The 144,179-nt window shown below is 45.0% G+C and overlaps 2 protein-coding genes across 4 annotated transcripts; one reads left to right on the plus strand and one right to left on the minus strand.

Moving 5' to 3' along the window:
* The first annotated feature begins 2,908 nt into the window (after window positions 1-2,908).
* Zfp787 (zinc finger protein 787) lies at window positions 2,909-28,380 on the plus strand. 3 transcript variants are annotated; one of them, XM_006228193.5, is made up of 3 exons: window positions 2,909-3,101; window positions 16,012-16,100; window positions 26,671-28,376. In XM_006228193.5, exons 2-3 carry the CDS (start codon window positions 16,022-16,024, stop codon window positions 27,735-27,737), a joined length of 1,146 nt encoding a protein of 381 aa, XP_006228255.1. In that variant the 5' UTR covers window positions 2,909-3,101; window positions 16,012-16,021; the 3' UTR covers window positions 27,738-28,376. The 3 variants fall into 3 exon arrangements, with proteins under 3 accessions (XP_006228255.1, XP_038940798.1, NP_001102374.1); XM_039084870.2 differs by having other exon boundaries at window positions 3,083-3,360; NM_001108904.1 differs by lacking the exon at window positions 2,909-3,101 and having other exon boundaries at window positions 16,005-16,100; window positions 26,671-28,380.
* Window positions 28,381-35,219: 6,839 nt separating this feature from the next.
* Window positions 35,220-97,140, minus strand: Nlrp5 (NLR family, pyrin domain containing 5). The gene is made up of 18 exons (XM_063280572.1): window positions 97,122-97,140; window positions 96,202-96,276; window positions 94,055-94,147; window positions 83,702-83,779; window positions 81,549-81,626; window positions 78,269-78,361; window positions 68,129-68,203; window positions 65,799-65,876; window positions 64,241-64,283; window positions 59,056-60,633; window positions 55,989-56,159; window positions 53,088-53,255; window positions 51,243-51,413; window positions 47,406-47,576; window positions 43,697-43,867; window positions 41,511-41,681; window positions 39,374-39,544; window positions 35,220-35,417 (listed from the first exon to the last, which is right to left on the minus strand). The coding sequence occupies exons 1-18, from the start codon at window positions 97,138-97,140 to the stop codon at window positions 35,285-35,287; spliced, it is 3,537 nt and encodes a 1,178-aa protein (XP_063136642.1). The 3' UTR covers window positions 35,220-35,284.
* Between the last annotated feature and the right edge of the window lie 47,039 nt (window positions 97,141-144,179).

Consider the following 144,179-nt stretch of genomic DNA (forward strand, 5'->3'; position numbering starts at 1 on the left):
CCTGCATAAGAGGCAGTTTGATCTCCTGGAGCTGGAGTTACAGGTGGTTGAGAATTCCACTATGTGGGTATTAGGGAGCCAAATTTGGGAACTCTGGAAGAGTAGCAAGCACTCAACCACTGAGCCATCCCTCCAACACCAAGATGTTTATTTCTTGATCATTTAACAATCTCAGGTTGGGGCTGAAGGCTTGTCTCTACAAACACTCATTCACAAACCCAGGCTTTCTCTGGCTTTACCCCTTTCTCTGACCCATGTTATATCCAGCAAAAGGCAAAAGAATGCCAGGCAGGCATATTTATTTCCTAAGATCATTGGGTTTAGAAGTGGCCTATGACATTTCTGCTGCATCTTATTGGTCAGAACCAAACACAAGGGCACACTTGGATGCCTAGAGAAGAAGTGTAATCCTTGAGTGTGAAGAGACACCAGGGAGTGATTCGACATAGTTGCATGGAAAAGAAGAGCCAGTCTTAGCAGTCAATGAGCTATGAGTGGAAAACTGTTATGGTTAAGGTTGATTGTCAAACTGGAAAGATGGCTCAGTAGTTAAGAGTGCTTGGTCCTCTTGCAGGGGGCCTGAGTTGGGACCTTAGCAGCTATGTTGGGCACCTTAAAAGCACCTGTAACTCTAGTTCCAAGGGAATCTAATACCTCCGGCCTCTTCAGGCACCTGCATTCATGTGCATACATTGGCATACATGCATACCCATAATTTAAAATAAAAATTTAACAGGGTAAAAAAAGATTGATGACCAATTTGAGAGGATCTAGAAGGATCTAGACAAGTCTCCAAACATACTGTGGGAGATTATCTAGATTAACTGAGGTGGGAAGACCCACATTACCTAGGGGTGGCACCCTTCCGTGGGTTGGGGTTTCTGGAGAGCTGAGAACAGCATTCACCCCTGTTTCCCAACTGTGGTTGCAATGCCATGATGGATGGGATCCTCAAACTGTGAGTTCAAGGAAACCCTTTCTCCCTTAAGTGGTCTGGTCAGGTATTCTGCTGCAGCAAGGAGAGAAGTAACTTATTACAGAAATAGCTTAGGATTGGCTGGGTGGGTAATGTTTAACTTTGCTTTAAATTGAGACTGGGAAGAGTCAGCAAGCTTATAAAATTCATATGGGTCGTGGAACTCAAGAGTTACAAAATTCAGTTGCTATGGCCAGGAATTGCTGCTAGGCTTTGACAACCTGAGTAACCCACATGATAGAAGAGAACCAAACAACTCCTGATAGATGTTCTCTGACACACATACACACACACACACACACACACACACACACACACACACACACACAGTGTGCACACACTCCAGAAATGGGAAAAAAGAATCCCACACAAATCAGATACAAAAATGACTTGAGGTTAGCGGGCTGGAGTTAGGGAAGTATACCGGAGTATCGGGGTGGAGTCATAGTGGGAAAGGAGATGGAGAGGCAAGATAGAATTGCACATTTACTAGAGGTTTTTTTTTTTTTTTTTTAAAGATATAGTTTGGGGGTTGGGGATTTAGCTCAGTGGTAGAGTGCTTGCCTAGGAAGCGCAAGGCCCTGGGTTCAGTCCCCAGCTCCGAAAAAAAGAACCAAAAAAAAAAAAAAAAAAAAAAGATATAGTTTGGAGAGACAGGAGAAAGCCTGGGATTCCCAGAGCCTTTGTTCCTTGTAGTTGTTATTGAAAGCTGTACAAAGCTGTTCCCCTCAGGGTTTCATGGGTACTAGGTGATTGTGCATCCCTCCTGATCCTTTGAGGCTCACCTTGGAGGAAATATTTAACCTTCACATTACTTGGTTTAACATTCTAAGAATTCCTCTGGGTGGCCTAGGACTCAGGATGGGATAACTGACTTAACCATGTTTACTGCTGCCAGTTTGCCTTTTAGTTTTGTTAGCTTTGAGCCAGAAAGGAATAGTTAATTATTTTTTACTGTCCTCCGGTTACTCTTTAGCTTTGGGGCCATTTTAATGCCCCTGCCGTGGGTTCGCCTTTAGCTCTTTTTGATCAGTTACAAGTAGCCTGTGATCTTTATCACCCGTTGAAAGGTCATGGCTGGTTTATCTTTAATCTAACCACGGAAGTCCAGCGCTTGAACATGAATTACAGGCAGTTTGGACATTTTCCCCTACAGGGCTCAGCACAGGCCTCCTCTTGACTTTTCTACCTTTCTACATATCCTAACAGCCCAGCAGCGAAGACTGGGTGGTGTTTCTGGGGCATCTTGCTAAGGGTCTGGTCATGCTTTCCATTTTCTTAGCTTGTCCTTAGGTGTTACGGATCTTTTTGCCTCTGGGCTTTGCTTCTTCAGGCTGTACTGGATTTTCTCTGGTTGCAGGAGTTTGTTAAAAAAAAGTCCACCCCTCACTTAGTCCAAATACCAGCAGCACCTGACGTCTGCTTTTGTAAAGGTAGTTACATTATGATGATACCATTTTTCTCAGAGAAGCTGACATTGCTTTTCAAGTTTCAAATTGCTCCTTGGAAGCAGGTAGCTGTAGAGGGTCCTTTCATTTCCTTTCTTCATCATTAGCATCTTCCAAAACTGTGATGGACCTTTTTTTCTAGGAGGCAGTCATAAGTCATGGAGAAACACATAAGTTTGGAGGCCGACTTTGAAGGTTGGAGGTTATTCTTGTTATGTCACTTAATAAGGTAATGTGACCTCTGGTCCTCTGCAAAATTGAGACCGAGCTCAAGATGAGGTCGTCCCAAAATGCATCCCTCACCGGAGGCGCGAGCAGAAGCGGCGGGGAAGGTTGCATTTTGGGGAAAAACACCAGATTCCGGGAACAGAGCTTTTCCTAGAGACCGACGTTTGCCTGGAAGCGCCCCGGGGCGGAAGGGGTTACGATGATAGAGACGACAGGAGGACTGTAGTGGTGGGAGCGTCGCAGCGGGCAGCTCATCGCGCAGGCGCGAGCGGCGAGGCTGGGTTGGGGGGCCGCCCCGACACCCGGAAGTGTGCGCCTAACGGGTCGAGCCCGGCCTTCTGTCCTGGGAGGGGGCGGGGCCCGAGCCCCTCCGAGCGAGGCGCCATAGAGCAGGACGGAGGACCAGGGTCCTAGATAATTCCGGAAGTGGCGTCATGAGACGACTCTCGGTACCATAGAGCAGGGGGGTTCAAGGGGGGTGGCGGTCAGGGGTCGCGGAGCTCCTATGCCTAGAGCGGCGAGGTAGCGGTGGCGGCCTGGGAGGGGGAGGGGAGGGAGAGGCGCGAGCGGAAGCGGCCGGGAAGGTCACTTCCGGCCTGGGCGCCCGTCCCCCTGACCCCAGGGTCTGAGTCGCCGCTGCCGCCGCTGCCACCATCCGCGAGGCAGTTGAGAGGAAGAGTGCGGTGTGACGGCCCCGGGGCCGAGGAGGTGAGGGCGGCCGCGGGCTCAGGGGGGCGTGCGCCGAGTGGCTGGGATGGGAGCGCGTCGGGAAGCAAGGCTTCGGACGGGGGTGGGTGGGGAGGCGGGAGGGCGAGCGCGGCAGAGCGAACGAGTGCGCGTGCGCGTCGTGTTAGGGGTGTGTGTGTGTGGGGGGGGTGGGCGTGAGCCGGCGCGCGGCCCGGGAGTTCGCGCGCGCGCGGGAGAGATTGGCGCCGCGGCCTGGGGCAATGCGCGTGCGCTACTCCTGCGGCTGTTCGGGGCCCGCAGGCAGCTCGATTATTGGAACCGTGGAGCCAGGCCTCCCGGACTGTACTTGCAGCCGATCTTGGCCGGAAGTGCGGAGGACTTGTTGGGGGGGGTGGTGGGCTAGGCTTGATGTGGGAGGGACCCCATTGCCTGGACTGGGCTGACCGGAAACGGCGGCCCATGGTCAGTCTAGGCCCTAGTTCTCCCATGTCCTTTCCCAAATCTAGTCGCCTGGCCCGTTGCTGCCTCGGGCGCTATGCGCTGGCCTTTGATCCGGCGGGTAATTACGGGTATGCAGGTGGCGGGAGGCCCATTCATCTATTTCCCCCTCGCGTGCTGACCGGCGGCAGGAAACAGGTCCTGGGAGGGGAAGCACCAGGCCAAGGCCAAGGTCAGCACCGTGTGGATCGTAAGGCCCTGCCTGGACTGTTGCCTTCCTTCCCAGGGCGGACTCAGGGCTGGGTCCAGCGCGAAGCCCCGCCCCTCAACACCCCTCCGGCCTCCACCCCTAGTCTGCCTAAGAGTAGGTCACAGAGTGACCCCCAAATTCCGGACATGAGTGCCCTAGCACTTGCTAAAGGTCAGCCGGAAAAGTGATCCACAGACGAAGTGAGTGTAGCGTGAACGACACCTGACTTAACACCAGGATAGGAAAATGAACAAGAAGTAGAGATGGAAAGCAGAAGCTGAGATCTGACCCAGTACAGCCCTAGAGAATGCTCAGGGAGTTATTAAGAAGGCAGCGACTTGATGGATTCCTCCAACCCCATAATTTCTGGTTCAGGCTCCGTGTTGGGCATTGCTGAGGATCTAGCTGAGATCTGGCCTCAGCTCTGGGGAAAGCACAAATGGGGTTTAAGTCTCTTGAGTCAAGTGTAGCCAACCTTCCCTTTCTGCTTCTCTGGAGTCACTGAGTGCTGTGCTGCCTGACCCAGAGAAACTTTCACATCAGATTCTGACTTGGCTTATCTCATATAAGCTGAGCTGAGGATGGGAAGGGAAGGGTATATCCTCAGGTTTGGCCCATGGTGAAATTCAAGAATGATTTGCAGCCGCTGCAGCCCAAGAGCTCTGAAGCTCAGTTCCTTGCTTTGGCTTCCTAACTTCTGCAGTCATAGATAAGAAATTTCATGCCATTCCCCACAAGGACACAATGGAGTTGTTAACAGTGATACCCCCAGAGCAAGGGTTTTCATACTTTGCTTTCAGGCAAAAGTTTTTAAAAAATCTCTGGAGCCAGCTCCTGATTCCTAGTCTTGGCCAGCTTACAGTTCTGTGACCTTGGATGTGTCACTTCCCCTTTCCCAGGCTGTTTCCGCCTCAGTCTACTTAATAGTTACATTGTTACAGTTCCCAGAATATGCCCAGTCCATCAAGATTACAAACAACTAATCCCAGGACATTGAATTGCACTGGTAGGGACATCATGTGAGTTGGAGGGCTGTCCTCAAGGTTTCCATGGGCCAGGCCTGCTGGTGGGTGACACTGGCCAACTTGACAAGGATCTTGTAGTTCTTTTTTTGCAGTAGCTCAGGACAATAGGGAGATATGCTAGAATGTCCATGAGAGTTCTGGAGCCTACATGGCACGGGTGCTGTGATCTCTTTGCCGAGCCTTGGACAAGAGGACCCTGGGACTTAGGGCGATGGCAAGGCCATCTATGTAACTATGTAGTCGCTGATGGGCACTCATAGCTCTTGTGGGTGCACAGACACACTTCACAGGTTTTCCAAAACCATATTGTCATCCTCTGACTAACCAAGGATGTGTCGGGTGTTGGACTTCCATATTTAGGAGAGATTGAACATTTGATGACTTGCTCTGAGAAGTTGGCAGGCACCTGATGCTGAGTTCTCTTTAAGCCCTGGGACAGAAGTGGTCACATTAGTTTTGGCAAGACAGGACAGATGCTTGTGCTGGTGCTTGTGTGCTCTGGACCCTAAAGTAACTTCAGGATACGGTATGTGTAAGTTCATGATTGTAGTGCCACCCCTTCTGTTGGAACAGTTCTTTTGGGCAGGGCTGGATCTGGGGTTACAGCCCTATTCTTTGTTTGTTTTTTCTTTTTTCTTTTTTTCTGAGCTGGGGACCGAACTCAGGGCCTTGCGCATGCTAGGCAAGCGCTCTACCACTGAGCTAAATCCCCAACCCCTACAGCCCTATTCTTAAGTGCTAGCCATTGGGTTGGGTTCCTGGTTCCTTATTCTGTGGGTAAAGTCAGGAGGACTGCATTCAGGGCTGCTGGCCTGAAAGACTCTTGAGACCTGGTTTCTGTATAGAAGACCTATAGTAGGATGATTGGAGTAGGAACAGAGGAGGAGAGGCAGAGGTGACTAATACTGGTGGCTGGAATGGGTAGTGAGAATTGAGATTTCTGCTAACTGTAGTGAAGGCCTCATTAGCCAGTGGAAGCTGAGCTGTCATGACCTTGAGGTGGAGTGCAGAAAGCTGTAGAGAGATCATTCTAGTTCCTGTCCTAGTGGGCTGGGTGACCCTGTTGCCACTATGCTTTTCCTAATCTACCTCTGCCTTGGCCTTTCCCTGTGGGCTCCCAGAACAGTGGCTTCTCTCCTGTGCCTGGTGGGGAGTGCCTGCCTTACAAGGGATAATGCTGGGGACTAGACACACATTAGATGAAATCTCAGCCTCAAAGCTAAGGGGAAGGCCGCTTAGAGCATAGGTTTGGGTTTGTGTGCATGCAGGATGAGTTGGTCAGGGCTGAGTATAGTTCCTGTCCTCCTTTGAGGACTCAGTCTGCTGGACAGTCCTTGTGATATTTGGGGGAAGGGAAACCCATAGGAGCTTAGGATTCAGCCAACAGAAGCAGATGTTAATAATGCTGGTGCACCGAGATGCTGGTGTCCCGAGAGGAGGTCTGGCCTACCCAAGTTTGACTCCGCATTTCCTCATGTATGACATGACTGTATGACATTGTATTAGCCACTCAGCTGCCTAGCCCTTGACTTTCTCATCTCTGAAACAGGTATAGCAGTGATAGTGTGCAAGAAGTGCTTCCTTGAATTGTCTGTTGGTAGAAGGTGTCTGCAGGGGCTGGAGATTTAGCTCAGTGGTAGAGCACTTGCCTAGCAAGCGCAAGGCCCTGGGTTCGGTCCCCAGCTCCGGGAAAAAAAAAAGGTGTCTGCAGGTTTCTTGTTCAGTACTGGGCATGTGTCACGATATACTGCTGGCATGGGGTGAGATGAGGCACCTTGGCTAGGTCACATGGTTGGGCATCAGTGGGGTAGATTCTTACCCTGGCAGCTTGCCTGTAGGGATTGTCCTCTGGCCTCTCTTCCTGGTGGTTCAGGGGATCAGGATCCAAGCTTATGTGCTTATAACACCGTGTACCCCACAGCTTGGAGTTTAATCTGCTTGCTGAATGTGATCTGTACTGTAGGCTAAGGAAGACAGCTGCTGCAGAGAGAAGGGAGGAGTTGGGAAGGCTTCCCAAGGGAGGAACTTTAGATACTGGGCCTTGGCACATGGGCATGTTACTTCAGCTGATCCAGAGAGGTGTAAGGCCAGGTAGTGTCTACACACCTAGAAAACAGCCCAGCCGAGAGGGTGGGTCTGAGATTCTATAATGCAGAATGTAATGTAGTGTTTTTAGAGGGTTTTAGGTTCACAGAAAAGTTAAGCAGGAGGCACCTTTCCCTTATGCTCCTTCTACCAATCCCAGGCTCTGGGTTAGCTTGCTGTTATCAATAAATCCTTATGAGCATTGTAATCATCCAGCATGCATAGTGTACTCTTGAAGAGGGTTTTGCATTTGGCAGTTTTCAGTTACTTTCCAAAGGTTAAGAATTCAGGTGCTCAGGTGTGATAGATTTGAGGCTGAGAGCTAGTGCTTGGCTTCTGTTTCCTGGCTGTGGTTGGCCAGGAAGGAGCAGGGTGCTCCTCAGGGACTTCTCTAGCTGAGTGCCAGGTGTGCCACAGCTTTACAGTGGATTAAGAATCTAGAAGGCTCTCCTCGGGTAGGTGGGGCCAAGGCTTTTCTCTATCCTGACCATGTTTACTTCATTCCCTTGCCAAACAGGCCTTACTAGCCCTGGTTGACAGTGACCATGCTCTCCTGAAGAGACTAGAGTCCACAGGAAGTAGGTGTGCTAGACCAGTTAGGAATCAGAGGCATCTCATCTGCCAAAACACTGGAGGGGAGACCAGGAGGACCAGGAATTGGCTCCATGCCATGTCTAAATACAGCCTCAGATATGGATAGGTGCAAATGATGTCCTCAAAGTGTGACTACCAAAACTGGATGAGATGGAGCAGTTCTTACAAGCTCACTTTTGTGGAGCAAGTCTAAGAGTCCAGTGATGGCAAACACTGGGATGCATCTGCTGGATGGTGAGGCCTTGCCTGAGGACTGAGGGGACGAAGGCTCAGTTTCAGTCTGGTGCTGGATGTATGACTTGGTTAAAGAGGAGTTGAAGGGCCTGGAGTGAGGGGAGAGGCCAACCACAGACAAGGGAAGGCAGAAGAGATCTGCTAGGGAAAGCAGAGTGGTTCCTCTAAGGAGCACCCTAGTGAAGGATAGCAGGACCGTGAGCTGAGAGGCCAGCTAATGGCCATCTATGGGACATATTCTAGAATGGTAAGTATCCGGCACACTTAAAGTGTTTGCCTCAAGGATCCCAGCAGGAAATAGAAAGATGATGGAGATAATACAGAGCTGGCGTGTGATAGAAGACCCACCTGTACACAGGAGGAGGGAATACCTGAGTCAGCCCCTGAGAGGGGAGGAGGAACAGGCAGCTAGAAAATCAGAGGGAGCATGCTCCAGAGGGGAATGGCAGTAGACAGTGAGATTGGGGGGTCTGGAAGATAGGAGTATGCAAAGCCTAGGCAAGACTGAGGTCTTTTGATATGTGGGGTGAATTTTGGTTTTGTGGCTAGTGGGATGTGTGATGGGACTTTTTTAGGCATGATAGTGTTTCTTGCTCATGACAGTTTTACTGAATTAGGGGATCCCTTCCATAATGTACAATTCACCCACTAAAGGCACAGTTTGCTGGCTTTTACCATGGTCACTCATTTTGTGTTCATCACGAGATTTAGAAAATTTCCACCTGCCCTGCCCTAGTCCTGGGAGCCATTGCATTTTCTCTATGGCAGTGGTTCTCAGCCTTCTAATGCTGAGACCCTTTAATACAGTTCCTCATGTGGTGACCCCCAACCAGAACATTATTTTCCTGGCTACTTTATAACTAATTTTGCTACTGTTTATTAGTTGTTAGCAGGTCTCTGCTATGTGACCCCAACAGGGGTATCAATGGACAGGTTGCTCTGTGGGTTTGTTTATTTTAGGTGTCTTACACAGGGTTGAGCAGTATATGTTTTCCTGAATTTGACTTACTTTACAAGCAGAAAGCCTTGGAGGTTCAGCTTTGCTTTGTGTGTGTTTTTGTGGCTGTGTGCTGTGCTTCACAAGTTGGCCATTTGTATTGGCTCTTTGGGGCTTTTGGGTTTATGGCTTCCCTGAACATTCACATCTAGAGTTCCATGTGGAGGATCTTTTTCTTCCACACACTCAGAGTGTAGACTAGTAAGTTGCTGCATTGATGGGTGATTTTTTTTCCTGTAACCTGGAGGGACTGACAGGTGTTTTCCGAAGCAGGAGTGCTACTTTGCCCTCTCTGTAGCCAAGCCAGAGGCTTCCTTTCTCGCCGTCCTTTCATGACACTACTCTGTGGTAAGAAGTGGAGCCTCTTTGTGTTTCTGCTTGAATTTCCCTGTGGCAGCATCATTTCACGTGCTCACTGGCCGTCTGGATATCTTTGAAGAAAAGACTATTGAGATCTTTTGCTCAGGGTGGGGCTTGTGTACGGTCTGTGTTTGTGCTTGTGCTTATGAGCACATGTAGAGGTTGACTTCAGTCACTTCTCTATTTTAAAGATTTATTTACTCATCTACTTAACATGTATGATATGTACCTGTTTATGTGTGCCATCTGTATGCAGGTACTTGAGGCCAGAAGAGAACATTGGATCCTCTGAAACTGGAATTACAGGCAGTTGTGAACTGCCATGTGGGTGCTGAGAACCAAATCCAGGTCCTTATTCACTGAGCATCTCTCCAGCCTCTTTTTTGAGATGGGGTTTTATTGAGCCTGGAGCTTACCCTTTTGGGTCGATAATGTAGTTGGCCTTGCAAGCTCCCCTCCTGGCTGTTCCTCCTGGCCCTGGGGTTACAGCTCTGTATTTGGTCCTCAAGCTTGTGCAGTCACTGAGCCATCTGCCTCAGCTTGTTTGCTCAGATTTTTATTCATGCTATTTGAACTGAGTAAGTTTTTACAAAGATTAAGGTCATGGAGTGGAGAGGGGTCTTAAGAGGCTTAGTTTGGATCCAGAGCTGGGGAGGGGAGGCACTCAGAAGCAGGTCCTGGGGTGGGCAAGTGGAGGGAGGAACGAGAACAGAGGAGGCAATGATTTGGTTGGGGCCTTTGAGAAAGGGGGAAATGATGTCCTTGCTGGTGACCCAGGGATGTGGGTGTGGGCAGAGGGTGCTTGAGACTCAGAAGTAGATGGGGGCACTTGGTGACAGTGAAGTCAGAGAGGGTGTTTGTTAATGAGAACCAGTAGAGAACAGTCGGCCTGGAGATGACTGGTTGGTAAGGAAGGAGATGCATTGGGATGTCACCACTCTTGCCTGCTGGCGGGAGGAGAGGAGTGAGGCATACCAGGCTGGAAGACAGAAACAAGAGAGTGTGCAGGAGGGGCTGCTTCTGCTCCCAGGCCCAGCAGGCAGGGGGAAGAGGAGGCAAGATTGGCAGCAGAAGAAAGCAAGGGGATAATTGGTGGGCAGGCATCCAGGGGGTGTGTGGGTGGGACCTAATAACAACAATAATAACAATAATTTGTCTGGGCTTAATAGCTCTGTCAGATCCATGTGCTAATTGGATTGCTTAAGGGCCCTGCTGGGAGGGGTCGGGGCTGAGGGAGGGTGCCTTTTCTTCTACCTCTTCAAGGTGGAGGTCAGAGCAGGGTGAGCACCTGTAGAGGCTGGAGGTGCTGGCTGAGAAGGGAAAGGAGTAGGAAAGGAGAGGGTAGGATGCACCTCCAGGGTTCCTGTTCAGAAGGTGCTAGCATCATGTTGCCTGGACTTTTTTATTTCTGCAGAAGTTCTGGAGTCTGAACCTAGAGGATCAAACCTAGGGCCTCTGTCACATGCCAGGCATGAGCTCTGCCACTTAACATCTTTGCACATCTTGGGAGTTTTCTTGGGCTCAGGTTGGGACCCTTCTCTGTGGAGCTATCATGAGACATGGAGCTGGGTTGTAGCTTCTAAGATTTCCCTGGTTCCTCTGTGTCTCCCCTGCAGATAAAGTATCTGTTCCCCATGCTGTGAGATCTAGGGTGTGCCCCACACCTCAAGAACTTGAACAAGAGGGCCAGTAGTTTATCTTTATGAATGGGTGAATGAATACACGGGAAGACTGGATCCTTCTTGAACCCTTTGCAAGAATATGAATCTCTGATTCATCCCCACAAGCTTGCTTCCACTGGAGGCTTCACACAGCACTGTGAAACACCTGTCGTACAAGGATACGCCTGAGGCCCTGAGAGCTCTTACTTGCTCAGGGTCACAGTGTGCAGCTGTGGTGACTTGGGCTGAACTTCCAGGCTGGGATTTTCCAGATGAAGAGAGGTGTGTCCCTCCATCTGGTATCAGGCCTGCTCTCAGCTTGTTTGCTTAAGCCAGCCAGGTGCTGTCAGCTCCTGTAGCACTCTGTCCTGCTCTAGGCAGCAACCTAGATAGCCCTGCAGCTCTGCTAACTAGAGGAGACAGACATAAGAGGGGCACCATTGAGGCTTAATAAAGATCTGCCTCTACTCCACAGATAAACCCAGGTTCCTGTGTTGTGTGGCCTGCTGCACCTCTTTGCCAGTTTGCCGACAGGGGCCTGGGGCAAAGCAAAAGGTTATGCAGCGAGGCAGGAGGAACAGAATGCCTTCCCTTTCTGAAGTTCAAGTTTTCAGGGCATGTTGTGTGTGTTTGTGGAGAATGGACATTGATGGCAAGTCTTTCCCAGTTATTTTCTTAATTTTTAAAACTATTGTTGACTGAACTTGGAGCTCCCTATCTTGCTAGACTGTCTGGCCAGCAAGGCCCAGGAAACCTTGTGTCTCCACTCCTCAGCAGTGGGGTACGGGCATCCTGCCATGTTCAGCTTTTACATGGGTGCTGGGTACTGGACTTTAGTCTTTCTGCTGTGTGACAGGCCTTTTCAGGCTGAGTTTTCCATCTCCCAGCCCCTACCAGAACATTTTATATGGTATTTCACTCATGGTATAGGAGCCAACCCTTCCCACATCCTGGACCCAGCAGTGTTGTGGACTTGTGAGCTCCCTAGGTTCAGAGGAACTTAGACAATCATCAACAGCAGCATATGGCCTGTCGATAAGCTTGGCTGCCTCCTGTTGGCTGTGCTCCCAACCCATGGCTTTCCTCAGGACTCCCACAGTCCTTGGCTTTGAAAGTTGCCCTTGTTTTTGCATTTCTTGCTCATTAATATTAGGAGTCAACTAAACATTTCCTGTAATTGGCCAGATAGTGCAAATCAAAATTGTTATAGGTGACTCGGAACATTTAAAATGTGACCATTTGAAGGGAGACACCATGGTGTCAGTAGGAAGAATTTGGCCAGGCTGGCAAACCTTTTCCAACCTGCACAGGTTAGGCTCTGCATCCTTGGTTGTAACCCTGCCAGCTCTCTTTGGGGCATCAGTTTCCTTGGGGGTTTTCACTGCCTGGTCAGTATAGTAAGGCTTCCTGGTTTTGGGAAAGAGGGTGTCCTCCTCTGACCACTGAAGACCTGAAGGGGTGAGGTGAGTAGAATACAGGCAGGCTTACCCTGCCTCCTACCTATAGTCCGGCCCTCCTTCCTGTAGGAAGTTGGATGGAGCTGGGAATTCCCACCTGCTTGAGCTTGTTTACTTGAGCTTGTTTAAGTGAGAACACAGTATCACACTTAGCAACTGCCTTTCACTGGCCAACCCTCTCTTCCTTGTCTTTGACTCCTGCCAGTACCTGCAGCTCAAGTCCTGTTTCCCCCCTTCCCCTTAGATACTCGTATACTTTTTAAAAAGTTCTATTAAAGGTATTTGTGTGCTGAAAATGTGTTGGTGTTTTTATTATTATTATTATTATTATTATTATTATTATTATTATTATTATTATTATTTTTCTGCGACAGAGTTCTCTGTGTAATAGCCCTGTCCTGGAACCCACTCCATAGGCCAGGCTGGCCTTGAACTCAAATTTGCCTGCCTCTGCCTCCCCATTGCTATAAGTAAAGGCATGTGTCACTACTGCCACAGCTAGAAATATGTTACTTTAAAGAAAGCACACAGTTGGGTGATACATTTTAATATATTCAGAGTTGTATAGCAGTCACTGCTGTCTAGTCCTGAATGTTTCTATTACCTGTCAGGAAGACCGTACCTCTTCATGGTCACTGCTGCTTCTGTCCTCCCCTGTAGCCACTCACCAGTCTGCTTCTTGTCTGTGGATTTGTCTACAGAGTCCATACCCATGGACTCCTACACGGTGTGACCCTGGTCTTAGTGACCTCGAGTAGTTCACTCACACAGAATCTTATACCATGTGACTGGGTTTATTTGCTCCTGAGCTTAGTGATCTTGGGCATTTCATACACAGAAACCTATTCCTGGTGATCCTGGGCTTTGTGATGTTAGGTAGTTTATGCACATAGAGCCATACACCATGTGACTCTAGGCTTAGTAACCTTTGGCATTTCATGCAGCCATGTGGCCCTAGACTTAAGGATCTTGGGAAGTCTATGCATATGGAATTATAGGCTTAGTCCTTGTTTCTTTAGCTAGCATTTGGTGTCTGCTTTTTAGCTGCCACACACAGCACTTGGATGCCTGTTCACTCATGGTGTTGTGCAGATGCATGTTTTCTTTGGGTGTATGCCAAGAATGGGACTATAGCGTGACTTGGTAACTGCTTACCTCTTGAGAAATGGGCTGTTTTCCAGAGTAACAGTGCCATCCGGTGTACTTAAAAGTTCTCCGGGGCTGGGGATTTAGCTCAGTGGTAGAGCGCTTACCTAGGAAGCGCAAGGCCCTGGGTTCGGTCCCCAGCTCCGAAAAAAAGAACCAAAAAAAAAAAAAAAAAAAAAGAAAAAGTTCTCCTTGTGGAGTTCTTGTTTCATTTTTAAGACAAGATCTCATGTAACCTAGTGGTTTTGGATGCATTATGTAGTTGAGGTGTGCCTGGAACTTCTGATCCTCCTGCCTCTCCTTCTCAGGTGCTGGTATTAACAGGCGTGCATACTACATCTAACTTCCTTTGGAAGTTTGGTGTTCATGGTGTGCCACCTGGGTGCCTGGCAGTGCTGGGTCTTGTGTAGGGCACGCAGAACTTTCTCCTTCCTAGAGTTCACTGCCGTGTCTGAGAAATAAGCTGACATAAGGCAGATTGACTAGAAGAAAGTTTAGGTGCCTCCTTACATGTGTGGGTATCATGTGAAAGCAAGGCCCTGTGTATGGTTGGGCCTGGTGTTTGTTCTGTGCTGGTGACTAGAGTTTTTATTATGGAATGTGGATAGAGAGGCTTGTTTGTGCAGAAGTCCCTTGCCCTTGTCTCTTGTCTCTGATAAGATAGTTGATTCCCCTGGAACAGGGAGGCCATGTCTCAAGAGGAAGCTATGCTCTGGCTTTCAGGAAGAAAAGGGAGTCATTGCTGTGGCCACGGTCCTTGAGCTGAAACCATCCCTTGCCTGGTGGTGTGTTCTGGTAGGGTTCTGCCATTTTTGTCAGCTTTTGCCCACAAACTGTCTGTTCTGTTGTATAGTCCTTAAGGTTGACAGATGAGAGAAAATGAACAGAATGGAAGAGACTTGAACTCAACTTCTATGAGCAGAAGGACCCTATTGGTGTCATACCCTTATGGCCTGTGACGCCTTATCTAGATCCCTTGGCCCAACTCCTATGCATACACATGGTCATTGTGGAATAGGCTCCTGTGGTTTGCTGACATTTAGTCCAGACTCCTAGTTTCCCCCTTTAAACCTTACCCTTTTCTCTCCCAGTAGCTTCTGGAGAGGTCATCTTGGACCAGTTCCATAAGCCTTTGCATGCAGCTCTTGAGCCACATAGCCACCACATAGCTATTCAGACTTGGCTCCAGCAACTGGAGCCCACTTGGGTCTGTTTGTTCTTTTTGTGTGGTTCTCCCTCCTGGGGCAGGACCAAGTACTGGGATTTATCGAGTTTTGTCCTTTAAGCTTCTCCTTGGCCCAGTTTCATTCACCTGTGTTTTCATTCATATCATTGTTCCTGGAGCACTTGGGCTGTGAATGCTGGAGGTCCCATGGGTAGTGCTGGCCTAGGAATAGATGTCTGAGGACAGACTTAACTTGGTACAACATGAAGGGGCACAAGAATTGAGGAGGATAAAGGGACAGGTTGGGGTAAAGGGTGGGTAGACAGGCCTTTTGAGGTGACTCACCTCAAACATAGTCTGGCAGGGACAGCCGTCATCACATGCTTAAAGGCTCTCAGGAGCCAGGAAGAACACAGCTGAGGGGGCCCAGGTGACTGGGCTGGTAAAGAGCCTGTGGTTCATGGAGTTCCTGAAGGCTGGACCTGGCCCAGGCTTTCCATTGGCTAGCCTAGAAGACCCATGTGTTAGTTACTATTGTCTTGTGGATCAGGCTTGTCCAGCCCTGCAGCCTGCAGTTGCTCAGGGTATAAATTTAGGCAGCCAGTCAGTTCACAATGTTTGATACAGGAGGTATGGGGGTTTCTATGTCTGAAATTTTTTTGGGGGGGTAGGGAAGGAAGGGGGTTGAGACAGGGTTTCTCTGTGTAATAGAGTCCTTGGCTGTTCTGGACTCCCTTTGTAGACTAGGCTGGTCTCAAACTTACAGAGATCACCCTGGCTCTGCTTCCCAAGTGCTGGGATTTAGGCGTGCACCACCATGCCTGGCCCTTGAAATTTCTTTTTGTTGCTCGTATTTAGATGTAGGAACAAGACAGTCTTCTGACACTGCTCTCCTAGTTGTGCTTGAGCATCCTTGTTTTAAGGAGTCCTTCAATTGGGTGTTGTAGCTGTAAAGGCAGATGGGCCTCTTCCAGCAAGGGTCAGATCTGCATGGTTGTGTTGAAACCCCATGCACCTCTGTCCTCCACCTTGTCCATGAGGAAACTGAGTCATGGAGTTGTTTTGCCTGTTTGCAGCTAGGTGGAGCAGGGCAGGGGTCTGGGAGAGGGGCTGAACTTTGTCTTGAGTCAGGTGCCGCAGCTGAGCCACCACCGTCTTGGTGCAGGCTCCTGACTGCTGGGTGACTGCCTGCTTTGGAGAGTTCTCTGTTCTGTTCAACACTTGTAATCTCTGTCTTCCTGTCTTGTACTCTTCCAACAGGGACCCAGACATGGAGCTTCGGGAAGAAGCTTGGTCTCCAGGGCCACTGGATTCTGAGGACCAGCAGATGGCCAGTCATGAGAACCCAGGTGAGGTGGCCTTGGTGGTCCCTCAGCCAACCCCACTGTCTTCCCACCAGGCCAGGGAACCATCCTTTGTGACTCTGGGGTGCCTGGACTCCTGCCCCTTGGCCTCCAAGAGCCCCACACTCCCAGCTTAGAATGAGAGGCTGGTGTTCAGGTCCCTAAGGGTCCTTTTAATAGAACCACCCAGATCCTTGGAGCCATCTTTTGTCTCATGTCTGCAGCTAGCTATTGGTGAGCACCCCTTTTGTGCCCCATATCCTGCTTTGGTTCCATAAGTACCAATTCTGCTTCATGGTTGTTCCTCACGTGGTGGGCCTACAAACCTAGGATCTGGAAGTTGTAATGAACAAGGGAAGGACTGGTAAGGGGAATCTGAGGTCACATGGTAAGATTTGGGAAGGGTGGGCTGGGCTAAATATGAAATTATTCACTTTTAAGTGTTGGCAACATGTGTTCTCTTTGTTTAATAAAGCATTATTGAGTTGAAAAACTCACCTGTGGGTTATATGGAGCCTAGGTTTGTTGGGTAAGACCCATCCTGGCCCACCAACACCCTCCTCCCTCTCCCTGGTGATTCCAGCCTGATGACAAGAAAGCTCATGAGAAGGCACAGTGGGCCAAGTTGTGTGTCTGACACCTGGAGCAGACGGCATTGGCTTCTTCCATATTAATAAATTGGTGCTTACAACACATTGCTTCAGTGTTCCTTAGACTTTGCTTTCATGGCCCAGGGTTGTTGTCACCTCCATCTGTACACTGCCACAAACCCATCTGTGTGGGGTTGCAATAAAGTTTGGCACAATCCTGACAACTTGAAGTACATGCTGACTTGAGGTTCCACTTACGTCTCTTCGCCAGGGTGTGTGAACTCCACTTGGGCAGATGAAACCCAGAGGGCTATGCTGCATTTTATCCTATGCCACCATCACGTGGTAGGCTTGTGGGAAGTGTTGCTGCACCTGCTCAGGGGTAGGAGAACGAAGTCTGAGATGGGGGCCCCAGCCCGGATGAGAAACAGGCAGGCCCAGCTGGGAACCTTGTGGAGTCAAAACAAAGCAGGTCCACTCCCTAGCCTCCCAGGCCTGCAAGGACAAGCCCGGGATTAGGGGGTGGGGGACCACAACTCTGGCTTAGCTCAAGTGTCCTTGAGCGCTGAGAGGCCCTCTGCGGGAGACTTAGGATGAAGACTTCCCCACGGCCCCCACGGCCCCACAGCGGTTCTTGATGACAGACAGCCCTTGATTCTAAACTGTTTATTGATTGATCATCGTGGAGAATAGGTGTATACAACCTCCTTAGGGTGGACCAGAGATTATTACTTTTTTGCAGGAAGGGATGCCCCAGAAGAGAAGAAGCTTATTGGCTAAACCCTGGGAACCTGTCTAGATAGCCCATTAGCATGGAGAACTCTGTGTTCTGTGTCACTTGACAGGTGGCCATGTTCTTTATGTGGGAGTTATGATCACCTGCTCTGGGCCAGGATTCTAGTTGGGAGTAGTAGATGAAACACCTACCGTGAGGTGCTGGGGTTTCTGAACCCACTCAACCATAACATTTCCTGGCATAGTCCACTGCCCCACACTGCCTGTCCTAGTTTCCTGTCTGTTGCTGTGCTAAAGTAACAACATAAGGTAACTTAGGGGAGAAGGAATGTACCTGAACTTTTAATTCCTGGTCCATCATACCATGAAGTCACAGGGGCAGGGGCTTGAAACAGCTAGTCACAGCACATCAACAGTCAGGAGCAGAGGGAAATAAATGCATGTTTGCTAGCTTGGACCCAGTTTGATTTCTTTCCATTTTTAACAGTTTAAGGTTCTCTGATTAGGGGACTGATACCCCCACATCAGTTAACTGATGACAGTTCTCACAGGCACACCCTCAGGACATCTCTGTGTGGACAACCTTCTCTTGAGACTGCACAGGCTATTCTGGGTTGTGTCAGGTTGACAGAGCTGTCCAGCACACTGATGTTGCTTTCCCTAAGCTCTGCTGGCCTCTCTGTCACTCTGACCAGGCACTAATAGTGGTTCTCGCCAAGCACTGCACAGTATTCCTCTGCACAGTGGAAGCCATGCTGTCAAGTTGGCAGAAGATTAGATTGCAGAGTTTTAGAATTCCTTTTTTTTTCTTTTTTGACTGTTGAATTTGCACATTTCTGGGAAGCCTGTTCAACCCAGAGAGGCTAATGCTGCTACTGAGAATGGTATTTTAGTGTGTCCGTAATCATCGTGAGCCTCTATGGGCCATCTTACTAAGAGCACACAAAACCTTGGACAGCCAGGCTGCCTGTTGCTCAGCCGTGCTTTTGAACGGATATTGGTGTGGGGAGATGGGATTGGGGCCGAGGCTGAGCAGTTTGCTTGGGGATGGGGTGCAGGGATGAACTGGGTCTCCCTAGGGCAGTTTCATAATCAAACCTCCTAGACTCCTTTTCTCCTGGTTGTTGCAGCTGCCGAGTTAAATGGGCAGTGGCCATGGCCAAAGGAATCCTCCCAGACTGTCTTGGTCCTTAGCTCAGCAACAGGATATTCAGAAAGAAATAGAATAGCCCCATGAGAAAAGGGCTTCCAGCTGGTATTTTGTAGTCTTCTACTGTGTGATGAGGAGGCTCTGTCCTCCATGTGGAACATAGCATCCACCCTGCTATGCACCTTGGTCACCAGAGAGAGCTCACTTCAGAACTGTAGAATGGCCCGTGAACCTTCCCAGGTCCCTATGTAGGAATACAGCAGCACATAGCCAAACCCCAAATCCAAAACCCTTAGACTGCACTGACAATTATCAGACCTTGAGCATTCTTGCTAGCTCTAGAGGATAGCGGATGGGATAATCACCTCAGCCTGGGTATGTTGGGGTGACTAAGAGGAAGGGAGCAGAAGAGATGACCCTCAGGTGTTAATCGGGGAAGCTTGGGGGCTGGGATAGGGACATATTCAGAAACTCAGCTGAAGTAGGTGTTTTGTGCAGAACCCTGTTGGACGTGAGAGGACAGGGAGGCGAATGCCTGGAGCAGCCTGGTTTCTTGAACCAGCTAGGTCCAACCCTGCAGGACACAGCCTAGAGAGTGAGCCTGTTGGTCCTTGTCATTGTGAGCAGGGAGGAAAGAGGTAGAGAAAATCTGATTGTAACAGGGTGGCCATTGGTGTGACCGCAGTATGAAGCAGCCAAGTCCCTCCTATTGCCTCACAGGTCAGGACACCTGCCTGTACACTGAAAAGAAAACAGGACAGCCTCTTTACAGACAGGTGACCAGGAATACCTTCCCCCTCCCAGAGAGCTGGATTGCTTAGATGTGTTGAGAGAGAATAGGGCACGCAGCAAATCCATGATCATAGAAACTCTTCAGTGGAGCAAATTCAGCAGAGATTAGGAGTCGAAACTCAAACCATCTCAGAATGAAAAGACTAGAAGGAAGTCAAGTGAACAAGCACATTGTCCCCAGTACTAAAGGTGAGGGGATCTAAGAGCATGAACTGATCTTCCAGAGGAATCCCCGATAACTCCAGCTCCAGAGAGCCTGATAATTGGGCTCTGGGCATCTATACCCACACCCACAGCTCCCCCAGCCCTCGTAAGTAAAATTTAAAAATTGTGAATTATAAAATGAAAATGAATTTTTAGTTATTTTGTTTACTTTTTTTTTTTCTTTTTGAGACAGGGTTTTTCTGTGTAACTCTGTCTGTCTTGGAACTTGCTCTGTAGACCAGGCAGGCCTCACACTCAGATCTGCCTGTCTCTGAGTGCTGAGATTAAACGCATGTGCATAACACCACTGCCCAGCAAAGATGAAAAAAATTAAAAGATGCAAATGGAATAAAGAATATTGGGTTTAGAAGAGAACGTGTGATATACATTATCTGAGTCCCTGACACATATAAAGCAAATGAATAGAGTACATGGTAAAACTAATTCATGGGCTGGAGGGATGGCTCGGTGGTTCAGAGTGCTTGCTGCTGTTGCTGAGGACCCAGGTTCTATCCTCAGTACCCATGTCTGGCAGCTCACAGCTGCCTGTAAGTCCAGCTCCAGGGGATCTAGTGCCTCTTGGTTACCCGGACACTTGTGGCATTCATTTACACAGACACGCATGCAAATACAGGTACATCCTAAGCCCTAAATCCAGTGAGGAGCCCTGCCCTGCAATAGAGCTGTTGAGAGAACAAGTCACAAACATCGAGAGGAGCTCTAAAGAGCTGGGGGCTGCGACATGGCTCAGGGGCAGCACACTTGTGTGGCATACCTAGAGCCCTGTGTTTAATCCCCTCTGCTGTAAAGCCAAAACCCAGCTTCCTGGCAGAATGACATAAGGAAAGTAAAGGCAGCTGTTAGACTTCCTGTCGACAACACTTAAGCCTAACAGAAGTCTAACCACGACAGTATGCAGGGTAAGGAGTGAGCCAAGAATGTGAAGGGAGTTGACAAAGAGCAAGAACCAGTTAAGTCCCTTGCCTGTATGCCTTTTCCTGAAAATCTAATGGCAATTGAGCTTTGGACAACCCCATTGACCAGGGAGAGACAGATGAAAGATAGCAGTGAGCATGGCCTTCACTGGAGTGAAGAACCAGCTGGCCACCCAGACACCTGCCTGTGAAGCCAACTGTGAAAATGCAAAGAGCCTCCTTAGGGCACTTAGTATAGCTGTCCTCAGAAGGCAGCATGGCTTAATCCTGTAAGCGACTGCTGTGTTCTGACTGTCCTCATGTGATGAGGTGGCATCTGGAGGGGACTAAATAGCTTAAATAAAACCTTTGGTTTCTGAGGATTCACGTGGCAATCACCAGTGTGGATTTTTATTTGAAAATAAGACACAAAACAGGCACTTTCTGATTTTGCTCCCTGAGTATTGCTTTGGCAAGCTGTGCTTGGAGGGTCTAGGACAAGAGGGATATAAGATAAATGGTACATTGTTGAGGGCACCAGGACCCAGGGAAGACAAGCTTTGAGGAGGCACCCACTCACTAGGGTTGGGCAGTTTTAGCCAAAGGGAATTTAACATGTTTTTGCTGTGGTACTGAGGATCCAACCTGGAGTCTTGGATAGACATTCTAGATAAGAGCCCTACCACAGAGCTACATTCTCAGTTCTGTTTCTACTTCTTATTTTGAGACAGGGACTTGCTAAGTTGACTTTGAGCTCCTGGCCCAAACAGGCCTTGAACTTTCAAACTTGCCTCAACCTCCCACGTAGCTGGGATTGCAGGTCTGTGTCACCAGGACCAGCCTGTAGTTTGTGTTTCCTATGATATTAGGGAAGGAGAGGGAGAGATTCATTCGGTGAAGAATAGAGTACCAACCTACACTTGAATACTGGGCAAGTGCCCTACCTACAGCCTTCTGAAGTGATTCAAGTACCAAGAGCTTGATCCTGATGGGGTGCCTTGAAATCATCACAACTGCTATCCCACAAAACAAAATAGCTGCCCCTTCTGTGTCCAGTTCATTTATGATCTGAGCATTGTCCCAAGGTGATACCAGAAGCCTTTCTAAGAAATGACAGGACAGCATCTCAAGACTGCCTTTGGGAAGGCTGGGGCTACAGAGGGTGGGGTACTAGTCTGCTGGTCCAGAGGTGAGGTTCTGTGTTCATCTTGCTGCTGGGGTGTGTGAACTCTGCTTGGGCAGACACAATGCGGAATGCTAGGCTGCATTTTACCCGTCACCACCATCAGGTGCTTGGTTTGTGGGAAGCACTGATGCACTGCTCAGGTGGGAAAACAGCCTAAGATGGGTGCCTCAGCCAGGGCGAGAAATGGTCCAGGCTAAAACCGAAGCTGGGGTCCCTAAGTCCTGGGTGTCCAGTGGCCACTGGAAGCTGTGAGGATTGTGGAATGGAGGGGTCCACGGGAGGCTGGGGCTGGGGTGACAGGAACGCTGGCTTTGCTTAGCAGCGAATGTCCAGGAGCCTGGGGGGGGGGCTCTGTAGGATGAAGGTTGCTCCACAGTCCCCACGATGGTTCTTGGTGAGAGAGACAGTCCTTGATTATAAACTGTTTATTGATCATCGTGGAGAATAGGTATATACAACCTCAGGGTGGACCAGAGATTAAGTACCTTTTGCAGCAAGGAATGTCCCAGAAGAGAAGCTTATTGGTTAAACCTCAGGACCCATCTTGATACCAATTAGCATGGAGAACTCTGTTGTTCTGTGTCACTTGACAGGTGATCATGTTCTTTATGTGGGGAGTTATAGTCCCCTCTTCCAGGCCAGGAATCTGGTTGGGAGTAGGTGAAACACCTACCGTCCTCAGATATGAGGTGCCTCAGATATGAGGTGCCTCAGATATGAGATATGAGGTCCGAACCCACTCGACCTTTCCGAGTTTCCTGGCATGGTCCACACACTGCCCCACAGATGTACTGTGTAGCCGACAGAGACATGTCCCTGATTCTAACGTTTACAATTTGGTGTATAAATGTTTTGTCTGTGTGCATGTATGTATATCATGTTTCCCCTGTGCCTGGGGAGATCAGAAGAGGGTATCAGCCCCTGGAACAGGAATTACACGTGCTTGTGAGCCACCATCTGGGTGCTGGGAATCAAACCTGAGTCTTCTGCAAGGGTAGCAAGTGCCCTTGACCACTGAGCCATCTCTGAAGACCATACTGAGGTAGAAAAAGTCAGCCCTGTATTTTCTGAGACAGTGCTATCAAGGGGAGCTCACTTCCTAAGCTGACCCTCCAGTCCCCCTGCTAACTTCCTACAGCACCTCTTTCAAACCCCAGTGCTCTTTAGAACCTGCTGTCCTGTGGAGCACAGGTTCTGGCCTACTTCAACCTCCAGGTGTCAGGTAAAAACAAACTCCACTCTTTATGTAATTAGCTCCCCAGTCATTCAGCATCCACTTATTTACAAAACTAAACAGAAGGCAGACTAAACAGAATAACCAGACACCTTAGAGAAAGGCAGTGCCTAAGGAAGACATTGCCTGACCAAAACTCTCCTTGCTCTTTCCCAGCCTTCCCAGGTCTTAGACAGCTCTTCCCTAGATCATCACTTAACACATTATCTGCATATTATCCGCCCTCTGCAGCTGCGTGCGTTCTGTGCTCCCAGACACCGGGCTGTATTCAGCATTCAGATTCCATGTCATGGTGCAAAGACTTGAAAGATGCACACAGTGCCCTGGCCTTCTGAATTTCTAAGCCTTCAGATGTTTTCAGTTGTATTTTGTCTGTGTGTGCGTGGGAGGGTGTGGGCAAGCATGCCACCATGCACACGGAAAGCTTGAGGGTGCTGGTCTTCTGCCACCCTGTGTGTATTGTGACTGAATTCAGATTGTCAGCTTAGAGCGGGCACATTTACCTGCGCAGCCATCCCCAGGCCCATGATGACACTTGAGCACATGTGTATCACTGTATTTTGTTTTTACCCACTTCCTCCACCACGCTTGGGACTGGTCCCTTTCCCCTCTTGGACAGTCCCTCTGCTTTCTTTTCCCCCAGCTGCCATCTAACTGGTCCTGTCCCATGTCCTTTTTACTTTCCTCTCCCACATGGGTGTTTAAGTGTGTGCATTGCGCCGATGCTTGAAGATGTGGATTCTTGTCTTGATCTTCACTCTTCACCCAGTAGTTTGAGCCAAGGTCCCACAGAAACTGAAGCTCCATGTGTCAGTTAGGTTGCCTTGCCAGGGAGCTCCCAGAACCCTTTTGTCTCTATCCACCAGGCAGCTCTGGAGATTCAGGCCTGCACTGCCATGCCTGGCTTTTACATGGGTGTTGGGACAGCAAGTGAGCTCCATCCCCCAACCCCATACATTATAATTTCAGCTATTCTTCTGAAGATACCATACTTTACCTCTGAATAAAATTGCATTGTATGCATGCAAGACATTTTCTTTATGCATTCTTTTGGGGAAGGCTTCTAGGCTGGCCTCATTTCTTGGCAGCGCAGTGGTGATCCACAGTGCAGCAGTGAAGACAGTGGTGCAGGTGCTTCTGCTTTGCCCACTTGGTGCCTACATTTGTTTTCTACTTGAATGATGCTAATTGTTTCTGCCTTAGACTAGTGAGTCTCAGCCTTGAGCATAGAGAGCCACCTGGCTGGGCTTGTGACAGTACAGCTGAAATTGGGGATTAAAGTGAAACATGGAGGTCCTAGGGCTTCACTGGGAGAGCACCCATGGCTAGCTCTGAGATTGGAACTGCTGCAGGTGTGTTGAGTGATCACTGATGTGGCTGTTCAGTGGATCTCGCCGGCCACTGCAGATCTTGGCTTTCTGGTTCCATCACCATGGGCTGCAACTTCAGTTCCTAGTTCCTGGAACCTGGAATATTTCTTCCGAGGAAAGAAGTGTAGCCAGGGCACAGAGCTCCACAAGGACCTTGGTTTTTTTTTTTTTTTTAATTTATTTAATACTTAATAATAATTCTTTGGTTTCCGGGCAAACATCCTCCTCCCCCCTCCCCTTCCTTATGGGTGTTCCCCTCCCAACCCTCCCCCCATTGCTGCCCTCCCCCCAACAGTCTAGTTCACTGGGGGTTCAGTCTTAGCAGGACCCAGGGCTTCCCCTTCCACTGGTGCTCTTACTAGGATATTCATTGCTACCTATGAGGTCAGAGTCCAGGGTCAGTTCATGTATAGTCTTTAGGTAGTGGCTTAGTCCCTGGAAGCTCTGGTTGCTTGGCAGGACCTTGGTTTTGATCCAAGAGTTTACAGATAGCAAAGAGGATTTGACAATAGTTGATTGGACTTAGAGAAAGATTGGTGTAAGGGTCAGGGTATTGGGAGAAAGGAAACAGAAGAAGGGAGACATGGGAAAGAGTAAGGACTACGGGCCCGGGTCTTGTTCCTTGTGTTGAGGGTGCACGCGTCCTCTCCCAGGATGGTGTGTGCATAGGTGAAAGCAACTTTTCTCTCTAGGACCAACCAAGGAGGGAGTATTTAGTCTTTGTAGTTGTAGCATTGCAGCCAGCGAAGAGTTGCTGTGTGTGGCCTAGAACTCAGGATGTCAAGGAAGGGTATAGCAATAATGTACACTCACCTGTTCCCTCCTTACATATGGGGCTGGTTTCAAGGTCCCACCAATTCAGCTTTAGCCCTCCAGTCAGTTATCACAGTCTGTGATCTTTATCCTCTGGTGAACTTACTTTTGATCTAGCCCCTGAAGGCCAGTGCCGTAAGCCTCCTTTTGAATTTTCTACAACTTTCCCACTCCCCCACCCCCACCATGAGGCTCAGCTGTGATGCTCTGCAGGCAAGAGTTTATAGTGGATCTATGGGGGCATATGAAGTATATATCTACTAAAGGACCTTTTCGTACCTTGTCTTCATGAGTATTGTCATTATCTATTTGGCTTTAGGCTGGCCTCCTTAGGTTTTAAAGCTGGACTTTTTATTGTAGAAGGGACCTTTCCTTAAGTTCACTGTCACCCAGTCCTGATGGGAGATAGGTGGCTTTACAAACCTCTGGACGTTGAGAAGAGGAGCTGTAGATTATTCACATCATTTGTCTCAGAAAGAGGGCTTTGATGGTTGTGTGTTCCCATTGCGAAGTTTCACCTCCCTAGCATCCCATCGTAGAGAAGCAGATTGTACAGCAGCTGCCAGATGTGAGTTTGACCCAGCCTCAAAGTGGGCTACAGTTACTCATCTGCCAGATTACCTCAGAGGCAGCATTTGAGCACCTGGAGCTGGTGACAAAGGTAAAGGGCTTCCAGGGGTCTGTGAGAGCCTAAGAAGAGAGACTTTGGGGTGCCATCTAGGTTGGTTGGCAGGGTATATACCTGATGAGGCCCTGGCATCTGACTGTGGGCCTTGGTTCTGCTGGGAAATGGGGAGGCAGAGGGAATTTGAGGGGTGGGCAGGCCCCTGGAGAGCAGATGTCAAAGTCCACCCAGGCCTCAAGAGCAGGATGACGTAGCCTTGGACAGGACACACCTGTAGAAAGAATGGCCTACCTTGAGAGGTGGGTGTTGTTTTCAGTTGTCCAGACCAAGGTTCCTATACTATAGTTGTCCGTGGTTGTGGTGGTGGTGAGGCAGTCCAAGTTAATTTGTAATAGAGGCTAACTATGTGGGTGGGCCCTGCATGCCCAGATAGAGGGACTAGCACACCTCTAAGCTGGCGTCCCACTCTCTTTGTCCAGCTTGTTTCTCCTTTTCTGTTTCATCTTGCAGTCACAGTTGTCCAAATGTGACATGACTTCCTAGTCTGCAGGCCTGGTTCTCCCATCCTCATTGGGTTTCAGGTGGCACTTGTGTTGAGCTTCTCCTAGCTCCCCTACCCTAGGCCCTCTATAGCTTTGGTCAGTAGACCTTTTTGGGCCTGTTAGCCTTCAGCATTGGTCTGCAGGTTCAGAGAAAGGCTAGCAGAGAGAACATCCACTTGGAAGGAGAACAAGTATTAGGAATCTGGGTTATGAACACAAAAGTACATGAAATACCTTGAGTGGTTGGTCTCCCATGGGATAAGTGCATGGGATAGGCATTGGTACAACCCAGCAGTCCCGGGGTGGAAGAACCCTGGAAGGATGAGCTGTCCTGGGGCACTCACTAAGCTAGAATCCATTGGCATGGTCCCTGTGGGTCTGCCACCTCTGACTTGCCTCCTCCTTCCCTCTTGCTTTGCAGTGGACATCCTCATCATGGATGACGACGACGTCCCAAGCTGGCCCCCGAACAAGCTTTCCCCACCTCAGTCTGCACCTCCTCCTGGGCCCCCACCCCGGCCGCGGCCACCTGCACCCTACATCTGCACTGAGTGTGGCAAAAGCTTCAGCCACTGGTCGAAGCTGACGCGGCACCAACGCACGCACACGGGCGAGCGGCCTAACGCCTGTACCGACTGCGGCAAGACCTTCTCGCAGAGCTCGCACCTGGTGCAGCACCGGCGCATCCACACAGGCGAGAAGCCGTACGCCTGCTCTGAATGCGGCAAGCGCTTTAGCTGGAGCTCAAACCTCATGCAGCACCAGCGCATCCACACAGGCGAGAAACCTTATACTTGCCCCGACTGCGGCCGCAGCTTCACACAGAGCAAGAGCCTGGCCAAGCACCGGCGCTCCCACAGTGGTCTAAAGCCCTTCGTGTGCCCGCGCTGCGGCAGAGGCTTCAGCCAGCCTAAGAGCCTGGCACGCCACCTACGGTTGCACCCAGAGCTGTCAGGGCCGGGTGTGGCGGCCAAGGTGCTGGCAGCCAGTGTGCGCCGAGCCAAGGCACCCGAGGAAGCCACAGCAGCGGACGGCGAAATCGCCATCCCAGTAGGCGACGGCGAGGGCATCATCGTGGTGGGCCCACCAGGGGACGGCGCTGCAGCGGCCGCGGCTCTGGCCGGGGTGGGGACGCGGGCAACGGGGACACGGTCGCGCAGGGCGCCGGCGCCCAAGCCGTACGTGTGCATAGAATGCGGGAAGGGCTTTGGGCACGGGGCTGGGCTGCTGGCCCACCAGCGCGCTCAGCACGGGGATGGGCTGGGGGCAGTGGGTAGTGAGGAGCCTGCACACATCTGCGTGGAGTGTGGTGAGGGCTTCGTGCAGGGTGCCGCACTTCGGAGACACAAGAAGATTCATGCAGTTGGGGCGCCCTCGGTCTGCAGCAGCTGCGGACAGAGTTTCTATCGGGCGGGCGGAGAGGACGATGGGGAGGACCAGTCTGTTGCTGCGCGGTGTGCGGAATGTCGGGGTGGGGAGGCCCGGTAGGGACGGGGATGCCCGGGGGGTGGACAGGGCCCCTCGGGCTCGGTGGGGACTACCAGCGAGCAAGACCATGAGGGAGGACCAGGGAGAACAAGACCGAAAGGAGCAGCAGCCTTGTCTCCCTCTGTACCCCGTGCTGTCCTGGGTTTGAGGGGACCCGCAGCTATCAGCTATTGGGTTCTCAGGACTGCCCACAGCCTCTCTGCTGACCCGCCCTACCGCCTGGCGGACCAGCCCTTTTTAGGTTCCCATTCTGGGAGCCAGAGACTGAGAGAACTGCGAGAATCAATTGGCACTAGACCCTCAAGAGAAAGACCACTCCAACTACAGGTGTCGGGCTGAGGTGTAAGGAATGGAGACAATCCTGGCCTTATGCATCGAGAGGGTCTTCCTTCTCTTCTAGAATTTTCTTTTAATCATACTGTTTTGATCCCTCACATCCATTATTTTTTCTGCCCCTTGGGTCCTTATCAATTTTCTAGCCCAAGACGTTCCTCTCCCTCCTGTGTTTGCAGTAGCAGAGGAGTGAAGTAGCTTCCTGTTCCCAGCACGGTCTTACTGAGAGGATGGGGTCCTGTGTGTTCCCTGTCCTGGCGGTGGAAGAAGGGATGTGGGGGCAATAAATGGCATTATTCAATTGTCCCAGCACTGCCTGTTTCTTGAGGTTGGGATGGAGAAGGGAGAGAGGTTAAATGGGAGCCGACCTTATTTTGGTGTGCACAAGTGACAAGTGCCAGATGAGGGGTGATCATGCAGGGCCCAGGGTGTCCCAAACCAGTTCTGGAAAAGAGACTTGCTTTCCAAGGAGCCCCTTGCTGACCTGGTAACAAGGTCACTGTTGAGACGGCGGGAGAGGGATGGCTTATGGAGGACATAGAAATAGCACACTCCTCCCTGGCTATATATCTGCCTTCTCTGCAGAGCAGGCTGTATCTTGGTGACTGCTACTGTTTAGCAAAGGGGATCAAAGCAGGAGGAGGAGGAGGAGGAGGAGGAGGAGGAGCAGCAGCAGCAGCAGCAGCAGCAGCAGCAGCAGCCGCCGTCGCCGCCGCAGCTTGGGGGTAGACTGTTTCTGGATCAGCACCCAAATGAGGACAGGATATCGGCAGTTACCATGCATGCTTTGTTTCGAGTGCTGCCCAATGCCAGTCCAGTGCATCCCCCAGAACCCCTGCAGCTGCAGGATCAGAAGGGATCCAGTGCTAGGTGTTGTTTCTTGGTCATACAGTCCCCACCTCAAGTAACTTGGGAACATGCCAGATGCAAGTTGAATATATAGAACAGTGCTTGACATGTTTCATAATTCCAACTCTCCCTGACCCTCTTCTTGTGCCTCTTGGAAGACTTGAAAATGGCACACAACTCTGCTACCCAAACCTGTTCCCAGCCAGTCCTGCAGCCATATTCTCCATTAAAGCAGACTGAGTAGGGTGGGATGCTGCTGTTCAGTGATGAAGTGGACCATGGGAGGAGGAGGAAGAGCGGGAATAGCTGAGATACAGCGTTCGATGTTTTCTGAACTTGTTTTGTCATAAGATCTTTTATTCATTCATAGAGCATCTTGGTGCTGGTGTGCTAAATTCTGCCACCATATGCCTAGCCCTGGTTGTCAGCACCATGGACAGAGAGCCAAGGCTTAGGTCTCCTCCAATGAAGCCCCTCTCTCCCTCTTAGTCCACAGGCATCCTAGTCTGTTACCCACCTATGTCCTACTATGAGGAGCAGTGTCCCATTTTCCAGCTAAGGAAACAGGTCAGCAGAGGCCAAGTATAATGCCCAGGTTCTCTCAGTAGAGGAATAGCAGATATTAACCATTAGACTCTTGAGTCGATAAACTATGCCACATTGAAAACAGCCCATAGATTTGACTTTTTTTTTTTAACATTGATTCATTGATTATCCTCATGCTTGTGGTAATCAGAGGACAACCTGCAGGAATTAACTTCTCTACTTCCACTGTGCATATTCTGAGATCAACCTCCGGTGGTCAGCAGTCTTGGAGGAAGGTGCCTTTTCCTGCTAAGCCATCAACTCATATAGACTGTTTCGAGTGGTACAATTATTTGGGCTGATGGTAGTTGTGCTAGGGGAATTTGGGCAAAGAATTTGTGTTTAGTCACAGTCGGTTTTATTTCTTAAGTTATGAAGGAAATGCTACCAACTCTCCTATAGTAGCTTCTACTGTCCTCAATTCATCATCTTTTGGCATATTTATTACAAAAACAAGGCTTTGATTTTATAAAGTTAGCACACAGAATTAAAATATGTATTCTTTTGAAACATGGAATCTTGTAGTGCAGGCTCACCAGAAACCTGCTGTGTGGTTGAAGATGTCCTTCCTCTGATCCTCCTGCCTCCCCTTCTCAGTGCTGAGACTGCCTATGTATACTACATCACTCAGCTAAAAACTATTTCTGGGGCTGGTGAGATGGTTCTGTGGTTAAAAGCACATCCTGCTCTTGCAAAGAACCTGGGTTCAGTTTCTAGCACCCACATGAATTGCTTGTAACTCCAACTCCAGCATATCTGATGCCCTATATGGTCTCTGCAGGCATATGCACGTGTACACACACACACACACACACACAAACACCATTTTAGAATATATGACAAACATATATTCCCCTCCTTCCACCTCTCCTCAGTTCCTATGCCTCTACAAATAGTCCCCTTTGGCTTTCATGCCATACACTGGCAGAAACACAGCTGGTTTCTGTGAATGGGCAAATGGCACACTAGAGGGTTTAAAGACCTGCTGCCTTCTCTGCACCAGCGGGATAACTTCAATGGGTGGAAGCTTAACAACTTGAGCTTACCCCCTGGAATTCACATGGTGGAAGGAGAAATCTGCCTCCTAGAAGGTGTCTCTGACCTGCATATATGCCGTCGCACATCCCTGACTATGCCCACACCTACATGCTCACTCACACACGGCAATAAAGTTACTCTTTCCATATGAGCACACCCCACATACCATCCTTCCTTTACTTACCTGTCATCTCGTAGCATCACCATCTGTTAGCATGTCACCAACTGTATTATCTCTATTTACCCCACTTTGTTGTCCCCGTCACTGGGGATCCAACCCAGGACCTATGAACCCGAGGCAAGCACTCTGCCACTGAGCCACATCCTCAGTCTCCATTTACCTTCTCTCTCTTTTTTAATCTTTATTAACTTGAGTATTTCTTATTTATATTTTGACTGTTATTCCCCTTCCCGGTTTCTGGGCCAACATCCCCCTAGCCCCTCCCCCTCCCCTTGTATATGGGCTTCCCCTCCCCATCCTCCCCCCATTACCACCCTCCCCCCAACAATCACGTTCACTGGGAGTTCAGTCTTAGCAGGACCCAGGGCTTCCCCTGCCACTGGTGCTCTTACTAGGCTATTCATTGCTACCTATGAGGTTGGAGCCCAGGGTCAGTCCATGTATAGTCTTTGGTTAGTGGCTTTACCTTCTCTTTACATCACCCATTTCCATCAACTGCATTTATCTGTGATTGTCTAGAGGGCCCAGTGCACATCTCTTAGTTTCTCTTCCATTCTGTCTCCCTTTCCTCCCTCCTTCACTCTATTCCCCCTTTCTTTTCCCCTTCCCCATCCTAACCTGATCTCAAACTTGCTCCATAGCCGAGGGTAACCTTGAACTTCTGATCATTCTACCTCCCTGTTCTGATTCTGGGTTTTAAGTGGTGCTGGGGATAAGATCCAGAGCTTCACATGTGCTAGGCATGTACTCTACCCCCGAAGCCACAGGGTCTGCTGCCGTCAGTTTAATAGCACCTGAATGTCTCACTGTGTGGATTTAAGGGGTTCAGTTATTGTTTGGTTTGTTTCTGACTCCCTGCTGCTTACCATGCCACTGCAGGAACCCATGCCCATGAAAGGAGTGCGTGCACGTGCAGGCATGTGTGCACACGTGTGAGTGTGTGTGTGTGTGTGTGTTTGCTCGTTTCTGACAGATGAAGCGGTTTCATTCCTGAGAGATGAGACCGATTTAATGTGCCCTTTGGCAGTGCACATGGTGGCTGCTCACTCCCGCCCTCCACCTTCTCCAATGAAGGCATTGTTATGATGGATTTTTGTTTGATTCGTGGAGGGGAAAGTTTAATGTACAACAGCTGTGTGTGTGGAACATGGCAGGGTGTCACTTCCCTTAACAGATGTAGAAAGTGGGCCCAGAGCCTGGAGGGACTTAAGGTACCTCTCTCCGAACTTGAAAGTCCAAGTTCTATCCCCAGGTGGAAGGAGAGAGATTCATGCACAGTGTTACTCTCCCCCATACCCTTGGTTTTTTTCCTTTTTTCTTTTTTTTGGAGCTGGGGACCAAACCCAGGGCCTTGCGCATGATACCCTTGGTTTTTTAAGACAGGCTTTCTCTGCGTAGCCATGGCTCTCCTGAACCTCACTCTGTAGACCAGGCCTGGTCTGGAACACAGATCTACCTAACTCCTCCTTCCCAGTGCTAGAATTAAAGGCATGAGCCACACCTCCTTTCTTGGCCATTCCTGGCACATTTTCACATGTGTACCCCACCCTCCACCCCTGCAATAAAAAACCAAACCAAACTGAAACCCAAAAGTGGTTGAAAAAGGCCCTGGCTGTGTCTTGTTCCTCCCTTGAGACATCTCACAACATGATCAGCCTTGCAAAGGACAGCAAATCCCAAAGGCCTGTTACTTCCCCATGACAGAATCTGAATCAGTAACTCACACGGATAAAGGTAGAGTCACTGGATGCTATACTGATATTTCCAAGAATACTGTAAGTCAGTGACACTCAGACCCAGGCCAGGGAGGTTTTGGCCCCAGCAAGGAACACCTACTGACATTTCTGGTTGCTGCATTAGGGCAGGGGAGTCTTCCTGGCTTGTGGCACACTGAAGACAGGCATGCTTTCCTGCATCACACAGTGCACAGGGAGCCCCCTAAAACAGAAGGCAGCCCCAGTGTCCAGTAAAAATGGCCAGTGACCAGGAACAAATGAAAGGGACCGTCCTCTTCTGGAGCTCGTCTAAGAAATGGCGCTCTACTGCCACCTGGTGTGCACTGAGGGAACATCAAGAACTCAAGAGCATGGAGGATTAAAGGGAACCTGCACACACCCTGTCACCAATCTGCATAATGTAGCGAGACTGGCAGAGATAAGTACCTGAGATTTATAGTAAAATGCAAAGAATGGGGTCTGGAGAGTGGTTAAGAGCACTTATTGCTTTTGCAGAGAACCCTAGATCCCAGCACCCACGTCAGTAACGCAACCTCCTGTAACTCCAGTGTCAGGGGATGAAACACTTCTGTCCTCCAAGGGCACTCGTGCCCAATGATCCAGACACAGAAAACTAAAGCCCTTAAAAAATACAAAGAATCGGCACCTCTCAGCCTCGCTTTATACCCTGGCACCATGGTCAATGTAACGTTGCCATATTCAAGGTGAACGTTGCTAAGGTGAATGTGCCTTGTCCTCTATGGATCTCCTGTTACAAAGAACAAATGTAAAAGCCAGGAGGTCAACATTTGGGGGGTTAGTCTGAGAATGACTGTCAGTTGTCTGAGAACTGCAAACATCCTAGTTTGTCCTTGGCTGTCTTGAGGTGGAACCCTGGTGAGGTGGTTTTCATTTCCAGGTTGAGCAGGACCCTTCTCTGCTCTTCAAAGACAGTGGGGGAAGTAGCTTGAAGGCTGGAACCCTTGACCCTTGGCTGTCAGGCTTATATTATACAGCTTTTTATTGTGTTTCTGAAACAAAGTCTCATTCTTTACATTTAATAGGTATATATACGGACATCTTGCCTGCACACACATCTGTGCACCACGTGCATGCCTGGTACTCTTGGAAGCCAGGAAAGATCAGATCCCCTGGAACAGGAGCTATAGATAATTGTGAGCCACTACTCAAGAGCTGGGAATCAAACTCGGGTCCACTGGAAGCGCAGCCAGTGCTCTTGACCACTGAGCCATCTTTTCTAGGTTAGTTTTGCCCCTGCCCTAAGAAGCTCTAAGTCTGGGCATCGCTGTCCACAGATACACAGTTGCTGGGGATCATTTGTATTGATCACTACACCACATTCTCTTTGGGATTTAAAAAAAATATGTCTCACATACCCCAGGCTGGCCTTGAACATAAAATAGCTGAGGCTGGCCTTGATCTGGTTTTCCTGCCTTCCCAGCTGCATGCGAAGATTACAACACTATGCTATCGCTCCTGGATAGGAAGTATCAGTCAGCCCAAGCTTTCCTGGTGGCTTTGTACCCTGTAAGTATACATTCCTCAGTGTATGCCAGGACTACTGCGGCCCCTCCCACCACCCACGTTCTCCTCACAGATCACGTCACATGGGCCAAATGTCTGGGTGTTACATAGTGTTAACTCTCCTCAGATGAGAGAGTAATTCTTGTAAAGCAGCCCAAGTGGGGACAATGCTAATGATATCAAGCACAGAGTAGCTGCACACTTCTACTCCTGGTAAAATTTCAAACAGTATTTGTGTGAGTGGACGAAGGGAGGCACAGTGCATGTGCAGAGGCCAGAGGATAACTTGGGGAGTCAGTTTTCCCTTTCCCTCATGCAAGTCTTAGGGATCAACCTCAGGCTGTCAGTCTCGGTGACTCAGGCCTGCACTCCCTCCAATAAGCTTTTCATTCACATTAAAAGACTTGGTAGGGGAGTCAGGGCAGTCATCTCAGTTTAAGGGCTTTTTCTTCTTTTAAAATCAGGGTCTTATTATGTAGGTTCTGCTGTCCTGGAACTCACTCCGTAGACCACCAAACTGTCCTGCAACCCTAGTGCTGGGAGTAAAGGTGGGCACCTCTATACCTGGGAATTTTCATGCTTTTTCAAAGGAATGAGCCTAGAACATTCTCAGGCTTCAGGATATGGGGCTATAAAAAAATATAAAGTCGTCTGAGGCATTTGGAGGTGGCCAACTGCTTCCCTGGAGCTCCAGGCACGACAGTGGCATTCAGAGTAGATACCTTGGGTTTGAGTGATGGCTCTCCCACTCTATGCCTAGGTACCCATGCCTCAAAATCCTTAAAAGATGGGTGGAAGCTACTCATGTCTTGCGTGTCATGAAGATCTATAGGTACAAAAAGTATATGCATGCATCACAGCAAGGAAGTGGTCCAGAGGGATGAAGAGTTCAACTTCATGTGTGGTGTCTGTGTGTGTACGTGCATGGTTTTGAACATGTGTGGGCATGAATGTGGGTCCCCCATGCTTGTGTGTGCACACATGGAACCATTTCTGCCTTCAAGTTGAACCTGTGAGAATATTTTCTTTCTCCATCTCCCAGCACTGGGATTACAGGCCTCTGTCCCCACACCTGGCTTTTTACACGGGTGGTGAGTATTGAATTCAGACCCTCGTGCTTGCAGAAAGCCCTTTGCCAGCTGAGCCACCCCATCTCATCTCTGCCCATATACCATCCCCCCCCCCCCGGGTGATCGACATAACCACCTGCTGCTTTTCTAAATGCTCTGTGTTTATTTCATTCTGGATACATCCTCTGAGGTGAGACAAACGTTCCACAGAAGGAGAGGGGAACTCAGTCTTCAGTTTTTCCACCAGTTACGGTCATCTTCATCAATAGAATACCAGTCACCATCAATCACCACGTGGGGCTTGATAAACTGCACTTCTTCCAGCTGTCTTCTCACCTGGGCATAGAACTGCTGCTTCCACAGGCTGGGAGGAAGAGATGCCACGCTAGGACCCTAGGTGTCCTGGAAGCCAGATCAGGGGACTACAACCCTTTTTGGGACCTCTCAATGAAAGTAGTACACCCCTCCACCCCCATAGATTAAGAGCCGGGGGAGGGGCTTCCGAGGTCCCACCCCAGTGGAAGAGGGAGAGTCACTTTCACTTCTTTGGGGACACGGTAGGTTGTTCATGCTCCAGTGGATGACGTCACACTAACATGCCTATGAACTGCAATAGTTGGAGGCAGTGTGTTAGCAAACTAATTAAAAAACAAGTTGGGAGAGAGACGTATTGGAGCATCATGGGAAGATCTGGAGGAAGTAGTGGTAGGTGGAAATCATCAAAAGACATTATATGAATGTATAAACATTCCAAAGAGTAAGTATATTATTTAACAAATAAAGGACCAGGGAGAGAAGCTCAGTTTATGAAGTACTTGCCATACAAGCACGAGCTGCTGTTTTAACCCACATTGAAAAGCCAGGCTTCCAGGCTGGAGAGACAGCACACGCAGAGGTCAAGAGCACTGGTTGCCCTTCTGGAGGACCTGGGTTCGATTCCCAGCACCCACAGAGCAGCTCATAACCACCTGTAATTCCAGTCCCAGAAGATTTGCTGGCCTCCGTGGGCTTTGTATACACATAGTATATAAACATACATGCAGGCAAACATTCACACACATAAAATAAAAATGAATATCTAAAATAGAAAAACAAAACATAACCCGAGATGGGCCAGGCCTGGCTGCACACAGCTTTAATCCTTCAGGTAGATCTGTGAGTCCGAGGCCAGCCTGATGCCAGGGCAGCCAGGACTACACAGCAAGATTCTGTGTCAAACAAAACAAAAAACAAAACCACCACCCAAAGTCCAAGGATGGATAGCTATTCTGAGACCTCTCAGGTTAACCCTTTGACCTTCACACGTACAGGTATATACATGTGAGCCACATATAAACATGTATTCACACACACATGAATCCACACATAGAAAAGAAGCCCGAAATGCACAGGGATCTACTGTGTGCTGGGTCTTGTCCCAGATTTGAGGCACAATGATGGGTAAAGGTAAGGGTAAGGCAAAGTCCCACCCACTTCAGTTGAGGAAAAGGGTATACAAGTATTTAAATAGTTGCAGAGAAATCCCATTTTGCCTATGACAGATTAGTTGGTAAAAATCCAGGTTTGACTGTGGATGTGGGTGGTGGTAGTGTATGGATGTGTTCCAGGTGAAAGAGGGGTGTAGGGGCCAAGAGTGGGAGGGAGGAAGAGGGAGGGGTGAGGGAGGAAGGGGTGAGAGAGGAAGGGGGAGGGAAGAGGAAGGGGGAGGGAAGGGGAGGGGGAGGGAGGGGAAAAGGGGGAGGGGAAAGGGGAGCGCAAGGGAGCACATGTGTTAGTGGTGAGGGAAGTGAGATTGGGTGAGGGAGAGGGAGGGTGAGGGAGAGGGAGGAGGAGAGAGAAGGGAGGGAGGGAAAGCAGAAGGGGAGGAAAGGAAGAGAGGAAGGGAGAAGAGAGAGGGGGAAGAGGGAGAACAGAGGTCAGCACTGGCTGTCATTCTCCATCTCTCTTCACTTTGGGACAAACTCCCCAAATCTAGAGCCTGCCGATTGGCTAAGCAGGCTGGCTAACTAAGGGACTCCAGCATCTTCTGGTCTCTGCCTCTCTCGTGCTATGACTCACATCTGGCTTTTGTATGGGCCCTAGGGACCAGTACTTAGGTCCTCAGGCTTGTGTCAGAAGCAGTTTACAGAAGGGACCATCTCCCCAAGACCATCCTCACCACTGGGTCCTGTCAAAGACGGCTGTGCCCTGTGGCTCATTGTTACAGTTGCCTCTTTTAAACAGTATTCTGCCTCTTGGACTTGTTTGTGCATGTGCCTTGTAACGTATTTCTGTAAATATTGCCCACCTCACTTAGCTGGAATTTTCAACCTCCCCCATTCCCTCCTGCCTGTCTTCAATGGTACTCCATCCCTAGAGATCACTCATGGGCCTTTTGTACTTGTGTCCATGTGCTAAAAATTGTACTGTGAATAAGTCATGGCTCACCTGGGCTGCCAGCCGAATCATCTTCAAATTCTTTGTTTTTTATTTTTGGAGACAGTCTTGTTATATAGGGCTGCCTGACCCAGAATGTATTAGGTATGCCTGGGCTCAAGTTTGCAGCATTCTCCCTGCCTCTGCTTCCTGAGAGAGTACTATAGGCATGTACCACCTTGCTCAGTGCTTCAGCCAAATTACCTTCTTGGATTGCAAGTATGCTTGGGCATGTGAAATGGCTCAGTGGATAAAATGCTACAGTGGCCAAGCCTGACAACCTGAGTTTTATCCCCAGAATCAAGATGACGGAAAGAGAAAACTGACTTTTGCAAGTTGTTCTGACTCCACATGTGCACACAAATGTTAGTATTTTAAGACGTATGTGTCTGCCTGTGTCTGTGTGCCATGCACACTTGCAGTGCCCAGAGAGACCAGGAATGGGTATTAGAACACCAAAACTTGGGTCATTGGCTGCTGTGAGCCACCAGGTGTGTTCTGGGAACTGAACTCCGTTCTTCTGCAAGAACAGCAAATGCTCTCAAGTATCTAGCCACTTTTCCAGCCCCATCTTGACTCACTCCATTTAATAATGAGTGGGGGCCTTATTTATCAGAACACAGCAACTCATCAGTAGCTACATTCAATACTTAACGTGCACGACAAACTTGTCTATTTTTGACTGAGGTGAGCCCTGAGGCCTATGCTGTCCTAGAACTCACTATGTAGTCAAAGACGGCCCCAGATTTGTGGCCATCCTCTTGTCTCAAGCCTCACGAATACTACAGTTGTAGGTGAGAGTCACAACACTTAGCAAAATGAACCATCCTAACCATTTTTTGGAAGTAGAAGTGGCATTACACACATGTAATGCAACCACTGCTCCCGTCCATGTTCAGAACTCTCCCATCATCCCAAACTGAAAAGTCTGTAGATGCTGTCAGCTCTAAAATTTCCTTTCCCTTTTAAATTATTTTGGCAGTGCTGTGATGGAGCCCAGGACTTTACAGGTGCTAAGAAGGGCCTGAGTTCAGCCTCTAACCTCTGTTGTATCCTTTAGCAACCTCCAGTGTTTGTCTCGAGTCTACCATCTGGGAATCTTATATGAATCCTTGTGTCTTACCCATATAGGAACACGAATCAAATTCCCTTTCTTGAAAACTGTCACTAAAAACATGGATGTACAAGTGGTTTTTTGTTGTTTGTTTGTTTTTTTTTTTTTTTTGAGACAGGGTCTCATTGTGTAGCCTTTGCTGTCCTAGAACTGTCTCTATCAGTGGTTATCAACCTGTGGATTCAGAGCCTCCCCCTTCAGGGAGTTACATACCATAAGAGTAACAAAATTACAGTTATAAACTAGAATCAAAAATAATTTTACTGCCAACCAACCAGAGCTTCCAGGGACTAAGCCACTACCTAAAGACTATACATGGACTGACCCCGGACTCTGACCTCATAGGTAGCAATGAATATCCTAGTAAGAGCACCAGTGGAAGGGGAAGCCCTGGGTCCTGCTAAGACTGAACCCCCAGTGAACGTGATTGTTGGGGGGAGGGTAGTAATGGGGGGAGGGTGGGGAGGGGAAGCCCATATAGAAGGGGAGGGGGAGGGGCTAGGGGGATGTTGGCCCAGAAACCGGGAAAGGGAACAATCGAAATGTAAATAAGAAATACTCAAGTTAATAAAGAAAAAAAATAATTTTACGGTTGGGGATCACCACAAGATGAGGAAGTGTATTAAGGGTCACGGCATTAGGAAGGTTGAGAGCCACTGCTCTAGATAAAGACAGTTGCCAAGCTATGGGCTCAACTACTTTCAATTGCTTCTGTTTCTCCAATTAACTCATCAGAGAATCAGGTTTTTTTTTTTTTTTTTTTTTATCTCTGAAGACAATTCGGAACTTACCCAATTATCCACAGGTTAGAGGCAGGGTTTTGGAACGCAGAGCAGAGCTTCAACATCCCTGATGTATTGAAGTCATTTCTTACTAGGTTCAGGCTGTTCAGGTACGGGTTGCAAGAGAGGGCCGATGACAATACCTCACAGCATTTGGAAGTCAACCCACATGCTGCCAACCTACCGGAAGACCAAGAAGTGATGGACCCTCCACTTGGCCGGCCCATAAGAGTTCAACCCAATGCTTAAAGGTGAGAGGGGCTCCATGCAGAGCTTGATTTAATCGCTCTTGGGGAGAGCCCGAACATTCTCATTTCTAAGTTCTGGTTCTGGCTGATGGCTGCTGGGTACCTTAAAGTGTCTCTGTGAAAAAGTCCAGCTACAGTGAAATAGGGACTATGACAAGAGCTACGGAAATATTTGCTGATTAATAAGTGACACTGCATCAAAGACTCAGAAGGGTGGGGAGCTGCCTGCAAGATGCAGGAAGTCTGGACACACTCATGGTACATGCAAAGTTGCATGCACACTGCTCTCACTGGGGGCACCATGCCTAGGTGGTCAGAGCTTAGTCAGAGACTGTGATACATGAGATAAAGCTGAAAACTTTAAAGGTTTAGGGTTTTAGGAAAATGGATAAAACTGGAAGTTAGCATAGTAAGTGATGTCAGACAGACTTGGAAAGACAAATATTGCATTGTTGTCTCTTGTTCATGGAAGTAGCTAAAGTCATATGTAGATGTGATGTATGTAGATACATAAATATACGACCTAAATATATCAGATGTGATGCTGATTCTAGGGGAATGAAAGCAAACTAATGGGGTGGGAGGGGGAGGGATACGTGCGTGTGTGCCTGTGTGAGTTGAGAGAGAGACTTGATCAAAGTACATTATATATTTGTATGACAGTGTCCCTGTGAAATCCAATACTATGTAGGATGAATGTATGCAATAAAGATTTAGGAATTTATGCTAAGAGCAGTGTGTCAGAGGATATCATTGACAAGGGGCACCAGAGCAATTTCTCAGTGGTTAAAAGCATTTGCTGCTCTCGCACAGGACTTGGTTTGCCTTTCAACACCCACATCAGGTGGCTTACAGTTGTCCATTACTGTGGCTCCAAGAGATATGATGCCTCCTTCTCCTGGCCTCTGTGGGGACAAGCATGCATGTGGTGCGACTAGAGAAGCAGATATGTACACACATGTTTACACTATCAAACTTTAAATGAAAAGATCAAGCGACCATGGAGTTGACCTAAGAGCACACTCCTGTAATCCTTGCATGCAAGAAGCTGAGACAGAAGGATCATAAGCTTGGGCTGCATGGAGAGACTGTCTCAAAGTGGGTAAAATGAGTTGGTAATGGTATATTGGAGGGTTCTTATACATAAAAAGTTATGCTCGGGGCTGGGGATTTAGCTCAGTGGTAGAGCGCTTACCTAGGAAGCGCAAGGCCCTGGGTTCGGTCCCCAGCTCCGAAAAAAAGAACCAAAAAAAAAAAAGTTATGCTCATTTCTTGTGTGTATGTGCTTGACCGTTGTGCATGTGTGTGGGGTCCAATGAGAACATACTATAGTTTCCCAATGGCCTATATTCTAGTAGTTAAATAAACTTTATTTCTATTTATGTGTGCTGTGTGTGTGCATGAATGTGTGTTTGCACACACACGTGCTAGATCTTACGGAACTCACAATGTAGTCCAGACTGGCATCAGACTCAAGGGGATCCTCCTACTTCATCCTCTTGTGTGCTGAATTACAGGTGTGAGCCACCATACCTGGGTAGGACTCTGGTCTAACAGGCTTCAGGTGGATGAGATGCTGACTAAAGTCTTAGGAACCACTGCTGTTCCTGGATGCTTTGTATTCATTCTTCCTGCTCAATTCGATGTGCTGGACCAACAAGGTATTAGTTTCTGTATTTCCAGCACCTAGCACCCAGCACCATGGCTAGCACGGAGGGGAAGTTCAATGAGCATATATCTGAAGGCTTTCTGCTGGTAGATCCAGGACCCAGACCCATCCATGACTCTGAGGTAAATACTACCTGACTTTAACATGACAGCAGCTCCATTGTTTCATGTTCAGGTCTTCCCACCTCCCCTGAGCTCATCCCCTCAAAGAGTTAACCCCAAGAAGTTACCCAAGTCTCCTCAGGGAGCTGCTACTTTGCTTCAGTCCTTTGCACAGGGTTATGACTCCTTTGTCACCGAGGGCATTGTTCCCAAGATCCAAGCTTTGTAAGTGCTTGGTTGTTGTGATCATACAGGCCAGGTCTTCACAGCAGTTCTCCGTGAGCTGGCAGTCCACTAGTCTGCAAGAGACAAGGGAGAATTCACGTCTTCAGTGGGGAACAACTACAGCGGGAGTAACATTCAAAAACACTCACAACATCTGCCTTTATTTTCTTCTAAGAGAATGTCTTGCAGTCAGTGAGAGATGACTCAGTGGATAGAGGTACTTGCCACCAAGACTGCCGGATTCTAGTTTGATACCCAGGACCCACATTTGGTTGAAGGGGAGAACTGTTTCCTGCAAATTGTCCTCTGACCTCTGTTGAATAAACAGAACCCTGTTGCAATAAAGGCCCTCACCCCAAATAAGAAAACAAATGTAATTTAACAGAGATGATCTTTATTCAGTGTGTGATATACATGTGGGTGCTTATGTGTATGGGGGTTTAGGGGTAGTCACACCTGTGCACATGTGCTTGGAGGTCAGAGATTGACATCATACAAGCAACACAAGCACTTATTTCCATGTTCCTTAGGTTTGTCATTTTAGAGAGACTCCCTGGTCAGTGAGCCACTGGGATCTGTTTGGCCCTCCTTCCCTAGTTGGGTTTACAGGCGTGTGTTGGAGGTTTTTACATGGATTCTGTGGCTCTGAATGTAGGATTTTGTGCTTGCTCAGCAAGTTCTGTATCCATGAAGCCATCTCTGCAGCCCCAAGAGGTGGCCTTTCTAGCCTAATCTCATGAACGGTGCAGAGTGGGTGTTAAGTTAGTGTGGGAGAGAAAGGGCAGTGGGGGAGAAAGTGCAGTGGGTGAACGAAGTCTCTTTGGGAAAATAATTTGTATAATAATTAAGCCTCAGCTATAGATGGGGCTAAGGTTTTCCACAGCCTGAGAGACAGGCAAGGACTGAAGAAATTGTTGGCAGAACACCAGGACAGAGAGGAAAGGGCACAGAAACTTATTTTATACCAAGAGAAGCTAGGATTTCCAAAGGGGTGGACCCTTGTGTGTCTGCCTCAGGCAGAGTGGGGTGAATGGGGTAGAGTGACCCCACAGCACAGGGGCATATGTGTTGGGGGGATCAGAGTCTGTACAGCCCTATCTGTCTTGGAACTCACTGTGTAGAGATTATGCTGGCCTCTAACTCACAGAGGTCCTTCTGCCTCTGCCTCCTGAGTGCTGGGATTAAAGGTGTGTGCCGCCATGCCTGGGTGGCTTGAGTTTGATTAATTTAAAGATTCTCAAAGAGTTTGTGCATCTGAAACCCAGACATCCCTGAATATGAAGTTTAACCTCACTATGATTACCACAAAGGAAAGGTCTCACGTCTGACCCTCATGTGACAGCTCAGGCTACAATGTGTCTGCACTTAAAGCTTTGTGTGAAACCACATTTACGCTCTATGCTTAAGGCATCTATGAAATAGGAGTCCACTTTACATTTATATTTGGGCCCTAAACCCTAGGGTTGGGGCTGTGGCTCAGTGGTAGAACACCTGCCTAGAATCCCCCAGTGAGGGGCTGGGGAGTGTGGCTCAGTGGTTAGGTTCCTGAATAGAATCCCCCAGTGAGGGGCTGGGGAGTGTGGCTCAGTGGTTAGGTTCCTGAATAGAATCCCCCAGTGAGGGGCTGGGGAGTGTGGCTCAGTGGTTAGGTTCCTGAATAGAATCCCCAGTGAGGGGCTGGGGAGTGTGGCTCAGTGGTTAGGTTCCTGAATAGAATCCCCAGTGAGGGGCTGGGGAGTGTGGTTGGCTCAGCGATAGAGTGTATATGCAAGGATCTTGGTTCCACTCCTGGAGTATCTCAAACAAACAGGACCCCCTCAAAAAGAAAACCCCAAATAATCTCTGAAAAATGAACAGATTTTAGGGACCAAGTATGACCAGGAACTCACAATCTTACCTTGGGACTCCTGTTCATAGCAATTCCTGCCCTCAGCTCTGTGGACTCAGCCCCTCACTCTATCTAGTGCTTCCTGGGAGGATGAGCACTTGCCCTTAGAGACAGTTTTTGATTCGCACATCTCCTTATTAATCTCTTGCTGTCTACAAACCCAGGCAGCAGAGATGACCCTTAGCCCCACTGTTCACTCACTCCAGGTCTTGAAGGTAGCAAGTTGGCTCCTTTAAAGCTTCACACAGTAGCTTCATTGCACTATTTCCTACAGGGTTCATGGTCAGGCTCAGGTGCGTCAGCTTTCTGTTGTTTGCCAGTATCAACGCCAGGAAGCCGTAGGCATCCTTGATAATGTTGCAATGATTCAGTCTGTGGAGACACATGCAAGAGAAAGATCACCACTGTTCTTTCCCATGGCCTTAGACAAGAGACTCCTCTTGGCCTCAGTTTACCATTCTGTAGGATGGGGCTCCTCTTTATATTGCCCATTGGCATCATCCTTAAGTCAGGGGTTGGGGGGGGGGGAGTGATTAGAGAAGTTGGTAGTTCCTGGGATAGTTCTTAGCATTAGGCCATACTGGAAGACTCTCAAACTCTGAGCAGTCGGGTGAGATGGCTTAGCAGGTAAGACTGCTTGTTGTCAAGCCTGAGAATGTCAACCTGAGTTCATTCTCTGGGAACTCCATGGAAGAAAACAACTGAGTCTTACCTTCTTTGCCACCCATATGCATGCTGTGCGGGCACAGGCACACGCATGGGCATAGCCATGCACATACCCTCCGACTATTTCTCCTGTATTTTTAATGGGATGAAAAAAATTACTTTATTTTCTTGTGCATGTGTGGGACTGCACTTATGCTATGGTGTGTGAAGGGAGGTCAGAGGGTAATTGGTACAAGTTGGTTCTCTCCATCCACCATGCAGGTCACAGGGACCAAATTCCGATGGTCAAGTTTGGCACAAGTGCCTTTATCTATTGGGCCATCTTGCCAGCCCCTATTTTTATACTTTTGTTAGGGTAGGCTAGGCTGGCTGGGAGCTCAGTCTGTCGATGAGGATAGCCTAGAATTCCTACCTTCATGTCCTGAATATTGTCCTTGCCAGTAAGCACCACCCCATGCAGCTAAACTCATGTTCTTTAACATTCTGGTTTATGTGGACATGTGGAACACATGTCCATGTTTTCAAATGACAGTATGAGTATCATCTAGGACATGCCACAGTGTGTATGCACATCAGAAGACAATGTGTGAGTCCTCTTCCTTCCACCATGTGGGTCCTGGGGATTGAACTCAGGTCATCAAGCTTGACTGCGAGTTCCCTATCACCTGCCTCATATCATGCATTTTACTCCCAAGAAGCTATTGGTGGACTACTTGTTCAAAGGGAACGTACAAGTATCCCCTCGAGATGTTCCCAACCAGAATAAGCTGGTTGTGTTAATCTAAGTTAACAAGAATCTCACTCTTTGTTAGACAAAAACTTTATGGTTGAAGATGACTTAAGTTTGTAAAACATTTACATGGGACTGTTATCACACAACAGCCAAGGAGAATGTCTTCCCGCTGTGACCTGCACAGGTAGTGTTCCCAGGAACCTCCAAGACCATGTATCTGTGGTCTTAGCCCTGAGTCAAGTGCATTCTCCTAAAAAGAAATCTTTTTATAGGTAGGTGTCCACATGTGCATGTGTGTAGGGGTCTTTGAAGAGTCATTCCTCTCAGGAGATCATGAGCCTCATGAGGCTTCATAAGATCCTGCTCTCAGAAATCTCAGGCTGGAGGAATGGCTCAGTGGGTAGAGTGTCTGTTACACAATTGTAAGGACCTGTGTGTCTGGATCCCTAGGGTCCAGCACACATCTGCAACTCTTGCACCACTGACAGATGGGAATGTCTAGATGCTAGACGGTTAGCTGCTGGTGTCTTCCTTGATGGATCTCCACTGCCTGATTATCTTGAGGCAGAGTCTCCCCCTTGCCAATTTGGCTAGTCGGACAAATGCAGTGGCTAACAACAGAGAGACGTGGCTCAAGAAGGTGCAAGGGGAGACTCAACAGCTGAGGCTGTCCTCAGTGTGGCATGCACATGTCTGAACTCACACGGATGGGTGTCTCACCCATGAGTGACCACCCCCTCCTGGACACATGCACACCCTGACTAGAATGTGACATTCAGTATTGCTAAGCACCAGGAGGCTAGGATGTCCTGTGATGTGCTAGATAACAGTTGTCTGGGCACAAGCCACAGCGGCACTGGGTCAACAGTAGACCGTAAGGAAAGCATTGTTCCGTGGAAAATCACAAAGTCTGAGAGCTGAGTGGCTGATGAGAGTACAGTCAAAGACCCCAGGAAGAAAAAACCCTGTGTCACCTGGAGTTACAGCTTCAGACTGGTCAGTTGAGGATACTTAGGGAATATAGCTCGACTATATTTTAAGGAATCCTTTTCCACTCCAAGAAAACACAGACAGACAGACAGGATTTCCAAGGATGGAGCAAAGCACAGAGATGGACAGGGACAGGACTTGGCACAGATGTGCTACCCATAGGCACAGGCTCTACACCTGTACATTCAACAAGATCTGCATCAAAAATTAAAAAACAAAACAAAACAAGTGCTGTGCTCACAATCAACACGTAAGGCAGTTTTTGGGTCCATATTCAGTAACTGAATATAATGACTACATACCATGTATACTTCACTATGTTATTAGACATAAGATGTAGAGTGTGCGGGGAAATGTGTGTAGGTGATTTGCAGGTCCACCCATCTTATATTCTTAAACACCATAAAACTTGAGATATTTGGGTAAAGTTGTTTGCATAGGGTCAGAGTTCCCATCCCAGGAATCCATAGACATGCAGGTTAGACCTGGGGACCCTGCTGTCATCTCAGTGGTTTTGAGGCAGAGATAGATCCACTGAGCGAGCTGGTGTAGCTGAATTAGCAAACTGGGGTCATGCCAGACTCTAGACAGAGTGACTGGAGTCACACAACAGCAACCTTTGGCCTCTACATGCATATGCACACATACCTGTACCCATACACACTAGAATACACATGTACATCCTCTCAGCTGCCTCTCCCCACAAATATACATGAGCAAATTAAAAAACAAAGGTTGTGCTTGGAAAGAATCTTGAGGGCTGGTAAAACAGCATTGGTGGGAAAAGGGGCTTGCAGCCAAGCCTAATGATTTGAGTTGATCCCTGGGACCCACATGGTGGAAGGAGAGAACCAACTCCTGCAAAAGTTGCGTCCCTCCCACTCCCTGACCTACACGTGAGTCCTGTGGCATTGGTACTCATCCCTGTATATAGATAATCATGTAATAAAGGCTATAGTCATCTTCAAAATATACACAAGTAGCAATAATAAAAAGGTTTCATACTAATGAGGGTCGAAGACCAGGAGCCCTAAGCATACTGGCAGTGGTCTCTGAGGCTCCTGTGTTTAAACAATTGGTTCCCAGTCGGTGGTGCCCTCCAGGGAGGTTGTGGAACCATTATGGGGTGGAGCCTTACTGGAGGAAGCACAAGGCTGGGGGTGGGCTGTGAGGGTCAGAGCCTCATTCGCTACCAGTTCTCTCTGCTTCCTACATGTGTTAAAAATGTGCTCAGCAGCTTCCTGCTCTCGCCATTTTGTTTTTCCTGACTGCTGCCAAGTGTTCCCCATTGAGCTACAATCTATCTCGCTGGAACAACTCCCTTTCTTCTTTAAGTTACTTTTTGTCAGGGTGTTGTATCACCACAATAGAAAAGTATCCAGTACACTGGAGGAAGATGCTCCTACCGCACCACTTACCACATCACTCTAACACCCCCCACCCCATCTTTCCCTTATGGAACACACACACCTATTAGTCTGAAAGCTGTAATGGCCTCCCAGAGAAAGGAGCCAGACTCACATCAGCCGCCGGAGAGCACATTCTGGTTTCTTCAGGAACTGACACAGCTGTTGCACTTCTTCAGTCCCCAAGCTGTTGTTTGACAGGCACAGGTGAGTCAAGTTCCGGTTGCTGGAGAGGGCGGAGGTCAGCATGTGGCAGCTGACAGGTATGAGGTCACAGCCGTCCAGTCTGTAAGCAGAGCCCCACACCCCAGACAGAGGGAACAGTGAGGTCCATTCTTAAGTTTCCCTCCTACGTGCCCCATTCTAACATTCATTATGGTACTATTACTCACAACAGCTAAACTATGGAACCAACGGAAGTATCCAGCAACAGAAAAATTGATATTGGCAATGTATACGTACTTAATATTTTTTTCCAGCTATCATGAGAATGAAGTTGCCATTTGTAGAGAAATGGAGGCACACGAGACAAGCATGTTAAGTGAATCAAAGCCGATTTCATTTGTGATTCCTAGACTTAAAAATTTCAATTATTTAAAAATGTTTATGCGTTGGACTGACCCTGGACTCTGACCTCATAGGTAGCAATGAATATCCTAGTAAGAGCACCAGTGGAAGGGGAAGCCCTGGGTCCTGCTAAGACTGAACCCCCAGTGAACTAGATTGTTGGGGGGAAGGCGCATGGGGGGGGAGGATGGGGAGGGGAACACCCACAAGGAAGGGGAGGGGGGAGGGGGATGTTTGCCCGGAAACTGGGAAAGGGAATAACACTCGAAATGTATATAAGAAATACTCAAGTTAATAAAAAAATGAAAAAAATGTTTATGCGTATCTGTGGCCTTGTCTACATGTATCTATGTGCATTGTTATGTGGGCACCCAAAGAGGACAGAAGAGGGCATTAGACTCTCTGGAGCCAGAGTTACAGGTGACTGTGAGACGCCCACTGTGGGTATGCAGAGCTCTGAAAGAGCAACAAGTGTTCATAACTGCCGAGCCATCTCAGCCGCACGCTTCTTTAAAAGTGCATTTTATTTATTAGATGCGCGAATGGGGGGGGCACAGTGTGAGTGCGTGTGTTCGTGCACACGTACACAAACGTGTGCATGTAGAGAACTGAAATGTCACTTTTCACCATGTGGGCTTGAGAACTAGGCGAGGATTGCCACGGCCTGGTGCTGATCCCGCCAGCCTGCCCATGATTTTATGTGCACATACACCTGTGTACGTCTAAACAACAGGGAAATAGAAATGAATGTGTCCCCGAGAAGAAAAGGAGATAGTGGGTGGGCATAAATCAGTGTGTGAGTGTTATGTTGAACCTATAGGATGCACATGTACAGAATCTGGATGGATGGCTCGATGGGTAAGAGAGCTTGCTGTTCCACCAAAGGACTTGAGTTCAGTCCCCAGAACCTATATTGAATGGCTCACAACTACCTGTAACTCCAGCTCCTAGGGATCTGATACTGTGTTCTGTCCTCCCAGGGTACTGCACTAATACTCAGACACCCACAAAATGGAGATCTTAGTATAGATACAGACAAAGCATTCATTTAAACTTTCCCTCGGCATCAGGCATCCTCACCTGCTGAGCCATCTCGCTGCTCTACAACTTTGTTCTTGTCCATCTCACTGAGCACCACTACGAGTCTATGGAAGGAAACTCCTCTATGTGTGACAGTAGATTGATTATGTAAACTATTTGATTATATAATTGACATATTTGCCAATGTGAAATCGATTTGATTACCTCAGACTCAGCCATTCAAAGGAAAGCTGCCAGACTAGAAAACAAAAGCTTCACAGACCCCTTTTCCTAGGAACCTGGAATTCTGAGGATGGCCTGGCGCTTATGTGTTGTGCAGGATCACTAATGGTGGATGTCTTCTGGTGAATAAAGAAATCGGCTGGATTGGACCAGTGCCCAGCAACCATGTTGACATTATTGTGATTTCTTCCACTTCTGGCCTTTAATATTTGTACTTATGTGTGTATGTGTATGCAGGTGCAGTGCCTGTGGAGGCCAGAGGAGGGCACTGGAGCCCCCTTGAGGCTGGAGTTACAGGTGGCTGTGAGCCATTTGATATGGGTGTCTTGAATCAGATCCAGGGGCGAGTGCTATTAATGTTGGAGCCATCTTTCCAGCTGTGCCTCTGGCCTCTAAAGAGTGATTTGTGCTATTTATTTTCAGTGACTTTAAGAAGCTATATTGTACTGTACTGAATTGTGTTACATTGTACTATATTGTACTTTATTGTATTGTACTGTACTGTATTGTATTGTACTGTATTGCGTTATTATACCTTAGAAGCATGTTTGGTTTATCATGGGAAGCAAAAAAGGGATAGATCCAGATGGGAGAGGAGGGAAGAAGGACTTAGGAGGAATAGAGGACAGGAAACTGTAACTAGGATATATTATGTGAAAAATCTGTTTTCAATAAAAGGGGAGAAATGCAAAAAAAAAAAAAAAGCAGCAGCAGCAGCTAGAGCTGTGACAGGTGCCAGCACACAGCTCTGAGCAGTGGCTGTGGATCAGATTTTCTGTTTTGCCCATTGATCATAGTTCATCCACGAATGAGTGGCTTAGCCTAAAACTGACTCTTTGCTTACCCATGAGACTAAAGACCGTGGCCGCCCCATAGATATGTTTGGAGAAGGCAGGCAGGTAGGCAGGCACTGACAAGAGCTGGTAAATCTCATTTCAATTTAAATAGTGGTTTCTACAGTTATTACCTCTTCACTCTCCTCTCTATAAACAGGCCAACTGGGCCAGTAACAACTGCCCTAAGTTTCCATGAGAAGCATGTCTATAAAACAACATTCTTAGACTTGTCTCTTTCTGTTGGCTCCTTTGTCTCCTCAGGTCAGAGTTATCTGGCATTCAGATGGTCCTCTGTTAGGACCCTCCTCCTCCTCTTTTTGGCATGAGTAATGTGTGCGTGTATGTATATTTGTATGGCTGTGACTGCACATGTATGCCTAAGTTGCAAATGTCTCTGCACGAATGCTTGAGGCCCACGATTGACACTGGGCATCCTCCTTGATCATTCTCCATCTTTTTATTGAGGCAGGGTCTCTGAATCAGTTTGCCTAGTCTGACAAGCTGGACGGCTCTGGAGAGCCTGTCTGCCTTAGTGACGTATGTAACCCACCAAGCCCATCTAGCATTTACTGGGGTTCTGGTGATCTGAATTCTGGTCTTCATGCTTGTACAGGGTGTTATGTTCTTCACCCACACAACCACCTTCCCAGCACTTCTTCCTGGTGCATGTGTGTGTGTGTGTGTGTGCGTGTGGGGAGAAGGTAGGAAGAGAGACAGAGGGAGGGAGCCAGAGCCCCTCCGCACAGAGAGAGAGAGAGAGAGAGAGAGAGAGAGAGAGAGAGAGAGAGAGCGCAAGCGAGAGTGCAAGATCTCATTGTGCAGCCCAGGCTGACTTCAGACTTGCTATGATCCTTCTGTTTTAGCCACCTGTGTGCTGGCATATAGTCAGTCATATACAACTATACCTTACTGGGTATTGTAACTATATACCCATGCCAACCATGTACATGCTCTGCAATCGGCTTGGATAACCAAGAAGGAAGTCCTTGGTCATTGAATGAGTGGGTAACTATAACTGTGGTGTCAAATGTGAACGAACCCACTTGGCTTATATAGGTGTCACGTTCTAAAAGAGCTTTGTTAGAACAGAGGCCTTTGGCTGACACCCACTAGACTCCCTTTCAACAGAAGGGCTGCCATGATTGAATGAGTGGGATTTCTCATATGCCGCAATACCAGGGCATTCCCATGAGGCCATAGCTACCATCCTCATTCTGCAGAAATGCTTGCCAGTCCCACCCATCTCTGGGGCATCTTGTCATAGGGCGAGAAGAAGGGAGACTCACATCAGCTTCTGCAGTGTACATGTAGAGCTACTCAAGGCTTCCCCAAGGGATGTCATACTCTTTACCCCCACCTTATTTCTGGCCAGGCTGAGACACTTTAGGCTGCTGGCTGAAAGAAGGAGCTTGGAGATCAGCTCATAACCAGTGAGGGTTAACTCACAGGAATCCAACCTGTAGAGAGAGGCAGCACAAGATTATTTTCTTGTCCCTCCTGGGTAACCCCCTCTCCACTTAGCTCCTTAGGAACTGGAGGAGACTGCTCACACAGATAGTTTTGTTTTTTTCTCTTCCTTATAGTAGCCCATCAATACTGTCACCCAGCACACTACTCCCCCTTAGATACAACACACCATCTATATTTGTTAAATGGACAAAAGCCTGGGGCTTGTGATTTCTCAGTGGGTTAAAGGTGCTCACTGCCCAGACTGAAAGCCTGAGTATGGACCCATATGGTACAAGTAGAGAACACATTGCTCTGAGTTCTCGGACCACACACATGCTACATGTGCACACAAAATAAAATCTAATTAAAAAGAAAAACCAAAGTGTCAACTTCTTAACATGATGGGAAACACTTCACAAGTTGTCCCGTGTCAGTTCTCATTGAGAAAGTTCACTGTAGCACATAGCCATTCAAAGAAAAATGCCTGAGGTTACCTGTGATCCTTTTCATTTTGAGACAAGTCCTCGAGTTGGCCCAGGTTAGTCTCCAAATTGCTAAACAGTTGAGGCTGATCCATTCTTCCTGCCTCTACCTCTGGAGCACAGTGATTACACACTGTGCTTGGGTGTGTGCATCTATGGGGACTGAACCCTGTGCTTCCTGTATGCTCTATGAGACCTTTACCAGCTGAGCTTTTCTACCCTCTACCACTTTACCACAGCCCCTTATTCTGAAGACAGGATCATGCTAGACAAAGCAGGTTGGCTTTGAACTTGCCATCCCCATGACCCAGCAACCACAGTGGTACATTACAGGTGTATACTTGCTTTAATGGTTTTAATATTTCTTTTTTTAAAAAACATTTATTTATTATGTATACATCATACAGCTTTCTGCCTGCATGTATGCCTGCAGGCCAGAAGAGGGCACCAGACCTGATTATAGATGGCTGTGAGCCACCATGTGGTTGCTGGGAATTGAACTCAGGACCTCTGGAAGAGCAGACAGTGCTCTTAACCTCTGAGCCATCTCTCCAGCCTGTTTTTATATTTCTTAATGTGTGTGTATGGGTGCACACACGTGTCCCATGATGAGCATGTGGTCAGAGGACTACTTTTGGGAGTTCTCCCCCTCCCTCTCTTCCCCAGCCACCCCACCCCCCACCATGTGGGAATTAAACTCAGGTCATCAGGCTTGGTGGCAAACTCCTTTATGCCCCAGGCCACCTCACTGGTCCTGATTTTAATGTTTACAAAACACTGAATTTTTGTAAACACGGATGCATAGTTATACCTTAAAATCTACTGTTTAAAATGCTCAGTTTGCTGGCATGTAGCCCATTCTTTTCTCCTGCCTCCCATCCCCATTATAGCATTGCCAAGACCACTGCCTCCAGAACTTCCCCATCTCTAACCTAGAGCAGTGGTTCTCAACCTTCCTAGTGCAATTAAAATTAATACAACTCTTCATGATGTGGTGATCTCCAACCATGAAGTTATTTTGTTGCTACCTTATAACTGTAATTTTTTTTACTGTTATAAATCATAATGTTAAGTATTTGATATGCAGGTTATCTGATATGTGACCCCCTCCTAAGGGTTCACCACCCACAGGTTGCTGTAGTCTTGCAACTTCCTGGAAATTGTTCTGAACTTTAAGGTGAGAAGAAGTCACACACTCACCTCAGGGTCTCCAGGGAACAGCTTGGATGTTTCAGTGCTTCACAGGCTAACTTGATGTCATCGTCCTTCATGGGCGTGTTCCCTAGATTGAGGTACTTTAAGTTCCGATTGCTAACAAGGAGCATCCAGAGATATTGCAGGCCAGAAACTACCTCTGAATTCTTAAACCTGAAGGGAGGGGAGGGAGGGGGGAGAAGGGGAGAGGGGTAGGGAGGGGAACGGGGCAGGGAGAAGAGAGAATAGTCGTATTAAACACATTTAACCAGTAACACTCTTCCGTTTTACGCATCTAGCCAGCTCGCAAAGCTGTCGCTCTTTGCATACAGTTTACTTCTGAGACAAAGTCTCATGTATCCTATGCTGCGTGAAACTCCTCCTTCTGTCACTCAAGTGCTGGGACTACAGCCCTGTGTGAACACTGTCAGTGAAGTTTTCCTTTTCTGAAGTGGACTCTAATTTATCCTAGGCTGGTCTCCCAACTATGTAGCTGAGAATGACACTGAACTTGGAACATTCTTAAAGGTTTTTTGTGCGCATGTGCATTCAGATACCCATGGAGGCCAGCAGAGGGCACTAGCTCACAGGAGCTGGAGTTGCAGGCTAGGAACAACTCTGGTCTTCTGCAAGCTACTGACCTTGGACTTCAGGTCCGTCTGCCACCACTTCCCAAGTGCTAGGATTATAGGCTTGGGCCCTCACGGATATTTACATGATCCCGTGGTTGAAGTTTGTCTTATTGAGAATCCTACTTACTAAGTCTTAGCTCTATTTGCCTTTAATTTTACAGAACCCCACAATGTTCCCGAGGCCCCAGGAATGGGACATCAAACAATCCTGCTTTGGACGACTCCTTCCAGCGTGGTGGTTCTCACCCTTCCTAATACTGTGGCCCCTTTTATAATCCCTCATGTTGTAGTGACTCCCAATCAGGAAATTATTTTTCCTGTTATAAATCGTAATGTAACTATCTGGTATGCAGGATATCTGATATGTGACCCCCATGAATGGGTCATCTGACCACCAAAGGGTCACAACCCACAGGTTGAGAACCACTTGAATACAGGGATACCAGATGGCATCAAACACAAGACTTATGCTTCATTACAGTTCACCGAGCATGGCCATACCTACCTGCTGTCTCCATTTTTGTTTTTTTTCTTTCTTTTCTTGTCAACTTGATAAAGCTAGAATCTGGGGAGGAGGACCCTCAATTAAGAAAATGCCTCAATAAGATTGTCCTATAGTCTCATCTGTAGGGCATTCTTTTGGGTAATGATTGATGTGTGAGGGACCAGAGCACTGTGGGCAGTGCCACCCCTGGGCAGGTAGTCTTGGGTTTATAAGAAAACAGGCTGAGCAGGCAATGGGGAGCCAGCCTGTAAACAGCATTCCTCCATGACTTCAGCTTCGGTTCATGCCCTGACTTAGCGGAGTGATACAGTATGACCTGAAAGTTATGAACGAAAACTCTTTCTCCTCATGTAGCTTTTAGTCATTGTTTCAGTTGGTGTTTCTATCACTATAATAAAACACCACGACTACAGCTTGTCGTCTCTCATCTAGGGAAGTCAGGGCAGGAACTCAATGCATGTATTAGCAACTGAGAACTTGACCAGCCCCTAGCTGGATGTCACGTGGGATTTCCTCTGGCTTGGGAGGGCAAGTTAAAGAGTCGGCTTTTTGTCTAGAGCAGAGCTGGGATTTATCTTCCCTCACCAAGATACCTGACATCTTTAGCAGGCTCAGGTTTTTATTAGTGATAGAGTATGAGACTGCCTCTGAAAGGTAGTGTTTCTTACAACAGGTCAGATGGCACAGTCTGAGGCAAGCGATCAGGCCTTGCCACCTTTCTGCAGCTCTCCCCAGGACAGAGTTAAGTGTCTGGTGCCGTGACTTGACAGCTCTCAGTTGGGTCCCTCATGCTCCTTGTCACATATGCTACGCTGACCTAAATTATGTGATGGGAAACTTCTCCTTACTCCTAAAAGCAAGACCTTCTCTTTGTTCTGGGGATTTGGTCCAGAGAGACTTCTCAGAGGGATTTGGTGAGAGATGTGTTAACGAGGGGCTCATTCTAAAGTGGCCCCTTTTGACTCAGCCCCAACATGTCTCTTGCGATGACTTGGCATACTCATTAATGTGTATGTGTGTGCACCTGCATGACTGTACATGTACCACATACATGCCAGGACCCAAGGGGGTGGCAATAGGAAATTGGATCCCCTGGAGCTGGAGTTGAGAGAGGCTGTGGGCTACCATGTGGGTACTGGGAACAGCGCCTAAGTCTTCTGCAAGAGCAGCTGATGCTCTTAACCAACAAGTCATCCCTCCAGCCCCTCCGCCTTGTTCTCTCCAGTGTTTAAAGTGAAACCTCTGCATTTTAAAGGCCCCATCATGTTTGGATCTCTCCACGCTGTATTGTTCCTGTAAATTCTGCTCTTCCATAATACCGCCTCTTCTGAAGGTAATTATGATGTCAGCTCCTTCCCAAACTGACTGACGTTACCTGTATTATATTTAACCATTAGCTGTTCACATATTTGTATAGCTTTAGAGTTATTAAAGAATGATCAGAGAATGACATACATCATACACCTTGACCAATTACCTCATGTTACATTACTGGCCCCAAAGTCCTCCTCTCACATTCTCAATTACTGATCAATTCCTACTTATACTTCAAAATCCATGATAATGAAGCCTGCCTTAAACCTATGCACCTCTCTTTATAAGGTCTTTTGGTCAACTCCCATCCCATGCTTCAGGGGACTTAGTTCATGCAAGAGACCTTTTACAGCATGCATTCTCTCAGAATACATCTCCTCAGGGTTTACAGATGAACCCTGTCTTGGCAGGAGAAGCCATGGGAAGACTGCTTGCACCAGGCTGGGTGGCACTTACGTTAGATTCTGTATGCTGCAGGATGAATTCCTCAGCTTGAGGCATAGAATCTTCATGGACCATTCATTCAAGATGCTGTGGCCCAAGTCCAGTGTCTTCAAGTTCGGATGGGTGCTGAGCACAGTGCAGAAGTTTTCCCACCACTCTATGATGAGGGGCTTGCATTGTGTCCTGTGTCAGTGAGGGGGAAGAGTGGGAGAAATAGGATTGAACAGGAGGATTTGAACATGAGTGACTGCCACAGTGAGGCCAGCCACAGGAAGGAGACTAGACTGTAAGGGAGCACAGGACAGCTGAGGAAATAAAGCCAGCCAGTAGATGTTACCTGGTGTGCTCTCTATAGGACCAACCCTACAGTCAGCCTTCTTTGACACTTCAATATCTCCTGGGGATTTGCTAGACCAATTGGAGGAGTCTTTAGTCCTCCCAGTCACCTATTTACTTAAATTCTAGCTCACTGTAGTGGTGAAATGGTATGGTTGTGTTATAATAGCACTAAAAAAAAGATTCTATTTTTAAGATTGTGTAACTGGGAGTGCGTCTGTGCATGAGTCAGTCTCTCTGTCTCTCAGTCTGTCTCTCAGTCTGTCTCTCAGTCTGTCTCTCAGTCTGTCTCTCAGTCTGTCTCTCAGTCTGTCTCTCAGTCTGTCTCTCAGTCTGTCTCTCAGTCTGTCTCTCAGTCTGTCTCTCAGTCTGTCTCTCAGTCTGTCTCTCTCAGTCTGTCTCTCTCAGTCTGTCTCTCTCAGTCTGTCTCTCTCAGTCTGTCTCTCTCAGTCTGTCTCTCTCAGTCTCTCAGTCTGTCTCTCTCAGTCTCTCAGTCTGTCTCTCTCAGTCTCTCAGACTGTCTCTCTCAGTCTCTCAGTCTGTCTCTCTCAGTCTCTCAGTCTGTCTCTCTCAGTCTCTCAGTCTGTCTCTCTCAGTCGTCTCTCTCAGTCGTCTCTCTCAGTCTCTCTGCGTCTCTCTCTCTGCGTCTCTCTCTCTGCGTCTCTCTCTCTCTCTGCGTCTCTCTCTCTCTCTGCGTCTCTCTCTCTCTGCGTCTCTCTCTCTGCGTCTCTCTCTCTGCGTCTCTCTCTCTGCGTCTCTCTCTCAGCGTCTCTCTCTCAGCGTCTCTCTCTCAGCGTCTCTTCTGTCTGCCTGTCTGTCTGCCTGTCGTCTGCGTGTTGTCTTCATGTCTCTGTATCTCTATATATGTGCTCATGGAGGCCAGAGGAAGGCATCAAATTGCCCTGGATCTGGAGTTATAGGCGACTATAAGCCACCCAAAGTGATGCTAGGGAATCAAATCCAGAGGGAAGAACAGAAAGTGCTCTTAAGAACTGAGCCATTTCTTTAGCTTGGATTTTGTTTTATTTTTACTCTGGCAATAATAGACCATTCCATCTCCATCTTGGAGTAGAGATTGCCACTTCCTGTTAAGTTGTGGCAACTACCTGAACACAACAGAACAGGCAGAGGCAGGTCTGTGAAGACAAGTGTGGCTCATTCCTAATAGCAGCAAGAGGAAGCTTATAGGACCCTTGACATGGGACTCCATCTTTGACTTATTGTGCCCTGTATCAGTTGCAAGTGATTTTGGAGGATGCTAGAATATATGTGGAAGTGGCTAATTGAAAACATGACTCCATTGACAGCTCCTTATCAGGACATTATCTGTGTGAGGTGAGACTTTGCAGTGAAGCTTGAGTACCTGAGATCAAACCCGGAGGCCTCAGAGGGGGGAAGATCCATTACTGTTAGTTGGTCTCTGACCTCCATGCATGCCATGACATGCATATACATGTGTACACACAGATAGAGACACACACACACAGACACACAAAGACACAGAGACAGAGACACACAATAAATGGAACCATTTTTCTTAAACAAAATTCTCCAGAAGTGACTCGTGAGTGGTGAAGTCACCAGAGACTGAGGGGAGAGGGAAGATGGTCAAAGACCACACTATCACAATCGGAAGGAGCAAACTTAGATCTGCACATTGTGATTTAATATATGAGATGATATTAATAGGTTACATATATATACTTAGAAACTGCTAAATGGTCTTAAAAAACTTGAACATCTGATCCTTTCTCTGTAACCAGTGTACAGAGATGAAGGTATTTTATTATCAAAATATTTAAAATTAGTTTTTATATAATGTGTATGGTATGCCATGTCCCCGTGACTACATGCACAAACATGCAGGTGTCTGTGGAGGCCAGAAGAGGGCGCTGGAGCTCCCAGCCATGGAGTTGTAGAGACACCCCACTGGGTGCAGAGAACCAAACTCTGGTCCTCTGGAACAGCAGCACATGCTCATAATCACTGAGCTCCTTCTTCTGCCTAGATATTTTTGTCTGTTAATCTGTCCATCATTCTATCAGATTTTGGAAACAGGCCAATCTCCAGGAATCTCCCTTTGAAGAAGGGAAAGTCTGGAGCCTGGTATCAGTCAGAGGGGAACCTGCCTCCTAGAATGCAATTCCACACAGAGAAGACCACCTTGCTGGAGAGACTGGAGGGCAGATGATATGTCAATGGTGGGCAGGGCTCATGCACTTTGCTCAGAACTACTTAAGACATGCATGTCCCTGAACTTCTATTTTAACTTCACTTCAGGATCCAAAAGATAGGCTATGGGGAGGGGAGTCAAGATCTATTGACCTTTGATCTCTGTTGCTCTTTCCACTGTGGCCTCATTGAATGAATCTCCCTTCTCTGCATTTTATTATTAATTTGGCTCTTCTAATAGGCTTAGTGGTGGAACCTAGCTTGACACCTCTGCCACCTGGATTTCTGGGCCTGCAGGTATGTACCCAGTCTACCTTGCTGTGATTGAACCCCAGGCTTCACTCATGCTAGGCAACGACTCTACTGGCTGACCTATATCCCCAGCATGGTACTGTTTTAAAAGGGCTTTTCCACTAGATAATGTCAAACCAGACTTTTTCATGTCCCGTTAGTAACCGAATCATTCTTTAAGTGCCAACTGGTACCCCAAATATTTCCAAAAGTCATGTCTAAGCATAGTAACATACAAAAATGACTAACTGGCTTTAAATAAAAATCATCCCATACTCACTTCTGGAGAGCGACAGGGCACAGCTTGGGAGTATTATCCACTGAGAAGAGGTCACTGATATCCACCCGGATTGCCTTCAAGTTCTGACACTGCTGGAGACAGTAGGAAGATACCATCAAGTCCATCTTCTGGTTAATCAGAAGCCACACTTCTTGGAAGCTTTTGAGAGCCATGTGAACAAACTCTTCATCCTGAGACTCAAAGAGATAGTAGAAGGCATCCAGGGTATCCATTGGGCTGGAGCCATTGACCTGCTGACCTATCAGAGAGAGGCAGTGTTGGAGCTTCTGCTTAATAGGCGGGGTCACGGGACATCGAAACAGAACCTCCACAGTCTTCAAGGTATCCTTGTTCATGAGGCCAAATAAGAAACGCTTCATCTCGAGGAGGTGAGAGTCGCTGGATCTCTTCACCTCCATGATGTTCCTTTGGTTTGTAATGTAGGAAAAATACTGATTCCATTCCCCCAGCCCTTCTAAAACATAATATAAGGCAGCAAAGAAATCCTGCAGGCTGAGGTCGAAGAAAACATAACACTGCTCACTGCTGTGGCCAACCTGGAGAAGGATGTTCACGTGAAAGAGGGCTGAGATCTCAGACTGCTTTAGACTGTAGCTCTTCAGGTCATCATCATAGAACACCGACCTCATGGTCCACACTCCCTCCAGTGCCATCCTGCACAAACCCACTAGGGTAATTTGCTCTTCCTTACTGAGTGCCCTCTGGGAAGGCCCTCTTGAGGTGAGCTGGTGGAACACCAAGGTGGCATATAAATCAGTGAGAGTCTGGCAGGGTAGGGTGCATCTCTTACCCAGCTTCTCTTGCAGCTGTAGAGCCTCACAGACCAGCGAGCAAAAGGAGGGGGCCTGGCTTTGGTCAAATAGCTGGTGATTTTCTATCACAGAATGGAAGACTTGTATTTTTTGATGGTCATCGGGGATGTTCTCGAGGACTAGTTGAGATCTCCTTGATGCAGATAGTCCTTCAACCAGTATGTAGAGGGGGGACACCACCATCGACCTGAGGTTTTCTAAGCCTGTGTTTCTGGTGGTAATGATGAGAAAGGACTGGGATAGGAGGGCCTTCCTCAGGAGGCTGTACACCAGGATGTATATGGGCTGTTTGTCCTTCCAGTCTCTGGAGAGTGTCATATCGTCATGTTGGAGGGCAGAGTCCATATCGTCCAAACCATCTATGACAAACAAGAGTCTTTCTGGTTGGGACATGATCTTTGTCACTGGAGCCTGGGAGTGTGGCCACTCGTTGGCCATCAGCTGTGCCAAACTACTCTTTTCTGTCCACTTCATTTCTCTGACAGAGAAGAGGAAGACATAGGACATGTCTTGGTAGAGTTTACCCTGTGCCCAGCCCAGAATGATACTTCTGGCCAAAGCCGACTTCCCAACTCCTGGTCTTCCATGTAGGATAATGGTGTGCGGCCTGAAGGTTTTCTGGTGTGGTTTAAAAGCATCAGACAATACTTTCATCTCTGGGCCGTCACAGTGCAGATCCACACTTGTGTCGAATTTAGCGATCACGTGGGCCTTGTAGTCTTGTAGGTCACCCCCACGATATGAAGTCAGATAAGAGGACAGAAGAAAAATGAAATGTGAACAAAATCTTATTTTTAATGAAACTGACATATATATCTACACCATGAACATAATTAATAATGGCTTAAAACATCTCAAAATAGATGGGAGGAAATCTGAATGGATTTATAGTAAAGAAATGATGGAAGTTTAAGGTGATTAATATGCTAATTGCCTTTAATTGAGCACTGCTATATCTCTAATGAATCAAAATACATTGTACTGAACATGTACAAATATGTGTTAACACACACTCTCTCCTTAGTTTTAAGTCCGATAGCTATATGCAATATTCTTACCACTTCATTACTTGTTTGAAGAGAAGAGTCTCATAACTTAAGCTGGCCTCAACTTTGCTGTGTAAACAATAATAGCTCTAAAGTTCTGATCCTCCTGTCTATGTCCCAACTCCCAGGATCACAGGTGTGCACCACCATGCTTAGTTTTATGTGGCACTGGGGACTGAACCCCAGGGTTTTATGCACGTTAGGGGACACTCTACCAACTTAGTTACATCCATAGTTCAGTCTAGCTCCTTCTGAGCCATGTATTTCTCATGAGATCCAAGTAGACTGGGCTTCTTTGACCAGTGAGCTGGAATGATTCGCTTTTCTCTCTTCAATCCCATCTGTGATTACAAGCCATTGATGTGACTGTTAACCACGTTGCCATCCTACCCAACTTTTTATGTTATTCTGGGGTCCTAAACTCAGGCTCTCATGCATGTAAGGCAAGCTCTTCACCTAGAGCTTAATCTCTATTTGCTGAATTGGACCAATGTAATATCTTTATATTGAACATGAGCCATGCTAACAGATTTGGGCTTGCGTGCAGAGTCAGAAAGCAGCCTGCGCCAGTTGGACCTAAGACTTTCTGGCTTCCTGCCCCCTGCCCCAATCACCTACGGACTTAATTATTACACCCATGCTCCAGATTGCCAAATAAATCCTTTCTTCAATTTACTTTTAGGTCATGTATTTTGTTGTAGCAATAGAAACCCTGACAATGACAGATATTAATTCCTTTAACAAAGTAGTTATTAAACAGGTGATGTGACACATATACTATGTGCACCACAGTGCCTGACCCATAGTGAATAGCTCAACATGCCATCAATATTTATATTTAATAGTATGGATTCCAGTCAGGCAGAGGTGGCACACAACTTTAATTCTAGCACTCAGAAGGCAGAGGCAGGTGGATCTCAGAGTTTGAAGTCAGCTGGTTCCAGGAGAGAAAACCCTGATTTGAAGACTTAACCCCCTCTCAAATAGCATGGATTCTAATTTGGAAGACACTGGAAAGTATAAGTTTTTCAATATGGCCTGAGTTATGGTATAATTCATGCATGGCCAACATGATGCATTTACCAGTTGTACAGGCCTAGCCTGCAGTCTAGAGCAGTTGTTCTCAACCTTTCCAATTCTCTGACCCTTTAATACAGTTCATGTTGTGGTGACCTCCAAACAGTTATTGCTGCTTCCAAACTATGCTTTTGTTACTGTAACAAGTTACAATGAAAACATCTGATACTTAGGATATCTGCTATGTGACCCTGTGAAAGGGCTGTTTGACCCCCAAAAGGATCGTGACCTATAGGTCTAGAGTCATGACTCCCAGCATTGCCTCCCATCGGGCTGTTGAAGCAAAATGGGATGCAGCTTGGATTCTCTTGTCTGAACTGGTCAGATTCTCCATCCTACTAAGCTTTCAATATAAAAACCTCATCCAAGTTCCATCACTGCTTTTAAACAGTCCCTCAGTGGACACACTGTGCTTACAAGCTGGATTTACCACTGACAAAGAAGAAAAGAGCAAAAGAAAAATCCCACCAGTAGGAGAATTGAGAGTTCACCTTGCTCATACAGTGCATTAGGGCTTTTTTAGATTAAAATTTTTATGTGTATGAGTGTTTTCCATGTATGTGTGTGTATATGCATGTATATCATATGCATGCCTGGTATCTGAAAAGGTCAGAGGCAGCCTCAAATTGCTGGGAACTGGAATTCCAGAGGGTTGCAAGCTGCCATGAGTGCTGTGAATTGCACCCTGTACCTCTACAATAGCAGCAAGTGCCCTAACCATTGTGCCATCTCTCCAGCTCCATGATGGAAAGTATTTACTTTTAATTTTTCACTATGTAGACATTACTGGCCTGGGAGTTACAAAGAGATCACTTTCTTTGGCCTCTTGAGTGCTGGGGATTAACAATGTAATAGCACAAGGCATCACAAGGAATGAAAAAATAGTGATATTTACAATGGATTTTTTTCTGAGACAGGGCTTCTCTGTGTAGCTCTGGCTGTCCTGGAAGTTGCTCTGTAGACTAGGCTGGCCTCAAACTCAGAGATCAACCTGCCTCTGACTCCCAAGTGCCAGGATTGAAGGTGTGAGCCACTACCATCTGGCTTTACTTAGGAATTCTATTTATTCAGTAAAATGGATGGAACTGGTGATTGATGTTAGGCAAATATGCGAGACTCAGAAAAAAATACTGCATATTTTCTCCTAGATTGTTCATCATCGTCATCTTCATCGTCCTCATCGTCTTCATCATCATCATCATCATCATCATCAACAACAACAACAACAACAACAACAACAACAACAACAACAACCCCCCCCAACACACCATAAAAGTAGCAAGACACCTTGGAGAAGGGGCGAGGGGATATTAAGTAGTGGAGAGAAGGAAGTGGGGGTGACAGTACACATGACATGAGAGCAGAAGGTGGCTATGGAGTGGAGGGTAGAGGTTGGAATGGGAAGAGGATGACAGATTAGAATAAACTGCATGAGTGAAGGCACAGTGGGCCTGGGAGGGTAATTCAGTGGATAGAGCCACTCGTCTTGGTGTTAAACCCCTAGCACCATATAAACTGGACGTATACACACATACATACATACAACCACACACACACACACCCCTGTAACTATCACTCAGGAGGATTAAGCATTCAAGACCATTCTCAATTACATAAAGAGTTTGAGGCCAGCCTGGACTACACGAGGTCCTGCCCCTGCCTCAGTACTTATTAGCAGTTAATGGTTACTGGGGAATGAGGCTTTCTTCAGTGGGGTAACCACTGGGAAGCTGTCCAGGCCTCTGTAAATAACCTTTCTCCCAGGCTCGACTAAGCAACCTGATCAAACTCATTGGGTGACCACACATCAAGGTAGAGGTGGGGATAGTTGTATGAAAGTATCAAAGGGAAGCTCGTTATATATAATCTATGATAAGAAAATCAATAACGAAAAAGAAAATTTACATCGTATGCTAATTTGCAACCTAATAAAAATCTCTAAGTTTGGTTGCCCTGGTAAACTCCTCTCAGATGTGTTTAGAATTAGTAAACCTTGGGCTTGAGTTCTGAGTTTGCTGGATTTATGAGTCATTTGAAATTTTCTTAAATTGTGACCCGACAGAGACTGACTGAGCCATAGGGCTCTGTCTGTGATGTTTGTCCCCAGTATTCACAGGGGAGGTTCAGGGAGAGACACTAATGAAACAAGGAGCCCATACTCCTATCTGGATGCTTCTTTCATTCAGTCTCCCTTACAGACTGGCCACAATAAGAATTTTGACACCTCATTCACCTGCCTTTGTCATTGCATCTTGTTCCTTAGCTTGTAAGGCTTCAAAAAAGGACAAACCACCCAAACAACACGATACTGCTTTTTGTTCAAAGCAGAGATACCATTCGTATGAACTCCCCCCATCCTAAGGGAACAGAGGAGTCGGGAGGAGAGCTGTGAACTTCTGTCCTCTGCACATGATACATGCCTGTTGTGCACACAAAGGCATGCAGCTGTGGCCACATATGCAAGAGGAGTCACTTAAAAGTGCATCAGAAACTGGGTAGGGGCTCATGAGAAAGTGTCAGCATTTGGAGTTACTTCTCCATAAAAGCAAGTCATCGACTTGGTGGTCAAGGATCTCTCTGTGTGTATATGTAAGTGGGCAGGTCCATGTACACATTTGTGTGCACAAGTATGGACAATAGGTTGATTTTACAAGTCTCTATCAGCCACTGTCAATAATAAATAATGATAAATACATATTTAAAAGGTAAGACTGCTCTTCCTGTATGTGTCACTGTGTAGACAGGCTATGCCTGCTTACAACCACAAGAGGGCACATGCCCTGGAACTAGACTTACAGATAGGAGCTGGCATGTGAGACCTGAAAACTGACCCTGCATCCTCCAGAAGTGTGGCCAAGTGATTTTTAACCCTCTGAGCCATCTCTCTGGTCTTCAATCTTAGTTTTGGAGAGTCTCACTAAACCTGGATCTCACCAAGGTAGACTGGGCTGGTCAGCAAGCAACAGGGATCCTCTTGTCTCTGCCTCCTTGGTAGTGGTTTTATAGGCACAGGCCCCTCCCACCTGGCATATTTAGTTAGGTTCTGGTAATGGTATTCTAAGTGCAGAAAGCATTACTTTACTGAGCAAGACCAGCCTCCAGATTCAATCTTATTAATGACAACTATATACCCAAACTCAGATGCAATTTAATGAAGTCTATATCAGGAGTCTAGCTGATCATTTCCCTCCAAGAAATTGTAAAGGCAATATTAACATTTATGATACAATGAACAGAACCAAGAACCTATCACCCGCCAAATCTTGCAGACAAATAGAAGGTCATATACCCTGAAAGAAGCAACATTTAAAACAATGGGGATAGCTGTAGAAGGACAGGCACAGAGACTTGTCACCTAGTGCAGAGAAACCCAACATTACCCTCCCACACCTCTGTGTCAACAATGCAGAGGAATTATTTGTGTATATATGTGTGTGGTATATGATAAGTGTTAAGTATGTGTGTGTATGTTGATGTTGGTGCCAGAGGTCAACCTTAGGTTTCCTTCTTCAGGAAGCATCCACCTTAAAACAAAGACATATTTTTATCTTTTAATTCCATGTCTCTGTGTGGGTATCTATGAGCCTTGTGTCAGCAGAGGACAGAGGTCTTGGATTTCTTGGAGCTGGATTATACCTAGCTCTGACCCACCTGATGTGACTTCTGGTAAATCAACTCCAACCTGCATGCACACATGAGAATGCGGGGGTCTAATTCTTCAGATCAAAACCTATACAGCATTTGGCTTTAAGTGTACCCATCTTTACACCCTACCCCACCGGCAAACCTGATATCTGTTCCTCCTCTGATCCTTCGTCCTTTGGGATTGCTTCATCATCTTTTTCTGGAGGAGTCGTTGTGCTTTCTGCAATAGAGAGGAACAGTTAATTCAGTCTAATTATCCCAGCTGTGGATGAGAACACTTCATGTCCAAACTACATAGAGGATTGAGGGAAACCTTTGCACAGTTTATGTACTGTGTAGTCTCTGATGTCAGGACCATTGCCTTAGGAGTTCAGTAAAGCAGCTGAGATGGGCGAAGATGCTCCACTGGGACTGCAACATGTGCATTCTACCCTACTTGTTCTGAGAGGCATAGGGTGGGTGTCACAAGGAGTTCTGGGTCATAGGCATTCAAGGGTTCATCTTCATTACTCAACCTCAATTTCTCCAATTTCCAGACATGCAAAAGCAGATATTCACTTAATACTTGTAGTTAGAGTATTCTACTTCAACTTCTGTTTGTTTATGTGGGTGCAAAGGTGTCACCTGTGGTCTTTTTCTTCTGCAGGGACCTTTCAAATTTTGGAAAAAATATACATTTCATTTTCCTACATGTTTCTGTGTGCAGGCAGATGGCCTGGGAGGCCAGAGGAGAACGTGGACTCCGAGTCACTTGAACATGGGTGTTTTGAATGGAACATGATATTGCTGTTTGTTCAAAGCAGAGGTACCATGTGCATCATCTCCCCCCACCCTTAGGCAACAGATGATGGTGAGGAGAGGTGTGAACTGCTGTCCTATGGACATCATACATCTGTTGGGCACATGAAGTCATGCAGCTGGGACTACCTGTGCGAGATTGAGTCATTTAAAATTGCCTAAGACACTTGGTAGGGGCTCCTGAGGAAGTGTCAGCACTTGGAATCATTTCTCTGCAGGAGCTTGACCTCTGCTTGGTTGTAATAGCTCTCAGTGTGTACTTGGACGGGGCGGTCCATGTGCACATTTGTGTGCTCATGTATGGAAACAAGGTTGACTTTTCATGTCTTACTTACTCTCAATATTAACTTTTAAAGATGTATTTATCTTTATTTAAGAGTGCTTTTTCTGTCCATATGTCCCTGTACCCTGTGCAGGCGGGATATGCCTGCTAAGACCACAAGCGGGCACATCACCTGGAATAGACTTACAGATGTTAGCTGGATTGTCAGAGCTCAAAACTGAACTTGGATCCTACAGAAGACTGGTCAAATGATCCTACCCGATGAGCCATCTCTCTGCTCTCCAATCTTAGTTTTGGAGAGTCTCACTAAACCTATATTTCAGCATGTTAGACTGGGCTGGCAAGCAAGTACTAGGGATCCTTCGGTCTCTGTCTCCTTGTTGGTGGTATTATAAGCACATGGTCATCCCCCTGGTATATTTAGGTAGTTCCGGGAATGGAACTCTGGTTCTAGTGCAGGAAGCATTACTTTGAGTGAGCAAGAAATACTTCCAGATACAACAAAATTAATAACAGCTATATACCCAAACACAGATGCAATTTAATGCAGTCTATATCAGGAGACTAGCTGATCATTTCCATTCAAGAAATTGTCAAGGTGATTCTAAAATTCATGATACAGTGAATGAAACCAAGAACCTACCCCACCCCCAAATCTTGCAATCACATAAAAAGTCACATACCATTAAAGAAGCAACAATTTAGCCAATGGGGATAGCTGTAAAAGGACAGGCCCAGAGACCTGTCACCTAGGGCTGAGAAACTCAACATTACCCTCCCACACCTCTGTCTGGAGAATGTAGAAGAATCAATCATGTACATATGTGTGTTGTGGGCTGCAGAGATGGCTCAGGGGTTAAGAGCACTGACTGCTCTTCCAGAGGTCCTGAGTTCAATTCTCAGCAACCAATTGGTGGCTCACAACCATGTGCAATGGGATCTGATGCCCTCTTCTAGTGTTTCTGAACAGAGCCACAGTGTATTCATATACATAAAATAAATTAATTGGAAAAAAACCCAACCATATGTGTGTTGTATGTAATAAAGTGCTACTTGTGTGTACATGTTGATGTTGGTGCCAGAGGTCAACCTTAGGGGTTGTTACTCAGGAAACATCCACCCTAACACAAAGACTTATTTTTAACTTTTAATTCCATGTCTATCTGTGGGTATGTATGAACCTTGTGCCAGCAGAGGACAGAGGTTCTCGATTTCTTGGAGAGGGATTTATACCTAACTCTGAGCTACCTCATGTGGGTGGCTGGTAAACCATCTCAAACCTGCATGCACACACATAAAAATTTGGGGATCTAATTCTTCAGATGAAAACCTATACAGCATGTGGCTTTAAGTATACCCATCTTTACACCCCACCCCTCCTGCCTGCAAACCTGGTATCTGTTCCTCCTCTGATCCTTGGTCCTTCTGGGTTGCTTTATCATGTTTTTCTGGAGTAACTATCCTCTCTGCAATAGAGAAGAAGAGTTAATTCAGTGTAATTTTCCCAGTTGGGGATGAGAACACTTTATGTCCAAATTACATAGAGGACTAAGGGAAGCCACCTCTCCTCAGTTTATGCCCTGTGTTCACTATGAGGCCAGTTCCTTTGCCTCAGGAGTACATTAAAGCAGCAGAGATAGGCAAAGCTACTCCATTTGGACCCTAATTTGTACATTCTACACTATTACTTCCGAGTGCCTCATGGTGGGTTTCGCAATGAGATATCCTGTTATAGGCATTTAGGGTTCATCTTGGTTATTCATCCTCAATTCCTTTAAATTTCAGACCTGTGTAAGCAGCTTGTAATTAGACTGTAATTAGCTTTTAATTGATACTTGTAATTAGAGTTATCTTCAACATTGTGTTTGTTGTGGGTACACAGTTGTTTGCCATGGTCTATTTCATCTGTAGGCACCCAATGGAGTTTTGAAAATAGGTGAACTGATACCATCCTACAGTTCCCTGCACCCAAATCTTAGGGGGGAGGAAGAGAGCAGACCACCCAGGAGTGCAGACATCCCGAGGCTGCAGGACAGACTGCCACCTCTGCACACCTCGGCCCACATCCCTGGTCCAAGGGGAAACTGCATAGTGCCTCTGGACAGAGGGATATAGGGAACAGACAGGCGCCAGTACCCGTAGTTCTAGTCTGCAGCCAGGATCCAACTGATCCCGCCAATCAGCTCCCTCCACCCAAATCCTGTGGGGGAGAGAGCTGAAACCTCAGAAGTGTGGATACTCCTGAGAAGTCAGAGGAGACTACCCTCTGCCCACAGTCCAGACCCAAGAGGGAAGCACATAGTGCCAACTGTGCCCGCAAGGACCTACACGAGCAATCAGGGGCAGGACCCTTTGACTCCTGCCCGCACTTAGAGCTGGAAGACAGTCTCCAGGAGCGCTGCCACAGCTGAGAGCAGAGCACCTGTTCTCAGGAAAGGCTGAAAGAAAACAGGAAAACAGTTCTACAGGATTGCGGACACAGAGGCCTATGGCAGGGCCAAGTCACTCCCAGAAACAGCAAGAGAAGCAAACACCAGAGACGACCCAATGGGCTAGAAGGCAAGTGCAGGAACCCAATCAACAGAAACCAAGACTACTTGGCATCATCAGAGCCCAGTTCTCCCACCAAAGAAAATACTGGATATCCAAACACACTAGAAAGGCAAGATTTAGATTTGAAATCACATTTTTTGATAATGGAGGACTTAAAGACATAAGGAACTCCCTTAGAGAAATGCAGGGAAGCACAAGTAAACAAGTAGAAGCCCTTAGAGAGGAAACACAAAAATCACTGAAAGAATTATAGGAAAACACAACCAAACAGGTGAAGGATTGAAAATGGAAATAGAAACAATAAAGAAAGCACAAAGGGAGACAACCCTGGATATAGAAAACCAAAGGAAGAGAAAAGGAGCCATAGACACAAGCATCACCAACAGAATACAAGAGAGAGAGAGAGAATGTCAGGGACAGAAGATACCATAGAAAACATTGACACAACTGTCAAAGATAATGTAAAATGCAAAAAGCTCCTAGCCCAAAACATACAGGAAATCTAGGACACAATGAGAAGATCAAACCTAAGGATAATAGGTATAGAAGAGAGTGAAGACTCCCATCTTAAGGGGCCAGTAAATATATTCAACAAAATTATAGAAGAAAACTTTCCTAACCTAAGGAAAGAGATGCACATCAACATATAGGAAGCCTACAGAATTTCAGATAGATTGGACAAGAAAAGAAAGTCCTCCTGTCATATAATAGTTAAAACAGCAAATGCACAAAACAAAGAAAGAATATTAAAAGTAGTAAGGGAAAAAGGTCAAGTGACATATAAAGGCAGACCTTTAAGAATTACACCAGACTTCTCACCAGAGACTATGAAAGCCAGAAGATCCTGGACAGATGTCATACAGACCCTAAGAGAACACAAATGCCAGCCCAAGTTACTGTATCCAGCAAAACTTTCAATTAATATAGATGGAGAAACCAAGATATTCCATGACAAAACCAAATTTATGCAATATCTTTCTACAAATCCAGCCCTACAAAAGATAATAGATGGAAAACTCCAACACAAGGAGAGAAACTACACCATACAGAAAGCAAGAATATCATCTCCTTGCAATGAAACCATAAGAGAGACAAACAAACATAATTCCACCTCTAACAGTGAAAATAGCAGAAAGTGACAATCACTATTCCTTAATATCTCTCAACATCAAAGGACTCAATTCCCCAATTAAAAGACAGACTAACAGACTGGATACATAAAGAGGACCCAGCATTTTGCTGCATGCAGGAAACACACCTCATAGACAAAGACAGACACTACTTCAGAGTAAATGGCTAGAAAACAATTTTCTAAGCAAATGGCCTGAAGAAACAAGCTGGAGTTGCCATTCTAATATCAAATAAAATTGACTTTCAACCAAGAGTCATTAAAAAACATAAGGAAGGACACTTTATATTCAAAGGAAAAATACACCAAGATGAACTCTCAATCCTAAATATCTATGCTCCAAATACAAGGGCACTTACATACATAAAAGAAATCTTACTAAAGCTCAAAACGCACATTGCACCTCACACAATAATAGGAGGTTTCAACACTCCACTCTCATCAATGGACAGATCTTGGAAACAGAAATTAAAGAGATATAAGAGAAGTCATGAACCAAAAGGACTTAACAGATATTTATAGAACATTCTATCCTAAAGCAAAAGGATATACCTTCTTCTCACCACCTAATGGTACTTTCTCCAAAATTGATCATATAATTGGTCATAAAACAGGCCTCAACAGATACAGAAAGATAGAAATAATCCCATGAGTCCTATCCGATCACCACGGGCTAAAGCTGGTCTTCAATAACAATAAGGTAAGAACGCTCACATATACATGGACGTTGAACAATGCTCTACTCAATGATAACCTGGTCAAGGAAGAAATAAAGAAAGAAATTAAAGACTTCTTAGAATTTAATGAAAACGAAGGTACAACATACCCGAACTTATGGGACACAATGAAAGCAGTACTAAGAAGAAAACTCATAGCTCTGAGTGTCTGCAGAAAGAAACAGGAGAGAGCATATGTCACCAGTTGACAGGACATCTAAAAGCTCTAGAACAAAAAAAAAGCAATACACCCAGGAGGAGTAGAAGGCAGGAAATAATCAAACTCAGAGCAACCAAGTAGAAACAAAAAGGACCATAGAAAGAATCAACAGAACCAAAAGTTGGTTCTTTGAGAAAATCAACAAGATAGATAAACCCTTAGCCAGACTAACGAGAGGACACAGAGAGTGTGTCCAAATTAACAAAATCAGAAATGAAAAGGGAGACATAACTACAGATTCAGAGGAAATTCAAAAAATCATCAGATCTTACTATAAAAGCCTATATTCAATAAAACTTGATAATCTACAGGAAATGGACAATTTCCTAGACAGATACCAGGTACCGAAATTAAATCAGGAACAGATAAACCAGTTAAACAACCCCATAACTCCTAAGGAAATAGAAGCAGTCATTAAAGGTCTCCCAACCAAAAAGAGCCCAGGTCCAGACGGGTTTAGTGCAGAATTCTATCAGACCTTCATAGAAGACCTCATACCAATATTATCCAAACTATTGCACAAAATTGAAACAGATGGGAGCACTACCGAATTCCTTCTATGAAGCCACAATTACTCTTATACCTAAACCACACAAAGACGCAACAAAGAAAGAGAACTTCAGACCAATTTCCCTTATGAATATCGATGCAAAAATACTCAATCAAATTCTGGCAAACCAAATCCAAGAGCACATCAAAACAATCATTCACCATGATCAAGTAGGCTTCATCCCAGGCATGCAGGGATGGTTTAATATACGGAAAACCATCAACATGATCCATTATCTAAACAAACTGAAACAACAAAACCACATGATCATTTCATTAGATGCTGAGAAAGCATTTGACAAAATTCAACACCCCTTCATGATAAAAGTCCTGGAAAGAATAGGAATTCAAGGCCCATACCTAAACATAGTAAAAGCCATATACAGCAAACCAGTTGCTAACATTAAACTAAATGGAGAGAAACTTGAAGCAATCCCACTAAAATCAGGGACTAGACAAGGCTGCCCACTCTCTCCCTACTTATGCAATATAGTTCTTGAAGTTCTAGCCAGAGCAATCAGACAACAAAAGGAGATCAAGGGGATACAGATTGGAAAAGAAGAAGTCAAAATATCACTATTTGCAGATGATATGATAGTATATTTAAGTGATCCCAAAAGTTACACCAGAGAACTACTACAGCTGATAAACAACTTCAGCAAAGTGGCTGGGTATAAAATTAACTCAAATAAATCAGTAGCCTTCCTCTACACAAAAGAGAAACAAGCCGAGAAAGAAATTAGGGAAACGACACCCTTCATAATAGACCCAAATAATATAAAGTACCTCGGTGTGACTTTAACCAAGCAAGTAAAAGATTTGTACAATAAGAACTTCAAGACTCTGAGGAAAGAAATTGAAGAAGACCTCAGAAGATGGAAAGATCTCCCATGCTCATGGATTGGCAGGATTAATATAGTAAAAATGGCAATTTTACCAAAAGCGATCTACAGATTCAATGCAATCCCCATCAAAATACCAATCCAATTCTTCAAAGAGTTAGACAGAACAATTTGCAAATTCATCTGGAATAACAAAAAACCCAGGATAGCTAAAACTATCCTCAACAATAAAAGGACTTCAGGGGGAATCACTATCCCTGAACTCAAGCAGTATTACAGAGCAATAGTGATAAAAACTGCATAGTATTGGTACAGAGACAGACAGATAGACCAATGGAATAGAATTGATGACCCAGAAATGAACCCACACACCTATGGTCACTTGATTTTTGACAAAGGAGCCAAAACCATCCAATGGAAAGAAGATAGCATTTTCAGCAAATGGTGCTTGTTCAAGTGGAGGTCTACATGTAGAAGAATGCAGATCGATCCATGCTTACCCTGTACAAAGCTTAAGTCCAAGTGGATCAAGGACCTCCACATCAAACCAGACACACTCAAACTAATAGAAGAAAAACTAGGGAAGCATCTGGAACACATGGGCACTGGAAAAAATTTCCTGAACAAAACACTAATGACTTATGCTCTAAGATCAAGAATCGACAAATGGGATCTCATAAAACTGCAAAGCTTCTGTAAGGCAAAGGACACCGTGGTTAGGACAAAACGGCAACCAACAGATTGGGAAAAGATCTTTACCAATCGTACAACAGATAGAGGCCTTATATCCAAAATATACAAAGAACTCAAGAAGTTAGACCGCAGGGAGACAAATAACCCTATTAAAAAATCGGGTTCAGAGCTAAACAAAGAATTCACAGCTGATGAATGCCGAATGGCTGAGAAACACCTAAAGAAATGTTCAACATCTTTAGCCATAAGGGAAATGCAAATCAAAACAACCCTGAGATTTCACCTCACACCAGTGAGAATGGCTAAGATCAAAAACTCAGGTGACAGCAGATGCTGGCGAGGATGTGGAGAAAGAGGAACACTCGTCCATTGTTGGTGGGATTGCAGACTGGTACAACCATTCTGGAAATCAGTCTGGAGTTCCTCAGAAAATTGGACATTGAACTGCCTGAGGATCCAGCTATACCTCTCTTGGGCATATACCCAAAAGATGCCCCAACATTTAAAAAAGTCACCTGCTCCACTATGTTCATCGCAGCCTTATTTATAACAGCCAGAAGCTGGAAAGAACCCAGATGCCCTTCAACAGAGGAATGGATACAGAAAATGTGGTACATCTACACACTGGAATATTACTCAGCTATCAAAAACAATGACTTTATGAAATTCGTAGGCAAATGGTTGGAACTGGAAAATATCATCCTGAGTGAGCTAACCCAATCACAGAAAGACATACATGGTATGCACTCATTGATAAGTGGCTATTAGCCCAAATGCTTGAATTACCCTAGATGCCTAGAACAAATGAAACTCAAGACGGATGATCAAAATGTGAATGCTTCACTCCTTCTTTAAAAGGGGAACAAGAATACCCTTGGCAGGGAAGAGAGAGGCAAAGATTAAAACAGAGACTGAAGGAACACCCATTCAGAGCCTGCCCCACATGTGGCCCATACACATACAGCCACCCAATTAGACAAGATGGATGAAGCAAAGAAGTGCAGACCGACAGGAGCCGGATGTAGATCGCTCCTGAGAGACACAGCCAGAATACAGCAAATACAGAGCCGAATGCCAGCAGCAAACCACTGAACTGAGAATAGGACCCCCGTTGAAGGAATCAGAGAAAGAACTGGAAGAGCTTGAAGGGGCTCGAGACCCCATATGAACAACAATGCCAAGCAACCAGAGCTTCTAGGGACTAAGCCACTACCTAAAGACTATACATGGACTGACCCTGGACTCTGACCTCATAGGTAGCAATGAATATCCTAGTAAGAGCACCAGTGGAAGGGGAAGCCCTGGGTCCTGCTAAGACTGAACCCCCAGTGAACTAGACTATTGGGGGGAGGGCGGCAATGGGGGGAGGGTTGGGAGGGGAACACACATAAGGAAGGGGAGGGGGGAAAGGGAATAACACTCCAAATGTATATAAGAAATACTCAAGTTAATGAAAAAAAAGAATCAGAGGAAATTCAAAAAATCATCAGATCCTACTACAAAAGCCTATATTCAATAAAACTTGATAATCTGCAGGAAATGGACAATTTCCTAGACCGATACCAGGTACCAAAATTAAATCAGGAACAGATAAACCATTTAAACAACCCCATAACTCCTAAAGAAATAGAAGCAGTCATTAAAGGTCTCCCAACCAAAAAGAGCCCAGGTCCAGACGGGTTTAGTGCAGAATTCTATCAGACCTTCATAGAAGACTTCATACCAGTATTGTCCAAACTATTCCACAAAATTGAAACAGATGGAGCGCTACCGTATTCCTTCTATGAAGCCACAATTACTCTTATACCTCAACCACACAAAGACGCAACAAAGAAAGAGAACTTCAGACCAATTTCCATTATGGATATCAACCCAAAAATACTCAATAAAATTCTGGCAAACCGAATTCAAGAGCACATCAAAACAATCATTCACCATGATCAAGTAGGCTTCATCCCAGGCATGCAGGGATGGTTTAATATACGGAAAACCATCAACATGATCCATTATCTAAACAAACTGAAACAACAAAACCACATGATCATTTCATTAGATGCTGAGAAAGCATTTGACAAAATTCAACACCCCTTCATGATAAAAGTCCTGGAAAGAATAGGAATTCAATGCCCATACGTAAACATAGTAAAAGCCATATACAGCAAACCAGTTGCTAACATTAAACTAAATGGAGAGAAACTTGAAGCAATCCCACTAAAATCAGGGACTAGACAAGGCTGCCCACTCTCTCCCTACTTATGCAATATAGTTCTTGAAGGTCTAGCCAGAGCAATCAGACAACAAAAGGAGATCAAGGGGATACAGATTGGAAAAGAAGAAGTCAAAATATCACTATTTCCAGATGACATGATAGCATATTTAAGTGATCCCAAAAGTTCCACCAGAGAACTACTACAGCTGATAAACAACTTCAGCAAAGTGGCTGGGTATAAAATTAACTCAAATAAATCAGTAGCCTTCCTCTACACAAAAGAGAAACAAGCTGAGAAAGAAATTAGGGAAACGACACCCTTCATAATAGTCCCAAATAATATAAAATACCTCGGTGTGACTTTAACCAAGCAAGTGAAAGATCTGTACAATAAGAACTTCAAGACTCTGAAGAAAGAAATTGAAGAAGACCTCAGAAGATGGAAAGATCTCCCATGCTCACGGATTGGCAGGCTAATATAGTAAAAATGGCCATTTTACCAAAAGCGATCTACAGATTCAATGCAATCCCCATCAAAATACCAATCCAATTCTTCAGAGAGTTAGACAGAACAATTTGCAAATTCATTTGGAATAACAAAAAACCCAGGATAGCTCAAACTATCCCCTCAACAATAAAAGGATCTCTGGGGGAATCACTATCCCTGAACTCAATTAGTATTACAGAGCAATAGTGATAAAAACTGCATAGTATTGATACAGAGACAGACAGATAGACCAGTGGAATAGAATTGAAGATGCAGAAATGAACCCACACACCTATGGTCACTTGATTTTTGACAAAGGAGCCAAAACCATCCAATGGAAAGAAGATAGCATTTTCAGCAAATGGTGCTTGTTCAAGTGGAGGTCTACATGTAGAAGAATGCAGATCTTTCCATGACATTCACCCTGTACAAAGCTTAAGTCAAAGTTGATCAAGGACCTCCACATCAAACCAGATATACTCAAACTAATAGAAGAAAAAGTGGGGAAGCATCTGGAACACATGGGCACTGGAAAAAATTTCCTGAACAAAACACCAATGGCTTATGCTCTAAGATGAAGAATCGGCTAATGGGATCTCATAAAACTACAAAGCTTATATATGGGAAAGGACACTGTTCTTAGGAGAAAACGGCAACCAACAGATTGGGAAAAGATCAGAGGGCTTATATCCAAAATATACAAGGAACTCAAGAAGTTAGACCGCAGGGAGACAAATAACCCTATTAAAAAATCGGGTTCAGAGCTAAACAAAGAATTCACAGCTGAGGAATGCTGAATGGCTGAGAAACACCTAAAGAAATGTTCAACATCTTTAGCCATAAGGGAAATGCAAATCAAAACAACCCTGAGATTTCACCTCACACCAGTGAGAATGGCTAAGATCAAAAACTCAGGTGACAGCAGATGCTGGTGAGGATGTGGAGAAAGAGGAACACTCGTCCATTGTTGGTGGGATTGCAGACTGGTACAGCCATTCTGGAAATCAGTCTGGAGTTCCTCAGAAAATTGGACATTGAAGTACCTGAGGACCCACCAAACCTCTCTTGGGCATATACCCAAAATGCTCCAACATATAGCAAAGACACATCCTCAACTATGTTCATAGCAGCCTTATTTATAATAGCCAGAAGCTGGAAAGAACCCAGATGCCCTTCAACAGAGGAATGGATACAGAAAATGTGGTACATCTACACAATGGAATATTACTCAGCTATCAAAAACAACGACTTTATGAAATTCATAGGCAAATGGATGGAACTGGAAAATATCATCCTGAGTAAGGTAACCTAATCACAGAAAAACACACATGGTATGCACTCATTGATAAGTGGCTATTAGCCCAAATGCTTGAATCACTCTAGATCTACAGAACACATGAAACTCAGGAAGGATGACCAAAATGTGAATGCTTCACTCCTTCTTTAAAAGGGGAACAAGAGTACCCTTGGCAGGGAATAGGAAGGCAAAGTTTAGAACAGAGGCAGAAGGAACACCCATTTGGAGCCTGCCCTACATGTGTCCCATACATATTCAGCTACTCAATTAGATAAAATGGATGAAGCAAAGAAGTGCAGACCGACAGGAGCTGGATGTATATCTCTCCTGAGAGACACAGCCAGAATATAGCAAATACATAGGCGAATGCCAGCAGCAAACCACTGAACTGAGAATGGGTCCCCCATTAAAAGAATCAGAGAAAGGACTGGAAGACCTTGAAGGGGCTTGAGACCCCATATGAACAACAGTGCCAAGCAGCCAGAGCTTCCAGGGACTAAGTCACTACCCATGGACTGACTCTGGATTCTGACCTCATAGGTAGCAATGAATAGCCTAGTAAGAGCACCAGTGGAAGGGGAAGCCCTTGGTCCTGCCAATACTGAACCCCAGTGAATGTGGTTGTTGGGGGGGGGAGGGTGGTAATGGGGGGAGGATGGGGAGGGGAACAAACATATAGAAGGGGAGGGGGAGAGGTTAGGGGGATGTTGGCCGGGAAACTGGGAAGGGGAATAACAAATCGAAATGTAAATAAGAAATACTCGACTTAATAAAAAACAAAAAACAAAAAACCTACACAGCATGTGGCTTGAAGTGCACCCATCCTTATACCCCACCTTCCGCCAAACCTGATGATGTCTGTTCCTCCTCTGATCTTTCCTCCTTCGGGATTGCTTTATCATCTTTTCTTGGAGGAGTAATTTTGCTTTCTGTAATAGAGAGGAAGAGTTAATTCAGTCTAAGTATCCCAGCTGGCGATGAGAACACTTCATCTTCAAACTATATAGAGGATGAAGGGAAGCCTTTGCACAGTTTATGTACTGTGTAGTCTCTGATGTCAGGACCATTGCCTCAGAAGTTCAGTAAAGCAGCTGAGATAGGCGAAGATGCTCCACTGGGACTGCAACATGTGCATTCCACACTACTTCTTTTGAGAGGCATAGGGTGGGTGTCACAAGGGGTTCTGTGTCATAGGCATTTAAGGGTTCATCTTCATTACTCAACCTCAATTTCTCCAATTTCCAGACATGCAAAAGCAGATATTCACTTAATACTTGTAATTAGAGTTGTCTTCAACTTTTGTTTGTTTGTGTGCTGCACAGGTGTCACCTGTGGTCTTTTTCTTCTGCAGGGACCTTTCAAATGTTGGAAAAAATATTTTTTTCCTACATTTTCCTACATGTTTCTGTGTGCAGGCAGATGGCCTTGGAGGCCAGAGGAGAACATGGACTCTGAGTCACTTGAACATGGATTGTTTTGAATGGAACAGGATATTGCTGTTTGTTCAAAGCAGAGGGACAATGTGTATCATCTCCTCCCACCCTTAGGAACTAGAGGATGGGGAGGAGAGGTGTGACCTGCTGTCCTATGGACATCGTACATCTGTTGGGCACATGAAGTCATGCAGCTGGGACTACCTGTGCAAGATTGAGTCATTTAAAATTGCCTAAGACACTTGGTAGGGGCTCCTGAGGAAGTGTCAGCACTTGGAATCATTTCTCTGCAGGAGCTTGACCTCTGCTTGGTTGTAATAGCTCTCAGTGTGTACTTGGAGGGGGTGGTCCATGTGCACATTTGTGTGCTCATGTATGGAAACAAGGTTGACTTTTCATGTCTTACTCACTCTCAATATTAACTTTTAAAGATGTATTGATCTTTATTTAAGAAAGTTATTCCTGTCTGTCTGTCCCTGTACCCTGTGCAGGCAGGGTATGCCTGCTAAGACCACAAGAGGGCACATCACCTGGAATAGACTTACAGATGTTAGCTGGATTGTTGGAGTTCAAAACTGAACCTGGATCCTACAGAAGACTGGTCAAATGATACTACCCGATGAGCCCTCTCTCTGTTCTCCAATCTTAGTTTTGGAGAGTCTCACTAAACCTATATTTCAGCATGGTAGACTGGGCTGGCAAGCAAGTACCAGGGATCCTCCTGTGTCTGTCTCCTTGGTGGTGGTATTATAAGCACATGGTCATCCCCTGGTATATTTAGGTAGTTCCTGGGAATGGAACTCTGGTCATAGTACAGGAAGCATTGCTTTGAGTGACCAAGAAATGCCTCCAGATACAACAAAATTAATAACACCTATATACCCAAACACAGATGCAATTTAATGCAGTCTATATCAGGAGACTAGCTGATCATTTCCATTCAAGAAATTGCCAAGGTGATTCTAAAATTCATGATACAATGAATGGAACCAAGAACCCACCACCCCCCAAATCTTGCAGCCACATAAAAACTCCTACATTGTTAAAGAAGCAACAATTTAGCCAATGGGGCGAACTGTAAAAAGACAGGCACAGAGACCAGTCATCTAGGGCTGAGATACCCCAAATTACTGTGCCACACCTCTGTGTGGACAATGTAGAAGAATCGGTATTGTTTCTACTAGTGATCAAGGCGGGAGGACCCGGCCCATTGTGGATGGTTCTGTCCCTGGCCTGGTAGTCTTGGCTTCTATACAAGAGCAAGCTGAGCAAGCCAGGGGTTGCATGTCAGTAAGTAACATCTCTCTGGGGCCTCTATATTGGCTTTTGAGTCCTGCCCTGTCTGAGTTCTAGTTCTGACTGCCTTTGGTGATGAACAGCCATGTGAATGTGTAAGCACAATAAACCCTTTCTTCACCAACCTGCTTCTTGGTCATGATGTGTGCAGAAATAAAAACTGACTAAGACAATGTTTATTATGTGTTTTTATGGGTTCTCTGGGAGGACAGAAGGAGAAACTGGACTCTGTCATACTGGAGTCAAGGGCAGCTGTGGACCAAGTGATCACCTGAATGTGGGTGTATTGAATGGAACAGGATTTTGTTTGTTAAAAGGAGAGATACCATCTGTATTAATTCCCCCACCCTTTTTTAAGGGAAGAGAGGAAGAAGATCTGTTACCTCCTGCCTCTGAGCATCAAACAGCTGTTGGGCATAGGAAATCATGCAGTTTGGCTACCTGTACAAGACTAAGACACTTAAAATGGCATCATAGATTGGGTAAGGGCTGTTGAGGAAGTGTTGGGATTTGGAATCACTTTTCTGTAAGGTCGGGTCCTCTACTTGGATGTCAGCACTCTGTGTGGGTACTTGGGATGGGCAAGTCCACGTGCAGAGCAGAATTGTGTGCACAAATATGGACAAGAGGTTGACTTTTCATGTCTTTCTCAGTCACACACAATCTTAATGTTTAAGATGTGTTTACCATGTCTTTGTATCCAGATTCAACCTTGATAACAGTTATTTACCCCAACACAGATGAAATTTAATGCAGTGCACATCAGGAACCTAGCTGATCATTTCCCTCTATGAAATTGTCAAGGCGATTTAAAATTTATGATACAAATCAATGGAACCAAGAACTAACCACCCCCTAATATCTAGCAGACACATAAAAGTCATATACCGTGAAAGAAACAGCATATAGGCTAATGGGGAAAGCTGTAAAATGACAGGCACAGAGACTAGTCACCTAGTGCTGAGAAACCCAACATTACCCTCCCACACCTCTGTGTCGACAATGTAGAAGAATTAATCATGTACAGATGTGTGTGGTATGTGATCACTGTTAAGTATGTGTGTGTCATGTTGATGTTGGTGCCAGTGGTCAATGTTAGGTGTCCTTCCTCAGGAAATATCCCCCTTAAAACAAACTTATTTTTAACTTTCAATTCCATGTCTATGGTGGGTATGTATGAGCCTTGTGCCAGGAGACGACAGAGGTGTTGGATTTCTTGGAGATGAATTTATACCCAGCTCTGAGCCACCTGACGTAGGTGCTATTAAATCAGCTCCAATCTGCATGCACACACATGAGAATGCAGGGGTCTAAAGCTTCAGATCACAACCTACACAGCATGTGACTTTAAGTGAACCCATCTTTACACCCCACCCCACCAGCAAACCTGATATCTGTTCCTCCTCTGATCCTTCGTCCTTCAGGATTGCTTTATCATCTTTTTTTGGAGGAGTTGTTGGGCTTTCTGCAACCAAAGATAGAGTTAATAATTTATTGCCGACATTGGGATGAGAACAGGTCATGTCCAAACTACATAGAGCGTTAACGCAAGCCTCTGCTTGGTTTATGTCCTTATAATTTTGGTGTCAGGCCCTCTGTCTCAGAAGTACAGTAAAGCAACAGAGAGAGGCAACGATGCTCACATCTGAACCCTGACATGTGCATTATCTCCTAGTTCTTCTGTGAGGCTTAGGGTGTGTGTCACAAGGAGGTGCTGGGTCATAGGCAGTTAAGGTTCATCTTTATTATTCATCCCCAATCCCTTCCAATTTCTGACCTGTAGAAGCAGCTTGTATGAGATTTAATTTGCGGATAACTGATACTTGTAATTAGGGTTGTCTTCAGGTTTGTGTGTCTTGTTGTGGGTGCACAGATGCTCCCGATTTTCTACTTCCTCTTTAGAAATGTAACTAGGTTTTGAAAAGAATACATTTTATTGATTGGGACATGTCTATGTATTCACACAGGTGCCCTAGGGAGCCAGAAGAGGACATGGAGCTCTGTGGAACTGGAGTTAAAGGCAGCTGTGAGCCACTTCAATGTGTGTGCTATAAGTGGAACAGGATTTTACTCTTCAAAGCAGAGATACCATCTCTATGAGCTTCCAATCCTAAGGGAACAGAGGGTGGGGAGGAGAGATATGAACTGCTATCCTTTGGACATGATGGAGCTGCTGGGCACATGAAATCATGCAGCTGAGACTCCCTGTGCAAACGTCAGACACTTAAAATTGCACCAGAGTTTGGGTGCGGGCTCCTGAGGAAGGGTCAGCATTTGGAGTTGCTGCTCTGAAGCAGCTCCTCCTCTTAGTTGCCACAGCTCTGTGTGTACATACATGCTGGCAGGTCCATGTGCAAATTCTGTGACCATCGGTGGACAACAGGTTGACCTTTCATGTCTTTCTCAGTCACTCTCAGTCTTAACTTTTAAAGATGTATTTATCTTTAAGAATGCTCTTCCTGTACGGATGTCGCTGTACCCTGTGCCAGTCAGGCTATACCTACTTAGACTACAAGAGGGCAAATTCCTTGACACTAGACTTACGGATATGAGCTGGCATGTGAGAAATGAAAACTGATTTTGCATTCTCCAAGACAGTAGGCAAGTGATGTTGACCCTCCCAGCCCTGTCTCTTGTCTCCAATCTTAGTTTTGGAGAGTCTCACTAAACCTGGATCTCACCATGGTAGACTGGACTGGCCAGCAAGCAGCAGGGATCCTCCTGTCTCTGCCTCCATGGTGGAGGTTTCATAGGCACATGCCCCTCCCCCAGGCATATCTAGGTAGATTTTGGGAATTGAACTCTGGTCCTAGTGCAGGAAGAATTTCTTTATTGAGTGAGACCAGCCTGCAGATTAAACCCTTTTCATGACAGCTATATACCCAAACACAATGCCGTTAGTGCAGTCCATATCTGGAGCCTAGCAGACTATTTCTATTTCCAAGAATTTGTCAAGGCAATTTCAAAATTGGAGATATGACCCAATGGAACTAAGAATGCCTCCTCAAATCTTGAAGACAATTACAGTCATATATACCCTGATAGAAACAACATATTTAGTGTAAGCCAGTGGGGACAGCAGTATAAAGACAGGCACAGAGAATTTTCAGCTATGGCTGAGGCACCCAAAATTATACTTCTAAACCTCTATCTTGCCAATATTGAAATATTGTGTACACATGTATGCTGTATGTGATAAGTGTGAAGTATGTGTGTCATGTTGAAATGCCTGCCAGAGGTCAACCTTAGGTTTCTTCCCTCAGGAAACAACCACCTCAAAACAAAGACTTATTTTTAATTTTTAATTATATGTCCGTGTGGATACGTTTATGAGCCTTGTGCCAGCAGAAGACGGAGGCATTGGATTTCTTGGAGCCTGAATTACATGTAGCTCAGAGAAGCAGATGTGGATGTGGGTAACCGAACTGCAATCCTGCATGCACACACATAAGAATTTGTGGGTGTAATTCTTCAGATAAAAGACCATACAGCACGTGGCTTTACGTGTACCCATTTTTACACCACACCCCTCCTGCAAACCTGATGTCTGTTCCTGCTCTGGTCCTTGGAATTCTGGAATCATTTTAGCACCTTTTTCTGGAGGAGTCGTTTTGCTTTCTGTAACAGAGAGGAAGAGTTAACTCAGTCTAACTATCTCATCTGGGGATGAGAACACCTCATTTCCACATTACATAGAGGATTAAGGCAAGCTTTTGCACAGTTTATGCCCTGTGTAGTCTGTGAGGCCACGTCCTTTGCCCCTGAGTACATTAAAGCAGCAGAGAGAGGCAAAGATGCTCCACCATTTGGACCCTACCTTGAGCATTCTACACTACTACATCTGAGTGGCTTAGGGTGGTTTCACAATGAGATACCATGTTATGGGCATTAAGGGTTCATCTTGGTTATTCATTCTCAATTCCTTTAAATTTAGAGATTGTAATTAGCTTTTAATTGATATTTGTAATCAGAATGGTCTTCAACATTGTGTTTGTTGTTGTGGGTCCACAGTTGTTTGTCATGGTCTAGTTCTTTTCTAGGCACCAATCTTTGTTTCAAGAATAATTTATATCCTTTTTTTTGTACATGTCTGTAGTCATTGGTTTTGTGTGTCAACTTGACACAAGCTGAAGTTATCACAGAAAGGAGCTTCAGTTGAGGAAAATGCATCCATGAGACCTAGCTGTAAGGCATTGTCTCAACTAGTGATCAAGGGGGGAGGACCCAGTCCATTGTGGGTTGTGCTGTCCCTGGTTTGGTAGTCTTGGCTTCTATACAAGAGGAAGTCGGGGGGGGGTTGCATGCCAGTAACATCTCTCTGGGGCCTCTGTATCATCTTCTGATTCCTACTCTGTGTTCCATCCTTTGGTGATGAACAGCAATGTGAATGTGAAAGCAGAATAAACCCTTTCCTCAACAACTTGCTTCTTGGCCATGTTATTTTTTGCAGGAATAGAATAGAAACCCTGACTAAGACAATGTCTATGCATTCTTACAGTTGCCCTTGGAGGACAGAAGAGGACACTGGACTCTGTGGAACTGGAGTCAAGGGCAGCTCTGGTGAACATGTGTGTAATGAATGGAAGATGATATTGCTTTTTGTTCAGAGCAGAGATCCCATCTGTATTAAGTCCCCCACCCATTCTTAGAGAACAGAGAAAGAGGAGATCTGTTAACTGCTGTCCTCCTTACATTATACAGCTGTTGGGGATAGGAAATCCTGCAGGTGGGGCTACCTCTGCTAAGACCAAGACAGTGAAAACTGCATCAGAGATTGGGTAAGGGCTGCTGAAAAAGTGTCAGGATTTGAAGTCAGTTTTCTGTAGAGTCAGGTCATCTACTTGGATCTCAGGACTCTCTGTGTGGGTACATGGGATTGGGCAAGTCCATGTGCACATTTGTGTGTACAAATATGGAGAAGAGGTTGAGTTTTTATGCCTTTCTCAGTCACATACTATCTTAATGTTCAAAGATGTGTTTACCATGTCTTTATATTTAAGAATACTTTTCCGGTATGTGTGTCCCTGTGTGTTGTGGAGGCTGTGCCTGCTGAGACGACAAGAGGGCTGATGTCCTGGGACTAGACTTATAGATATGAGCTGGCCTGTGGGACCTCAAAACTGAACCTGCCTCCTCTAGCAGAGTGGCCAAGTTATCTTACTCTCTGAGCCCTGTCTCTCATCATCAATCTTATTTATTGAGTCACTAAACTTGGATCTCACCCTGTTAGACTGGCCTGACCAGCAAGCACCAGGGACCCTCCTGTCTCTGCCCCCTTGGTAGTGGTATTATAGGTACAGGATCCTACCATCTGGAATATCTAGATAGGTTCTGGGAATTGAACTCTGGTCCTAATGTAGGAATTAATACTTGACTGACCAAGCCCAGCCTCCAGATTCAACCTTATAAATAACAGCTATATGGTCAAAGAGAGATGCAATTTAATGCAGTCTATATCAGGAACCTAGGTGATCATTTGCCTCCAAGAAATTTTCAAGGTGCTTTTAAAATTCTTGAGACAATGACTGGAACCAAGAACCTACCACTCCCCATATCTTGCAGATACATAGAAGGTCTTATACCCTGAAGGAAGAACATTTAAGCTAATGTGGATAGCTATATGATGACAGGCACAGAGTTCTGTCACCTAGGGCAGAGAAACTAAAAATAACCTCCCAAACTTGTCTTGACAATATGGAAGAATTTTTCGTGTACATATGTGTGTCATATGTGAAAAGTGTGAATCATGTTTGTGCATGTTGATGTTGAGGTCAGAGGTCAACCTCAGGTCCTCTTAGGAAACATGCACCTTAAAGACTTATGTTTAGCTTTTGATTCCATGTCTATGTGTGGGTACGTATGAGCCTTGTGCCAGGAGATGACAGAGGTGATGGATTTCTTGGAGATGAACTTATACCCAGCTCAAACACCTGATGTGGGTGCTCTTAAATCAACTCCAATCTGCATGAGCACACATAAGAATTTGGAGGTCTCAGCTATCAAAAACAACGACTTTATGAAATTCGTAGGCAAATGGTTGGAACTGGAAAACATCATCCTGAGTGAGCTAACCCAATCACAGAAAGACATACATGGTATGCACTCATTGATAAGTGGCTATTAGCCCAAATGCTTGAATTACCCTAGATGCCTAGAACAAATGAAACTCAAGACGGATGATCAAAATGTGAATGCTTCACTCCTTCTTTAAAAGGGGAACAAGAATACCCTTGGCAGGGAAGAGAGAGGCAAAGATTAAAACAGAGACTGAAGGAACACCCATTCAGAGCCTGCCCCACATGTGGCCCATACATATACAGCCATCCAATTAGACAAGATGGATGAAGCAAAGAAGGGCAGGCTGACAGGAACCGGATGTAGATCTCTCCTGAGAGACACAGCCAGAATACAGCAAATACAGAGGCGAATGCCAGCAACAAATCACTGAACTGAGAATAGGACCCCATTGAAGGAATCAGAGAAAGAACTGGAAGAGCTTGAAGGGGCTCGAGACCCCATATGTATAACAATGCCAAGCAACCAGAGCTTCCAGGGACTAAGCCACTAACTAAAGACTATACATGGACTGACCCTGGACTCTGACCTCATAGGTAGCAATGAATATCCTAGTAAGAGCACCAGTGGAAGGGGAAGCCCTGGGTCCTGCTAAGACTGAACCCCCAGTGAACTAGACTATTGGGGGGAGGGCGGCAATGGGGGGAGGGTTGGGAGGGGAACACCCATAAGGAAGGGGAGGGGGAGGGGGATGTTTGCCTGGATACCGGGAAAGGGAATAACACTCGAAATGTATATAAGAAATACTCAAGTTAATAAAAAAAATCAGATTGTGTGGTCATTCTGTCTGTGACTTCTCAACTTTGTCATAAATTTAAAATTAGCCATGATAATGTGTTAATTGGTGAGGATGTCTGCATTCAAACAAAATAATTTGAAAACAATAAAGATGGAATTTCCAATAATGAAAAAAAAAGAATTTGGAGGTCTAATTCATGTGAGAAAAACCTACACAGCATGTGGCTTTAAGTGTAACTATCTTTACATCCCACCCATTCTGCAAACCTGGTGATATCTGTTCCTCCTCTGATCCTTCTTTCTTTGGGATTGCTTTATCATCTTTTTTTGGAGGAGTTGTAGTGCTTTCTGGAACAAAACAAAGAGTTAATAACTTATTGCCCATGTTGGGATGAAACAGTTCCTGTCCAAGCTACATAGAGTATTAGGCAAGCTTCTGCTAAAGTTATATTCCTTATAGTCTTTGATGTCAGGCCCTTTGTCTCTCAAGTACAGTAAAGCAGTAGGGATAGGCAAAGATGCTCCCATTTGAACCCTACCATGTGCATTATCTCCTAGTTCTTCTGACCGGCTTAGGGTGGGTGTCACACAAGGAGGTGCTGGGTTATAGGCAGTTAAGGTACATCTTTGTTATTCATCCCCAATTCCTTCCAATTTCTGACCTGTGGAAACAGCTTGTATGAGATTTAATTCTCAGGTAACTGATACTTGTAATTAGAGTTGTCTTCAGGTTTGTGTGTTCTTGTTGTGGGTGCATAGATGTTCCCCATTGTCTACTTCCTCTTTAGAAATGTAACTAGGGGTGCCCAAGACACCACCAGAACCTGAAGGGACCGACCGGATAAACAGTTCTCTGCACCCAAATCGGTGGGAGGGAGAGCTAAAGCTTCAGAGAGACAGACACACCTGGGAAGCCAGAAGAGACTACACACTGCCCACATTTCTGACTCCAGAGGAAAACACCAAAGGCAATCTGGGACCCTGGTGCACGGGGGTCTCCCGGAAAGGGCGGCGCAGGTCCTCCTGGTTGCTGCCCTCTCCGAGAGCTCATAAGCAACAGCCCATGTGCAAACTTGAGCCTCGGGACCACAGGCAAGACCAACTTTTCTGCTACAAGTGACCTGACTAGTGGCCTCAGGACACAGGCCCACAGGAACAGCTGAAGACCTGTAGATAGGAAAAACTACACGCCTGAAAGCAGAATACTCTGTTCCCATAACTGGCTGAAAGAAAACAGGAAAACAGGTCTACAGCACCCCTGACACACAGGCTTATAAGGACAGTCTAGCCACTGTCAGAAATAGCAGAACAAAGTAACACTAGAGATAATTTGATGGCGAGAGGCAAACGCAGGAATCCAAGCAACAGAAACCAAGACTACATGGCATCATCGGAGCCCAATTCTCCCACCAAAGCAAACACGGAATATCCAAACACACCAGAAAAGCAAGATCTAGTTTCAAAATCATATTTGATCATGATGCTGGAGGACTTCAAGAAAGACGTGAAGAACTCCCTTAGAGAAACACAGGAAAACATAAATAAACAAGTAGAAGCCAACAGAGAGGAATCACAAAAATCCCTGAAAGAATTCCAGGAAAACACAATCAAACAGTTTAAGGAATTAAAAATGGAAATAGAAGCAATCAAGAAAGAACACATGGAAACAACCCTGGATATAGAAAAACCAAAAGAAGAGACAAGGAGCCATAGATACAAGTTTCACCAACAGAATACAGGAGATAGAAGAGAGAATCTCTGGAGGAGAAGATTCCATAGAAATCATCGACTCAACCATCAAACATAATGTAAAGCGGAAAAAGCTACTGGTCCAAAACATACAGGAAATCCAGGACTCAATGAGAAGATCAAACCTAAGGATAATAGGTATAGAAGGGAGTGAAGACTCCCAGCTCAAAGGACCAGTAAATATCTTCAACAAAATCATAGAAGAAAACTTCCCTAACCTAAAGAAAGAGATACCCATAAGCATACAAGAAGCCTACAAAACTCCAAATAGATTGGACCAGAAAAGAAACTCCTCCCGTCACATAATAGTCAAAACCCCAAACGCACAAAATAAAGAAAGAATATTAAAAGCAGTAAGGGAAAGAGGTCAAGTAACATATAAAGGCAGACATATCAGAATCACACCAGACTTTTCGCCAGAGACTATGAAAGCCAGAATATCCTGGACAGGTGTCATACAGAACCTAAGAGAACACAAATGCCAGCCCAGGTTACTGTATCCTGCAAAAATCTCAATTAACATAGATGGAGAAACCAAGATATTCCATGAAAAAACCAAATTTACACAATATTTTTCTACAAATCCAGTACTACAAAGGATAATAAATGGTAAAGCCCAACATAAGGAGGCAAGCTACACCCTAGAAAAAGCAAGAAACTCATCGTCTTGGCAACAAAACAAAGAGAAGAAAAGCACACAAACATAACCTCATATCTAAATATGAATATAACAGGAAGCAATAATCACTATTCCTTAATATCTCTCAACATCAATGGTCTCAACTCCCCAATAAAAAGACATAGATCAACAAACTAGATACGCAATGAGGACCCTGCATTCTGCTGCCTACAGGAAACACACCTAAGAGAGAAAGACAGACACTACCTCAGAGTGAAAGGCTGGAAATCACCTTTCCAAGCAAATGGTTGGAAGAAGCAAGCTGGAGTAGCCATTCTAATATCAAATAAAATCAAATTTCAACTAGAAGTCATCAAAAAAGATAAGGACACTTCATATTTATCAAAGGAAAAATCCACCAAGAAGAACTCTCATCCTAAATATCTATGCCCCAAATATAAGGGCATCTACATATGTAAAAGAAACTTTACTAAAGCTCAGAACACACATTGCACCTCACACAATAATAGTAGGTGATTTCAACACCCCACTCTCATCAATGGACAGATCATGGAAACAGAAATTAAACAAAGACTAGACAGACTAAGAGAAGTCATGAGCCAAATGGACTTAACAGATGTTTATAGAACATTCTATTCTAAAGCAAGAGGATATACATTCTTCTCAGCTCCTCATGGTACTTTCTCCAAAACTGACCATATAATCGGTCAAAAAACGGGCCTCAACAGGTACAGAAAGATAGAAATAATTCCATGAGTCGTATCAGACCACCATGGGCTAAAGCTGGTCTTCAATAACAATAAGGGAAGAAAGCCCACATATACCTGGATGTTGAATAATGCTTTACTCAATGATAACCTGGTCAAGGAAGAAATAAAGAAATTAAAGACTTCTTAGAATTTAATGAAAAGGAAGGTACATGATACCCAAGTTTTTGGGACACAATGAAAGCTGTGCTAAGAGGAATACTCAGAGCTCTGAGCGACTGCAGAAAGAAACAGGCACAAGCATATATAAGCAGCTTGATAGCACACCTAAAAGCTCTAAAACAGAAAGAAGCAAATACACCCAGGAGGAGAGGAAGGCAGGAAATAATCAAACTCAGAGCTGAAATCAACCAAGTAGAAACTAAAAGGACTATGCAAAAAAAAAAAAAAAAAGAAAAAAGAAAAGAAAAAAGAAAACACCTCAACAAAATCAAAAGCTTGTTCATTGAGAAAAATTAAAAGAATAGATAAAACCTTAGCAGGACTAACCACAGGACACAGAGTGTGTCCAAATTAACAAAATCAGAAATAAATAGGGAGACATAACTGCAGAATCAGAGGAAATTCAAAAAATCATCCGATCCTACTACAAAAGCCTATATTCAACAAAACTGGAAAATCTCCAGGAAATGGACAATTTCCTAGACAGATACCAGGTACCGAAGTTAAATCAGGAACAGATAAACCAGTTAAACAACCCCATAACTCCTAAGGAAACAGAAGCAGTAATTAAAGGCCTCCCAACCAAAAAGAGCCCAGGTCCAGACGAGTTCAGTGCAGAATTCTATCAGACCTTCATAAAAGACATCATACCAATACTATCCAAACTATTCCACAAAATTGTAACAGATGGAGCACTACAGAACTTCTTCTATGAAGCCATGATTACACTTATACCCAAACCACACAAAGACCCAACAAAGAAAGAACTTCAGACCAATTTCCATTATGGATATCAACGCAAAAATACTCAATAAAATTCTGGCAAACCGAATCCAAGATCACATCAAAACAATCATTCACCATGATCAAGTAGGCTTCATCCCAGGCATGCAGGGATGGTTTAATATATGGAAAACCATCAACGTGATCCATTATCTAAACAAACTGAAACAACAAAACCACATGATCATTTCATTAGATGCTGAGAAAGCATTTGACAAAATTCAACACCCCTTCATGATAAAAGTCCTGGAAAGAATAGGAATTCAAGGCCCATACCTAGACATAGTAAAAGCCATATACAGCAAACCAGTAGCTAACATTAAACTAAATGGAGAGAAACTTGAAGCAATCCCACTAAAATCAGGGACTAGACAAAGCTGCCCACTCTCTCCCTACTTATTCAATATAGTTCTTGAAGTTCTAGCCAGAGCAATCAGACAACAAAAGGAGATCAAGGGGATACAGATTGGAAAAGAAGAAGTCAAAATATCACTATTTGCAGATGACATGATAGTATATTTAAGTGATCCCAAAAGTTCCACCAGAGAACTACTACAGCTGATAAACAACTTCAGCAAAGTGGCTGGGTATAAAATTAACTCAAATAAATCAGTAGCCTTCCTCTACACAAAAGAGAAACAAGCTGAGAAAGAAATTAGGGAAAAGACACCTTTCATAATAGTCCCAAATAATATAAAATCCTCGGTGTGACTGTGACCAAGCAAGTAAAAGATCTGTATGATAAGATCTTCAAGCCTCTGAAGAAAGAAATTGAAGAAGACCTCAGAAGATGGAAAGATCTCCCATGCTCATGGATTGGCAGAATCAACATAGTAAAAATGGCCATTTTACCAAAAGCGATCTACAGATTCAATGCAATCCCTATCAAATTACCAATCCAATTCTTCAGAGAGTTAGACAGAACAATTTGGAAATTCATTTGGAATAACAAAAAACCCAGGTAGCTAAAACTATCCCCTCAACAATAAAAGGATTTCTGGGGGAATCACTATCCCTGAACTCAATTAGTATTACAGAGCAATAGTGATAAAAAGTGCATAGTATTGGTACAGAGACAGACAGATAGACCAGTGGAATAGAATTGAAGACCCAGAAATGAACCCACACACCTATGGTCACTTGATTTTTGACAAAGGAGCCAAAACCATCCAATGGAAAGAAGATAGCATTTTCAGCAAATGGTGCTGGTTCAAGTGGAGGTACATGTAGAAGAATGCAGATCGATCCATGACATTCACCCTGTACAAAGCTTAGGTCCAAGTGGATCAAGGACCTCCACATCAAACCAGATACACTCAAACTAATAGAAGAATAAGTGGGGAAGCATCTCGAACACATGGGCACTGGAGAAAATTTCCTGAACAAAACACCAATGGCTTATGCTCTAAGATCAAGAATCGACTAGTGGGATCTCATAAATCTACAAAGCTTATATATGGGAAAGGACACTGTTCTTAGGAGAAAACGGCAACCAACAGATTGGGAAAAGATCAGAGGGCTTATATCCAAAATATACAAAGAACTCAAGAAGTTAGACCGCAGGGAGACAAATAACCCTATTAAAAAATCGGGTTCAGAGCTAAACAAAGAATTCACAGCTGACGAATGCCGAATGGCTGAGAAACACCTAAAGAAATGTTCAACATCTTTAGTCATAAGGGAAATGCAAATCAAAACAACCCTGAGATTTCACCTCACACCAGTGAGAATGGCGAAGATAAAAAACTCAGGTGACAGCAGATGCTGGCGAGGATGTGGAGAAAGAGAACACTCCTCCATTGTTGGTGGGATTGCAGACTGGTACAACCATTCTGGAAATCAGTCTGGAGGTTCCTCAGAAAATTGGACATTGAACTACCTGAGGACCCACCTATACCTCTCTTGGGCATATACCCAAAGATGCTTCAACATATAACAAAGACATATCCTCCACTATGTTCATAGCAGCCTTATTTATAATAGCCAGAAACTGGAAAGAACCCAGATGCCCTTCAACAGAGGAATGGATACAGAAAATGTGGTACATCTACACAATGGAACATTACTCAGCTATCAAAAACAACGACTTTATGAAATTCATAGACAAATGAATGGAACTGGAAAATATCCTGAGTGAGGTAACCTAATCACAGAAAAACACACATGGTATGCACTTATTGATAAGTGGCTATTAGCCCAAATTCTTGAATCACTCTAGATCTACAGAACACATGAAACTCAAGAAGGATGACCAAAATGTGAATGCTTCACTCCTTCTTTAAAAGGGGAACAAGAATATCCTTGGCAGGGAATAGAGAGGCAAAGATTAAAACAGAAGCAGAAGGTACACCCATTTGGAGCCTGCCCCACATGTGTCCCATACATATTCAGCCACCCAATTAGATAAGATGGATGAAGCAAAGAAGTGCTGGCCGACAGGAACTGGATGTAGATCTCTCCTGAGAGACAAAGCCAGAATACAGTAAATACATAGGCGAATGACAGCAGCAAACCACTGAACTGAGAATGGGTCCCCCGTTAAAGGTATCAGAGAAAGGACTGGAAGAGCTTGAAGGGGCTCGAGACCCCATATGAACAACAGTGCCAAGCAGCCAGAGCTTCCAGGGACTAAGCCACTACCTACAGACTATACATGGACTGACCCTGGGCTCCAACCTCATAGGTAGTAATGAATATCCTAGTAAGAGCACCAGTTTAAGGGGAAGCCCTTGGTCCTGCCAAGACTGAACCCCCAGTGAATGTGGTTGTTGGCGGGGAGGGTGGTAATGGGGGGAGGATGGGGAGGGGAACAAACATATAGAAGGGGAGGGGGGAGAGGTTAGGGGGATGTTGGCTGGGAAACTGGGAAGGGGAATAACAAATCGAAATGTAAATAAGAAATACTCGACTTAATAAAAAACAAAAAACAAAAAACCTACACAGCATGTGGCTTGAAGTGCACCCATCCTTATACCCCACCTTCCGCCAAACCTGATGATGTCTGTTCCTCCTCTGATCTTTCCTCCTTCGGGATTGCTTTATCATCTTTTCTTGGAGGAGTAATTTTGCTTTCTGTAATAGAGAGGAAGAGTTAATTCAGTCTAAGTATCCCAGCTGGCGATGAGAACACTTCATCTTCAAACTATATAGAGGATGAAGGGAAGCCTTTGCACAGTTTATGTACTGTGTAGTCTCTGATGTCAGGACCATTGCCTCAGAAGTTCAGTAAAGCAGCTGAGATAGGCGAAGATGCTCCACTGGAACTGCAACATGTGCATTCCACACTACTTCTTTTGAGAGGCATAGGGTGGGTGTCACAAGGGGTTCTGTGTCATAGGCATTTAAGGGTTCATCTTCATTACTCAACCTCAATTTCTCCAATTTCCAGACATGCAAAAGAAGATATTCACTTAATACTTGTAGTTAGAGTTGTCTCCAACTTCTGTGTGCTTGTGTGGGTGCATAGCTGTCACCTGTGGTCTTTTTCTTCTGCAGGGACCTTTCAAATTTTGGAAAAAAATATACATTTCATTTTCCTACATGTTTCTGTGTGCAGGCAGATGGCCTTGGAGGCCAGAGGAGAACGTGGACTCTGAGTCACTTGAACATGGATTGTTTTGAATGGAACATGATATTGCTGTTTGTTCAAAGCATAGGGACTATGTGCATCATCTCCCCCTACCCTTAGGCAACAGATGATGGTGACAAGAGGTGTGAATTGCTGTCCTATGGACATCATACATCTGTTGGGCACATGAAGTAATGCAGCTGGGACTACCTGTGCAAGATTGAGTCATTTAAAATTGCCTAAGACACTTGGTAGGGGTTCCTGAGGAAGTGTTAGCATTTGGAATCATTTCTCTGCAGGAGCTTGACCTCTGCTTGGTTGTAATAGCTCTCAGTGTGTACTTGGAGGGGTCGGTCCATGTGCACATTTGTGTGCTCATGTATGGAAACAAGGTTGACTTTTCATGTCTTACTCACTCTCGATATTAACTTTTAAAGATGTATTGATCTTTATTTAAGAATGTTATTCCTGTCTGTATGTCCCTGTACCCTGTGCAGGCAGGGTATGCCTGCTAAGACCACAAGAGGGCACATCCCCTGGAATAGACTTACAGATGTTAGCTGGATTGTCAGAGCTCAAAACTGAACCTGGATCCTACAGAAGACTGGTCAAGTGCTCTTTCCTGATGAACCATCTCTCTGTTCTCCAATCTTAGTTTTGGAGAGTCTCACTAAACCTATATTTCAGCATGGTAGACTGGGCTGGCAAGCAAGTACCAGGGATCCTCCTGTGTCTGTCTCCTTGGTGGTGGTATTATAAGCACATGGTCATCCCCCTGGTATATTTAGGTAGTTCCTGGGAATGGAACTCTGGTCATAGTACAGGAAGCATTGCTTTGAGTGACCAAGAAATGCCTCCAGATACAACAAAATTAATAACACCTATATACCCAAACACAGATGCAATTTAATGCAGTCTGTATCAGGAGACTAGCTGATCATTTCCACTCAAGAAATTGCCAAGGTGATTCTAAAATTCATGATACAATGAATGGAACCAAGAACCCACCACCCCCCAAATCTTGCAGCCACATAAAAACTCCTACATTGTTAAAGAAGCAACAATTTAGCCAATGGGGCGAACTGTAAAAAGACAGGCACAGAGACCAGTCACCTATGGCTGAGATACCCCAAGTTACTGTGCTACACCTCTGTGTGGACAATGTGGAAGAATCGATCTTGTACATATATGTGTTGTACGTTATAAGTGTTAAGTATGTGTGGGCATTTGGATGTTGGTGCCAGAGGTCAACCTTAGGTTTTCGTACTCAGGAAACAGAAACATCCACCCTAACACAAAGTCTTATTTTTAGTTTTAATTCTATGTCTATGTGAGGGTATCGATGAGCATTGTGTCAGCAGATGACAGAGGTCTTGGATTTCCTGGAGCTGGATTTATACTTAGCTCTGAGCCACCTGACGTAGGTGCTGGTTAATCAACTCCAACCTGCATGCACACACGTGAGAATGCGGGGGTCTAAAGCTTCAGATCAAAACCTGCACAGCATGTGGCTTTAAGTGCACCTAACTTTACACCCCAACCCCTCCTGCCTGCAAACCTGATGTCTGTTCTTCCTCTGATCCTTTATCCTTCGGGCTTGCTTTATCAGACTTCTCTGGAGTGATTTTGCTTTCTGCAACAGAGAGGAAGAGTTATTTCAGTCTAACTATCCCAGCTGGGTATGAGAACACCTCATTTCCACATTTCATAGAGGATTAAGCTTTGCACAGTTTATGCCCTGTGCAGTCTGTGAGGCCAGGTCCTTTGCCTCAGGAGTACATTAAGGCAGCAGAGATAGGAGAAGGTACTCCATTTGGACCCTAACTTGTGCATTCTACACTTCTACATCTGAGTGGCTCAGGGTGGGTTTCGCAGTGAGGTGCCATGTTATAGGCATTAAGGGTTCATCTTGGTTAAAGGAATCCTCAATTCTTTTAAATTTCAGACCTTAGTAAGCAGCTTTTAATTAGACTATAATTAGCTTTTAATTGATACTTGTAATTAGAATGGTCTTCAACATTGTGTTTTTTGTTGTGGGTCTTTTTTTTTTTTTTTGCCATGGTCTCCTTCTTCTGTAGGCAAGCACCTTGGTGTTGAAAATTAATTCATATCTGTTTTTGTACATGTGTGTAATGGCAGGTTTTATGCGTCAACTTGACACAAGATGAAGTTACCACAGACATAGGAGCTTCAGTTGGGGAAATGCCTCCATGAGACCTAGCCTTAAGGCATTGTCTCAACTAGTGATCAAGGGGGGAGGACCCAGCCCATTGTGGATGGTGCTGTCCCTGGGTTGGTAGTCTTGGGTTCTATAAAAGAGCAAGCTTAGCAAGCCAGGGGTTTCATGCCAGCAAGTAACATCTCTCAGGGACCTTATGTATAAGCTCCTGGTTCCTTCTCTCTGTGAGTTCCAGTCCTGAAGTCCTTTGGTGATGAACGGCCACGCGAATGTGTAATCAGAACAAAATCTTTCCTCACCAATTTGCTTCTTGGTCATGATGGTTGTAAAGAAATAGAAACCCTGATCAATACAATGTCTATGTGTTCTTACAGGTTCCCTGTGAGGACAGAAGAGGACATTGGAGTCTGTGGAACTGGAGTCAAGGGCAGCTGTGGATCACTTCAATGTGGGTGTTTTGAATGGAAGATGATATTGCTCTTTGTTCAGAGCAGAGATACCATCTGTATTAAGTCCCCTTATTTAGGGAACAGAGGAAGAGGAGATCTGTTAGCTGCTGTCCTCTGTACATCATACAGCTGTTGGGCATAGGAATCCTGCTGCTGGGGCTACCTGTACAAGGGTAAGACACTTAAGATCGCATCAGAGACTGGGCAAGGGCTGCTGAGAAAGTGTCAGGATTTGGAGTCACTTTTCATTAGGGACAGTTCCTCTGATTGGATATCAGGACTCTCTGTGTGGGTACATGGGAGTGGGCAAAGTCCACATACACATTTGTGTGCACAAATATGGATAAGAGGTTGACTTTTCTTGTCTTTCTCAGCACGCACAACCTTAATGTTTAAAGATGTGTTTATCATGTCTTTATATTTAATAATGTTTTTCCTGTATGTATGTCCGTGTATGTTGTGGAGGCTGTGCCTGCTGAGACCACAAAAGGGCAGAAGCTGTGGAACAACTTAGATAGATATGAGCTGGCCTATGGGACCTCAAAACTGAACCTACATCCTCTATAAGAATAGCCAAGTGATCTTACCCTCCGAGACATGTTTTGGTCTCCAATCTCATTTATTCAGAGTCTCACTAAACCTGGATCTCATCATGGAAGACTGGGCTGACCAGCAAGCACCAGGGATCCTCCTGTCTCTGCCTCCTTGGTAGTGGTATTATAGGCACATGCCCCTCCCACCAGGACATCTAGACAGGTTCTGGCAATGGAACTCTGGCCCAAGTGCAGAAAGCATTTTACTGTGCAAGACAAGCCTTCAGATTCAACCTTGTTAACAGTTATTTACCCAAACACAGATGTTTTGATGCAGTGCATATCAGGAAACTAGCTGATCATTTCCCTCCATGAAATTGTCAAGGTGATTTTTGATTTATGATACAAATCAATGGAACAAAGAACGAAACACCCCTAAAGCTTGCAGACACTTAGAAAGTCATGTACCCTGAAAGAAGCAGGGATAGCTGTTAAAGGACAGGCACAGAGAATAGTCATCTAGTGCTGAGAAACCCAACAATACCCTCCCACACCTCTGTGTCCACAAGGCAGAAGAATTAGTGTACATATGTACGTGGTATGTGGTAAGTGTTAAGTACGTGTGCATGTTGATGTTGGTTCCAGAGGCCAACCTTAGGTTTCCTTCCTCAGGAAACATCCACCTTAACACAAAGATTTTTAACTTCTAATTCCATGCCTCTGTGTGGGTATGTATGAGCCTTGTGCCAGCAGAGGACAGAGGTGATGGATTTCTTGGAGAGGGATTTATACCCAGCTCTAAGCCATCTGATGTGGGGGCTGGTAAATCAACTCCAACCTTCATGCACACATGTAAGAATGCAGTGTCTACATGGCTCCAACTCTATATTGTAGCAAAGGATGACCTTGCTGGGAACCAATGGAAAGAGAAGCCCTTGGTCCTTCCAAGGTTGGACCCCCCCAGTGTAGGGTATTGTGTGGGGAGTACTAGGGTGGGGAACAGCTTTGTAGCAGGGGAGTTGGAGGGGCTAGTGGGCTGATGGACAGGAAACTGGGTAAGGGAACAACATTTGAAATGTAAATAAGAAATATGAAATTTAAAAAAAAATGGAAAAAAAAATAAAAAAGTAAACATATTCTCTATACATCTCTCTTGTACCTGACTACCCACACTCTGATTTGGGACCCACAAATTTCAGAACTAAGAGAAGTTGCGGGGTTACAGGAAGTGAGATTTCTAACCACTCTGCTTCCTTCCCGGTCTCCAGGAGTCACCAAAGCTTTGCTTGCTCCTGCCATCCTGTGTGCCAGCACCACTCCTTTCTAACACCTCATCTGCTCTATCACAACCTCAAAATGATTGTTGTTAAAGGTCCAGTGACAGGCCAAAGTGGGATCCAGTTCAAGAGGAGGCCCCAAGGCCTGACATCATTACTGAGACTATGGGATTTTCACAGAAAGGGACCTATCATAACTGCCCTCCAAAAGACCCAACAAACACCTGACAGAGTGAGATGCAGACATTTGTACCCAACCAATGAATAGAAGCTGCCCACCCCTGTGGTTGAATTAGGGAAAGGTGGAGGAAGCTGAGGAGGAGGGCAACCCTTTAGGAGGACCAGCAGTCTCAATTAACCTGGACCACCGAGATCTCTTAAACACTGGATCACCAGCCAGGCAGCTTACACCAGCTGAGATGTGGCCCCTAACACATATACAGGAGAGGACTCCTGGGTTTGAGTTCAGTCAGAGAAGATGCACCTAACTGTCAAGAGACTGGAGGCCCAGAATGTTTAGAGGTCTTATGTGGTGGGTAGGGTGGGGACACTTGTGGAGACAATGGGGGGGCAGTTAGGAGGTGGGAGGGGTAGACTGGAAGGGGAATAAATCTGGAGTGTAAAAATAAATGAATAAATAATAAAAGAAAAGGAATGAATACAGGGGTCTAATTCTTCAGTTAAAACCTACACAGCATGTGGTTTGAAGTGCACCCATCTTTACACCCCACCCTCCAGCAAACCTGGTGATGTCTGTTCCTCCTCTGATCTTTCCCCCTTCGGGATTGCTTTATCATCTTTCCTTGGAGGAGTAATTTTGCTTTCTGTAATAGAGAGGAAGAGTTAATTCAGTCTAAGTATCCCAGCTGGCGATGAGAACACTTCATCTTCAAACTATATAGAGGATGAAGGGAAGCCTTTGCACAGTTTATGTACTGTGTAGTCTCTGATGTCAGGACCATTGCCTCAGAAGTTCAGTAAAGCAGCTGAGATAGGCGAAGATGCTCCACTGGAACTGCAACATGTGCATTCCACACTACTTCTTTTGAGAGGCATAGGGTGGGTGTCACAAGGAGTTCTGTGTCATAGGCATTTAAGGGTTCATCTTCATTATTCATCCTCAATTTCTCCAATTTCCAGACATGCATAAGCAGATATTCACTTAATACTTCTGTGTGTTTGTGTGGGTGCACAGGTGTCAATTGTGGTTTTTTTTCCTCTGTAGACACTTACCAAATTTTGGAAAAAATATTTCATTTTTTTTTACATGTTTGGGTGCACACAGATGGCCTTGGAGGCCAGAGGAGAACATGGACTCTGAGTCACTTGAACATGGGTGTTTTGAATGGAACAGGATATTGCATTTTGTTCAAAGCAGAGGGACCATCTGTAGCATCACCCCCTACCCTTATGGAACAGAGGATGGGGAGGAGAGGTGTGAACTGCTGTCCTATGGACATCATTCATCTGTTGGGCACATGAAGTCATGCAGCTGGGACTACCTGTGCAAGATTGAGTCACTTACAATTGCATAAGAGATTTGGTAGGGGCTCCTGAGGAAGTGTCAGCATTTGGAATAATTTCTCTGCAGGAGCTTGCCCTCTGCTTGGTTGTAATAGCTTTCAGTGTGTACTTGGAGGGGGCGGTCCATGTGCACATTTGTGTGTTCATATATGGATAAAAGGTTGACTTTTCATGTCTTTCTCACTGATTCTCAATATTAAGTTTTTTTTGTTCTTTTTTCTTTTTTTTTCGGAGCTGGGGACTGAACTCAGGGCCTTGCGCTTGCTAGGCAAGTGCTCTACCACTGAGCTAAATCCCCAACCCCTCAATATTATTTTTTAAAGATGTATTGATCTTTATTTAAGAATGCTTTTTCTGTCTGTATGTCCCTGTACCCTGTGCAGGCAGGGTATGCCTGCTAAGACCACAAGAGGGCACATCCCCTGGAATAGACTTACAGATGTTAGCTGGATTGTTGGAGTTCAAAACTGAACCTGGATCCTACAGAAGACTGGTCAAGTGCTCTTTCCTGATGAACCATCTCTCTGTTCTCCAATCTTAGTTTTGGAGAGTCTCACTAAACCTATATTTCACCATGGTAGACTGGGCTGGCAAGCAAGTACCAGGGATCCTCCTGTCTCTGTCTCCTTGGTGGTGGTATTATAAGCACATGGTCATCCCCCTGGTATATTTAGGTAGTTCCTGGGAATGGAACTCTGGTCATAGTACAGGAAGCATTGCTTTGAGTGACCAAGAAATGCCTCCAGATAGAACAAAATTAATAACAGCTATATATCCAAACACAGATGCAATTTAATGCAGTCTATATCAGGAGACTAGCTGATCATTTCCATTCAAGAAATTGCCAAGGTGATTCTAAAATTCATGATACAATGAATGGAACCAAGAACCCACCACCCCCCAAATCTTGCAGCCACATAAAAACTCATATATTGTTAAAGAAGCAACAATTTAGCCAATGGGGTGAACTGTAAAAAGACAGGCACAGAGACCAGTCACCTATGGCTGAGATACCCCAAGTTACTGTGCTACACCTCTGTGTGGACAATGTAGAAGAATCGATCTTGTACATATATGTGTTGTACATTATAAGTGTTAAGTATGTGTGGGCATTTGGATGTTGGTGCCAGAGGTCAACCTTAGGTTTTCGTACTCAGGAAACAGAAACATCCACCCTAACAGAAAGTCTTATTTTTAGTTTTAATTCTATGTCTATGTGAGGGTATCGATGAGCATTGTGTCAGCAGACGACAGAGGTCTTGGATTTCCTGGAGCTGGATTTATACTTAGCTCTGAGCCACCTGACGTAGGTGCTGGTAAATCAACTCCAACCTGCATGCACACACATGAGAATGCAGGGGTCTAAAGCTTCAGATCAAAACCTGCACAGCATGTGGCTTTAAGTGCACCTAACTTTACACCCCAACCCCTCCTGCCTGCAAACCTGATGTCTGTTCTTCCTCTGATCCTTTATCCTTTGGGCTTGCTTTATCAGACTTCTCTGGAGTGATTTTGCTTTCTGCAACAGAGAGGAAGAGTTATTTCAGTCTAACTATCCCAGCTGGGTATGAGAACACCTCATTTCCACATTTCATAGAGGATTAAGGCAAGCCTTTGCACAGTTTATGCCCTGTGCAGTCTGTGAGGCCAGTTCCTTTGCCTCAGGAGTACATTAAGGCAGCAGAGATAGGAGAAGGTACTCCATTTGGACCCTAACTTGTGCATTATACACTTCTACATCTGAGTGGCTCAGGGTGGGTTTCGCAGTGAGGTGCCATGTTATAGGCATTAAGGGTTCATCTTGGTTAAAGGAATCCTCAATTCTTTTAAATTTCAGACCTTAGTAAGCAGCTTTTAATTAGGTTGTAATTAGCTTTTAATTGATACTTGTAATTAGAATGGTCTTCAACATTGTGTTTTTTGTTGTGGGTCTACAGTTTTTTTTCCATGATCTCCTTCTGTAGGCAACCACCTTGGTGTTGAAAATAATTTACATCCTTTTTTTGTATATGTCTGCATTGTCTCGTTTTATATGTCAACTTGACACAAGCTGAAGTTATCACAGACATAGGAGCTTCAGTTGAGGTAATGCTTCCATGAGACCTAGCCTTAAGGTATTGTTTCTACTAGTGATCAAGGCGGGAGAACCCAGCCCATTGTGGATGGTGCTGTCCCTGGGCTGGTAGTCTTGGCTTCTATACAAGAGCAAGCTGAGCAAGCCAGGGGTTGCATGTCAGTAAGTAACATCTCTCTGGGGCCTCTATATTGGCTTTTGAGTCCTGCCCTGTCTGAGTTCTAGTTCTGACTGCCTTTGGTGATGAACAGCCATGTGAATGTGTAAGCAGAATAAACCCTTTCTTCACCAACCTGCTTCTTGGTCATGATGTGTGTAGAAATAAAAACTGACTAAGACAATGTTTATTATGTGTTTTTATGGGTTCCCTGGGAGGACAGAAGGAGAAACTGGACTCTGTCATACTGGAGTCAAGGGCAGCTGTGGACCAAGTGATCACCTGAATGTGGGTGTATTGAATGGAACACGGTTTTGTTTGTTAAAAGGAGAGATACCATCTGTATTAATTCCCCCACCCTTTTTTAAGGGAACAGAGGAAGAAGATCTGTTACCTACTGCCTCTGAGCATCAAACAGCTGTTGGGCATAGGAAATCATGCAGTTTGGCTACCTGTACAAGACTAAGACACTTAAAATGGCATCATAGATTGGGTAAGGGCTGTTGAGGAAGTGTTGGGATTTGGAATCACTTTTCTGTAAAGTCAGGTCCTCTACTTGGATGTCAGCACTATGTGTGGGTACTTGGGATGGGTAAGTCCAAGTGCAGAATTGTGTGCACAAATATGGACAAGAGGTTGACTTTTCATGTCTTTCTCAGTCACACACAATCTTAATGTTTAAGATGTGTTTACCATGTCTTTATATTTAAGGATGCTTTTCCGGTATGTGTGTCCCTGTGTATGTGGGGGCTGTGCCTACTGAGACCCCAAGAGGGCAGATGCCCTGGAACTAGACTTACAGATATGAGCTGGCCTGTGGGACCTCAAAACCAAATCTGCCTCCTCTAGCAGAGTGGCCACGTGATCTTACCCTCTGAGTCCTGTCTGTGATCTCCAATCTCATTTATCGAAGAGTCTCACTAAACCTGGATCCCACCATGGTAGACTGGGCTGGCCAGAAAGCACCAGGGATCCTCTTGTCTCTGCCTCCTTGGTGGTGGTTTTATAGGCACATCTAGATAGATTCTGGGAATGGAACTCTGGCCCAAGTTCAGAAAGCATTTCTGTACTGAGCAAGACAAGGCTCCAGATTCAACCCTGTTAACAGTTATTTACCCAAACACAGATGAAATTTAATGCAGTGCACATCAGGAACCTAGCTGATCATTTCCCTCTATGAAATTGTCAAGGCGATTTAATATTTATGATACAAATCAATGGAACCAAGAACTAACCACCCCCTAATATCTAGCAGACACATCGAAAGTCATATACCATGAAAGAAATAGCATATAGGCTAATGGGGAAAGCTGTAAAATGACAGGCACAGAGACTAGTCACCTAGTGCTGAGAAACCCAATATTACCCTCCCACACCTCTGTGTCAACAATGTAGAAGAATTAATCATGTACATATGTTTATGGTATGTGATCACTGTTAAGTATGTGTGTGTCATGTTGATGTTAGTGCCAGTGGTCAGTCTTAGGTGTCCTTCCTCAGGAAACATCCCCCTTAAAACAAACTTATTTTTAACTTTCAATTCCATGTCTATGGGTGGGTATGTATGAGCCTTGTGCCAGGAGATGACAGAGGTGTTGGATTTCTTGGAGATGAATTTATACCCAGCTCTGAGTCACCTGACGTAGGTGCTGTTAAATCAACTCCAATATGCGTGCACACACATGAGAATGCAGGGGTCTAAAGCTTCAGATCATAACCTACACAGCATGTGACTTTAAATGAACCCATCTTTACACCCCACCCCGCCAGCAAACCTGATGTCTGTTCCTTCTCTGATCCTTCGTCCTTCGGGATTGCTTTATCATCTTTTTTTGGAGGAGTTGTTGGGCTTTCTGCAACCAAAGATAGAGTTAATAATTTATTGCCAACATTGGGATGAGAACAGGTCATGTCCAAACTACATAGAGCGTTAAGGCAAGCCTCTGCTCGGTTTATGTCCTTATAGTTTTGGTGTCAGGCCCTCTGTCTCAGAAGTACAGTAAGGCAGTAGTAGGGAGAGGCAACGATGCTCACATTTGAACCCTAACATGTGCATTATCTCCTAGTTCTTTTGAGAGGCTTAGGGTGAGTGTCACACAAGGAGGTGCTGGGCCATAGGCAGTTAACGTTCATTTTTGTTTTTCATTCCCAATTCCTTCCATTTTCTGACCTGTGGAAGCAGCTTGTATGAGATTTAATTTGCGGGTAACTGATACTAGTAATTAGAGTTGTCTTCAGGTTTGTGTGTCTTGTTGTGGATGCACAGATGTTCCTGATTGTCTACTTCCTCTTTAGAAATGTAACTAGGTTTTGAAAAGAACACTTTTTATTGTTTGGGACATATCCATGTATTCACACAGGTGCCCTAGGGAGCCAGAACAGGACATTGAGCTCTGTGGAACTGGAGTTAGAGGCAGCTGTGAGCCACTTCAATGTGTGTGCTATAAGGGGGAACATGACTTTACTCTTCAAAGCAGGGATACCATCTCTATGAACTTCCAATCCTGAGGGAACAGAGGGTGGGGAGGAGAGATGTGAACTGCTATCCTTTGGACATGATAGAGCTGCTGGCTACATGAAATCACGCAGCTGAGACTCCCTGTGCAAACGTCAGACACTTAAAATTGCACCAGAGTTTGGGTGCGGGCTCCTGAGGAAGTATCAGCATTTGGAGTTGCTGCTCTGCAGCAGCTCCTCCTCTTAGTTGCCACGGCTCTGTGTATACATGCACACTGGCAGGTCCATGTGCAAATTCTGTGACCATCGGTGGACCACAGGTTGACTTTTCATGTCTTTCTCAGTCACTCTCAGTATTAACTTTTAAAGATGTTTTTATCTTTAAGAATGCTCTTCCTGTACGTATGTCCCTGTACCTTGTGCCAGTCAGGCTATGCCTACTTAGACTACAGGAGGGCACATTCTCTAGAACTAGACTAAGAGATATGAGCTGGCATGTGAGAAATGAAAACTGATTTTGTATCCTCCAAATGAGTGACCAAGTGAATTTTACCCTCTGAGTGCTGTCTCTGGTGTCCAATCTTAGTTTTGGAGAGTCTCACTAAACCTGGGCAGCACGTGGTAGACTGGGCTGGCCAGCACGCATTAGGGATTCTCCTGTCTCTGCCTCCTTGGTGGAGCTTTCATAGGCACATGCCCCTCCCCCAGGTATATCTAGGTAGATTCTGGGAATTGAACTCTGGTCCTAGTGCAGGAAGAATTTCTTTATTGAGTGAGACCAGCCTGCAGATTAAACCCTTTTCATGACAGCTATATACCCAAACACAATGCCGTTAGTGCAGTCCATATCTAGAGCCTAGCAGACTATTTCTTTCCAAGAATTTGTCAAGGCAATTTCAAAATTGGAGATATGACCCAATGGAACTAAGAATGCCTCCCCAAATCTTGAAGACAATTACAGTCATATATACCCTGATAGAAACAACATATTTAGTGTAAGCCAGTGGGGACAGCAGTATAAAGACAGGCACAGAGAATTTTCAGCTATGGCTGAGGCACCCAAAATTATACTCCTAAACCTCTATCTTGCCAATATTGAAATATTGTGTACACATGTATGCTGTATGTGATAAGTGTGAAGTATGTGTGTCATGTTGAAATGCCTGCCAGAGGTCAACCTTAGGTTTCTTCCCTCAGGAAACAACCACCTCAAAACAAAGACTTATTTTTAATTTTTAATTATATGTCCGTGTGGATACGTTTATGAGCCTTGTGCCAGCAGAGGACGGAGGCATTGGATTTCTTGGAGCCTGAATTACATGTAGCTCAGAGAAGCAGATGTGGATGTGGGTAACCGAACTGCAATCCTGCATGCACACACATAAGAATTTGTGGGTGTAATTCTTCAGATAAAAGACCATACAGCACGTGGCTTTACGTGTACCCATTTTTACACCACACCCCTCCTGCAAACCTGATGTCTGTTCCTGCTCTGGTCCTTGGAATTCTGGAATCATTTTAGCACCTTTTTCTGGAGGAGTCGTTTTGCTTTCTGTAACAGAGAGGAAGAGTTAACTCAGTCTAACTATCTCATCTGGGGATGAGAACACCTCATTTCCACATTACATAGAGGATTAAGGCAAGCTTTTGCACAGTTTATGCCCTGTGTAGTCTGTGAGGCCAGGTCCTTTGTCCCTGAGTACATTAAAGCAGCAGAGAGAGGCAAAGATGCTCCACCAATTTGGATCCTACCTTGAGCATTCTACACTACTACATCTGAGTGGCTTAGGGTGGGTTTCACAATGAGATACCATGTTATGGGCATTAAGGGTTCATTTTGGTTATTCATCCTCAATTCCTTTAAATTTCAGAGATTGTAACTAGCTTTTAATTGATATTTGTAATTAGAATGGTCTTCAACATTGTGTTTGTTGTTGTGGGTCCACAATTGTTTGTCATGGTCTAGTTCTTTTCTAGGTACCAATCTTTGTTTCAAGAATAATTTATATCCTTTTTTTTGTACATGTCTGTAGTCATTGGTTTTGTGTGTCAACTTGACACAAGCTGAAGTTATCACAGAAAGGAGCTTCAGTTGAGGAAATGCATCCATGAGACCTAGCTGTAAGGCATTGTCTCAACTAGTGATCAAGGGGGGAGGACCCAGTCCATTGTGGGTTGTGTTGTCCCTGGTTTGGTAGTCTTGGCTTCTATACAAGAGCAAGCCGGGGGTTGCATGCCAGTAAGTAACATCTCTCTGGGGCCTCTGTATCATCTTCTGATTCCTGCTCTGTATGAGTTCCATCCTTTGGTGATGGACAGCAATGTGAATGTGAAACCAGAATAAACCCTTTCCTCAACAACTTGCTTCTTGGCCATGTTATTTTTTTGCAGGAATAGAAACCCTGACTAAGACAATGTCTACGCATTCTTATAGTTGCCCTTGGAGGACAGAAGAGGACATTGGACTCTGTGGAACTGGAGTCAAGGGCAGCTCTGGTGAACATGTGTGTAATGAATGGAAGATGATATTGCTTTTTGTTCAGAGCAGAGATCCCATCTGTATTAAGTCCCCCACCCATTCTTAGAGAACAGAGAAAGAGGAGATCTGTTAACTGCTGTCCTCCGTACATTATACAGCTGTTGGGGATAGGAAATCCTGCAGGTGGGGCTACCTCTGCTAAGACCAAGACAGTGAAAACTGCATCAGAGATTGGGTAAGGGCTGCTGAAAAAGTGTCAGGATTTGAAGTCAGGTTTCTGTAGGGTCAGGTCATCTACTTGGATTTCAGGACTCTCTGTGTGGGTACATGGGATTGGGCAAGTCCATGTGCACATTTGTGTGTACAAATATGGAGAAGAGGTTGAGTTTTTATGCCTTTCTCAGTCACATACTATCTTAATGTTCAAAGATGTGTTTACCATGTTGTAGAGGGCCGCAATAACATTCGCCACCACAAGATGGCGCTGGCTTCCACTGCGCCCCACGTGGAAGGCCGAGGTAGCTTTGCCATTACAAGATGGCGCTGGCCTCCGCCGTGCCAGCCGACTTCCTTTCAGGAAGTTAACTGTGTGCGCATGTGCAAGAGTGCCTTTGTGCCAGGTCTTTGCCCACTCCGGGGCGTGCCTAATGAGATCATGGGTAAGCAACCAATCAGGTGTGGATGCGCCGCGCTAGGGTGTATATAAGCCATGCCATGCTGGCGCCCGGCCGCCCTCTCTATTATTAATAAATATAAGCATTTGGCTACAGAAGGATTCATGTGTTCCTGCGCATTCTTGCTGGTGAGGGGTCGTGCGGGACATCTGGTGCCGGAAACCTGGGAGAAACGCCACACCATCGCCAGGTGCCAAGAGGGGGTCTTCCGTCTGCGGAAGGAATCCAGAACTGTAGTGTTTAAAAGGTAAGATCCTGAGAGACAATGCTTAGCCTTGACCTGTTCCAGTTCACTCCCCTGCTAGATGCAGTGGAAGTTTTTATTATCGTTCTGGCAGCCCTCAGGCTTTCTCTATTGGCCTTTGAGTTTCTAGCTACTGCCAGACGGCGTCAGAGGTCGCATGGGAGCCGCCCAGCTGTAACAGCAAAGCGGAGAGCACTGGGGGAGGGGCAAGGCAGCATGTCAGAAACAGGATTGGGTAAAAAATTAAAGAGCTCAAGGAAAGATAACAAGCAGACAGTCCCCTCTGCGGAGGCGAGAGATTGGGGAAAAAACGCCCCGGGAGAGATAAAACAGAAGGGAGAAAAAAAGTCTTGAAAAGGAGAAGTCTTTATCCGGTAAAGGATTTAAAGACTTCAGAGCTTGATAGCTTAGAGACAGATGAGCTTAGCTCCTCTGAGGAAGAGGATTTAGAAGATGAGGCAGCTCGCTATGAAGAAGGAGGATACTACCCAGATGAACAACGAGCTAACAGCTTGGGTAAACAAAAGGAAGTGGGAGGTGGAAACCATGTGGTTTCCCGGCCTATAAGCCCCAGCGCCCCTCCATCTTATATGGAGAGATTTCACTCAGATTCCTTCCTCACTAAAGAGGAACAGAAAAAGATACAGCAGGCATTCCCGGTGTTTGAGGCCGCCGATGGAGGCCGTGTTCACGCACCAGTAGAATATGTTCAAATTAAGGAACTTGCTGAGTCGGTCCGTAACTATGGAGTTAGTGCCAATTTTACTATTGCTCAAGTCGAGAGGCTTGCCACTCTGGCCATGACTCCAGGAGACTGGCAGACAACAGTGAAGGCTGCGCTCCCTAATATGGGACAATATATGGAATGGAAAGCCTTGTGGTATGACGCCTCTCAGGCACAGGCCAAAGTCAATGCCATTGCTGAAGGCAATCAGAGACTGGACGCTTGATCTGCTAACAGGACAAGGGCAGTATGCCAATAATCAAACAAACTATGACTGGGGAGAATACGCTCAAATCTCCGCTGCTGCCATTAAGGCATGGAAGGCACTTTCCAAGAAGGGAGAGTCCGGGGGACACTTAACGAGAATTATACAAAGCCCCCAGGAGCCATTCTCAGACTTCGTGGCTAGGATGACAGAGGCAGCAGGCAGGATCTTTGGAGACCCTGAACAGGCAATGCCTTTAGTGGAACAGTTGGTCTATGAGCAAGCCACACAGGAATGCAGAGCAGCTATTACACCTAGGAAGAGCAAAGGATTACAGGACTGGCTGAGAGTTTGCCGAGAACTTGGAGGCCCGCTTACTAATGCCGGCCTCACGGCTGCTATCCTAACAGGGCCAAAAGTGCTCAGGTACAGGTGATCGCAGGGTCTGCTATAACTGTGGCAAACCAGGACATTTGAAAAAGGAGTGTCAGGCCCTCAAAAAGAAGAGAGCACCAGGACTGTGTACTAAGTGTGGGAAAGGTTATCATTGGGCTAGTGAGTGTCGCTCAGTTAAAGATATCAGAGGCAGGCTTATTCAGCCCGAGCCTCCCCAGGCAGAAGGGGGTGAAAACACTCCAAAAAATGGGTATCTGGGCCCCAAGTCTCAGGGCCCCAAAACATATGGGACTCCAGCTTACAACAGACGGACACCACGGTTCACAGAGCCACAAAAGGCTCAGCAGGAGTGGACCTCTGTTCCACCACCCAATTCTTATTAATGCCACTGATGGGTGTGCAACCTGTCCCCACTGACTACAAAGGCCCCCTACCCGTGGGAAGTGTTGGCCTTATTATGGGTCGATCCTCCTTAACCTTAAAGGGACTTATTGTTCACCCTGGAATAATAGATCAAGATTACTCGGGAGAACTTCAAGTTCTCTGCTCTTGCCCTCAAGGCGTTTTTTCCATCTCCTCAGGTGACAGGATTGCTCAGTTGATTATTTTTCCAAGCTTACATGATCATTTTCCTTCTTCCGGGGTCCCTAGAGGCACCACGAAGTTTGGCTCTTCTGGGACTGATTCTGCTTATTTAATGATGGACCCTCTTTAGAGTTGAATATAGAAGGGAAAACTTTTACGGGAATTCTAGATACAGGGGCTGATAAGAGCATTATCTCCTCTAGTTGGCCTAAGGCATGGCCTGTCACTCAATCATCCCATTCCTTACAAGGACTAGGGTATGAGGCCAGCCCCACTCTCAGCTCACGCTCCTTGATCTGGCATGCTCCAGAAGGCCAATCAGGAAGGTTTATTCCTTATGTCCTCCCTCTTCCTGTTAACCTTTGGGGGAGGGATGTCTTACAGGGTCTAGGTCTGACATTGACCAACGAGTACCCTCGACAAGCTGTCGAGATTATGAAGAGAATGGGCTACGAGGAAGGGAAGGGATTAGGAAAAAAGGAACAAGGAAAATTAGAACTGGTCCCTCAAGAAGGTAATATAGGAAGGCAGGGCCTGGGTTTTTCCTAGGTGCCATTGAGGGTTCTATGCCCATACCCTGGCTCACGGAGGAGGCAATATGGGTTCCTCAATGGCATCTATCCTCTGAAAAATTAGAAGCTGCCACTAAATTGGTTAATGAACAATTACAGCTTGGTCATTTAGAACCGTCCATTTCACCATGGAATACTCCTATTTTTGTGATAAAGAAAAAAATCAGGAAAATGGAGACTTCTCCATGATTTGAGAGCCATTAATGCACAGATGCGTTTATTTGGCTCGATCCAACGAGGCCTACCCTTACTCTCCTTACCTAAGCAATGGAAGATAATAATTATAGACATTAAGGATTGTTCCTTTTCCATCCCCTTGTGTCCACAAGACAGACAGAGGTTTGCATTTACTATACCAGCTATTAATCATCTTGAACCTGATAAGAGATTTCAGTGGAAGGTCCTGCCTCAAGGCATGGCCAATAGCCCCACTATGTGCCAACTATATGTGCAACGAGCCCTTGAACCTATAAGGAAGCAATTTCCATCTTTGCTTCTGGCTCATTACATGGATGATATTTTAATGTGTGATAGAGATTTAACAACCTTACAGACCTCATATCACATTTTAATCAAAACATTGGGACAATGGGGACTACAAGTCGCTACAGAAAAGGTTCAAATTGCAGAAATTGGCTCATTTCTGGGATCGGTCATTTATTCTGAAAAAATAGTTCCCCAGAAATTAGAGATTCGCAGAGATCATTTACATACCTTAAATGATTTCCAAAAATTATTGGGAGATATAAATTGGCTGAGACCATTTTTAAAGATTTCCTCTGCCGAGTTGAAACCTTTATTTGATATTCTGGAAGGGGACTCTCATATCTCCTCTCCGAGAGCATTGACGCCAGCTGCAAACCAGGCCTTACAAGTTGTAGAAAAAGCCTTACAGGATGCTCAATTGCAGCGCATTGATGAAACCAAGCCTTTTGATTTGTGTGTTTTCAAAACTATGCAATTACCAACAGCTGTCTTGTGGCAGGATGGGCCTTTATGGATCCATCCCAATGCATCTCCTGCTAAGATTATTGACTGGTATCCCGATGCGGTTGCTTAGCTTGCACTCCGCGGGTTGAAGGCAGCTATTACTCATTTTGCGAAAGAACCCAGAACTTTGATAGTACCATATACAGCCACTCAGGCTCAAACATTAGCTGCTACCTCAAATGCTTGGGCAGTGTTAGTTACTTCCTTTGCTGGACAGATTGATAATCATTATCCAAAACACCTGTTCCTACAATTTGCTTTAAGCCAAGCCATTGTGTTCCCACACATAATGTCTCAGAAACCACTTGATGATGGGGTTGTAGTGTATACAGATGGGTCGAAAACTGGTATAGGTGCTTATGTGGTCAATAATAAGGTAGTATCTAAGCAGTATAATGAAACCTCACCTCAAGTTGTGGAATGTTTAGTGGTGCTCGTGGTGCTCGAGGTCCTCGAGACCTTCCCAGGCCTGCTTAACATTGTGTCAGATTCCTCCTATGTGGTTAATGCAGTTAATGTTCTTGAGGTGGCTGGATTAATCAGGCCTTCCAGCAAACTTGCTCAAATTTTTCAACAAATTCAATCTACCCTTCTCGGCAGGAGATCCCCTGTATTTATAACACATATTAGAGCTCACTCGGGCCTTCCTGGTCCAATGTCCCGCGGAAATGACCTAGCGGACAAAGCTACAAGAGTGATTGCAGTTGCCTTGTCCCCTCAATTAGATGTAGCAAAAGAATTTCACAGACAATTTCATGTGACGGCTGAAACTTTATGTCGCCGATTTGCTTTGACTAGAAAAGAAGCTAGGGAGATAGTTACCCAATGTCAAAATTGTTGTCAATTCCTGCCTGTACCCCATGTGGGAGTTAACCCATGAGGAATCCGACCGCTACAGGTCTGGCAAATGGATGTTACTCATATGCCTTCTTTTGGAAGACTTCAGTATCTGCATGTTTCTATTGATACATGCTCTGGCATCATGTTTGCTACACCTCTAACAGGAGAAAAGGCCTCGAATGCAATTCAACATTGCCTCGAGGCGTGGAGTGCTTGGGGTAAACCCAAACTCCTTAAGACAGACAATGGACCAGCTTATACTTCTCAAAAATTTCAATAATTCTGCCACCAGATGGAGGTGACTCATCTGACTGGTCTCCCGTATAATCCTCAGGGACAGGGCATTGTAGAACATGCCCATCGCACACTCAAATCCTATTTAATTAAACAAAAAGGGGGAGTCGAGGAGGCTCTACCCTCAGTACCAAGAGTAGCTGTTTCCATGGCACTCTTCACCCTTAATATTTTAAATCTTGATGCCCAAGGCCATACTGCAGCCGAACGTCACTGTTCAGAGCCTGATAGACCAAAAGAGATGGTAAAATGGAAAGATGTTTTGACTGGTCTATGGAAAGGCCCGGATCCTATTTTAATAAGATTCAGGGAAGCGGTTTGTGTTTTCCCGCAGGAAGAAGAAAACCCATTCTGGCTACTGGAACGACTGACACGGAGAATTCTGACACCTAGAAATGACTCCCGGATGGATCCCTCGGAAACTATCTCTAGCCCTCACACTGCCTATTTGGATTTGGATTCCTAGTACTTCAAAGAATGGGTGGGGGTGGCTCTGTTTGGTGCAGCCCTATGCTGTGGATTAGTGTTCATGCTATGGTTGGTTTGCAAACTCAGATCTCAACAGAAACTTGACAAGGCCGTTATCACTCAAGCATTTGTGGCGATTGAACAAGGGGCCTCCCCTAAAATTTGGTTATCTATCCTCAAAAATTAGTCGGTATCTGAGTTCTCTGCTCTTGCACCCCATGGATCTGTGGATCCATTGCACTGGGATGAGAGAGACTCAATGATTCTTTGATCAGCCCTTCTACATCACTGAGGTTTCCTCACTGCATGAGATAGGGTGATCATGATTCCCCCACTAACTCATCTTCTGGCTGGCCTCTTTTTAGAGTTCACCCTAGGTCATTAACAGTTACTGTCACACAGCACTGCGGTATCCACAGACGGGCAACTTTCCTCATGCACAGACCAATCTAAGACACGGGGCCCGGTGGTGATAGGGTTACCCTTCGACGGATAAGGCTGTGACATAGAGGAACGACCTAAGACAGGAGCCACAGCAGATGGACGTAACTGCAGGGACCTAGACCAGCCTAGACAATAATTTATTGTTATTAATTAATAAAATAATAAGGGGGAGATGTAGAGGGGCACAATAACATTCGCCACCACAAGATGGTGCTGGCTTTCACTGCGCCCCACGTGGAAGGCCGAGGTAGCTTTGCCATTACAAGATGATGCTGGCCTCCGCTGCGCAAGCCAACTTCCTTTTAGGAAGTTAACTGTGTGTGCATGTGCAAGAGTACCTTTGTGCCAGGTCTTTGCCCACTCCGGGGCGTGCCTAATGAGATCATGGGTAAGCAACCAATCAGGTGTGGATGCCCCGCGCTAGGGTGTATATAAGCCATGCCATGCTGGCGCCCAGATGCCCTCTCTTTTATTAATAAATATAAGCATTTGGCTACAGAAGGATTCGTGTGTTCCCGCGTATTCTTGCTGGCGAGAGGTCGGGCGGGACACCATGTCTTTATATTTAAGAATGCTTTTGCGGTATGTGTGTCCCTGTGTGTTGTGGAGGCTGTGCCTGCTGAGATGACAAGAGGGCTGATGTCCTGGAACTAGACTTATAGATATGAGCTGGCCTGTGGGACCTCAAAACTGAACCTGCCTCCTCTAGCAGAGTGGCCAAGTGATCTTACTCTCTGAGCCCTGTCTCTCGTCATCAATCTTATTTATTGAGTCACTAAACTTGGATCTCACCCTGTTAGACTGGCCTGACCAGCAAGCACCAGGGACCCTCCTGTCTCTGCCACCTTGGTAGTGGTATTATAGGTAGAGGATCCTACCATCTGGAATATCTGGATAGGTTCTGAGAATTGAACTCTGGTCCTAATGTAGGAATTAATACTTGACTGACCAAGCCCAGCCTCCAGATTCAACCTTATAAATAACAGCTATATGGTCAAAGAGAGATGCAATTTAATGCAGTCTATATCAGGAACCTAGGTGATCATTTGCCTCCAAGAAATTTTCAAGGTGCTTTTAAAATTCTTGAGACAATGACTGGAACCAAGAACCTACCACTCCCCATATCTTGCAGATACATAGAAGGTCTTATACCCTGAAGGAAGAACATTTAAGCTAATGTGGATAGCTATATGATGACAGGCACAGAGTTCTGTCACCTAGGGCAGAGAAACTAAAAAATAACCTCCCAAACTTGTCTTGATAATATGGAAGAATTTTTCGTGTACATATATGTGTCATATGTGAAAAATGTAAATCATGTTTGTGCATGTTGATGTTCATGTCAGAGGTCAACCTCAGGTCCTCTTAGGAAACATGCACCTTAAAGACTTATGTTTAGCTTTTGATTCCATGTCTATGTGTGGGTACGTATGAGCCTTGTGCCAGGAGACGACAGAGGTGATGGATTTCTTGGAGATGAACTTATACCCAGCTCAAACACCTGATGTGGGTGCTCTTAAATCAACTCCAATCTACATGAGCACACATAAGACTTTGGAGGTCTAATTCATGTGAGAAAAACCTATACAGCATGTGGCTTTAAGTGTAACTATCATTACATCCCAAACATTCTGCAAACCTGGTGATATCTGTTCCTCCTCTGATCCTTCTTTCTTTGGGATTGCTTTATCATCTTTTTTTGGAGGAGTTGTAGTGCTTTCTGGAACAAAACAAAGAGTTAATAACTTATTGCCCATGTTGGGATGAAACAGTTCCTGTCCAAGCTACATAGAGTATTAGGCAAGCTTCTGCTAAGGTTATATCCTTATAGTCTTTGATGTCAGGCCCTTTGTCTCTCAAGTACAGTAAAGCAGTAGGGATAGGCAAAGATGCTCCCATTTGAACCCTACCATGTGCATTATCTCCTAGTTCTTCTGACAGGCTTAGGGTGGGTGTCACACAAGGAGGTGCTGGGTTATAGGCAGTTAAGGTACATCTTTGTTATTCATCCCCAATTCCTTCCAATTTCTGGCCTGTGGAAACAGCTTGTATGAGATTTAATTTGCGGGTAACTGATACTTGTAATTAGAGTTGTCTTCAGGTTTGTGTGTCCTGTTGTGGGTGCATAGATGTTCCCCATTGTCTACTTCCTCTTTAGAAATGTAACTAGGGGTGCCTGAGACACCGCCAGAACCTGAAGGGACCGACCGGATAAACAGTAATCTGCACCCAAATCGGTGGGAGGGAGAGCTAAAGCTTCAGAGAGACAGACACGCCTGGGAAGCCAGAAGAGACTACACTCTGCCCACATTTCTGAATCCAGAGGAAAACACCAGAGGCAATCTGGGACCCTGGTGCACGGGGGTCTCCCGGAAAGGGCGGCGCAGGTCCTCCTGGTTGCTGCCCTCTCCGAGAGCTCATAAGCAACACCCCATGAGCAAACTTGAGCCTTGGGACCACAGGCAAGACCAACTTTTCTACTCCAAGTGACCTGACTGGTGGCCTCAGGACACAGGCCCACAGAACAGCTGAAGACCTGTAGAGAGGAAAAACTACACGCCTGAAAGCAGAACACTCTGTTCCCATAACTGGCTGAAAGAAAACAGGAAAACAGGTCTACAGCACCCCTGACACACAGCTTATAGGACAGTCTAGTCACTGTCAGAAATAGCAGAACAAAGTAACACTAGAGATAATCTGATGGTGAGAGGCAAGTGCGGGAACCCAAGCAACGGAAACCGAGACTACATGGAATCATTGGAGCCCATTCTCCCACCAAAGCAAACACGGAATATCCAAACACACCAGAAAAGCAAGATCTAGTTTCAAAATCATATTTGATCAGGATGCTGGAGGACTTCAAGAAAGACGTGAAGCACTCCTTTAGAGAAACACAGGAAAACATTAATAAAAAAGTAGAAGCCTACAGAGAGGAATAGCAAAAATCCCTGAAAGAATTCCAGGAAAACATAAATAAACAAGTAGAAGCCCATAAAGAGGAGTCACAAAAATCCCTGAAAGAATTCCAGGAAAACATAAATAAACAAGTAGAAGCCCATAAAGAGGAGTCACAAAAATCCCTGAAAGAATTCCAGGAAAACACAATCAAACAGTTGAAGGAATTAAAAATGGAAATAGAAGCAATCAAGAAAGAATACATGGAAACAACCCTGGATATAGAAAACCAAAAGAGACAAGGAGCTGTAGATATCACCAACAGAGTACAAGAGATGGAGGAGAGAATCTCAGGAGGAGAAGATTCCATAGAAATCATTCACTCAACTGTCAAAGATAATGTAAAGCGGAAAAAGCTACTGGTCCAAAACATACAGAAAATCCAGGACTCAATGAGAAGATCAAACCTAAGGATAATAGGTATATATCTTCAACAAAATCATAGAAGAAAAGTTCCCTTACCTAAAAAAAGAGATACCCATAGGCCAACAAGAAGCCTAAGGAACTCCAAATAGATTGGACTAGAAAAGAAACACCTCCTGTCACATAATAGTCAAAACACCAAATGCACAAAATAAAGAAAGAATATTAAAAGCAGTAAGGGAAAAAGGTCAAGTAACATATAAAGGCAGACCTATCAGAATCACACCAGACATTTCGCCAGAAACTATGAAAGCCAGAAGATCCTGGACAGATGTCATACAGACCCTAAGAGAACACAAATGCCAGCCCAGGTTACTGTATGCTGCAAAACTCTCAATTCACATAGATGGAGAAACCAAGATATTCCATGACAAAACCAAATTTACACAATATCTTTCTACAAATCCAGCACTACAAAGGATAATAAATGGTAAAGCCCAACATAAGGAGGCAAGCTATACCCTAGAAGAAGAAACTAATCGTCTTGGCAACAAAACAAAGAGAAGAAAAGCACACAAACATAACCTCACATCCAAATATGAATATAACAGGAAGCAATAATCACTATTCCTTAATATCTCTCAACATCAATGGCCTCAACTCCCCAATAAAAAGACATAGATTAACAAACTGGATACGCAATGAGGACCCTACAGTCTGCTGCCTACATGTAACACAACTAAGAGACAAAGACAGACACTACCTCAGAGTGAAAGGCTGGAAAACAACTTTCCAAGCAAATGGTCAGAAGAAGCAAGCTGGAGTAGCCATTCTAATATCAAATAAAATCAATTTTCAACTAAAAGTCATCAAAAAAGATAAGGAAGGACACTTCATCTTCATCAAAGGAATAATCCACCAAGATGAACTCTCGATCCTAAATATCTATGCCCCAAATACAAGGGCACCTACATACGTAAAAGAAACCTTACTAAAGCTCAAAACACACATTGCACCTCACACAATCATAGTAGGAGATTTCAACACCCCACTCTCATCAATGGACAGATCATGGAAACAGAAATTAAAGAAAGACTAGACAGACTAAGAGAAGTCATGAGCCAAATGGACTTAACAGATATTTATAGAACATTCTATCCGAAAGCAAAAGGATATATCTTCTTCTCAGCTCCTCATGGTACTTTCTCCAAAATTGACCATATAATTGGTCAAAAAACTGGCCTCAACAGGTACAGAAGGATAGAAATAATCCCATGCGTGCTATCAGACCATCACGGCCTAAAGCTGGTCTTCAATAACAATAAGGGAAGAATGCCCACATATAAGTGGAAATTGAACAATGCTCTACTCAATGATAACCTGGTCAAGGAAGAAATAAATAAAGAAATTAAAGACTTTTTAGAATTTAATGAAAATGAAGGTACAACATACCCAAACGTAAGGGACACAATGAAAGCTGTGCTAAGAGGAAAACTCATAGCTCTTGAGTGCCTGCAGAAAGAAACAGGAAAGAGCATATGTCAGCAGCTTGACAGCACACCTAAAAGCTCTAGAACAAAAAGAAGCAAATACACCTAGGAGGAGTAGAAGGCAGGAAATAGTCAAACTCAGAGCTGAAATCAACCAAGTAGAAACAAAAAGGACCATAGAAAGAAACAACAGAACCAAAAGTTGGTTCTTTGACAATATCAACAAGATAGATAAACCCTTAGCCAGACTAACAAGAGGATAGCATTTTCAGCAAATGATGCTGGTTCAACTGGAGGTCAGCATGTAGAAGAATGCAGATCGATCCATGCTTATCACCCCGTACAAAGCTTAAGTCCAAGTGGAGCAAGGACCTCCACATCAAACCAGATACACTCAAACTAATAGAAGAAAAAGTGGGGAAGAATCTCGAACACATGGAGACTGGAGAAAATTTCCTGAAAAAACCAAACCAAACCAAACCAAACACCAATGGCTTATGCTCTAAGATCAAGAATCGACAAATGGGATCTCCTAAAACTGCAAAGCTTCTTTAAGGCCAAGGGCACTGTGGTTAGGACAAAATGGCAACCAACAGATTGGGAAAAGCTCTTTACCAATCCTACAACAGACAGAGGGCTTATACCCAAAATACACAAAGAACTCAAGAAGTTAGACCGCAGGGAGACAAATAACCCTATTAAAAAATGGGGTTCAACCCATTCAGAGCCTGCCCCACATGTGGCCCATACATATACAGCCACCCAATTAGACAAGATGGATGAAGCAGAGAAGTGCAGGCCGACAGGAACCGGATGTAGATGTCTCCTGAGAGACACAGCCAGAATACAGCAAATACAAAGGCGAAAGCCAGCAGCAAACCACTGAACTGAGAACAGAACCCCCGTTGAAGGAATCAGAGAAAGGACTGAAGATCTTGAAGGGGCTCGAGACCCCAGATGAACAGCAATGCAAGCAACCAGAGCTTCCAGGGACTGAGTCACTACCCAAAGACTATACATGGACTGACCCTGTACTCTAACCTCATAGGTAGCAATGAATAGCCTAGTAAGGGCAGCGGTGGAAGGGGAAGCCCTGGGTCCTGCCAAGACTGAACACCTAGTGAACGTGATTGTAGGGGGGAGGGTGGTAATGGGGGGAGGATAGGAGGGGAACACATATATAGAAGGGGAGGGAGAGGGGCAGAGGTTAGGGAAATTTGGCCTGGAAACCGGGAATGGGAATAACAATCGGAATGTAAATAAAAAATACTCAAGGTAATGAAGATATATATGTATATATATATCACATACCATGAGAAAATCAACATGTAGCCCAATGGGGAGAGCTGTTAAAGGACAGGCACAGAGACCTGTCACCGAGTGCTGAGAAACCCAACATTACCCTCCCACACCTCTGTGTCGACAAGTAGAGAAATTAACCTTGTACATATGTGTGTGGTATGTGATCACTGTTAATGTTGATCAACATGTGTGTCATGTTGATGTTGGTGCCAGAGGTCAACTTCAGGTGTCCTTGATCAGGAAACATCTACCTTGAAACAAAGCCTTATTTTTAACTTTAACTTCATGCCTATGTGTGGGTATGTATGAGCCTTTTGCCAGCAGAGGACAGAGGTGTTGGGTTTCTTGGAGATGAATTTATATACCCAGCTCTGAGCCACCTGATGTGGGTGCCCTTAAATCAACTCCAACCTGCATGAGCGCACAGAGGAATATAAAGGTCTAACTCACCTGACAGAAACCTAAACAGCATGTGGCTGTAGGTGTAACCATCTTTACAGCCCACCCCTCCTGCAAACCTGGTGGTTTCTGTTCCTCCTCTGATCCTTCTTCCTTCGGGGTTGCTTTATCATCTTTTTTTGGAGGAGTTGTTGGGCTTTCTGGAACAAAACAAAGAGTTAATGACTTATTGCCCATGTTGGGATGAAACGGTTCATGTCTGAACGACAGAGAGTGTTAGGCAAACTTCTGCTCAGGTGATATCCATATAGAATTTGATGTCAGGCCCTATGTCTCTCAAGTACAGTAAGGCAGTAGAGAGAGGCAAAGATGCTCACATATGAACCCTAACATGTGCATTATCTCCTAGTTCCTTTGAGAGGCTTAGGGTGGGTGTCACACAAGGAGGAGCTGGGTCATAGGTAGTTAAGGTTCATCTTTGTTATTCATCCCCAATCCCTTCCAATTTCTGACCTGTAGAAGCAGCTTGTATGAGATTTAATTTGCGGGTAACTGATACTTGTAATTAGGGTTGTCTTCAGGTTTGTGTGTCTTGTTGTGGGTGCACAGATGTTCCCGATTGTCTACTTCCTCTTTAGAAATGTAACTAGGTTTTGAAAAGAATACATTTTATTGTTTGGGACATGTCCATGTATTCACACAGGTGCCCTAGGGAGCCAGAAGAGGACATTGAGCTCTGTGGAACTGGAGTTAAAGGCAGCTGTGAGCCACTTCAATGTGTGTGCTATAAGGGGAACAGGATTTTACTCTTCAAAGCAGAGATACCATCTCTATGAGCTTCCAATCCTGAGGGAACAGAGGGTGGGGAGGAGAGATATGAACTGCTATCCTTTGGACATGATGGAGCTGCTGGGCACATGAAATCATGCAGCTGAGACTCCCGGTGCAAACGTCAGACACTTAAAAATGTATAATAGTTTGGGTGCGGGCTCCTGAGGAAGTATCAGCATTTGGAGTTGCTGCTCTGCAGCAGCTCCTCCTCTTAGTTGCCACGGCTCTGTGTGTACATGCACGCTGGCAGGTCCATGTGCAAATTCTGTGACCATCGGTGGACCATAGGTTGACTTTTCATGTCTTTCTCAGTCACTCTCAGTCTTAACTTCTAAAGATGTATTTATCTTTAAGAATGCTCTTCCTGTACGGATGTCGCTGTACCCTGTGCCAGGCAGGCTATGCCTACTTAGACTACAAAAGGGCAAATTCCTTGACACTAGACTTACGGATATGAGCTGGCATGTGAGAACTGAAAACTGATTTTGCATTCTCCAAAACAGTAGGCAAGTGATGTTGACCCTCCGAGCCCTGTCTCTTGTCTCCAATCTTAGTTTTGGAGAGTCTCAATAAACCTGGATCTCACCATGGTAGCCTGGGCTGGGCAGCAAGCAGCAGGGATCCTCCTTGTCTCTGCCTCCTTGATGGTTGTTTTATAGTCACATGCCCCTCCCACCAGCCCATCTAGATAGGTTATGGGAATGGAACTCTGGCCCAAGCACAGAAAGCATTTCTCTACTGAGCAAGACAAGCCTCCAGTTTCAACCTTATTAACAGTTATATACCCAAACACAGATGCAACTAAATGCCGTGCATATCAGTAACGTAGGTGATCATTTCCCTCTATGAAATTGTCAAGGCAATTTTAAAATTTATGATACAAACCAATGGAACCAAGAACTAGCACTCCACATATCTAGGAGACACATTGAAAGTCATATACCCTGAAAGAAGCAACATGTCGCCCAATGAGGATAGCTGTTAAAGGACAGGCACAGAGAGCTGTCACCTAGTGCTGAGAAACCCAACATTACCCTCCCACACCTCTCTGTCGGTAAGTAGAAAAATTAACCTGTACATAGGTGTGTGGTATGAGATCAGTGTTAATGTTGATCAACATGTGTGTCATGTTGATGTTGGTGCCAGAGGTCAACTTCAGGTGTCCTTGATCAGGAAACATCTACCTTAAAACAAAGACTTATTTTTAACTTTAACTTCACGCCTATGAGTGGGTATGTATGAGCCTTTTGGCAGTAGAGGACAGAGGTTTTGGGTGTCTTGGAGATGAATTTATATACCCAGCTCTGAGCCACCTGATGTGGGTGCCCTGAAATCAACTCCAACCTGCCTGAGCGCACAGAGGAATATGGCGGTCTAACTCACCTGACAGAAACCTACACAGCTTGTGTCTGTAAGTTTAACCATCTTTACATCCCACCCCTCCTGCAAACCTGGTGATTTCTGTTCCTTCTCTGATCCTTCTTCCTTCGGGGTTGCTTTGTCATCCTTTTTTGGAGGAGTTGTGCTTTCTGCAACAAAAGATAGAGTTAATAACTTATTGCCCATGTTGGGATAAGAACAGTTCATGTTCAAACTACATAGAGTATTAAGGCAAGCTTCTGCTAAGGTTATATCCTTATAGTCTTTGTTGTCAGGCCCTTTGTCTCTCAAGCACGGTAAGGCAGTAGAGCAAGGCAAAGATGCTCCCATTTGAATCCTAACATGTGCATTGCCTCCTAGTTCTTTTGAGAGGCTTAGGGTCTGTGTCACAAGGAGGTGCTGGGTCATAGGCAGTTAAGGTTCATCTTTGTTATTCATCCCCAATTCCTTCCAATTTCTGACCTGTAGAAGCAGCTTGTATGAGATTTAATTTGCGGGTAACTGATACTTGTAATTAGGGTTGTCTTCAGGTTTGTGTGTCTTGTTGTGGGTGCACAGATGTTCCCGATTGTCTACTTCCTCTTTAGAAATGTAACTAGGTTTTGAAAAGAATACATTTTCAACCAAAAGTCATCAAAAAAGACAAGGAAGGACACTTCATATTCATCAAAGGAATAATCCACCAAGACAATCTCTCAGTCCTCGATATCGATGTCCAAATTCAAGGGCACCTACATACATAAAAAATACCTTACTAAAGCTCAAAGCACACAGTGCACCTCACACAATAATAGTGGGTGATTTCAACACCCCACTCTCATCAATGGACAGATCATGGAAGCAGAAATTGAAGAGAGACATAGACAGACTAAGCGAAGGCATGATCCGAATGGACTTAAAAGATATTTATAGAACATTCTATCCTAAAGGAAAGGATTTACCTTCGTCTCACCACCTCCTGGTACTTTCTCTAAAATTGACCATATAATGGGTCATATAACAGGCCTCAACAGATTCAGAAAGATAGAAATAATCCCATGCGTCCTATCAGACCACCACGGGCTAAAGCTGGTCTTCAATAACAATAAGGGAAGAATGCCCACATATACATGGAACTTGAACAATGCTCTACTCATCAAGGATAACCTGGCCAAGGAAGAAATAAAGAAAGAAATTAAAGACTTCTTAGAATTTAATGAAAAGGAAGGTACAACATATCAAAACTTATGGGACACAATGAAAGGTGTGCTAAGAGGAAAACTCATAGCTCTGAGTGCCTGCAGAAAGAAACAGGAAAGAGCATATATCAGCAGCTTGACAGCACACCTAAAAGCTCTAGAACAAGAAGAAGCAAATACACCCAGTAGAAGTAGAAGGCAGGAAATAATCTAACTCAGAGCTGAAATCAACCAAATAGAAACAAAAAGGACCATAGAAAGAATCAACAGAACCAAAAGTTGGTTCTTTGAGAAAGTCAACAAGATAGATAAACCCTTAGCCAGACTAACGAGAGGACACAGAGAGTGTGTCCAAATTAACAAAATCAGAAATGAAAAGGGAGACATAACTACAGAATCAGAGGAAATTCAAAAAATCATCAGATCCTACTACAAAAGCCAATATTCAACAAAACTTGAAAATCTGCAGGAAATGGACAATTTCCTAGACAGATACCAGGTACCGAAGTTAAATCAGGAAGAGACAAACCAGTTAAACAACCCCATAACTCCTAAGGAAATAGAAGCAGTCATTAAAGGCCTCCCAACCAAAAAGAGCCCAGGTCCAGACGGGTTCCGTGCAGAATTCTATCAGACCTTCACAGAAGACCTCATCACACCAATACTATCCAAACTATTCCACAAAATTGAAGCTGATGAAGCGCTACCGTATTCGTTCTATGAAGCCACAATTACTCTTTTACCTAAACCACACAAAGACCCAACAGAGAAAGAGAACTTCAGACTAATTTCCCTTATGGATATCAACGCAAAAATACTGAATAAAATTCTGGCAAACGGAATCCAAGATCACTTCAAAACAATCATTCACCATGATCAAGTAGGCTTCATCCCAGGCATGCAGGGATGGTTTCATATATGGAAAACCATCAACGTGATCCATTATCTAAACAAACTGAAACAACAAAACCACGTGATCATTTCATTAGATGCTGAGAAAGCATTTGACAAAATTCAACACCCCTTCATGATAAAAGTCCTGGAAAGAATAGGAATTCAAGGCCCATGCCTAGACATAGTAAAAGCCATATACAGCAAACCAGTAGCTAACATTAAACTAAATGGAGAGAAACTTGAAGCAATCCCACTAAAATCAGGGACTAGACAAGGCTGCCCACTCTCTCCCTACTTATTCAATATAGTTCTTGAAGTTCGAGCCAGAGCAATCAGACAACAAAAGGAGATCAAGGGGATAAAGATTAGAAAAGAAGAGGTCAAAATATCACTAATTGCAGATGATATGATAGTATATTTAAGTGATCCCAAAAGTTCCACCAGAGAACTACTACAGCTGATAAACAACTTCAGCAAAGTGGCTGTGTATAAAATTAACTCAAATAAATCAGTAGCCTTCCTCTACACAAAAGAGAAACAAGCCGAGAAAGAAATTAGGGAAACGACACCCTTCCTAATAGTCCCAAATAAAAAAAAAATACCTCAGTGTGACTGTGACCAAGCAAGTAAAAGATCTGTATGATAAGATCTTTAAGCCTCTGAAGAAAGAAATTGAAGACATCAGAAGATGGAAAGATCTCCCATGCTCATGGATTGGCAGGATCAACATAGTAAAAATGGCCATTTCACCAAATGCGATCTACAGATTCAATGCAATCCCCATCAAAATACCAATCCAATGCTTCAGAGAGTTAGACAGAACAATCTGCAAATTCATCTGGAGTAACAAAAAACCCAGGATAGCTAAAACTATCCTCAACAATAAGGGGACTTCTGGGGAAATCACTATCCCTGAAGTCAAGCAGTATTACAGAGCAATAGTGATAAAAACTGCATGGTATTGGTACAGAGACAGACAGATAGACCAGTGGAATAGAATTGAAGACCCAGAAATGAACCCACACACCTATGGTCACTTGATTTTTGACAAAGGAGCCAAAACCATCCAATGGAAAAAAAAAAGATAGCATTTTCAGCAAATGATGCTGGTTCAACTGGAGGTCAGCATGTAGAAGAATGCAGATCGATCCATGCTTATCACCCCGTACAAAGCTTAAGTCCAAGTGGAGCAAGGACCTCCACATCAAACCAGATACACTCAAACTAATAGAAGAAAAAGTGGGGAAGACTCTCGAACACATGGAGACTGGAGAAAATTTCCTGAAAAAACCAAACCAAACCAAACCAAACACCAATGGCTTATGCTCTAAGATCAAGAATCGACAAATGGGATCTCCTAAAACTGCAAAGCTTCTTTAAGGCCAAGGGCACTGTGGTTAGGACAAAATGGCAACCAACAGATTGGGAAAAGCTCTTTACCAATCCTACAACAGACAGAGGGCTTATACCCAAAATACACAAAGAACTCAAGAAGTTAGACCGCAGGGAGACAAATAACCCTATTAAAAAATGGGGTTCAACCCATTCAGAGCCTGTCCCACATGTGGCCCATACATATACAGCCACCCAATTAGACAAGATGGATGAAGCAGAGAAGTGCAGGCCGACAGGAACCGGATGTAGATGTCTCCTGAGAGACACAGCCAGAATACAGCAAATACAAAGGCGAAAGCCAGCAGCAAACCACTGAACTGAGAACAGGACCCCCGTTGAAGGAATCAGAGAAAGGACTAAAGATCTTGAAGGGGCTCGAGACCCCAGATGAACAGCAATGCAAGCAACCAGAGCTTCCAGGGACTGAGTCACTACCCAAAGACTATACATGGACTGACCCTGTACTCTAACCTCATAGGTAGCAATGAATAGCCTAGTAAGGGCAGCGGTGGAAGGGGAAGCCCTTGGTCCTGCCAAGACTGAACACCTAGTGAACGTGATTGTTGGGGGGAGGGTGGTAATGGGGGGAGGATAGGAGGGGAACACATATATAGAAGGGGAGGGGGAGGGGGAGGTTCAGAGGTTAGGGAAATTTGGCCTGGAAACCGGGAATGGGAATAACAATCGGAATGTAAATAAAAAATACTCAAGGTAGAATGCCGAATGGGTGAGAAACACCTAAAGAAATGTTCAACATCTTTAGTCATAAGGGAAATGCAAATCAAAACAACCCTGAGATTTTACCTCACATCAGTGAGAATGGCTAAGATCAAAAACTCAGCCCTAATGCTTGAATTACCCTAGATGCCTAGAACAAATGAAACTCAAAAGACGGATGATCAAAATGTGAATGCTTCACTCCTTCTTTAAAGGGGAACAAGAATACCCTTGGCAGGGAATAGAGAGGCAAAGATTAAAACAGAGACTGAAGGAACACCCATTCAGAGCCTGCCCCACATGTTGTCCATACATATACATCCATCCATATAGACAAGATGGATGAAGCAAAGAAGTGCAGACCGACAGGAGCCGGATGTAGATCGCTCCTGAGAGACACAGCCAGAATACAGCAAATACAGAGGCGAATGCCAGCAGCAAACCACTGAACTGAGAATAGGACCCCCGTTGAAGGAATCAGAGAAAGAACTGGAAGAGCTTGAAGGGGCTCGAGACCCCATATGTACAACAATGCCAAGCAACCAGAGCTTCCAGGGAATAAGCCACTACCTAAAGACTATACATGGACTGACCCTGGACTCTGACCTCATAGGTAGCAATGAATATCCTAGTAAGAGCACCAGTGGAAGGGGAAGCCCTGCGTCCTGCTAAGACTGAACCCCCAGTGAACTAGACTGTTGTGGGGAGTGCGGCAATGGGGGGAGGGTTGAGAGGGGAACACCCATATGGGAGGGGAACACCCATAAGGAAGGGGAGGCGGGAGGGGGATGTTTGCCTGGAAACCGGGAAAGGAATAACACTCGAAATGTATATAAGAAATACTCAAGTTAATAAAAAAAAAAGAACTAAAAAAAAATACTCAAGGTAATGAAGATATATATGTATATATATATCACATACCATGAGAAAATCAACATGTCGCCCAATGGGGAGAGCTGTTAAAGGACAGGCACAGAGAGCTGTCACCTAGTGCTGAGAAACCCAACATTACCCTCCCACACCTCTCTGTCGGTAAGTAGAAAAATTAACCTGTACATAGGTGTGTGGTATGAGATCAGTGTTAATTTTGATCAACATGTGTGTCATGTTGATGTTGGTGCCAGAGGTCAACTTCAGGTGTCCTTGATCAGGAAACATCTACCTTAAAACAAAGACTTATTTTTAACTTTAACTTCATGCCTATGAGTGGGTATGTATGAGCCTTTTGGCAGTAGAGGACAGAGGTTTTGGGTGTCTTGGAGATGAATTTATATACCCAGCTCTGAGCCACCTGATGTGGGTGCCCTGAAATCAACTCCAACCTGCATGAGCGCACAGAGGAATATGGCGGTCTAACTCACCTGACAGAAACCTAAACAGCATGTGGCTGTAGGTGTAACCATCTTTACAGCCCACCCCTCCTGCAAACCTGGTGGTTTCTGTTCCTCCTCTGATCCTTCTTCCTTCGGGGTTGCTTTATCATCTTTTTTTGGAGGAGTTGTTGGGCTTTCTGGAACAAAACAAAGAGTTAATAACTTATTGCCCATGTTGGGATGAAACGGTTCATGTCCGAACGACAGAGAGTGTTAGGCAAACTTCTGCTCAGGTGATATCCATATAGAATTTGATGTCAGGCCCTATGTCTCTCAAGTACAGTAAGGCAGTAGAGAGAGGCAAAGATGCTCACATATGAACCCTAACATGTGCATTATCTCCTAGTTCCTTTGAGAGGCTTAGGGTGGGTGTCACACAAGGAGGAGCTGGGTCATAGGTAGTTAAGGTTCATCTTTGTTATTCATCCCCAATCCCTTCCAATTTCTGACCTGTAGAAGCAGCTTGTATGAGATTTAATTTGCGGGTAACTGATACTTGTAATTAGAGTTGTCTTCAGGTTTGTGTGTCTTGTTGTGGGTGCACAGATGTTCCCGATTGTCTACTTCCTCTTTAGAAATGTAACTAGGTTTGGAAAAGAATACATTTTATTGTTTGAGACATGTCCATGTATTCACACAGGTGCCCTAGGGAGCCAGAACAGGACATTGAGCTCTGTGGAACTGGAGTTAAAGGCAGCTGTGAGCCACTTCTATGTGTGTGCTATAAGGGGAACAGGATTTTACTCTTCAAAGCAGAGATACCATCTCTATGAGCTTCCAATCCTGAGGGAACAGAGGGTGGGGAGGAGAGATATGAACTGCTATCCTTTGGACATGACGGAGCTGCTGGGCACATGAAATCATGCAGCTGAGACTCCCTGTGCAAACGTCAGACACTTAAAAATGTATAATAGTTTGGGTGCGGGCTCCTGAGGAAGTATCAGCATTTGGAGTTGCTGCTCTGCAGCAGCTCCTCCTCTTAGTTGCCACGGCTCTGTGTGTACATGCACGCTGGCAGGTCCATGTGCAAATTCTGTGACCATCGGTGGACCATAGGTTGACTTTTCATGTCTTTCTCAGTCACTCTCAGTCTTAACTTCTAAAGATGTATTTATCTTTAAGAATGCTCTTCCTGTACGGATGTCGCTGTACCCTGTGCCAGGCAGGCTATGCCTACTTAGACTACAAGAGGGCAAATTCCTTGACACTAGACTTACGGATATGAGCTGGCATGTGAGAACTGAAAACTGATTTTGCATTCTCCAAAACAGTAGGCAAGTGATGTTGACCCTCCGGGCCCTGTCTCTTGTCTCCAATCTTAGTTTTGGAGAGTCTCACTAAACCTGGATCTCACCATGGTAGCCTGGGCTGGGCAGCAAGCAGCAGGGATCCTCCTTGTCTCTGCCTCCTTGGTGGTTGTTTTATAGTCACATGCCCCTCCCACCAGCCCATCTAGATAGGTTATGGGAATGGAACTCTGGCCCAAGCACAGAAAGCATTTCTTTACTGAGCAAGACAAGCCTCCAGTTTCAACCTTATTAACAGTTATATACCCAAACACAGATGCAACTTAATGCCGTGCATATCAGTAACGTAGGTGATCATTTCCCTCTATGAAATTGTCAAGGCAATTTTAAAATTTATGATACAAACCAATGGAACCAAGAACTAGCACTCCACCTATCTAGGAGACACATTGAAAGTCATATACCCTGAAAGAAGCAACATGTCGCCCAATGGGGATAGCTGTTAAAGGACAGGCACAGAGAGCTGTCACCTAGTGCTGAGAAACCCAACATTACCCTCCCACACCTCTCTGTCGGTAAGTAGAAAAATTAACCTGTACATATGTGTGTGGTATGAGATCAGTGTTAATGTTGATCAACATGTGTGTCATGTTGATGTTGGTGCCAGAGGTCAACTCAGGTGTCCTTGATCAGGAAACATCTACCTTAAAACAAAGACTTATTTTTAACTTTAATTTCATGCCTATGAGTGGGTATGTATGAGCCTTTTGGCAGTAGAGGACAGAGGTGTTGGGTTTCTTGGAGATGAATTTATATACCCAGCTCTGAGCCACCTGATGTGGGTGCCCTGAAATCAACTCCAACCTGCCTGAGCGCACAGAAGAATATGGAGGTCTAACTCACCTGACAGAAACCTACACAGCATGTGTCTGTAAGTTTAACCATCTTTACATCCCACCCCTCCTGCAAACCTGGTGATTTCTGTTCCTTCTCTGATCCTTCTTCCTCCGGGGTTGCTTTGTCATCTTTTTTTGGAGGAGTTGTTGTGCTTTCTGTAACAAAAGATAGAGTTAATAACTTATTGCCCATGTTGGGATAAGAACAGTTCATGTTCAAACTACATAGAGTATTAAGGCAAGCTTCTGCTAAGGTTATATCCTTATAGCCTTTGTTGTCAGGCCCTTTGTCTCTCAAGCACGGTAAGGCAGTAGAGCGAGGCAAAGATGCTCCCATTTGAATCCTAACATGTGCATTGCCTCCTAGTTCTTTTGAGAGGCTTAGGGTGTGTGTCACAAGGAGGTGCTGGGTCATAGGCAGTTAAGGTTCATCTTTGTTATTCATCCCCAATTCCTTCCAATTTCTGACCTGTAGAAGCAGCTTGTATGGGATTTAATTTGCGGGTAACTGATACTTGTAATTACGGTTGTCTTCAGGTTTGTGTGTCTTGTTGTGGGTGCACAGATGTTCCCGATTGTCTACTTCCTCTTTAGAAATGTAACTAGGTTTTGAAAAGAATAAATTTTCAACCAAAAGTCATCAAAAAAGACAAGGAAGGACACTTCATATTCATCAAAGGAATAATCCACCAAGACAATCTCTCAGTCCTCGATATCGATGTCCAAATACAAGGGCACCTACATCCATAAAAGATACCTTACTAACACTCAAAGCACACAGTGCACCTCACACAATAATAGTGGGTGATTTCAACACCCCACTCTCATCAATGGACAAATCATGGAAGCAGAAATTGAAGAGAGACATAGACAGACTAAGCGAAGTCATGATCCAAATGGACTTAAAAGATATTTATAGAACATTCTATCCTAAAAGGAAAGGATTTACCTGCGTCTCACCACCTCCTGGTACTTTCTCTAAAATTGACCATATAATGGGTCATAAAAACAGGCCTCAACAGATACAGAAAGATAGAAATAATCCCATGCGTCCTATCAGACCACCACGGGCTAAAGCTGGTCTTCAATAACAATAAGGTAAGAACGCCCACATATACATGGAACTTTAACAGTGCTCTACTCATCAAGGATAACCTGGCCAAGGAAGAAATAAAGAAAGAAATTAAAGACTTCTTAGAATTTAATGAAAAGGAAGTACAACATATCAAAACTTATGGGACACAATGAAAGCTGTGCTAAGAGGAAAACTCATAGCTCTGAGTGCCTGCAGAAAGAAACAGGAAAGAGCATATATCGGCAGCTTGACAGCACACCTAAAAGCTCTAGAACAAGAAGAAGCAAATACACCCAGTAGAAGTAGAAGGCAGGAAATAATCAAACTCAGGGCTGAAATCAACCAAATAGAAACAAAAAGGACCATAGAAAGAATCAACAGAACCAAAAGTTGGTTCTTTGAGAAAGTCAACAAGATAGATAAACCCTTAGCCAGACTAACGAGAGGACACAGAGAGTGTGTCCAAATTAACAAAATCAGAAATGAAAAGGGAGACATAACTACAGAATCAGAGGAAATTAAAAAAAATCATCAGATCCTACTACAAAAGCCAATATTCAACAAAACTTGAAAATCTGCAGGAAATGGACAATTTCCTAGACAGATACGAGGTACCGAAATTAAATCAGGAACAGACAAACCAGTTAAACAATCCCATAACTCCTAATGAAATAGAAGCAGTCATTAAAGGCCTCCCAACCAAAAAGAGCCCAGGTCCAGACGGGTTCCGTGCAGAATTCTATCAGACCTTCACAGAAGACCTCATCACACCAATACTGTCCAAACTATTCCACAAAATTGAAGCTGATGAAGCGCTACCGTATTCCTTCTATGAAGCCACAATTACTCTTTTACCTAAACCACACAAAGACCCAACAAAGAAAGAGAACTTCAGACCAATTTCCCTTATGGATATCAACGCAAAAATACTCAATAAAATTCTGGCAAACCGAATCCAATATCACATCAAAACAATCATTCACCATGATCAAGTAGGCTTCATCCCAGGCATGCAGGGATGGTTTCATATATGGAAAACCATCAACGTGATCCATTATCTAAACAAACTGAAACAACAAAACCACAGGATCATTTCATTAGATGCTGAGAAAGCATTTGACAAAATTCAACACCCCTTCATGATAAAAGTCCTGGAAAGAATAGGAATTCAAGGCCCATACCTAGACATAGTAAAAGCCATATAAAGCAAACCAGTAGCTAACATTAAACTAAATGGAGAGAAACTTGAAGCAATCCCACTAAAATCAGGGACTAGACAAGGCTGCCCACTCTCTCCCTACTTATTCAATATAGTTCTTGAAGTTCTAGCCAGAGCAATCAGACAACAAAAGGAGATCAAGGGGATACAGATTAGAAAAGAAGAAGTCAAAATATCACTAATTGCAGATGATAGGATATAGTATATTTAAGTGATCCCAAAAGTTCCACCAGAGAACTACTACAGCTGATAAACAACTTCAGCAAAGTGGCTGGGTATAAAATTAACTCAAATAAATCAGTAGCCTTCCTCTACACAAAAGAGAAACAAGCCGAGAAAGAAATTAGGGAAACGACACCCTTCCTAATAGTCCCAAATAATAAAAAAAATACCTCGGTGTGACTGTGACCAAGCAAGTAAAAGATCTGTATGATAAGATCTTTAAGCCTCTGAAGAAAGAAATTGAAGACATCAGAAGATGGAAAGATCTCCCATGCTCATGGATTGGCAGGATCAACATAGTAAAAATGGCCATTTTACCAAATGCGATCTACAGATTCAATGCAATCCCCATCAAAATACCAATCCAATGCTTCAGAGAGTTAGACAGAACAATTTGCAAATTCATCTGGAGTAACAAAAAACCCAGGATAGCTAAAACTATCCTCAACAATAAAGGGACTTCTGGGGAAATCACTATCCCTGAAGTCAAGCAGTATTACAGAGCAATAGTGATAAAAACTGCATGGTATTGGTACAGAGACAGACAGATAGACCAGTGGAATAGAACTGAAGACCCAGAAATGATCCCACACACCTATGGTCACTTGATTTTTGACAAAGGAGCCAAAACCATCCAATGGAAAAAAAAAGATAGCATTTTCAGCAAATGATGCTGGTTCAACTGGAGGTCAGCATGTAGAAGAATGCAGATCGATCCATGCTTATCACCCCGTACAAAGCTTAAGTCCAAGTGGATCAAGGACCTCCACATCAAACCAGATACACTCAAACTAATAGAAGAAAAAGTGGGGAAGACTCTCGAACACATGGAGACTGGAGAAAATTTCCTGAAAAAACCAAACCAAACCAAACCAAACCAAACACCAATGGCTTATGCTCTAAGATCAAGAATGGACAAATGGGATCTCCTAAAACTGCAAAGCTTCTGTAAGGCCAAGGGCACTGTGGTTAGGACAAAATGGCAACCAACAGATTGGGAAAAGCTCTTTACCAATCCTACAACAAGACAGAGGGCTTATACCCAAAATACACAAAGAACTCAAGAAGTTAGACCGCAGGGAGACAAATAACCCTATTAAAAAATGGTGTTCAACCCATTCAGAGCCTGCCCCACATGTGGCCCATACATATACAGCCACCCAATTAGACAAGATGGATGAAGCAGAGAAGTGCAGGCCGACAGGAACCGGATGTAGATGTCTCCTGAGAGACACAGCCAGAATACAGCAAATACAAAGGCGAAAGCCAGCAGCAAACCACTGAACTGAGAACAGGACCCCCGTTGAAGGAATCAGAGAAAGGACTGAAGATCTTGAAGGGGCTCGAGACCCCAGATGAACAACAATGCAAGCAACCAGAGCTTCCAGGGACTGAGTCACTACCCAAAGACTATACATGGACTGACCCTGTACTCTAACCTCATAGGTAGCAATGAATAGCCTAGTAAGAGCAGCAGTGGAAGGGGAAGCCCTTGGTCCTGCCAAGACTGAACACCTAGTGAACGTGATTGTTGGGGGGAGGGTGGTAATGGGGGGAGGATAGGAGGGGAACACATATATAGAGGGGGACGGGGAGGGGCAGAGGTTAGGGAAAGTTGGCCTGGAAACCGGGAATGGGAATAACAATCGGAATGTAAATAAAAAATACTCAAGGTAATGAAGATATATATGTATATATATCACATACCATGAGAAAATCAACATGTAGCCCAATGGGGAGAGCTGTTAAAGGACAGGCACAGAGACCTGTCACCGAGTGCTGAGAAACCCAACATTACCCTCCCACACCTCTGTGTCGACAAGTAGAGAAATTAACCTTGTACATATGTGTGTGGTATGTGATCACTGTTAATGTTGATCAACATGTGTGTCATGTTGATGTTGGTGCCAGAGGTCAACTTCAGGTGTCCTTGATCAGGAAACATCTACCTTGAAACAAAGCCTTATTTTTAACTTTAACTTCATGCCTATGTGTGGGTATGTATGAGCCTTTTGCCAGCAGAGGACAGAGGTGTTGGGTTTCTTGGAGATGAACTTACACCCAGCTCTGAGCCACCTGATGTGGGTGCCCTTAAATCAACTCCAACCTGCATGAGCGCACAGAGGAATATGGAGGTCTAACTCACCTGACAGAAACCTACACAGCATGTGGCTGTAAGTGTAACCATCTTTACAGCCCACCCCTCCTGCAAACCTGGTGATTTCTGTTCCTCCTCTGATCCTTCTTCCTTCGGGGTTGCTTTATCATCTTTTTTTGGAGGAGTTGTTGGGCTTTCTGGAACAAAACAAAGAGTTAATGACTTATTGCCCATGTTGGGATGAAACGGTTCATGTCCGAACGACAGAGAGTGTTAGGCAAGCTTCTGCTCAGGTGATATCCATATAGAATTTGATGTCAGGCCCTATGTCTCTCAAGTACAGTAAGGCAGTAGAGAGAGGCAAAGATGCTCACATATGAACCCTAACATGTGCATTATCTCCTAGTTCCTTTGAGAGGCTTAGGGTGGGTGTCACACAAGGAGGAGCTGGGTCATAGGTAGTTAAGGTTCATCTTTGTTATTCATCCCCAATTCCTTCCAATTTCTGACCTGTAGAAGCAGCTTGTATGAGATTTAATTTGCGGGTAACTGATACTTGTAATTAGAGTTGTCTTCAGGTTTGTGTGTCTTGTTGTGGGTGCACAGATGCTCCCGATTGTCTACCTCCTCTTTAGAAATGTAACTAGGTTTGGAAAAGAATACATTTTATTGTTTGGGACATGTCCATGTATTCACACAGGTGCCCTAGGGAGCCAGAACAGGACATTGAGCTCTGTGGAACTGGAGTTAAAGGCAGCTGTGAGCCACTTCTATGTGTGTGCTATAAGGGGAACAGGATTTTACTCTTCAAAGCAGAGATACCATCTCTATGAGCTTCCAATCCTGAGGGAACAGAGGGTGGGGAGGAGAGATATGAACTGCTATCCTTTGGACATGACGGAGCTGCTGGGCACATGAAATCATGCAGCTGAGACTCCCTGTGCAAACGTCAGACACTTAAAAATGTATAATAGTTTGGGTGCGGGCTCCTGAGGAAGTATCAGCATTTGGAGTTGCTGCTCTGCAGCAGCTCCTCCTCTTAGTTGCCACGGCTCTGTGTGTACATGCACGCTGGCAGGTCCATGTGCAAATTCTGTGACCATCGGTGGACCATAGGTTGACTTTTCATGTCTTTCTCAGTCACTCTCAGTCTTAACTTCTAAAGATGTATTTATCTTTAAGAATGCTCTTCCTGTACGGATGTCGCTGTACCCTGTGCCAGGCAGGCTATGCCTACTTAGACTACAAGAGGGCAAATTCCTTGACACTAGACTTACGGATATGAGCTGGCATGTGAGAACTGAAAACTGATTTTGCATTCTCCAAAACAGTAGGCAAGTGATGTTGACCCTCCGGGCCCTGTCTCTTGTCTCCAATCTTAGTTTTGGAGAGTCTCACTAAACCTGGATCTCACCATGGTAGCCTGGGCTGGGCAGCAAGCAGCAGGGATCCTCCTTGTCTCTGCCTCCTTGGTGGTTGTTTTATAGTCACATGCCCCTCCCACCAGCCCATCTAGATAGGTTATGGGAATGGAACTCTGGCCCAAGCACAGAAAGCATTTCTTTACTGAGCAAGACAAGCCTCCAGTTTCAACCTTATTAACAGTTATATACCCAAACACAGATGCAACTTAATGCCGTGCATATCAGTAACGTAGGTGATCATTTCCCTCTATGAAATTGTCAAGGCAATTTTAAAATTTATGATACAAACCAATGGAACCAAGAACTAGCACTCCACCTATCTAGGAGACACATTGAAAGTCATATACCCTGAAAGAAGCAACATGTCGCCCAATGGGGATAGCTGTTAAAGGACAGGCACAGAGAGCTGTCACCTAGTGCTGAGAAACCCAACATTACCCTCCCACACCTCTCTGTCGGTAAGTAGAAAAATTAACCTGTACATATGTGTGTGGTATGAGATCAGTGTTAATGTTGATCAACATGTGTGTCATGTTGATGTTGGTGCCAGAGGTCAACTCAGGTGTCCTTGATCAGGAAACATCTACCTTAAAACAAAGACTTATTTTTAACTTTAATTTCATGCCTATGAGTGGGTATGTATGAGCCTTTTGGCAGTAGAGGACAGAGGTGTTGGGTTTCTTGGAGATGAATTTATATACCCAGCTCTGAGCCACCTGATGTGGGTGCCCTGAAATCAACTCCAACCTGCCTGAGCGCACAGAAGAATATGGAGGTCTAACTCACCTGACAGAAACCTACACAGCATGTGTCTGTAAGTTTAACCATCTTTACATCCCACCCCTCCTGCAAACCTGGTGATTTCTGTTCCTTCTCTGATCCTTCTTCCTCCGGGGTTGCTTTGTCATCTTTTTTTGGAGGAGTTGTTGTGCTTTCTGTAACAAAAGATAGAGTTAATAACTTATTGCCCATGTTGGGATAAGAACAGTTCATGTTCAAACTACATAGAGTATTAAGGCAAGCTTCTGCTAAGGTTATATCCTTATAGCCTTTGTTGTCAGGCCCTTTGTCTCTCAAGCACGGTAAGGCAGTAGAGCGAGGCAAAGATGCTCCCATTTGAATCCTAACATGTGCATTGCCTCCTAGTTCTTTTGAGAGGCTTAGGGTGTGTGTCACAAGGAGGTGCTGGGTCATAGGCAGTTAAGGTTCATCTTTGTTATTCATCCCCAATTCCTTCCAATTTCTGACCTGTAGAAGCAGCTTGTATGGGATTTAATTTGCGGGTAACTGATACTTGTAATTACGGTTGTCTTCAGGTTTGTGTGTCTTGTTGTGGGTGCACAGATGTTCCCGATTGTCTACTTCCTCTTTAGAAATGTAACTAGGTTTTGAAAAGAATACATTTTCAACCAAAAGTCATCAAAAAAGACAAGGAAGGACACTTCATATTCATCAAAGGAATAATCCACCAAGACAATCTCTCAGTCCTCGATATCGATGTCCAAATACAAGGGCACCTACATCCATAAAAGATACCTTACTAACACTCAAAGCACACAGTGCACCTCACACAATAATAGTGGGTGATTTCAACACCCCACTCTCATCAATGGACAAATCATGGAAGCAGAAATTGAAGAGAGACATAGACAGACTAAGCGAAGTCATGATCCAAATGGACTTAAAAGATATTTATAGAACATTCTATCCTAAAAGGAAAGGATTTACCTGCGTCTCACCACCTCCTGGTACTTTCTCTAAAATTGACCATATAATGGGTCATAAAAACAGGCCTCAACAGATACAGAAAGATAGAAATAATCCCATGCGTCCTATCAGACCACCACGGGCTAAAGCTGGTCTTCAATAACAATAAGGTAAGAACGCCCACATATACATGGAACTTTAACAGTGCTCTACTCATCAAGGATAACCTGGCCAAGGAAGAAATAAAGAAAGAAATTAAAGACTTCTTAGAATTTAATGAAAAGGAAGTACAACATATCAAAACTTATGGGACACAATGAAAGCTGTGCTAAGAGGAAAACTCATAGCTCTGAGTGCCTGCAGAAAGAAACAGGAAAGAGCATATATCGGCAGCTTGACAGCACACCTAAAAGCTCTAGAACAAGAAGAAGCAAATACACCCAGTAGAAGTAGAAGGCAGGAAATAATCAAACTCAGGGCTGAAATCAACCAAATAGAAACAAAAAGGACCATAGAAAGAATCAACAGAACCAAAAGTTGGTTCTTTGAGAAAGTCAACAAGATAGATAAACCCTTAGCCAGACTAACGAGAGGACACAGAGAGTGTGTCCAAATTAACAAAATCAGAAATGAAAAGGGAGACATAACTACAGAATCAGAGGAAATTAAAAAAAATCATCAGATCCTACTACAAAAGCCAATATTCAACAAAACTTGAAAATCTGCAGGAAATGGACAATTTCCTAGACAGATACGAGGTACCGAAATTAAATCAGGAACAGACAAACCAGTTAAACAATCCCATAACTCCTAATGAAATAGAAGCAGTCATTAAAGGCCTCCCAACCAAAAAGAGCCCAGGTCCAGACGGGTTCCGTGCAGAATTCTATCAGACCTTCACAGAAGACCTCATCACACCAATACTATCCAAACTATTCCACAAAATTGAAGCTGATGAAGCGCTACCGTATTCCTTCTATGAAGCCACAATTACTCTTTTACCTAAACCACACAAAGACCCAACAAAGAAAGAGAACTTCAGACCAATTTCCCTTATGGATATCAACGCAAAAATACTCAATAAAATTCTGGCAAACCGAATCCAATATCACATCAAAACAATCATTCACCATGATCAAGTAGGCTTCATCCCAGGCATGCAGGGATGGTTTCATATATGGAAAACCATCAACGTGATCCATTATCTAAACAAACTGAAACAACAAAACCACAGGATCATTTCATTAGATGCTGAGAAAGCATTTGACAAAATTCAACACCCCTTCATGATAAAAGTCCTGGAAAGAATAGGAATTCAAGGCCCATACCTAGACATAGTAAAAGCCATATAAAGCAAACCAGTAGCTAACATTAAACTAAATGGAGAGAAACTTGAAGCAATCCCACTAAAATCAGGGACTAGACAAGGCTGCCCACTCTCTCCCTACTTATTCAATATAGTTCTTGAAGTTCTAGCCAGAGCAATCAGACAACAAAAGGAGATCAAGGGGATACAGATTAGAAAAGAAGAAGTCAAAATATCACTAATTGCAGATGATAGGATATAGTATATTTAAGTGATCCCAAAAGTTCCACCAGAGAACTACTACAGCTGATAAACAACTTCAGCAAAGTGGCTGGGTATAAAATTAACTCAAATAAATCAGTAGCCTTCCTCTACACAAAAGAGAAACAAGCCGAGAAAGAAATTAGGGAAACGACACCCTTCCTAATAGTCCCAAATAATAAAAAAAATACCTCGGTGTGACTGTGACCAAGCAAGTAAAAGATCTGTATGATAAGATCTTTAAGCCTCTGAAGAAAGAAATTGAAGACATCAGAAGATGGAAAGATCTCCCATGCTCATGGATTGGCAGGATCAACATAGTAAAAATGGCCATTTTACCAAATGCGATCTACAGATTCAATGCAATCCCCATCAAAATACCAATCCAATGCTTCAGAGAGTTAGACAGAACAATTTGCAAATTCATCTGGAGTAACAAAAAACCCAGGATAGCTAAAACTATCCTCAACAATAAAGGGACTTCTGGCGAAATCACTATCCCTGAAGTCAAGCAGTATTACAGAGCAATAGTGATAAAAACTGCATGGTATTGGTACAGAGACAGACAGATAGACCAGTGGAATAGAACTGAAGACCCAGAAATGATCCCACACACCTATGGTCACTTGATTTTTGACAAAGGAGCCAAAACCATCCAATGGAAAAAAAAAGATAGCATTTTCAGCAAATGATGCTGGTTCAACTGGAGGTCAGCATGTAGAAGAATGCAGATCGATCCATGCTTATCACCCCGTACAAAGCTTAAGTCCAAGTGGATCAAGGACCTCCACATCAAACCAGATACACTCAAACTAATAGAAGAAAAAGTGGGGAAGACTCTCGAACACATGGAGACTGGAGAAAATTTCCTGAAAAAACCAAACCAAACCAAACCAAACCAAACACCAATGGCTTATGCTCTAAGATCAAGAATGGACAAATGGGATCTCCTAAAACTGCAAAGCTTCTGTAAGGCCAAGGGCACTGTGGTTAGGACAAAATGGCAACCAACAGATTGGGAAAAGCTCTTTACCAATCCTACAACAAGACAGAGGGCTTATACCCAAAATACACAAAGAACTCAAGAAGTTAGACCGCAGGGAGACAAATAACCCTATTAAAAAATGGTGTTCAACCCATTCAGAGCCTGCCCCACATGTGGCCCATACATATACAGCCACCCAATTAGACAAGATGGATGAAGCAGAGAAGTGCAGGCCGACAGGAACCGGATGTAGATGTCTCCTGAGAGACACAGCCAGAATACAGCAAATACAAAGGCGAAAGCCAGCAGCAAACCACTGAACTGAGAACAGGACCCCCGTTGAAGGAATCAGAGAAAGGACTGAAGATCTTGAAGGGGCTCGAGACCCCAGATGAACAACAATGCAAGCAACCAGAGCTTCCAGGGACTGAGTCACTACCCAAAGACTATACATGGACTGACCCTGTACTCTAACCTCATAGGTAGCAATGAATAGCCTAGTAAGAGCAGCAGTGGAAGGGGAAGCCCTTGGTCCTGCCAAGACTGAACACCTAGTGAACGTGATTGTTGGGGGGGAGGGTGGTAATGGGGGGAGGATAGGAGAGGAACACATATATAGAGGGGGACGGGGAGGGGCAGAGTTTAGGGAAAGTTGGCCTGGAAACCGGGAATGGGAATAACAATCGGAATGTAAATAAAAAATACTCAAGGTAATGAAGATATATATGTATATATATCACATACCATGAGAAAATCAACATGTAGCCCAATGGGGAGAGCTGTTAAAGGACAGGCACAGAGACCTGTCACCGAGTGCTGAGAAACCCAACATTACCCTCCCACACCTCTGTGTCGACAAGTAGAGAAATTAACCTTGTACATATGTGTGTGGTATGTGATCACTGTTAATGTTGATCAACATGTGTGTCATGTTGATGTTGGTGCCAGAGGTCAACTTCAGGTGTCCTTGATCAGGAAACATCTACCTTGTAACAAAGCCTTATTTTTAACTTTAACTTCATGCCTATGTGTGGGTATGTATGAGCCTTTTGCCAGCAGAGGACAGAGGTGTTGGGTTTCTTGGAGATGAACTTACACCCAGCTCTGAGCCACCTGATGTGGGTGCCCTTAAATCAACTCCAACCTGCATGAGCGCACAGAGGAATATGGAGGTCTAACTCACCTGACAGAAACCTACACAGCATGTGGCTGTAAGTGTAACCATCTTTACAGCCCACCCCTCCTGCAAACCTGGTGATTTCTGTTCCTCCTCTGATCCTTCTTCCTTCGGGGTTGCTTTATCATCTTTTTTTGGAGGAGTTGTTGGGCTTTCTGGAACAAAACAAAGAGTTAATGACTTATTGCCCATGTTGGGATGAAACGGTTCATGTCCGAACGACAGAGAGTGTTAGGCAAGCTTCTGCTCAGGTGATATCCATATAGAATTTGATGTCAGGCCCTATGTCTCTCAAGTACAGTAAGGCAGTAGAGAGAGGCAAAGATGCTCACATCTGAACCCTAACATGTGCATTATCTCCTAGTTCCTTTGAGAGGCTTAGGGTGGGTGTCACACAAGGAGGAGCTGGGTCATAGGTAGTTAAGGTTCATCTTTGTTATTCATCCCCAATTCCTTCCAATTTCTGACCTGTAGAAGCAGCTTGTATGAGATTTAATTTGCGGGTAACTGATACTTGTAATTAGAGTTGTCTTCAGGTTTGTGTGTCTTGTTGTGGGTGCACAGATGCTCCCGATTGTCTACCTCCTCTTTAGAAATGTAACTAGGTTTGGAAAAGAATACATTTTATTGTTTGGGACATGTCCATGTATTCACACAGGTGCCCTAGGGAGCCAGAACAGGACATTGAGCTCTGTGGAACTGGAGTTAAAGGCAGCTGTGAGCCACTTCTATGTGTGTGCTATAAGGGGAACAGGATTTTACTCTTCAAAGCAGAGATACCATCTCTATGAGCTTCCAATCCTGAGGGAACAGAGGGTGGGGAGGAGAGATATGAACTGCTATCCTTTGGACATGACGGAGCTGCTGGGCACATGAAATCATGCAGCTGAGACTCCCTGTGCAAACGTCAGACACTTAAAAATGTATAATAGTTTGGGTGCGGGCTCCTGAGGAAGTATCAGCATTTGGAGTTGCTGCTCTGCAGCAGCTCCTCCTCTTAGTTGCCACGGCTCTGTGTGTACATGCACGCTGGCAGGTCCATGTGCAAATTCTGTGACCATCGGTGGACCATAGGTTGACTTTTCATGTCTTTCTCAGTCACTCTCAGTCTTAACTTCTAAAGATGTATTTATCTTTAAGAATGCTCTTCCTGTACGGATGTCGCTGTACCCTGTGCCAGGCAGGCTATGCCTACTTAGACTACAAGAGGGCAAATTCCTTGACACTAGACTTACGGATATGAGCTGGCATGTGAGAACTGAAAACTGATTTTGCATTCTCCAAAACAGTAGGCAAGTGATGTTGACCCTCCGGGCCCTGTCTCTTGTCTCCAATCTTAGTTTTGGAGAGTCTCACTAAACCTGGATCTCACCATGGTAGCCTGGGCTGGGCAGCAAGCAGCAGGGATCCTCCTTGTCTCTGCCTCCTTGGTGGTTGTTTTATAGTCACATGCCCCTCCCACCAGCCCATCTAGATAGGTTATGGGAATGGAACTCTGGCCCAAGCACAGAAAGCATTTCTTTACTGAGCAAGACAAGCCTCCAGTTTCAACCTTATTAACAGTTATATACCCAAACACAGATGCAACTTAATGCCGTGCATATCAGTAACGTAGGTGATCATTTCCCTCTATGAAATTGTCAAGGCAATTTTAAAATTTATGATACAAACCAATGGAACCAAGAACTAGCACTCCACCTATCTAGGAGACACATTGAAAGTCATATACCCTGAAAGAAGCAACATGTCGCCCAATGGGGATAGCTGTTAAAGGACAGGCACAGAGAGCTGTCACCTAGTGCTGAGAAACCCAACATTACCCTCCCACACCTCTCTGTCGGTAAGTAGAAAAATTAACCTGTACATATGTGTGTGGTATGAGATCAGTGTTAATGTTGATCAACATGTGTGTCATGTTGATGTTGGTGCCAGAGGTCAACTCAGGTGTCCTTGATCAGGAAACATCTACCTTAAAACAAAGACTTATTTTTAACTTTAATTTCATGCCTATGAGTGGGTATGTATGAGCCTTTTGGCAGTAGAGGACAGAGGTGTTGGGTTTCTTGGAGATGAATTT

The sequence above is a fragment of the Rattus norvegicus genome, chromosome 1 (assembly GCF_036323735.1).
Source record: "Rattus norvegicus strain BN/NHsdMcwi chromosome 1, GRCr8, whole genome shotgun sequence".
Classification (NCBI taxonomy): Eukaryota; Metazoa; Chordata; class Mammalia; order Rodentia; family Muridae; genus Rattus; species Rattus norvegicus.

Coding starts and splice junctions, on each gene's coding strand:
- Zfp787 (XM_006228193.5), top strand. CDS start 16,022: ATGGAGCTTCGGGAAGAAGCTTGGTCTCCAGGGCCACTGGATTCTGAG. Junction 16,101..26,670: donor GGCCAGTCATGAGAACCCAG/GTGAGGTGGCCT, acceptor CTTGCTTTGCAG/TGGACATCCTCATCATGGAT.
- Nlrp5 (XM_063280572.1), bottom strand. Junction 94,148..96,201: donor AGAGGAAGAACAGACATCAG/GTTTGCAGGCAG, acceptor TCTCTATTACAG/AAAGCAAAATTACTCCTCCA. Junction 47,577..51,242: donor TGTACACTGCAGAAGCTGAT/GTGAGTCTCCCT, acceptor CTCTGCTTACAG/ACTGGACGGCTGTGACCTCA.